Source organism: Anarhichas minor, unplaced genomic scaffold (genome assembly GCF_050575085.1).
Source record: "Anarhichas minor isolate MPS153535 unplaced genomic scaffold, ASM5057508v1 ptg000004l, whole genome shotgun sequence".
Taxonomy (NCBI): Eukaryota; Metazoa; Chordata; class Actinopteri; order Perciformes; family Anarhichadidae; genus Anarhichas; species Anarhichas minor.
The window spans coordinates 9,366,117-9,510,295 of NW_027466450.1; the positions used below are offsets into that span (position 1 = coordinate 9,366,117).

Sequence of the window (144,179 nt, forward strand, 5' to 3'; positions counted from 1 at the left end):
AACATAAATAAAAATGCCCATTTGCACTGTATATTACTCACTTCCCCAAGTTTGAAATGCTTAGACTGACTTAATTTTAACAGTGGCACTCGTGGCCTCAATATTTGAATGATTGCGATCATGAACACTCTCTTGCAATACATGAAGTGGCCTGCGCGCTCATAGTGTGCGTTCTCGTCAAAGAGACAAGGTGGGAGTGGTTTGCAGTAGAATACAGCGTTGCAGCTCCTCGTCCACCTGGCATTACTCACTCACTCGCACCACATTGACGGCCGCCGTGAGAAGACACACATAATAAAGAAAGCCAGCTGCACGTTGCTTTTCTGTCAAAGGACATTCTACTAAGAAGCTACAATGGTATGTATATTTTCCGTATTAGTTTGAGGGGAAACTTCTTCTCCAAAGTTTAGTTTGCTTATCTGAGGAAAAAAACTGAGGAAAAAAAAAAAAAAGGTCCTCAGCAGTTTTTCATGTTGCCACAGTGCGCCTATGAGTCTTCAGCATTTCAATGCGCTGGGGAAACGTGCCAGATTGAAGGTGAGATGTAGGAACTCGGAACTGCTCCCTGTGTGCCCTCATGCAGCAGGTCAAAAATAGACTCAATGACTGTCAGTAAAGCTGAGCTGGCTGCTGGCCCGGATGAGCAGGTGCTGATGATCGGTCCACATTTCCAGCACATCAGGAGAGACAAACATATTAAACACAGATGCTATATATAGTGTGATTTCTTTTGTTTTTCATTTATTGACAGGTTAGGGGAAAGACACTCTCCTTACAATATCACTTTATAATATTTATAATGTATTGTTCTGGGCTAGGTGTGTGATATTTTCACAAATGCGTCACTGAGGAATTGAGGTGTGTCTCATAATGGCTCCATCAACAAGTCAGCTCAGATTGAGAGGGTGTTTCTGCAGGGCAGGAGGCAATCTTTTCCCTCCAAATTCCAACAAAAGTTTGAAGTTGTAACTGTGGGCTGGGCTTCTTCAACTTCAACAACAATTTGAAAGATGCCTCCACAGACACATTATTCATAGTATGTGACAGATGCAACGGAGATAACATTGCAGCCTCTGGGATGGAGATGTTACTGGTTGGATTGATTGTAAAAACTGTCTTTTTGACATACACTATGTTTCTCTTATATCTCTGGCAGGAATTGATCTAACATGCACAGGTTCTGTTTGCACAGTGTAGTATAAACACGGCCTGTTAGCATTGTCCATACTATACAAACTAAACGGTATCATTGTGTACTGAATACACTACCCGCCCTAGTCAAATATTCCTGATCCATGTAGTTCCTTTTTTAAATGTCAAATCTTTGAACGACATACACTATGCCTGGTATGAAGCTGTGGTTATTTTAACTTGATCAGTGACCCTAAATAACAATGTAAGCATTAAATAAGGGTTTACATTGAAATGCATACGCTCACAAGTGCATTCACATGGCTGTCCCACTCATTGTGCGAGGTGTGTTTCTTTTATGATTGGCCTTATCCGTGCTTGTTGTACAAACGTTTATTTCAGAATGACTCATCGGGAACACGCCATTACCTTTTGGAGCGTGAATGTGCTCAGCAAATGTCATGACGGCCTGCGGCATCACCTCAGGAAAGCCTGATGGGTTATCTATTTTTTTTTATCAGAATCAATAGTGTTCATCATGCATATCCACAGAAAGTTGCTTGGCATTAGCTTATCGTTTACATATTTGATCCATGGCAAGAGAGGAAAAGGAACACATCTGAGCTTGAACAGATTCCCAGTTTTTGACTTTGATGTGGTGTCCATGATAATTAAAACACGTCACAACACTCTTCTCCAGCACGTCATGCTTTAATCACAGCTTTTAACTCTTATACAAGGGGACATTTTGGCCTTGGAGTGGCAACAGAAGAAAGGTCATATCACAACAGCAGAAGATATCCACAACAAATAGATTCATGCCAATTCATCTGTTGCACCCAGAGTTGACTCTGATCTCTGGATGGCAGATTTCTTTCTGATGATAGTCCTACACAAACGGTTAGGGTCTCCAAAACCACGCTGGATCATCTTTAACAAGACATCCATTCCAAATATATTGTCAATCCGGCCTGTAGATGTCAGAACATCAGCATTCAAACCACATGTTAAACATACAAAATGGAAAGAAGCACAAAGACTGAGTTGATTTGTCGTCTTTTGCTCTTGAGGCACGGTGTCACACGTATCGTAATAAACTAAATAAATGGCAGTTTGGGTCTGGACAAGGTTCCATTAAATCATTATCGGTCCTCGCTGTGTTTATGGTGCGTTATGTCTATTTTTCTGTTCGAGGCAGAATGTGCGGTGGTGATGGGGCTTTAAGGGATCTCTGTTCTCGTGTCTGCTGAGCTGAGAAAGCTTTTACCAAATTGATTGCTCTCTTTTCCTGTTGACTTTTCGTCTTTCTCTCGTGCTCTCTATATCTATATGTAGTGTCTTTATTTGTTTCATTAGTTTTAGTCTTCAGCAAAACTGGAATCGCAAGTTCATGTGGAGTCAAGACATGCCTTTTGTTTATGTCGTCTACAGACACACCCTGACAGGATAAGCTTGAGACTACTTTCTCTTCAATTATTTACTGTTACTTATGTGTGCTGATGAAAAATACTGTCCCAGCATTCATTTTGACAGAAAACACATGTAGCCTTTACATTTATTAATTTTAAACTTTAAAATGAAAGAATTTGTTTTCACATTGCAGCTAACTTTGAGCAGATTAGGTGTAAAATTCAACCTGGCAGTGACCAGTATTTTGGGGACTGCCAGTCTGTGTTTACCTAAGCAGTCGGCCTTTGCTGCTTGGTGTCAGGTTAGTATGAGGAACCTAAAATAGCTGCTGCACAGAGCTCTGCTAACGCGGAAACCCCGGTCCAGTGTGGAGAGGGTCACCTTTGCTTTGGAAAGCTTCTGGTGAGGAAGTATTGAGTACAAAATCCTTGTTGATCAACATGGATTTAGTGAGATTTCTAAGACTCTAAAATTAGCCCCCCAGCCCCCTCACCCACCAGCAACTTCCCTTATCTGTGTGATCATTGAGAAGGGGAACGTCAGGGAAAGGATGAAAATGGCAGCTTGACTTGAAGCAAAGTGGGGACATAGAGTATGTCGACGGTTTTCACTGTTGCATGGAGTGGAATAAGGTTTTAGGAAGGTTTCACGATGCCTATTTGCATCTCTTTGAATGCACAGGTTTGATTGATTTTTCTCTGGTTTATATTGTTAATTTGAACATTTTTAAATTTTAGCAGCGTTTTCCAGACCTCAGCATCTGTAACTTCGATCTGTGATCCATATCACCCACTAAGACTTTGGAGAATACAAAATATATGGTGCCTTTTACTTTAGATTAATTATTCATTCATACAGCTTCGTAGTATGAATGTTAACAGCAGTTGCTCTCTGGACTCGACCCCCATTTCTGCTTGTGAGCCTTGCTCACAGACGGTCACATGAAACCCAGTGACAGCTGCAGCGAATCTGTTTTGCTCGTTCTTTCCACTATAACTTTCTTTCCCCCATATATCTCTTTGCTTCCACCTAGTGGCTGACTTTCTAACTGACTCTTTTGGATTGCTGCAACTGTAGCTTAATTTGTAAAATGGTATTATGGTACTATTTGCCATTCAAAGCAGAATATAATGAACAATGTTTAAAACTCTTAGCTCAATGGAAAAGGACAACACAGTTCCGAAGAGTATGCAATCTTTGCCCTTCCCTGCATTGCCACTTTATCTTCCTTCTGTATTTCCCCTCTCTCCTTTTCACTGCCTCCTTTTTTTAACTTCTCCTCTTCTTCTCGTCCAGCGTGAATGCATCTCTGTGCACGTAGGCCAGGCTGGTGTCCAGATGGGGAACACCTGCTGGGAGCTCTACTGTCTGGAACACGGCATCCAGCCGGACGGCCAGATGCCCGACCGCAAGGCCGTGGGAGGCCACGACGACTCCTTCACTACCTTCTTCAGTGAGACTGGGGCTGGGAAGTACGTCCCCAGGGCCATCTTTGTTGACCTGGAACCAACGGTCATTGGTCAGTATTGGTATGATGTTTATATGTTATATTTTTTAGATGGTGGTATTTCACTTTGTGGCACAGATAAGTGCAATGCAACACCATAGAAAGACTAAAAGGTTTCATGTGAAAATTGAGAGAAGTTAATCTAATCATCCATCATATCTCCAATAACATTGTCCCTCCAGTTGTCAATAGCCTACACAGCACAGAGGTTATGTTGAACTATGTTCTGAGGATGAAGTTGTGTTTTACTTATTTTACCTTTTCATATCTCTAACCAAACCAGGGACATTTTGTGAGTCTGTGAAAACATTATCACCTAATAGCACCGTCTATCCTCAACTTTTGTCTTTGAATTTCCCAGATGAGGTGCGCACAGGAACGTACCGTCAACTATTCCACCCGGAACAGCTGATCTCAGGCAAGGAAGATGCAGCCAACAACTACGCCCGTGGACACTACACCATCGGCAAAGAGACCATTGACTCTGTCCTAGATAGAATCCGCAAACTGGTAAGAAACTTAAGCATTTTTTACATTTTTTATTCACACTGGCTTTGCCCTTTAACAGAGCTCCATACAGTTGTCAGCTCATATTTGCTGAAAGCAGTCAGAACCTGCACTCAAACTTGCACTCAGACCTCACTCTGCACTAGTTTTCTTTCGCCATGTTTATTCGTTTATACGTTTATTCTCAATCGCTTTAACTCATTTTTTTGAAACGGTCTCAACAATCTTTAAACTGTAAGCGCAACTGTTTGATGGGAGATCACAACTCCATTGCGTGTCTACCTCACTAGATATTGTGTCAGTAAACCGGCCAATGCCAAGTTGTTTTGTCATCATGTGAGCTGTGTGTTTGCAAGACAGCAGAGTGTGACAATTGCAAAATATTGATTTTCTTTTCTTTATGATCATTTACGTCAGTGTAAAGCAATGCTTTGCTTTGTAATACTGTCTTTTCCAGTCTTTGTAACTGTTTCTCTGTTGTAGGCTGATCAGTGCACAGGTCTTCAAGGTTTCCTCATCTTCCATTCCTTTGGTGGAGGCACTGGCTCAGGTTTCACCTCCCTGCTGATGGAGAGACTTTCTGTTGACTTTGGCAAAAAGTCGAAGCTGGAGTTTGCCGTCTACCCGGCCCCCCAGGTCTCCACCGCAGTAGTGGAACCGTACAACGCCATCCTGACCACCCACACCACGCTGGAGCACTCCGACTGTGCCTTCATGGTGGACAACGAGGCCATCTACGACATCTGCCGCAGGAACCTTGATATTGATCGCCCATCATACACCAACCTGAACAGGCTCATCAGCCAGATTGTGTCTTCAATCACGGCCTCGCTTCGCTTTGATGGAGCCCTGAATGTTGACCTGACAGAGTTCCAGACCAACTTGGTGCCTTACCCTCGCATCCACTTCCCTCTGGCCACCTATGCTCCAGTCATCTCTGCGGAGAAAGCCTTCCATGAGCAGCTGTCTGTTGCCGACATCACCAATGCTTGCTTTGAGCCAGCCAACCAGATGGTGAAGTGTGATCCTCGTCACGGTAAATACATGGCCTGCTGTCTGCTGTATCGTGGTGATGTGGTGCCCAAAGATGTCAACACCGCCATTGCTGCCATCAAGACCAAACGCAGCATCCAGTTTGTGGACTGGTGCCCCACGGGCTTCAAGGTGGGCATCAACTATCAGCCTCCAACGGCGGTTCCTGGAGGAGACCTGGCCAAGGTGCAGAGGGCTGTGTGCATGCTGAGCAACACCACAGCCATCGCTGAGGCCTGGGCCCGTCTCGACCACAAGTTTGACCTCATGTACGCCAAGAGAGCCTTTGTCCACTGGTATGTTGGGGAGGGCATGGAGGAGGGAGAGTTCTCAGAGGCCAGAGAAGATATGGCTGCCCTGGAGAAGGATTATGAAGAGGTTGGGATCGACTCCTTTGACGAGGATGAGGAAGGAGAGGAATATTAGACGGGTTTAGCTGGCATTTGCCAACTTTTTTCAGGGGGAAAAAAAATGTGTCTGTTTGTTACATAGACAATATTTAAGAAATATAACACATTTTGCATGTTTCTTTTTAAATTAAGACATTTTCTTTCTTTTTTTTATTTACCTTTTTTTTTAATCAAAAATTGACCTACCTGTAAGGTTCCTTCGTTGTACCATCAAATTGGCTTTTGACCGCTTTTGTGTTTATTTAAAGCTCTTTTATTCATTTGTTTTATCAAAAAGACAGAACATGATTCAATAACCTGGTCTGTAAAAGTTAGAAACCTGTGTGGTTTCACAATAAATCTTTCCCCAAAACATATTGTCTGTTTATTTATTTTTTACTTTGTCATTCTGTCATAAAGCATTTTTATGAATATTTTCATGATGAAAATGATCATCTTATTCGTTTCATAGTTCACGTCTACAAAATCCATTGAATGTTTTTGGTACCACATAGGCTACAGTGTTGAGCAACAGTTGGGTCGATGCTTAAGTTATTTGTGTTGGAACACATCAACATGGTAAGATCAAACATAACTCACTCAGATCTCTATTCTGTATGTTGGTGTAATATTATATACCCAATATCTTTATGCAACCTCCTCATTGGGATTGGAAAACTGAGCAAAGCAATGTCAAAAGTTTTGTCTTTGACATATTTTTAAGCATTGACTATAAAAATATATTTTAAAATGATAGATATTACATATGTATATTTGTTTGGATCATTGTTCCTGCTCCAGATATATCAGGTGGAGCTCATGTTAACTTATTTATACACTGTTGTTCAGTTTGGGTAGTTGGGAAGGGTTTGAAAAATGATAATGTTTAAAGTAACTAGTAATTAAAGCTGCCAGACAAATGTAGTTGAGATAAAAGTTCAATATTTCCCTCTGAGATGTAGTGGAGTCGAAGTTTAACAAAATGGAAATACTCAAGTAAAATACCTTGAATTTGTACATAAGTTCAGTACTTAAGCAAATATACTTAGTTACATTCCACCACTGATCATAATATTTACTCTTGCCACTCGCAGCTTATCAAAACTATACAATTTACTGCTTTTCATAAAGAGGTGGAATAATATAGAGCAGGATTGAGTTCAGTCTATTGATCCAGCCCTCCAGTCCCTGTTTCTCATGTGGCCCCTTGGGGAAAAATAATTGCCCTCCCCTGGTATGGACGGTCCCCTGTCTATATGTGTGTGGTTGCACGTGTTTAGGTGTCAGATTATGTCTGAAAAAATAGTTTATTTCTGTGAGTACATTTTGACTCCAGACTCTGAAACCAGGCCAGCGTACTTTGTTTTTGGCGTCAGCTTTGTTCGCATGCAAACATTCTATAGTGGCTGAGACACCAGCAAATAACCAACATGATGAAACCATTAAGTAAATCACTGCACAGCATCTGAACTCCTGAACTCCAGAGTAGTACAAGTTGGGGTCATTTAATTCTCCATACAGATGAACCATTTGACATTAACTGTATTGGAGTCAGTGTATTGGTTTGTTTTGTTTATCCTTTAGCAGCTCCTAGTGGCGATTGTGAATAGCTGCACTGCAGAGGAAGTGAGCCAATAGTAAGTCATATATCCATAGTGTGGAGGCCTTCCCTAGTGGAGGAGCTTGTTTATCAATGCTTGCCAACTTGCAATGGCAACACGCTGGGGAATATGCAGTGCAGGCAAAATTAGTCATGACTTCTCGGTTGCGCTACGGACCCTGAACCCCGAAGACCACGAGGTAACACTTAAAGTATATTTCAGCTAATGTTACGTTAAACGGCTATGTTGCATAAAGTGGAAAATGTGTACATTTGTCTCGTGTTCCTTGCGAGCACATTACGTCACAGAGGAAATAAATAACTCCCCTTAAACTGTGGACGCACTCTTAGTATATCAATGGGTTAGCCTCAGAATAGTGGAAATTAATAAATTACATACATACGTAGAAAAATACTGTTAAATACTGTTCCCATTAATCTAACTTCAAAGTGTGGCCCCTCTCTGCCACCACAGAGGTGCCCTTGAGCAAAGCACTCAATATACAAGGAAGAGGACATTTGTAGATGCTCATTTCATTAACTTCTCACAGCAATTAAACATTGTTATGTTGCAACACCACACCCAGTATATTTTTATGAGCATGGAGTACAGAAGTGTACTGGGTAATAACTGAAATTATCTCTCCAGGTTTATTGCTTTACTCAAGCGTTAAATTATGGTTGCGCCTGCATTCCATTCATCAACAGAATTCTGCTCACATTTTCATTTATATTTGTATTTTGCTAAATAAGCATTGAGTATTTAAATGACTGTACATAAATGCTGCATTACTAAAACGACGTGTGTTCTCCCTCAGATAGTGGCTGTCGCAGCGAGGGACCTGCAGCGTGCCAACGAATTTGCCAAAAAGCACAATGTCCCTCGAGCATATGGAAGTTATGATGAGTTGGCGAAAGATCCAGACATCGGTGGGTTCTTCTGTCACCGTATGGCATAATGTTTGGTAGAAATAGAATCAACTAATTCTTCTTAGCTGAAGTTATTTTAGGCCAGTCACTGAAACTCAACCAGCTCCAATGTGTGTACATTCCCTACTTGGATTGATTAAGTGTTACATAGACTCTTTCCCCTTCTGTCTAGATGTGGTGTACATCGGCACCATCCATCCTCACCCACCTGAATACTGGCAAGCTCTTCATGAAATCCAGAAAGAATGTGCTGATTGAGAAGCCTCTGGCCATGAATTCAAAGGAAGTGCAGGAACTCATCACTGCAGCTGAAGACAACAGTGTCTTTCTCATGGAGGTGACTAAATATATATATTTTAAAACCAAAATTACATTCACCTGTTTGAACCATTCCATTTCTCCGTTTAGGCAGTTTGGACACGTTTCTTTCCTGTATCCCGAGAAGTGAGGAGACTGCTGGACCAGGGTGAAGTGGGTGATGTTCAGATGGTGAGGGCTGATCTGGGGGCTGCACTCACCCACATTCCTCGCTTGGCTGAGAGGAAGCTGGGAGGGGGGGGGCACTGTTGGACCTGGGCATCTACTGTCTGCAGTTTGTACTCATGGTTTTTAATGGCGACAGGCCCGAGTCCATCCAAGCAACAGGGCATTGCTTAGACACAGGTAATTGTCTCAAGGAAGTCAACTTTCCAAGCAAGAATCTTCTCGAAAACCCTGATACCTACTCTAACATAGAATCTGGAGTTTTTTTATATACAGATTTATAAAAGATCTCACTACGTCTTTTGTCCAGGTGTTGATGGAACAGCAGTTTTGGTCCTAAAGTTCTCAGGAAATAGACTGGCCCTGTGCACTTGTTCAATCACCACGATGCTGACCTGTGATGCGGTTATCACTGGGACCAAAGGCACCATTAAGGTAATGGCATGCACATGACCAAATAACACAGTTAACACACAATTTTAATATACTAATACAAGTTACTGTTCATGTTAACAGTAGGCTAATTGTTAAATAAAGCTGAAGCTCAGTCAAAAGAAATAGCTCATTGCTCCAGTCTGTTAGCAGACCTTATAGATGAGGCCAGAAGACAACTGGGAGTGACATACGACCAGGACAACATCTAGTGATGTGTTCTCAGCCACAGCTAGGGAGCAGACTTGTACCTCAACATGTAGAATGACCGAATCTGTATCAAGTATCCTTTTTTATTCAGGTCACATGGGATCATTGCAGATGTTTTGGCGAAGCTTGGACTGTTTTGTGTTCATGTGACGACGGTTAGCCAGCATGCACATAGCAGAACCCTAAAAACCAAAGCTGCTAAAATTCTACTGTGACATGTCATAATGCTGTCTGTGAAAAAAAGCCTGTTAACATTGTAATAATGTATTCATTTTCATTAATTAATTTAATTTAGTCTCTTGATGGTTTTTAAGCTAATAAGCTAATAAACTCGTGAACATCTATCTGGGTTGTTTGATTAAAATGTATTCGCTTTTACATTTATTTTAGCATGCGCGTCCCTCCTGGTTGCTCGGCAACTGTACAGACGCTTTTCCACCCTTCCGGAAGTGCGTGGCTCTGAGGAAATATGGCGCACAGAGCAGTGCATATACCAGTTGTATGCATTGCTTCAATCTATTCGTTTACTGCGTTTTATTTGTCGATTTTCGTCGCGTTTGCAGCATTTGAAACAGCAAACGCCGACAATGTGTTCAGTGCAAGCCACACGGCTACCGTACCTATCGGTGCCGCAAGGGATCTACGGTGAGTATACATGTCACTGTTAGCTAGCAGAATGACCTTATGCTAACGGTGGGATGGTCGTGTGTATGTGGACGTTACAGCTTAATATTACACGCTTAAACTGTTAAAGCTATATGTCTTCACTTTCTAATCCCGTTTGCCAGGCTCGGCCACTTGTGTCGATAAGGCCTGCAGCCTTGACGAGGGGTAAAGGCGTAACGGTACCTGACTCCATGCTAAAATATGTCAGTTAAATGATGTATTGCGTATTAGGACCACACACTTTGAGTAGAACTGTCTCTTAATACAATTTGCAAGATAGCATTGTGTTGTATTGAATTTCGGAGTATAAATGGTTCGTTAAGAAGCACCAGAATCTCCTTTTTTTCCCGTCCCTTACAGCGTAGGAGTAACAGTGGGATAACGTGGTTTGTTAATGTACATGTAAGGGGGGTTGCCATGCTTGCTTGCAGCAGTCTCCCCATAAGAACTGACTCCGAATGATGGTGCTTTCAAGGTTTAAAAATGTGTATTACCAACATTTTACTGCCAATAATTTGCCCTATTCATGTTTTTCACTATAAGTCAACACCTGGAATAAGGATACAATGTAATTGTGCTGATGACAAAAAATGAAACAAAACAGCAGTAAATGAGACCACATAAATAGAAAATAAATACATTGACCATGGCATTACTTTAACCATTTACAACATAATACAACTATAAATATAATTCTGATGCTTCTCTCTCCTCTTTGACATCTCTGTATGTCATGTCTTGGCACATATAGAATATGTTAGATTTCTTGTCAGACAGTTTTCATTATCCAGGTCCATCAACAAACCACCTCTTAAATGTCGGCACAGGATGTGAACTGCCTGGATAAGACGAGGCTATTTAAACCACATATACTGCCTATATATTTAAACCATAAGTTAGAAGGAATAGATTTCTTAAAAGCTTTAAATCATGGCTTTCCAAAGGTACTAGAGTAATCAAGTTATCAGCTATGACAAATAAAGCCCTGCTTTTGTTATTATCTTATCATCATCCATTTTAAATTGTCTCAAGGTTGCTTTATTACTGAATGTGCTAGGTTTCATAGCCTTCACTCTTCTCTGACCAGAGAGCTTGATGCTGCTTTGTAATCCCTCCAAAGCTTTTTCAAAAGATCCCATGTCCTCTTGTATTATCTCAGGTACCTTTTGTATGACGTGAACCCCCCGGAGGGTTTCAATCTGCGGCGAGATGTCTATATCCGCATGGCCTCCCTGGTGAAGACTTTGAGGAAGGAGGGGGACGACTGGGTATTGGTGCTGCCCCCGTGGGGTCGTCTCTACCACTGGCAGAGCTCCAACGTCCACCAGATTCGCATCCCGTGGGGGGAGTTCTTCAGCCTCACTAGCCTGCAGGCCAACGTGCCCGTCGTTGAGTATGAGGAATTCATCGCTGGTGAGCTTTTCCTCTTGGTGACCCAGACTACAAGTGCATTTGAAACCTTTTTTAAATCAATACTAATTGTTCTTTTTTTTAAATGCACAGCGACCACTTTTTAAATCAGCTGTTAAAACAGAGAGCTCAGTATTTTTTCTTCCCTCGGATCTAGAAAATGGAGGCCCATTTATAGACCAGGTTCTGGTGCTGCAAAACTACGCTGAGGGATGGACCGATGGGAAATGGGAGGAAAAAGTTGATGAGCGGCCGTGCATTGACAAGTTGATGTACTCCAAAGATAAACAGGGTTACTACAGGTAAAAAAAACAAAAAATGCACCGAAGCCCACAATTTAAAACACAAAGTATGAAAAGATAAACACTGTCGAACACAATTTATTCTCATTTGCAGTAGCGATGCAATATAATGTGTTACATTCTTATAGCACAGTGAAAAGTAAGTAAGGGTGCAGAGTTCATGTGGTAGCTGCATGTAGAAATAGTTTGAGTTTGACTCCAGAGACCAGAGAGATCTTAAACCATCCTAGTTGTGATGACACGGATGTTTTCTGTCTTGCCTTCCTTTGTAGGAGGATTTTTTATTGTTTATTTGTTTCTACACAAGAGATTTATTGAGCCTAAATGCCAAAGAAAATGAATTGTAATTACTCATAACTTAGTAGACCCTCCTCAGACAGTGATGGATCACATTCACAGTATTTCCGTATTAATGATATCCATCTCTATCGTCTTTCTCTCTCCCCTCTCCATCCGTCACCAACTGTCTGCATTTTTCCTCGTTGTGTTTCCAAGGGGCTGGTTTTGGGGCTACGAGGAGACGAGAGCTCGAAACGTAACGTGTATATCAGCCCAAGGCCATGCCTCCATCATGGCCCCGGTTCTTCAGAAAAACATCACAGTGACGTGAGTCTACAGAGCAACATGCTGATATAAAACGCATACAATATACACACACATGCACAGCGTATTGACATTTGTTAAGCAGCAATGCCCGGTAAAATGTGCCTGCGGGCGATACATCATAATGATTCTTTCTTTTGTTCTGTGGGGCGGAGCCTTCTATTCTTCTCTTTGTAAATAGCTGAAATGTGATCTGACGTCATTGTTATCTAATCGGGTATTGCTTACAGATTGAACTCCTCTTTGATCTTGATGATACCGTCATGGATAAGCTTGTTTGTGCTGCGCTGTTTCGCAGATCAGTCATGCTTGACCGAGCAGAGACACTTCTCCATGATCACTATGCTGGAAAGGATTACTGGGAAGTAAGTCAATTAATGGGCCTAATATCACACATGTTTAGTAATGTTGGTGTAGGTATTAGATGGCATATTTTTGCTGATATTTCTTCCATAACCTGACGGTGGGAGTCTCTGCAACTGTCTGTGTTTGACGTAGACCCGCCGCAGCATGGTTTTTGCCAAACACCTGAGACTCATAGGAGACGACTTCAGAGACAAGTACCTGAACTCTACAGATGACAGAGACCAAACCATTTACAGTGAGGATTGGACTCGCATGAAAGTGAGTCAGTGTATCCGAGTGTGGCATGATTATGGCTGTGGAAATGTACAGTAGACTATCCAGTATTCACCATGCGAGTGCGTCATTTAAGACCCGCCAATCATGTCACCAAATCAGATCAGTCAATCACACCCTTTACTTCTCAATACCTGTTTGTTTATCTGTGTGCGCTATTTGAGTCTGAATTCCTTGACTTTGCAATTTTTATAGATTGACATTTTTCCAAATTTCAGCCTTTTGATGATCACGTTTTAAGCAGTAATTAAACGGGGGTGTGTTGTGTCTTTATTTTCTCCTCAGGCCAAGCTAGGATCAGCTAAAGGTGGTCCATATCTGGGGGTCCACCTGCGCAGGAAAGACTTCATCTGGGGTCACAGGGAGGATGTACCAAGCCTTAAGGGGGCAGTGAAAAGAATGCGCAGCTTGATGAAGAAGCATAAACTCGACAGTGTGTTTGTTGCGACAGATGCAGATGAGGAAGGTAATGACATACCGACACATTCAGAGACAGTTTACGGTTTATTGTACATTTGAATGATTGAAGGACTATTTTTTTATTATTTAAAAGGACAATATACTGTATTCTGTGATGATGATGTTTTTAAATTGGGGAAAAAGTTTTCTTGTCAAAACATCGACACAATAACAAAATAATTATGTGTATTATAATGCTAATAATAATGCTTTATATACAATAAAATCACAGTCATGCTTTTAGAATCCTGTTTAATCTTTGTCATTTTGTAGAATTACGGGAGCTGAAAGGGTTGTTGCCAGACATGTTGCGGTTTGAGCCGTCCAGGGAGAACCTGGAGCTCTTTAAAGATGGAGGGGTGGCCATCATTGACCAGTGGATATGTGCCCATGCAAGGTAAACTAGTTGTCGTGTTTTTTTTTACATGTATTCATTACATGATGATGAAGATAGCAGTTTACTATGTTTGACATGACAGTTTATTAATCAGCTAACTGGTATCAGAAAATAATTCAACCTTCAGAAATTTGTTCTGAAAAAAGTTAGTCACACTAGTGGGTTAGGGTTAGTTTTTATGAAGCTAATCATTTAAATGTGCAGATTTGATACTGGAAGTCTATGTGTTGATGATGAATTTTATTTAAATAATCAAAAGTAATTATTGAGCAATTATACCAGTCATTGCATTTTACCCCTTGGCCTATTTGGAAACTTTGAACACCAGATAACTCACACCCTGTTATTATTATACCAAAGCATGGAAGAAATGCTGCTCCGTGACATAAAGTTAAAAAAACTTCCATGTGTCATCATGTGTCATGCTCATGTGATTTTCCAAGGTACCTGGTATCTGTTGCATCACTGTTTGCTTTTTTTTCATTTCTTCATTTATTTATTTTTCAGATTCTTCATAGGAACATCGGTGTCCACCTTCTCTTTTCGGATCCATGAAGAGAGGGAGATCTTGGGTTTTGACCCCAAAGCTACATACAATCGTTTCTGTGGGGACACTGAGAAAGAATGTGAACAGCCCACACACTGGAAAATAGTTTTTTGATGTGACCAATCCCTTTCCTGACACACGCAAGTGCCGAAAGCAGTGTTAAAAGTGACATATATTTGTATGGAATACAGTATACAACATATTTGAACTGTTTTATGGTGTATTTTTTACTTAGTTGTGCAATCAGGTCTGTAGTGACCACTGTGACTGAACCGTATGCTCAAAAAGGCCAAGACAAGGCTGCCCAACATGTATTACTGTAATGTTCAACAAGTAAATCTGCAAATAGTTTTTTGGGTTGTATGTTGAATGTGGATCTTACATGACAGCCTGGTATTTTACAAAATGTCTTATATTTATTACCAGCACCACTGGTGAGAAAAGTGTCTTTATAATGACGGCAGCAAAAACGTTATATGGCAGAATTCTCATTTCATCATTTCGTGAGATTCAAAGGTGTTGAGCATCTAAACTTTAAAAGTGCTAAATTTGAAATTCAGAGCACTGTATAGCAGCAAACAACAATTTGTCATTAAAAGATACAGTGGTGTAATGGCGTTCTGAGAAGGGAATGAGGTCAATATATTCCGAGCTTCTCTGTGCTTTGTTTATGTAGCCGGTTCAGACTCACGTGCATGTTCGTGCATGTGAACCAGTGTGCCCACCGATCTGCACTGTGCTCATACAGTGGTTACCACTGATAACACCGCACACACCCCCAGGTTAACGCTGTTGTCTCCGTCAGCACTGTTTCTGTTGTTTGCACGGTTCTTGCTGTTAGCCCCGTTAGCTTCTAGCCGCTGGCTGAGTTGTCGCCATGTTGATGGCTGTGTGGAGGAAATCCTTCAATCATAGATTTGCTCCGAATTTGAAATTTAGCACTTTTATTTTTTTTTATATATATATATATACAACTTGGTTTTTCAAAGATAGCACAACATAAGTATGAAGGAGCATTCTGAGATCAGGACCATAGTATGACGACAATGCATCTTTAATTAAAGGTACCCTGTGGAGTTTTCTTGTAAAAAAGTAAAGTTGTTTCCTGTGTTTCTTACCACAAGTGTAAGTGTGTAACTGTTCGGTCTAAATAACTCGTGAATGCATTTCCCTTCAATATTTTCATTCATGTTAGCATGCTAGCATTCTTCTTCTTCACTGTCTTTTTAAAGCACATTATTTAGTTTCTCAGCAAGTTGTTGTCGCTGACTGTCGATCAGTGGATTAGCGTAAGTGTGTTGCGTCACCTCACTCTAGTGCACTTGCATGTGTGCCCTTGCGCCTTTGCATACAAACACTAATCAATCAGTGCCACTAGTGGTAAAATAAACTCCACCGGGGACTTTTTAAGATAGAGAACCAGACAGAAAGCAGCTAACAATTTGTTAAAAAGAGGTCCCTTATGCTTGTGCTTCCACCAATCAGTGTTTGTGTGAAATAACGCTCCTCTTATTTCATATGTGTATGCAGTGCCAGTGTTAACAATAGCTTCATTTGATTACATTACAATACTGCTGATGTGGGAAAAGTATCACCATGAATAACAATATCATGGTGACCTTTGATGGTGCTCAATTCTTTCAGCCTCTTCTCTTTTTATGTGACCATAATAGTGTTATTGCTAATGACACTACCATTGAAGGGATTTGAGGTGCCACGGAGGAGCCACTGGGTCTGGTCAACACTAGCCAGCAATGACGCTGTTCTGTTACAACACGCTCTTTTTTGTTTTTCCATTCCTGAGGATGCCCGCATTTTGATTCAAATCTGTCTGGAAAGGGGCATCGTCTCAGGACTTGCTTTGTACAGTAGTTGTGTAGTTTTGATGTTGAATAAAAAGGTTTTCACAGAACAGTTTATACTTGGCTACAAATTTGTGAACATGAAAACAAAGTTAGTTTGCTGTTCTATATTTTTATATCTCTATATCTCTTGATCTTAACCTGATTAAGTAAACATCTGAAGTTCAGAAATGATGTGGAAACTTCATTGCGTACGAGGTTATATCTATAGTCACGTTTGTACTTACTCAGAATCCCTGTACCACCAAAGAGCATCTTTTTAAAAATAGGAGAAAATCGAATATGAGATCATTTAAATACATTCTGACTATGTATATCCATCTCATTGAAATATTCTCTGAAATGTATAATTCCCAGTAATGGGAGTGTTATTGATCATGTGTAGGCTACACTCACTAAACAAGTACAAAACAAAAGTGCTGCTTAAGGCAGTTTAAATATATGGGCCTTCTATATAATGTCAACCCCAGATTCAACATTAAGATGTAGTCATTAGAACAGCAGCAGAGATTTCTGATATCGCTCGGTTTGTCTTTGTACGCTAAATTTGTGCAATAGAGGTGAGCGTAATACAAGGTAGGTATCCTTTTACATTTGTTAGGTCCTCCTCTAGTCCTGTGAAAACCACAATTTAATCCTAAAAAACGCAACATCTTTTCAGAGCCATGTTGGAATTCTATTCCCGACTGTAGACCAGCTTCTGCAGTCTTAATTGTTTCCCCCTGTGTCAGAGGCTCGCACTGCTTCATGCTGACCAGCAGCTCCCACACCTTTTCTTATCAAGATGGAAAACCAGTAGGACAACTTTGATATTGGAATTGATGCTTAACAATACAACAGTGTCATATGTCATCTATGCTTTTGTTTGGTCCAACCCAGAAGCGTCTTTTGTTTTGCCAAAGTGTCTGATAATGGAACGAATCTACTTAACCCAACAGGCAGAGGTTACTGTCATAAAAGGAATTTACTTACTTGTGTCTTTTGTCGGTGAAAGTTCTTGCTCTGTCAGGAAGTCCAGGCTCCACTCTAAATGGAAAATGTCACGTCATTCAGCATTGTTTGTATCAACAGTGGTATTTATGAAGGCCTGCACTCACACAGGATATGAGAGGGAGAGTGAGGGAGACAATGACAACCACGCTTCTGTTGCACGAAGAGCTGGTTTTACTGGCTGAAATCTTCCCCCCTCTCCTCTAGTTTTGTGTAAATGTATAAATTTAGTTATTTAGTATTCTTGACTCTTTATAATCATATGCTTTTGTTTGTTACATTACAATTTTTCTGTTGGCATAACTTGGATTTATTTTGTCTTTGTCCTCTCAACATAGTCATAAGATGAATATGCATTGTTTTTACTTTCTTTCTGTTGAATCCCCATGTGATTTTTTTTAAACCCTCCACAACCACATCTTCCAAACCTGGGTAATTGACTGTGTAATGTGACGCTTGGCGTTGCCCGGTCCCCTTTAAGTTGATGCTCTCCCTTGTAGAACAAACATGTATTTGTGCATGCCTGTTTTAAAACCTTTTAACACGACTGGTAATCTTAACCACTATGTGAAAAACCCTCATAATGAGTCTTTATTTAGTGTAATCCTAATATAAACGTGTATCATTCCTGTCACATCCCGTTCCTGCTAACAGGTGCTGCGTCGAAGTCTGTTCCCCCGTCAAAGCGTTTCCCTCCCTCCCGGCACCGGTGCATTGTACACCTGCAGCTGCTCCCAGGAGTGCGGCGCTCCTCCTTTGTCTCGAGCAGGCAGGTTGCACCCAGAGCACACGCCCTTCCTCGCAGATTTAAGTTGTCGCGCACAGGTGTTGCGATTCCCATAAAGTCAAGGAACAGAGAGCGGAAAGGCCGTGGTTAATTTGTCCTTTGCAGGTACTCCTGCGTGATTCTGTTTTTGTTTGTGAGCGTGAATCGAATCTGTTTACTCCCATAACCCGACTGACGTTAATGGAAAGGGCATAATGCTCAGACAACAAACCATTTGACCAGTTAAGAGGACAGACGAAACCAGGTGGGTTAAATGGTTCATTTGTATCTTTTATTATTCGATCCAGAATGAAGTCATCTTTTTGTCATTCAGACGTAACTTTGTGTGGATTCGTGATGAGCTTTCAAACTTTGCCACCGCTAGTTAAATACGATTAATGTCAGTAATAATTTGATAATTTCGTTCTTTATGTTCTATCTCTAGGTTATGGCAGTAGATATGTATCTGTTATATCTGGATTATTAGACTACTGTAAAAAAACGTTATTTACCCTGTAGGCCTATACAAAGGCTACAGTTAACAAATGAATCTTATCACAAGGTCTACTCAGTTGTTCTGGAGCTTTTGATCACACTTTCTTTCTTAGCAGCTGGCTTAAAAAATAACTTAAAATCTGAACTATATACATTATATATAATGGAACCATGCTTATACACAGCAGTATATATGTAGCTTATTGACGGATAGATGGATCCTTCTTATATATTTTGTCTTCATTTTAGCCTCCAGTAGGCCATCAGTAGAGATGGTCTTCTTCCGGCAGCTGAAACTTCTTCTCTGGAAGAATTGGCTGGCAGTCATCAGACGACCAGTAAGTGACTTTAAAGTGCAACTACTATAATTTGAATTCCATAAAGAATAACTACATTTCATATACAACAGCACCTGTACTGACGGGATCCTCCAAATTTCAGAAATATTGAAGCATGGGATACTCATAAAGTACATATCATTTATATACACTCTTCATACATTGATTATGATATCTTGTGTTATAGCTATGGTCCGTGACTCTGATCCTCTGGCCTCTGATCCTCTTCATAATCATTGGTGTGGCCCGCAAAAGCTTCCCTCCAATAACAAAAGAGACATGTAAGTATCCAATGTCAATAGTCTTTCTATTATGCCATCAATTGCAAATTGTTGATGCTTTACAAACTAAAGAAACTGCAAGCAACCGGAATAAAGATCTCAACAACCACCTTAAATCAGTCACAGCCCTGACTATCCTAATTAGCCCCTAAGCTACCCTGGCACTATATTATAGTAAAGATGTCTTGGCTGACTTAAAAACATTTGAATCATGTCATTAAATGAGTCTGATGATATATTTAACTTGAAACTTCCTTTTCATAATGAGTAAAGCAAAATCTGAAAAAACAAACAAATCTGGCAAGCGAAACGGAAAGATCCAATAGGCTTAAGTTTGCATTAACACAATATGACTGGACGTATTGTGTTAATGGGGGTTTTTGTTTGGCATCATAAAGAATTGCCGCTAGACACTCAGACATTCCAGTTTCACAATCAAAGTATACAATTGAAAATTCCAACTGAAACATGAATAGTTCTTCAGATCAGAGCCTATCCCCACACTGTTGACATGGTGTTTGTATTCCTTTACTTTTGTAAATGCAGTTGACTGAGAGGACATTGATTTAGCTGCAGTGTGGGTAAAGGTGTTTAAAGAGGGAACGTTAAATACATATGTCTGCCTTTGTGTCGCCATCTACAAGAACAGATGGGAGTTAAGTATTTGGTTGTAGACGTAAGGAGAGGCAGAGACTGCAACACACCACGAGCCTTTCACTTACCAGGAAGTCTGGTTCTTAAGCAAATTGGCTGAAATCTCAAAAAAAATATATTTCATAACCGCATCGGCATTTAATGCACCTGCCAAGAGTGATGAAGTGTATAGTTTTTGCATTACATACAACCTCGGTAAAATTAACAATGTAATAAGGAATACCTTCCTCAATTCTGGTATTAATTGTAACCAGTTAACCCCTTCCACTTTCGTTTGTTCACTTTTCTTTGGTCGATAATATTCTGTGGAATGACCAGCAGTAGTCTTGAATCAGGTAGTAGTAGTGTTGCGAATTACAAACACACACAGAACTATTTAGTGCTAATAAATCATTCCTTGTGATCATTACAGAAAATGTACAATAACTATTTTCCATTAGATGGTCCTTGTTGTATTTAGAGGCATGTGCTAAAGTGAAAGTTGGGAGGGAGGGTTACCGAAATACGAGAGCGGAACAGAAGGAGCGGGTTAGGCGAGTATTTATTTACAAATTGGAACAATTCATACGGACATTTGAGCTACAAGAAAATGCACAAATGTTCAGTGTATTTTGGTGCACGAGTTTCCCTTTCAACCTCTTGGTAACATTGTTGTTGAACAGTTTAAGTAGTGTTTATGATATTTTCCCAGCCCATACATATAGTTAATGATACGACCTTGACTTGAATGTAATATTTAGGCTTGTATTTTTTTTACCTGTAACTCACTTCAAGTAGTTCCAATGAAATACTTTTGTTTGCCAAATGGACATAATTAAGAACATGGTCTTCTGGGATTTTGAAACAATTCCTAATGGAGGTGATGTTTTCAAGCATCCTCACTGCAACAACAACTTTAATATTGTCTCCTCCAGGTTTTGTGAGACCCCGAAACCTGCCCAGCACAGGCTTCTTCCCTTTCCTGCAGACACTCATGTGCAACACAGACAGCAACTGTCAAAACAAATCAGGCTTTGTGGACCCAGCTGCATTAAAGTCAACTATGAAAACCTCAAGGGATGCAAGGTACTCGCATTCAGCTGCACATATTGTACACGATCTATTATCTGACCGGTACTGCTGAAAAAACAAATATTGATCATATTTTATTATATTTATTTATAATATCTATACTGCTTAATTATAAGTCAACATCGTAAAGAGTGAATGGCTCTATTGGTGTCATATGATTTATATGAAAAAGTGTGTGCAGAGGACTATTGAGTCACAAAGGAGGGACACGCCTCACCATAGCAGAATCACATGAGATGATTAGTGAGCGTGACCATGGAAATGTACCAACAACAGACATTCTCTTGTGGTGGAAGGGAAGTCAAAAAACTGAATATAAATTAACATATTTTTTAGAATAGCTATTTTCTTCTTTTATCTACTATTAAGTAGTAGATGACTGATAACTTTTCTTTTTTTTTTGTACTGTATTTTCCTCTAAAACAAACCTGTAGACACTTGGAGCTGCATAAACGTAAGGGAACTACAGGCACCTCTATTTATGGAAACCTGTCTACTATGTTGTAGATCAAGTGTTAACTAGCTCACTATGAATTCCAGATGCTTAAAAGATGATGTCGGGTAGAAAACCTGTTTGTTCAACCCTCAACCTTCTGATGAAGGATGGATTACACAAATCTCCACCCCACCTACCCTCTATGGAAAAATCCTGGCAGAGAGAATGCTGTTTAAAATCACATAATATATTTTGTTAAGCATTTTTATATTGCCTCCTCTGATCCCTTTGATTCTGTATTACAGGTCAAACTTACTGATTCAGGGGATAGATCTGAACTTTGCTCTCCCCAAAGACGCCAGAAAGGATCCTGCAGCACTGATTAAGGCCTTGACCAGCCTTTTGGGTATGGGTACTTCATTTTATTTTTGTGCCAAGGAGCCCCATTTAAGTTTAGGCACACTTTTCTGACACTGGCACCCAAAAATTGGACTTTGTTTACTTCAGCCCCTTCTCATGTTTGCATTATAAGGTGATATTAGGCATTACTGTAACTGACATTCAGCCAGCTTTTCAACAGTGTGTTCTTGTATTAAAGGTTCATCTAACCAAGGAAGCTTGAATAATGCCTCTCTCATGAACGCCATGAATACCACTCTCCTGGGAAATCAGGTGGGTATTGTAATGGGAAAAACGAAACTGCGGAGAATAAGGAACAGCCTTCTTACTTAATCAAGTCCCATAGAATTGAACCCTTGTTTGGTGTCTTCTGAATCGGTCATTGTTACGAGCAGACAATCCCTTATTCTCTGGCAAAAAAAAAAAAAATGCTTTTACGAAAGGCCAGAAGGCTTATTTAAAATTCAAATTTCCTTTTTATTTTATTTCCTCTTTTATACGTGACACTATGGAAGGACATTGAGGATTTCAAATTCTCAACTTCCTCTGCGGTGGGACATTATGCTGTAGCAGAATTGGGAAGGTGTTATAGACGCAGTAGCCAATAAAGATTCTGGGACTAGTACAGTTATAATTCAATTTAATCCCGAGTATTCAAGCCACTCATCAAAGCCTTCTAAAATGACAACACCAACAGCAATATGGGATAAAAAGAAGTATTCTATGTAAGTTATTAGAGTGGATGTGAATAGTGAATACTTTGGTATATGGTGTATTGATTTCTTTAACAATTCCTTGATACAGTTGATAATGGAAATGTAAACAATGTGATGTGAATTAGAGTTGTAATCTAATAATAGTTTACAGATTTACCCTTTGCATGAATGCCATCATTTAATGCATAACTGTAATCTCGCAGACCTTGAACAAAATGCTGGAGTCAGCAAACCTGTTGAAGACAGCCATCTGCAAAATGACGCTGCCCATGGTAAACACAACATCGGCCAACTCCCTCTCCCATGCTGCGGTCACTTTCTGCAAGTCCAACAACACCGTGTTGGAGGTCTCGCTCAACACACTCAACCAGGTGTGTGTTTCTGTTTGTTTTGCATGCATTTATCAGCTAGTTTTTTATCAGGACAGTGGGACGATGCTAAGTTCAAACTGGTGCAGTCACGTTTGTTTTGTTGACTCTGAAATCCCCTCTGCTTGTCAGATACTGACGGATCTGATGGTGACAAAACCAGATGAGATGATGACGCTGGCTGGGGCTGCGGTGTTGGTCTTCGATCAGCTGCAAAATCAGACCTCACTGTGGGAAAACCTTCTAGCTATTCCCCGGCTCTTCTCTTCCAGTTCTGAGGACCATGTGCTGGCCGGCGCGGAGGGCCTACTCACCAACATACAGGGGTGATGTACTTTCAATGATGGAGAAATTAAAAAAATGAATGAAGGGAAAGCTCTATACAGGTGTTTATTTATTTAGTAGGTTTAGAAGAGAAAAAAAACATATGAAGGTAGTATAAGTATGCTGTGTTATACTAAATATTTGATAAAGGCCTCGGCACGTTGTCTATCAGTTAGCATGGCTCATTTAAACAGCTTGTAAATCCTGTATTCAACTTTACTGTTTGCTTCATATTCTATTGGTTCAGAATTTCCTAATGAATAGTTTTAAGTGATTGCGTGCAGTGAATTACCTGACTTTAAAGAGCTGCGAGACAGAACTTTTAGTTTCATATTATGGTTTAAACATTTATATGTGAAACACATACGCTATTGGCTGTTTTGGTACAAATACATTCCAGGTTAGAAATAAATAAACACCAGGTCCAGCCCTGTTTGCAACCCACAATATCTGAGACTTAAGGATTTAGAACACAGTTCTAAAGAACAGTTTGTGTTTGTCAAATGTTTGCTGCAGATTCTGTCTAAATGTTTTTCACCCCGTGGTCTCTCTAGTGCTTTGCATGTCATCCAGAGCATTATCCCTGAAGCCGGTGCCTCACTTTCTGCGGTGCATCCACTCCTCGCTGGAGGCATCAACCTGATCCACTATGCTCAAAACTGGCCTGGCAAAGGTGACTTTCCATCAGCTGTACTGAACCATACCATACATCAGCCAGTGGTTTTTATTTATTTATTGGCTATAATGTATATTAGATTTATATTTTTATAAATATGTAGATACATTCACCACTGATAAGGCTACTTAATATACCCTAATGTTACAGTATCATTTCTTAAAATGCTGAATCACAATAAAGGCATAAAGTCATGTTGCTGGAAGCCACAATGCCATTGGAATGTAACATCTGACCCCGTGATTTGATTGTGCTTAGATGTGTCCATTTCCCTGGGAGAGGTTGTCACGTTGCAGAACGATTCACTAAGTGAAATGGTAAAACGTGTTCTACAAGAGGTCAAAATACCACTGGACAAGGTACGTGTTGACTGTCATCAAAAAATAGACAAAACACGGCATGCCACGCTATGAAAATAAAAGGTGGTAACCAAAAAAATGATACCAATCTTTATTAGATGCCTTGCCTAAATTAGATTTGTGTAATTTCATATCACACATTGTAAATATCAAGGCTTAAAGTAAAAGCGCAGCAGCTCTATCTTCAGGGTTGCCAAACTGGTTTCAACCCGGTTTCAACCCACTCTGCCAGCATGTGGGTTGACACCACATGCTGATGTGGGTTGACACCACATGCTGGCAGAGCAAATGTGGCTATTGTGCCACATTTGTTTTTACATTTGAGATTTGAGACAGGGAAGTCAAGTTGAACTGACAATTGTAATATAAAAGAATAGCTCAACATTTTGGGAATCGCTCTCATTTACTTTCTCATCAAGAGTTAGATGAGAGGAGCGATACCACTCTCACGCCTTCAGCATAAAGACTAGAAACAGAGAGAAACTGCTAGCTAGAAACTACTGCTTAAAGGTAACAAAAACCCAACCCTCTCAATTTTTTTGCACCTTTGGACAGAGCCAGGCTGAATTAGCTTGTTTCCAGCCTTAATGCTAAGCTAAGCTTACAATCTTTTTGCAGTAGCTTCATATTTAAAGGACCAATATGAGAGTGTTACCTGCATATATATTCTAAGTGTATTTTCAAAAGCTATGAAATTGATTAAACACTGGTTTGACTACTGTGTGACTATTTGTGGTAATAATTATTCCATAGATGAGTCACTACTTTTTGAGCACACTTTCATTCTATTTACTGTGATTCTCTTCCCTTCTCCAGGCTATCGGCCTAACATTGGACAGAGACACGGTGCATTTGCACTTGTGTGGCAACAGCAGTAAGCCATTGTGGTTAACAGCAGCGTGCAGTACAGGGACAGTGGGCATGCTCCTGGGCTGGATCAGCCCTGATAAGGTGGCAAAGCAGGTATGTTAGAATGATATGAATGTTATGTTATCAAGAGCGAGAATCGCAGACATCAGAAATGAGTCACCTTCTTGACGCGTGTGGGTGCCATTTGTCTTCTTACAGTCTCACTCATACTTTCTTTCATGTATCTTGTCTGCGTACTTCTGTCCTTGCTCTTAATTTGCATTCTCCAGGGCCACCTTCACTTCTAATTAGATTCAGAGAGCGCCGAATGATTAGTCTATGGCTGCAAAAGAAAGCTGCTGGCCATAGCAACAAGCAACTGCGACTCCCAGATCGCACCTGGGGAAAAGAAGCCTTAAAGACATCCAATTAGCACTGCCAGTATGGACGATCTGTTTTGATGAGATAATTCCCAATCAGAAGCTGTTAGCTAACACTGTCGTCACTCTGTGAACTCGGTCAAACAGCCAGCCGGACATCAATCAGCAATCTAATGCTGGCGTATCAGAACCAGGTTAATTACTAAGCAGGTTTTCACATGCGAGGAATTAGCCTTTTTATTTTGGTGCATGACAATAAACATAGTAAGAGAAAATATAAGATAAAAAGAAAGCCCTGCAACAGTCGAGAAACATAAATATAACAAGTCCAATCAAAATGTGAATATGTAGAGATTATTGTTCAGAGGCAGACAGAAAGAGACGGGAGTTATTGTACACGTTGGATTTTGCTAAAATGATTTTGATTTTGCAAACCTTCTCCTCCCATATGTAATCTATATTATTTCCAGGCTCTCCTGGTATGGAGTAAGAATGTTGCTCCACATGATCTGTCCTTCGCCAAAGGGCTCCTGCACAGTGTGATGGGAGGTGTATACCCAGGAGGACAAGGAGGCTCCGGCATCACGAGGACCCGGCGTAGCGTAGTTACACAACCACAAAACGTTGATGAGGAGCTGTAAGTACAGTACCGTACATTGCCATTTTTAAATGCTGCGAAAACTAAACATTCATTTGAAGCACCTGAACAGGCTTTCTGAATGTCATACAAATATTCAGACATGTGGAAGGAGTTGAAAGGTTTATTGGTAGGCAGGTTCTTATTTTTGTTTAGAAACAGCAAAGTTAGCTGGGTAATCACTTCAGAGATGTATTTTTTTAATACCGATACTTCTTATTTAATATGTTATACTTGGAAAGAACAAATTGGAAACCACCTTGTGTTGTCTCTTACCTGTTTGTCTTTCTCAACCTCACCATCTGAAATTAGCCTAACCTTTTTTTTCTTAAGTCAAAGTTCTCCTTCCTCACATCATGCTAAATATCAGAGAACTATACACAAAGTCCATCGTCCACTTTAATCTGAACAGTTTGTACGGTATTTTGAGTCTGGCCTTGTACTTTTGCAGGTTTTTAGGGGTTGGTCAAGTGGTGTTGGAGATTATAAAACTTGTGCCAGAGCTGGATCTGGTTGTCCAGAGCATCCTCCAAACTGGCTTTCATTCCATGAAGTCAGCAACACTAGCCCTTGATACTGTTGAAGGTAAGACTACAACACATCCTGCTCACATTGAAGCCTCAGTGAAAAAGTTTGCCTTTTCAAAACTATTAAAAAGAGCTTTGTTATTCCTTCAAACATTTTTTTCCTGTCAAAATAAAATAGATTTTGACAGAAAACTTTTCGGTATCAGCCCTTACAACGAAAGAGCACGAGTAGAAAGACAAAATCTAAAAATGAACACATTCACAGGAGATATTACGTTCAGTGTAGTATGACTTTCTTTTTTGTCACATACTGCCACAGTCATTGTTTTCTCTACCGGGAGTTTGTGTAAAGTGTGACCCCGTGGTGAATGGAACAAGTTCACAGCCTTTCTCAGGGGACTGATGAAACATCTTGAATCAAAGTAGGACTAGAGGAGTTATTATACGGAAATGGATACGCACACACAAAGGAAAATGATATCACTTTATTACAAAAAAAAAACCTCCCTGGGATGTAATGTTCAACAGAAATTGTGTGATAAGTGGTGACATAACAGTGTCCGAAGGTGGATTTCTTTTTTAAATTGTGTTGAAAATGTACTTTTGTTTCATGGCATATCACAGAATATAACTGTAGCTCTGTCTTTGTTATATATATTTGTGTTCTATACAAACCCTGGTTTGCAGATATGATGCTCAGTGTCCTGAAAGATGCTGATCGACTCCAAATGACTTTTCTAACGTTGCTGACAAACCAGTCTGAGGCAAGCGTTTGGATTGATCACGTCCTGGACAATGTGATGGAAATTATCGAAATGATTCCAAAGGTATGCTTGTGGTATTCCAACTGAAAAAAAATCATTTTCATAGTAATCTCTTATACAACGATTACCTCATGTTAAAACCTTTTGTGGTTTCATGCATCATAGTTTCACAACAGCTTACTGTCATGGCTCAGATGTGGGCTGGCAGCAAGACATAGACAGCAGGTTTGGGCACTAGCACAATCAATCAGACGGGTTGGAAGACAGGTTGAAGCAGTTTCCAAACTATAGTACTTACCATAGTTATGAAACAAGAAAAGAGGGCTAAAACTGCTAAAACAAAAATCAACATAACTAAATTCTAGTTAACTATACTGGCTCAATTGTTGTTTTGTAAAGGGCATGTTGAGCGACCAAGCATTATTGAAAGCTTTATTATGAAACATTGTGCAAGAATTCCCTCATGACAATGAACAACTGTCTGCCATAATTTACTCACTAATGATCCGCTGACAGGATTTGTACCTTGACTTGTGACGATTTGATTTTCTGTGTTTTCATTTTGGGAAACGCACATTTCAGGGCATGACATGTTTGAGGTTTTTGATGATTGTATGTAAAATAATTAAGGTAACAAACACTCATGAGTTTGTGCGTTTTGCTTCTGTTTTACTAGATTCTGTCTGAGCCTACACAATGTGAAGATCTCTTGGGTCCCTTTGAGTGGCTCTTAAACACAGAAAGCATAAAGATCGAGTTGTGGAGATCAGTGATCTGTCAGAACAGCTCCGCTCTACAGCAAGCGCTACTAATGGACTGGCTGCCATTGGTTCAGAAGGTAAAGGTTAACTGAACCGCATTTGAAGAGTTATTTCGGAAAAAACTAAAAATATTTATAAGTCCAACTCAATGCAACACTATTATCTTTTCTTTATTGTTTTTGTGGTATTTTGTGTTGGAGTAAATGTCCTTGTTTTAGGGTTGGATTGTTCTGTAATGTAGAAATATACACAATCTATTTAATCTGTCAATATGAAAGTCTGTAACAACAGATCCCTACATGAACCCACATTAATATCTAATGTTATAGAGAAATACTAATATTATGTTTCCACAGGCACAAGTCGTATACAGCGCCCTGACAGACCGAGACGACTACAACGTGACACTTCCCATGATTCTCTCTCACTGGCACAAGCTGTGCAATAGCAGCGTGCAGTTTGGCATGCTTTCGAACAAACTGGCATCAAAGCTAATTGGAGAATACTGGATGAATTGCATGCCAGACAACAGCACTCATGATGTTACATGGACTCTTCAACAAAGGTTTTGAGAAAGCGCTGATGATGATGATTGATGAATTGATTGACCTGCAGGCCTTCATGCCAGAGCATGTCTTTAACTGAAAAGATTTAAGGTTTAAGGCCCAACAACATTTTGTTCCAGTGAAGACTTTGGGCAAATTATGTGTTTTAAGTGCACAATGTCCCATTTCATGCTGTCGTGTATCATTTCACTCTCTCAACAGTGTTGTGCTTTGCTTTGCTTGCAGTGCTTCCTTGTTCATGGTGAATTTGGGAGAAAAGATTGAGAAGACTCAACTGTGGCCTGAGGTAAAGAACTATTTCCACATGCTTTACTGGATTTTGAACTACAGGCCCGATGTCACAACTCAGCCAGCAAACTGTGAGTATCATTTCTTTTTTTTCCTTAACTATCAAATGCATACATCAAGGCAATCCAGGGTGCAAATAAGTCGCTAGGCCGCTACAATGAAGTTCAATGAAACATGCAGGGCAAATATATGTATATTTATTCATTTGGCGCCAAAACAAATTTACTCAACCAAGTTATGATTTATTTAACATAGTAGAACAAACACAACCAATTCAAGTATGTATGTATGTATATTTATCTCACACTTTAGGTTCTATTAACATGGACTACTCAGCCATTCATTGCGATAACGGTTTGAAATGGCCACAGTTTGTTCAAGCAATGACTCAGGCTCTGATGTCACCAAACCAAGACGTACTGGTGAAGTAAGTGCTTGTACTTGTTAGTTTTAATGATTTTTGAAGGTGGACACAATGCATGTATTCCATATGCTCTGAAATTACATTTGCTGTTCTGTTACTGACTTTCATTTGTTGATAAAATGTTGACTCATTTATTTAGGATGATATGAAAATGTATAATGATAAGAAGAACTATACCACTCACATTCATGTTAAATAATAGCTGGTTAGCTTAGCTTAGCATCTGCTGAATAGCAACCTTAAAGCTATGTATGGGACTATTTCTTGATTAAGCCTGGCCAAGAAATAGTTCCGTATATAATCTCCAATTAATCCACAACTTTTTTTTACTGCTTTTCTACTGAATAAACAAACCAAATATAATGTGTTCATTTGTGAGTTTTAGAGGTACTGGACGGGTACAGCCAGCTGTTTCCTCATGTATCCTTCCTAGGCTTTGCGCAAAGCTAAACTAAGCTGCAGTTTAATATTAAGTGGGCTGATATGAGAGTGGTATCAGTATTCTCAACTAACAACCCAAAAATGAGCAAGTATATGTCAAACCATTCCTTTAATTAAATGACAACCATAAACTGATTTGTGATCTGATTAGATGGGCAGCCTTTTTGCACAAATACATAATTCAACATAGTACAGACAGAGGTTTAACACAATAAGTATTATTTATTGTTGTTACTATTTTACCAACTGTACTCATAGCAATTTTCTGACATTTTGCCACTCATTTCTTTTTCTCTGTAGTTGTCTCAAAGGAACGGTGAATCTGTTGCAGCATGTATACAGTGACGTCTATAAACATTTGGCAGGATCATATTTGAAAGGAATCAAAGGTGGAGATGCGCTCTCTGCCTACCTGATAAACCTGATGCAAACCCTGGATGGCTTTGTCAACACGATCTCCATGCTTCCTGACCAAAACATCACTAACCCTGACGTCATGCTTCCCCTCGTCGGTAACCTGTTGCAGTCCACGGGTCTGAAACCACTGCTGCCTCTGCTCTTCGGTGATGGTCCCCTGAATGTCTCTACAGTGCTCGATGTTTCCTCAAAGCTCGGCAGGCTCAACCAGCACATTTTTACCTTCAATGAGACAGACCCAACGATACCCGAACTTGAACGGTTGATAATGCAGTTTTTCTCCTTGGAAGGTAACCTCACCATATCTCTCTCCCACATCATGGGACACACTCTGCTTACCTATTCAAACTACTTCCAACCTGAAGAAGTGGTCCGTCTCAGAGAAGCGCTCCAACCTTTCACCAACCAGACCTCAGCAGGGCTCGTAGAAGCCATCCTCAGTGCCATGGAGCTACTGAAGAAAGTCATGGATTCTCCAAACGGTGACCCAACTAACATCATTCTTGGGTACCTACGGCAGCTTCAAGAATGTGTGATGTCTCTGTTTCGACTGAGAAAAATACAACATATTCCGTTACCAAATGGGCAGTTTAGCCCAGCCCAAGTCACTGACCTCCACCTGATTGCCAGGGACTTTCTCAACCTTTTAAGCCCAGAAGGCCTTCAGAACCTGTCTCAGGCTGGACCAGATGCTGCTCAGAACATTATTGCACAAAGATTTGTTGCATTCCTACCACCTGAGGTCCAACAGGAGGCTGCTCGCTTTCTCCAGGATTTGAAAGCTCTGCAGAATCAGATGACGGAATGTGCAGAAGGCAAAAACTGTTTGTCTGGGATCTCAGAGATCTTTACATTCCTGGATCAGATATTAGACATGATGCTCTCAGCCAACGGTAATGTAACCATCAAATTACCTGCGACCAACTCTGTTCTGGAGGGACGGGAATATGAGGAAATGACATCCTTGTTCTTCTCACTCCTGTCCTCTAATGATACTGCCTGTGTGAAAACATCCAAGCAGGTTCTTCATTTCATCAGATTGATCATGGATACACCAAATATTACTGTGTCTGATGTCCAGAATGCTCTGCGGCAGGCAAACCTCACCCTTGAGGAGCTGAACGACATTGCTGCACTAGCTGGAGCTGCCAACATAAACGACATGATGGTAAATGTAATGGAGATCATCAATGTTCGCCAGTGTTACGAACAACAGCGTGACCCGATGATGACAGCGCAGTGTGTTATGGGATTGATAAACGGTGTCAGCGGTTTCCTGACACACCTACCTGCTCTCCGTAATGAGACAGCCATCCTCTCCCTCATCCCATTAATTGTCAATAACGCTATCAGTGATGTCGTCCAAGTTAACTTCAGCTCCAACCCTAACATGGCTCTCGCACACACCCTGAACAGCACCCTGGCCAATATCAAGATGAACCTCCAGCTGAACCAGCTGTACACTCCAGAGGTCATGAATGAAATCACAGTGGTAGAGGGTCTCATACAACTGGTTGCCAACACTGAACCATTCAACAATTTAAACAACACCTCTCTGATGAACCCCATGTATGCTCAGAAAGTATATCTAGATATTGTGGAATGGTACTTGAAAAGGCTGGAAAATATTACCAGCGCAAGCTCCATCTCAGAGCTCCTCACTCCCTTTTACTACCTCACACAAATGCAAGTGACATTACAGCTGGCACAGGTGGATTTCTCTTTGTTTGTAAGTAAGCAGGTCGAGTTCCTGATCGACGACCTCCAGTACCCATTAGATGGTGCAGGGGTGATTAAAATTGGCCTGGCAACGGTTGAGATTGTCCGGCGTCAATTTGAATTGATAATGGCCAACGTAGAGGCTCAGAATAACTTTCCAGGTGCTAACCACTCGTTACAAAACACAACCATTCTTCATGTCGCTGAGCTCCAAGTCAAGCAATACCTCGACCTAATAGAGAAGTGGATGAAACAACCAAATGTCCAATCGATCTTCAGTAGTATGCTCCAATGGGGAAACCCCGACATGAATGTCTCCACCCCTGTGACAGACCTCCAGCACCTGCTGGGGACGATGGCAACTGTTCTCGGTGATGATCAACAGGCCTACCTCTCCGCCATTGGCAATATCACCAAGTCCCTGAGCAAAGCCCTAATGGTGGCAGAGCAACCAGGTGGCCTACAGAGTGACCACTTCTTAGCTGCCGTCTTGGAAGCCTCCCAAAGTGCTATGCAGATCCTGACCGCAGCCACAGGCCCCCTGCCGCTCCCTGTACAGCAGAACATCCTGGAAATTGTGCAGGACTCACTTCAGCTCATTGTCCAACCAGACATGAGTTTTGCCTCATCACGTAACATCTCCCTCCTCATCCTCAAGAGGGTTGAGAGCATCATCCAACAAACAGTACCCGAAATGTTCGCTGAATACTTGCTTTGTGGACTCAAAGTAGCGACCACGTATTTTAAGAGCATCTCCGCGGTCAGTGGACCAGACAGCTGGAATCAGTTGTGAGTAATTCTGCTATTTCCTTAAAACTTCTTTGGTCCAAATGAAAAAGCCATGTAGTGAGGAACCCACTATCGCCTGACTGCAGTTACCCGCAGTTCTACAGAGCATTTTTTGCACATTTTAGCTCATAGCATTTTTCATCTGTGTTAAAGAGGTTGAGTTGCAGTCCTTGGTATTCAAGGTGCTTTGGGTTCTCCTGTCCTAGTTAAAGGTGGAGTCTGTCATCTCACGGTCTGCTAACTGTCCATTCTGTTTCGTGCTAAAAATAAATCTGGTATTCATACACAGCCCTGGTTCAACAAACAATGCCACACAACACCATTCCAGCAAGGACAGGGGAAAGGCCAGGGACGTATAAGAGTAAAGGCAGTGGCAGCGAGGGGGGCGGTAAATCTGGTACATGCTAAAGTTCTAAAGGAGCTTTTGACGGGTAGACAGGAGGAGTGTATTTGTTTGGGTATTAAGTTCAAATATCAAAAATCTTTATCCAAAATCACAGACTCTACCTTTAATTGCATTCATGATGCATGTAAGAATAATAGCCCCTCAGTGGATAAAAGTGATTAACAACCACAGGTCTTGGATTTGACATGATGACCTTTTGATGAGTCAAATGAAATATTGATGTGCTTTTGCTTCTTAAGGATTCTGGAGGAGATGAAAACAGTCCAGAACCTCCTTCCGCCAAACAGCACAGCACAGGCCTACGTCTCCACCCTCATTCACATCACACACTTTATCTTGGAGTCTGGCCAAGGCAAGTCAGCTTTTCTGTGTCACTGTAGGTGTTGAATCCCGATGAACTCTGATGGAGTGGAGGTCGCATTGTGCACTTCATTATTCAAGCGATGGTGCCAGACAGATCAAGAGCTGTAGATCAAAGTAGCACAATGTTTTTGTTGTCTGTAAGAACAAGATCAAGTTTCACACAGGAGATTATTTTAGTTTTTTTGACATTGAAATTGACTTTGTGAACAATATTTCTTGTAATTTCAGGAAACATGAGTCTCTGGGCATCTTTTGAGAGTGCATCAGTAGAAGATTTGCCCTTCATTTTTGGCAAGGTAAGGCTTAAAACACTGTGACATATAAGTTTATTATGATTGTTTATTTTTGTGTGAATTCAGTTTGTGGAAAATTAAACATTTTAAAAGTCTGCAAGTTAAACATTACATAAAATTAAAACTAAAATGCTGACAAATCATGTCAATGCCTTGTGTGTTGTGTTGTGTTGCTGCTAAAACTATTGGCCAACAGCCAGTTCCAAACCACACATGTTTACAAGCCAGTATGAGGGTTTTGAAACACGTACATCACTTATGATCATGAAAAGTCAAACAAAATAAAAAATGATCTTATCATTTATCGGTTATGGGTCCTGAACTCATTGTTTTCTTAAGATATGTAATAGATCAAAGGACATATGAAATACAACTCCTGTAGTTGAGGTTAGGCAAATAAAATGTATTCACTCTTTTCCCCATTTTCCCCCTTTTTTTTTTCCGCTGTAAGATGGGCAAACTCTTGAGCACGCTTTGGCCACTCGTTATGCAAGGCCCAGGCTCACATACAACTGCTCCATCTCTGGGGGGCCTTGAACATCTTGTTCCAGTCCTGGAGCAAGTGATGACTGGGAAGGCCGACCAAGACACGTGGCAAAAGTAAGTTTAATTACCACTTCTATTGGAAACAAACCAAACAAGTAATTACTTCATTTTTTTTAGGCAGCAAGTTGATATTAAATTGCATGATTTGTATTATTTAAATTTCATAATATAAACCACTGTTTAGTTGCTTCTATGATTGCCCTAAACCAAATTCCATGTGTGTTGTCACAGACTTGAAGAGATACTACACGCCCTACTGTCAACCCTCAAAGGAACAGAGCAATGGGACAGTGTCCCATCTGTTATCTTACAGTTTGAGAAAATCACAGGAAGTATGGTAAACAGCATGCAAGCACAGAACGGTGAGGAGAATACTGAACAGCAAAGCTATTGTCTTACATTTGTTTTAGCCAGGACAGGGATGGACTAGTTTACCAGAATCATCACTGTTGTATAGTAAGAATGAACAAGACTCACTGACTGAAGGGAGAATTGTTTCCTATGTTCAGTAAACTATTAAACAGATGTCACCTTAAGACTTGTCAAAGCACACCTTTCCCACTGTGACACACCTGAAACATACCTGAAACTGCATAAGTGTCTCCTGTACCATTTCATAAAAATAGCCAATTTTGTTATCTAAACCTAACCTTTTTTTTGTAAAGCCATTCATGCTGATCAAACCCTTTGTCTTCTCCCAGAGATGATTCAAAGCCTTCAGATGCCTGTGGTGACATTGATCAACGAAATTACACGGTCTGTGAACTCCAGTCATTTTAACTTGTCTGAGGCCTTGGAAAGAATGGAGCTTGCCATAGAACACACGGTGCAGGCAGCTGAACAGGTTAGACTGCTACTGTTCTACTGTACCTTTGTACATACTGTGCCTCTGTGTCTCGTTTCTTCGCCGTCATTTGCTGGCCTTTTTTTTTTGTGGACAGGTTAGCGTGTGAGAGAGAGTGAGGTAAGAGGTGAGCTCCTGTACCAGTGCATAACTCTTCATGCATTATTGCAATCAACAAAACCTTAGTTCTAATCTAGGCGGCACACCTAATGTATTGATAGATTCCACTACTTGAGTGATGTAAGAGCATAGTGGGGGTGTATCTTTCTTTAGAATCTTTCCACCTGCCGTCATCCATTTGCACTTTTATGTACCCTTTGTCATTTCAGGACACAGATAACATGTGCATGTGACTCGAATGGTTAGCACTTTGAATGACATCAGGACACGGCTGTCAACTAGATATTGGCTGGGATTTGTTTGTGGGACTTAAATTATTTTTACTTCATCTAAAGGTTAAGAATATACCTTGCTTAATGGTAGGAAGTCAGGGGTAAGAAGTGTTGTCTTTGACACTGATAAAAGGCCTTCTAATATCCAAAAGAAGAAAAAAAAACAGCCAAGCAAAAACAACTTAGGTCCTTGTCAGATTTTGTCACATATGCTTCCCCAAACTACAGCTTCAGCCATATATTGGCAAGCAGATATTTTCTTATTTACAATGTAATACCACATCCAAACAGTGCTCCAAAAATGACTAATAAGTTATATCATCACCTCTTACACAGTGTGAACAAACAAATATAACTTGATAGATATAGGATTTACATGCAGGGCTCTTTTATTGGATCACATTTGATTGTGCATTTGTACCTAGTAAACAGGTAACACTCAGCTGAGTTACAGCAAAGACACCGACCTTCTCATCTCTTATTAAGAAAGCATTTTCTTTAAATTTATCATAAATGCTCAAAATTTACAATTACTCGAATCCATACCATGATGAAAGATAGTGTAGCAGAGCACTATTAAAGTGTTGATTCTTTGTCATGTGTGTATCTATAAGAGATTGACTAGCTGACCCAGTGTTTGTGCAGACTCATTGTGTATGCATATACAGCATGTTTGGGTGGGTACTGTGATACCTGTGTGAGACTTCTGCCCTTTTCTTTGCTTCTCAGCAAACTGCATGAACAGAGCGATCATAATATTTCCCTTGTGCCTTTACCTTTTGTCTCACCAACCCTGTGTTTTTTTTTCCATCACTGTATGGCAAACAGGTTTTTTCTGAACAATACATGTGAAACATGATAAGACATTGACTATTTTCCCTTCAGACTAATGGCACGTTGGAGTGCAGTGAAGTTCTCAAGGCATGGGAGCCAGTGAGAGAGGCAGCAGGGTTAAGCAACGCCACCATGGCTATGTGGTGCAACATCAGCCTGCAGCCTGTTTTTGAGGCCTGTGCTGCAGCCCAGACTGTCTACACACACATGAACACGAGTGTAAGTACGTGCATGGCAAACTAAAAAGGAAAGTGCACACAAATGTAATAGAGGAATAGTATAGTCTTAGTTTGTCTCACAAACCAAACTGAAATATTAAAATGTGTGCCGAAAAATGTTACATTTATTCAAGTACAATTAACAGTTTCACCGCTTGGTGGCAGTGTTGATACACAGACAAAGCTGCCACATTGCTAACAGTCCATCTCTGCTGCATGTTTTCTTTGCAGCACATGGGTGTGGGACCAATGACTGTGAGTGCCACATCTGCCCGGATTGTCAGGACTGTACAGTCTCTCTACCAAGTCAACATAAACAGCGCACTTGTGACAGAGCAGCTCTTTGCAGCTTTGTATAGCCAGCTCTCTAAGCTTGCAGGCCAGCCTCTGAGCCCTGAGGCACAGCTTCACTGGTACAAGCAGCTCCAAGACATGCAGTTGCAAGACAGGTGACTATTTACAGCAACAATAATATTATGTCATTGCTAATAAGATGTGCCCTTCACTCCGGCTATTATTTATTATGCTTAACAGGAAAATCCATCAGAAAAAAAACTTTGAATCTGAATTGAATCTGTCATCCCCGATCCATGCAGTTATTAAGTGATTATGGATGAGACATCACATTAAATTATCCCTGTAGACTCTCAAAAACAATTTGTTGCATCAGTGTGTTAGAATGGAAGAGCAGCTGCTTCTTTTTATGGAGATAAATCCGTCATAGCATACGTTTGTTCCCAATTTTTTCATATCAGACGGACCAAACCACACTGACGCCAAAGGTTATGAGGACAATGAGGCAATTCAATTAAAATATAGTGCAGCCATTAAACAAAACCCACCGATCATTCTGATTAACGATATGTTATCTGACTGTAGAAATGTCCATTATATTCTGTTGAGAGTCAGTTACATCCTGACACAGACTCAGTTATACATAGATTAACTCACCTCGCCATTTGTTGTTACATTATCCACGATGAACCAGTCGGACCAATTTGATTTATACCCAATTACACAAGGAATTGGAGTGATCACATTTGCATTCAACTTGATTCATTTAATGGGATAGGCAGGTCTGCACCGCTAGCAGCTTAAGCATGATTCAGCTAGCTGAGACATGCTTTTAAAATAAATTGATTTCCCTTTATGCCAGCTGCAATAATGAGCCGGCCGTGGCGATAAGGATCACATTGCGCATATCACAGGGAAACCATCAGGTCTGACTACATGAGTTATAGATCATTGATCACAGTGAAAAGACTCCACAGTCTATTATCAAGGATGAAATGGGAAAACAATGCGAATAAGAAGATGAAGAGATATTACTTCTGGTCAAAGCTAAGGAATTCAAATTCTATGGAATCACTGTGTTCAGGAAATGAATCAAAAACATGGTTTGCATTCCACGAAAGAAGTAGGTCAGAATTAGTCCTTAGTCCATTGTCCATAGAAGTGCTTTACATCTTATAATTATCTCATTTCCTTCTTTTTCATATTGACATTTATTACACATGACACTGAATCTAAAGAATTAACTTGACATTCATTAAATTTCTCCCCTCGCCTTTTAGTTTGTCTTCCTTCAAAATGCTCTCGGATGAGCTGGTAAATGTGGCCCCGTTCATCCAGCCTTACACTGAAGCTATAGAAAAATCACTGAGCCATATCCTGGACAACTACCATCTCATTCAAGACAACAGCTCATCCCAGGACCTCTTCGAAGAGGCAGCGATGATCTTCCTCTTCTCTGCAAACATCACGACAGACGACATCCTCCCCATGATGTGGGGAAATTCTTCCGGACTCAATGAAGCGCCTCTTACCGAAATGATAAGGGAAGCGGTAAAACAGGTGATTGACATGAATGCATTTGGGAATGCGCATATGGTTTACCAAGCCTTGGAGCAATTTCTGACCTCCAACGGCTCAAGCGTGATTGTGCAGAAGGTGGCCGCGTTCTCTGCATGGTGGGGCTACACTGAAGCGTCTGGACTGGATCTGCTGACTCAGGCTCTGGCCAAAGTGTACGACATCATCGGGCCTCTCTTGTCTGGTCTGACCCAGATGAGTGAGGATATGTCAGTAAACATGGAGCTTGAAGACCTAGCTGGAAACCTGATTGCACTGCTGAGGCAGTTGGTAAGCACCAGTGGTCTTCTGACCCCCATGGACCACCGTCCAAGCATGTTTCAGCAGGACATGACAGCCGGTAACCATACGACGAGGATCCGACACAGACGCGAGGCCCCGTTGATGCTGCCAAGGGACCCCATGGATGACTTCATAGACCTCTTCTACATTGACTACCCTGCAATGTTCAAAGCCATCTCTGTCCCTGCTACCACAACAGAAATGATGGACACAGTCCACATGCTCTTTGCCAACCCTGATCTGAGCGTTGTGGTGAAGGGAGCTACAAGCGGCATGCCGTGGGGCTGTAATGCTTCTCAGGAAGAGACCATTGATGCTGCTCTTGGAGTGCTCTCCTTCCTCACTCTCCCTACGGCACTTCAGATGTAAGTCTTATTTGCACCTCACCAAATATTGCTTTAGGAATAAGAAAAAAAAAAAAAGAAAGTCCTTTTTGCCTTATTTTGATGTGTAAATTCAGTATCTCGCTTCAGGTATAAATTTGCCCCAGCATCTAAAAACAACTGCTTTTTCACCATTATGTTGCTCTGTTGGCCTCTGTTTCATAAACAGTCTTTGTTTAATCTTCCCCAGGTCATCAATGGATCTACTGACAAATGCCGCCGATATGCTTCCCGGTGGCTTTCCATTCTCCTCGGTGCTTAAAAATATCACCAGAGTGCTTGCCTATGAATCTCAAGGTAACTTCACGGTTCAGATCTACTGACTCGGTCTGGACAGTTAGAGGCTTCTTTGACCAAGGGCAGATTTATAAAGACAAATGTGTACTCATTAGTTAAATGGAGAATCCCCACATGAATGATGCTTTATCCTTTTAGTTTCTCCAAATTAACTTTACCTACTGACTCCACAGTGAATTCCCTCCCTCTCATGCCTAAGTGCTGCTGTAATGTAGAGCTCACACTGGTGCTGCAGCTTGTGTTTACATACCTGCTGTGACAATATATATGTATAAGCACAGTCTGCCAGCCTGTGCCATTTAAAAAGTCACACAAGATGGAAGAGTGCCACCCTCTTTCTCTGACCTTCATGGCTATTAGGGGACCATTGGAAGACCATCAACTTTTCGTTAATGCTGTAGTTATTGTATACATGATTATAGTGCGGCATAATTCATTCTGGAGATATGAGGAATAAGACTTCGCATCAGCTTAGCTTGAGCTCCCAAAGAGCCCAAGGCCATATGGCCCTTCTCCAGCAGAAAGCCACTCAGCACCTTTTTAAATCTCATTAGCAAAGTAGAATTCAATCACTTATCCTGTCCGCCCGCGCTAAACGTCTCCCCTCGCACTCACACAAGTGGACATCTATGACCTCCTTTTAATTGGCGTCTGTGCTTGTGTGATAATGTTTTTAGTGCATATAATTACTTTGTAAGCAGCTGAAGCAGCTTCACTTCTCTGCAACCCCACTCCTATTCTTCACACACACACACACACACACACACACACACACACAGAGTGAACTGTTGTAATTGCAAAGGCGTCTAGGTGTTGAGCACCCTGAGATTAAACATCACCATTGTCTAATTTTGGCCTAATTAAATATTCTGTCATCACATCTTGCTGCCCGAGGTGGTGCCTTTCTTTGGGCTTGTCAGATGTGTTTTAATGCACGACAGCAGCTAGGACTGCCTGCCCTTCTGGCCCCATCAGTCCCGCACAGGGCTTCACTTTAAGTACATCATTTGCTGCTCACTGGCTGATGACGCTGCCCTGTAATGGTGCGAGTCGTAATGAAACCCAGTGGGATGTCATGTTATTCTGTCACCTTACAGACCTTATTGCCTTCTTTTCCCTTTCCTTTCCCATCTTCCTGTCTAGCTCTAATAACCTCTCTCTTACCCTCATTTTCCCCCCTCTGGCTCACTCTCTGCCTCCCTTCAAAGAGAACCTGATGCTCATGCAAGAGACCATCCAAACGGCCGCTGAGCTCCTTCAGATCAACGTGATGGACCCGCAATTCACTGAGCAACTTGGCAACCTGAGATCCAAGGTCTCTGCAATAACTCAGCCACTTTCACACATGCAACATTCATCTATCAGGACACCATTTTAATTGGAAGTACTTTGACTTGATATGATTTTGATACTGAAAAACTTGCACTACATGACAATATTGAGTTTAAATCCACTCATATGTACTGCGTGTGCCTATGATAGACGTGGTGTTATCAGGGTGGTCATGTTACGTTGCGGAGGTGTGGACTCGAGTCACAAATGTGATGACTTGAGTATCGACTTGACAAAATCAATAAATTACCTGCAGCTTGACTTGCACACCGATGACTCGTGACTTCACTTAGACTTGAGCCTTTTGACTTGAAAATACGTATCTATGTTATGTAAAAGGTTTGTACACGAAGGCGATCAACTGCCTGGTACTGGAGGTAACTCCAAAAGTGTCAGAGATGTTGGGTTTATTTACTTTTTGAGAAATCCAATCTGACAACATCCAATCAAGTTGCAGCAGAAAACCATGAGGAACTAACGTTACGTTACTGAGCGCCAGTTGGCGTCAGTTACGGTCTTCACCATTACACTCGGTAAAGAGCACATTATGACTTGTTTAGGACTTAAGGGCTTGGGACTTGACTGTCTTGACTTGGGACTTTAGTGCAAAGAATTGAGACTTTCTTATGACATATTGTTGTTTGAAACTGGTCAAATTGGATGAAAATATGGCTAACATGGACATGAACAGGCAAAAAATACAAAAACACCACTTATTAGACTTTGATTACAGTGCAAACAAAATGTTTTTTGTGGGTTGACAGTGATATTGACAGTGATATGTTTTTTCATTAAATGCTAAAGGATATTATTTGTTGCCGGTGCCAAAAACATCTTGAGATTTGAGATTTGTCCAGAAACTTACTTGGTGCTTATGTGATTCATTCTAGGTGTGCACCTTGGAGAATACAGAGTCTGTGCGTCTGCTGATGTCGGCCCTCTCCATTGAGCCCGGTCAGCTGTGTCAGACCGTTCTACCCAGCCTTCAGATCTTGGTTGAGAATTTGAATATGAACACGACCTTTTTGACCGATGCCATCTTCCTAGCCGTCATCGGAGACCCCAAAGCCTACAATGTCCAGTCAAACTGGTACAGCATTCTCTTCCTTCTTAAACGTTTTTATTTCAAGGGTTTTCACAGCAATTAGCTGCACTTTGTAAGAGAACGCTGCTCTCCCCGTCGTCTAGGTTTGTTATCTCTTTTATCCCTTTTGTATAATTTGGTAAATAGTGTTCTGGGCTGTTACGCCTAAATCTAGGATTTGAGAGTATTGAAGTCTGCGAAAAAATCGAACAGGTACTCTTGCTGTCGTTTTGGGGCCTTTCTACCTCAGTCCATTCAGCCTGCAGGTGGCCTGGCAGCTTTTAATTTTATTGATATAAAGGCAACGTTTATACTGTGAATATTTATTGTATTCCTTGATTTAAGTGCATTTCTCTGTTTGTGTCTGTGTGCATGTGTTTACAGGTCCTCTGTTTTGAGTCAAGGGTTTGGCTTTAACACCAGCAGCCTGAGCTCTTTCAACATTAACACCACCTCCCCAGGTGAAACCTTTCTCTACATCAGTTGCTGTTTTTCACGATATGATATTATACATTCCCGCAACGCTACCACACTGTTTTACAGTAGACCTGGCAGATATTTTCCTCATTTCCATTGGAAAGAAAAATAGTTTATATCCAAAATTATATAATGATTATCCATTTGTAAAAGAAAATTACAAATATCAACTTTGAAAGGAAAAACGTAGTACCAAAAAGTACGTTTTAAACTGTTCAAAATTCAGATTTGGGGTTCTGGTTACTCTCGTACTGAAAAGGATGATTCCTGGTGTGCTATCAGTAGAAAAAAGAAGACCACAAAACTTGTTTCCATAGCAACAGACTAATTTCAGCTCACCTGTCGCTCACTGGTGTGGGATGCACCGCTTTGGTTGTTGCTGGATTATCTAACAATGATAATTTACTAAAGTGGTCAATTTCTCTACTGCTCTTTTGTCCATGATTGTTGCTCTAGTGAACATTAAACCAGCCAAAACAGCAGCCAGGTGCAGCTCTTTTGTAGTTTCCACCATTATAGAAGTGAAACTACAGGTTGTATATAAAAAAAACAACTCATCCACTGTATCGACGTCGTAATAAGAAACACACTGGTCAACTTGCTCTTATATCCCTATTTCCCAGGAGTGGTGACGGTGGGTGAGATGCTGAGGAATAAAACAGCCTTCGTTTTGGATGTTCAGCAACATATGGATTTTGACCCAGCTGCTCTGCGCCTCCTGATGGAAACCATGCTGCCGAATGACAATTTAGAGGTGAGCCAGGGACATCCATACAAAAATTGTTGCCGTTATGGTACAATGGAAACAGAATTGCAGGCCGAATCAAAATCAATCAGTGGCTGGCCAATGTACACGGGCCATTTGTTGAGATCAGACATCACTTAGTGGAATACATTGCTGTCCACTTGCTAGTTATGCTAGTTAGTACACTGCAGACTATGTTGCAAAAAGTGAGCAGAAAATATCTTTAAAGAGTTTATCCGGTGGTGGTAACACATTATTGTCTGAACACTGCACAGGTAAAATAACACTAGATATGGTTGTACAGTAGCTGACCTATGTATCTCATACACATCCTTTTAATTGGACCAAACATATTTCCTTAATTGCCAACTTGAAAAACACACTGGAAGACACTTATCTTTTCCCTATTTTACTATTCCAAATCTTCACCATTGTCTCAGCATCTGTGCATTATTGCCCACCATTATTGCCAAGCATTCAGAGCAGAGGGATTGACTTGCTACATGTTGTTTTCACTAAATAGAGGAGAAATCAAACCCACCAGGTTGCCACACTAGCACAGGGATTTGGAAGCCCATTTACCATATAAAGCCTCAGGTGAACAGTTTGAAAGTAGTAATGGTTATGCCTGTCTGTTGTTCTTTGCACGACATACTTTCTCATGTGTTTCTGTTGCCAGTATTAACTGTTTCCATACTCTCGTAATGCTTTTGAAACAGATCCTGTCCTGGTTGGTCAACTTGCGTCATTGCAACTCCGCTGCAGCCTTGAAAATGAAAAAGACAGATGTGGACCTCTCAAAGACCTTCTGCTCCTTGTCTGTAGAACAGTGGTACAGCTTCTCGCTGCTCATGGCTCGCCATCTCAACATGGAGAAACTCATCTACAGAGTAAGACTGATTTCAGAAAAAAAAAAACATGTTACAGTTTCTTCAAAAGTGAATGCTTTTTTTCTTTATCTGTACTAGAAAATGAGCGAAAGTGGTGAATGCACGTTCTTCTGTAATGGCTGAATGGCTAAAGCAATCGTTTTTTGTTGGGCTGTCACAAACATGTTTGATGCCCCAGGGTTTTTGTTTGAGGAACATGTTAGAAAGAGAGAAACGCTTTTGTCCAAGAAAATGTTCACTAGACAAAGCTCCTTTACACATAACTGATGTTTTTCCTTTTGATGTAAGAAAACTGTCCATCCCCAAAACTAATCTAGTTACCTCAATACACTCATTTAAAAAAAAAATTAACAGGCATCTGTAATAGGCCTCTTTTCTATTTCAAGTGCAACATGTACTTAGTTTAATCATAAATAGTTTATCTCATCATTAAAAACATCTAATGCACTTGTAAAGACTAGAGATGAAAGAAAAAAATAGCTGTCACAGTGAGGACATTAAAACTATGGAAACATCACAGCAAGAATAAGAATTAATCCGTACCGATCCCTAACCATCAAATTAGGTTGCCCACTTAGCCCCACCCTTTTTGCATTCTGTATATAACCTCTAGGCAATAAGGGAGGATCCAGAGATTAATGGGACTTTGATTGGGGATTTGGAAACAAGATGACATTTTGCTTACTCTGAGAAACCCAGAGAAGAAGTGTGCCCAAATTGGTGTCCTTTCTGAAACTGTTTGGCTCATAGTCTGGATATAAATTGAACAAACAAAAGTCCAAATACTTTCTGATTTGCACAGCAGATTTGACTTAAAATGGGACTCCCCTGCTATTAAATATCTTGTAGTTTGGATCACAAATCATCATCATCAGAATACAGAAATCTAATTATGCTCCTGCTACGAAGACAATGAAAGTAGACCATGTAGTATATCATCCATCTATATATACTGTATATGTATTGACAGTGTGGTAAAACAATAGCAGACCCCTTTCATCCTTTAATATATTTTGTGTAAAAATCCTGCTCTGTACCAATGTGTGGCTCATACCAACCCGTCTTCTATTCTTTTTTTCTTTAACCTGAAAACACCAACATAAAAGTAAAAAAAAACCTGTAGACACATGTTTGAATGCTGGTTACTGTCTTTCAGAGGGTTTTGTCTGAAGAACTGCAGAGCCTGGTGGGAGTTATGCTCCAGATTGCTGAGGTTATAACCAACATGATGGACACAATTATTCCTGCTGTGGGTCAGCTTCAAAACTTCATGCTCTCCATCGAAGACCTCAACCTGGTGGCCAACAGTGAATTTCACCAGGTATATAGTCTTTGCTACTGTGCAGTGCATTACCCACAATGCATTCATGTGTTTATCTATCTTTGTGTGAAAACTAAACTTCGCCAAAATGAAGGAATGCGGTTTCATTGCTCTGTGACCATACTGCTTACACAAAACATTTCCTTGCTGATGCTTGTTTTAAATGTTCTTTGAGGGCTTTTAGTTTTGTATTCCCATTTGCATGACACATATTCAATTTTGAGTTCATGAAAATCATAAAGTAACAAAAGTTTCAATCTCTGTTTTTCCCCAGATGGTGAGAGGAAAGAGGTCCACCATCTCTAGCAAAGCGACCTTTGTCACCCTCTCTCGAGCGTTGTGCAATAAAGGAATCCTGGCTGTGCTGGGAATCTCAAAACTCCCCATCACGCCAGAGTCAGACTCCGCCTTCCCCGACCAGCACCAGAGGGAGCAGATGATTGAGAGGTTCAAGATTCCAACAAATGCCAGTATGTTCATTTTTAATTGTATCTTTGGTCTTGTTATTCAGTCTTTTTTGTAGTATTCCTTTGCTATCAGAATCGTTCACGGTTATTATCTTATTACAAGATATACACAATCAAAATAAGTAACATGTACTGTAGGCACATCACAGAGAAGAAAAGAAACGTTTTCCTAGCATCCTAAGCCTAAATCATAAAATTGGCAATAATAGAGTAGAGTATCATACGCCCTTAACAATGGGCCTTATATTGAATAGGGATACGGGTGGACACTTCTCGTGCTCACAGACAGTGAAAATTCAAAACTCAAAAGTGACACAGAGATGCTAGCTAGTAGCTAGCCAGCTGCTTTAAGGAAATCCAATAATGGCTAAAAATCTTCACCAACTTTTCTCCCTCAAGACTTTAGAAAAATGTTAAGTTTGCTCACTTTTTTTCTTTATTATATTTTTCTTATCATCCAACCTCAAAAGTGATCCTCAAACTGTCTAAATATTTTCATGAAAAACTTGCCAATAAAAACCTAAATACTGTTTGTCTAATGGCTCTGCTCTCGTCTTTCCTCGTGTAGCTCCCTTCTGTATGAACATGTACCTGGACATGGTCAATACCACTGGAGGAGCCATCGCCTGGGCCTTCCTCAAACCAATGCTGATGGGACAAATTCTGTATACCCCCGACACACCTGTCACCAGGGCCATAATGGAGAAGGTACATACTCAAACATATCACAGCCATCTTCTCTGGGGGTTAATACCTTCATGACCTTTATGAACTTTATGTTCTAAATCCTCCGAAAGCCCTCATCTGACTTTGTCACGCATTCACAGAGGTTTTTTATCACTTCTATTTCTACCTCCTCTAAGCGATAGTTACCTCTGTAGTCTTCATGCACCCCGACTGACATTTAGTAAGCAAGAAATACTGTGTTGCAGGGAGTTTACACATATTTGTATGCACCACCATCTTCTACTGTGATTCTAGTTTGAGCAGGTTTTAGAGCAAGCCACACACACAAACACAGCAGGTTATGAAACCTTGCTGATACCCAACCATTTCACATGCTCTCGTCCTTGTCCTCTCTTTGTCCAGGCCAATGCCACCTTGCAGGAGTTTGCGAATCTTAGGAAGTACTCCGAGGACTGGATTGAGTCCTCCAACTTCATCATAAAGTCTGCCGAAATACTTACCCACACTTTGCCAATGCTGCAGGTACAAAAAAACTCTGTCTCCTGTATATCTAATTATTCTCCCTGGCTCGCTGTCGGCTCGCTGAAATTCTGGAGATAAACTTTGCAGTGGTCTGCGACGAGTTTCAGCAGCAGAATATTGATGTTGTGCATCGTCTCTCCCGCTCTCTCTCCCCTCCTGTCAGAATTCCCTCGGCAATTCCTTTGTTGAGAATTTCATTGAGATGCAGACAGACATCAATGTCGGCAGAATGAAGGAGACGCTCAGCAACTTCTGTGAGTGAGCATTTGAAGGTCTTACTTTTGTAAGCTGCAGATACCAGGCTTAGCTTTACATTCCTCCCTCCCTTAATGCTTGTAAAATATCCACGCTATCAGAAAATAGGACTGCTCCTTTGGTTTAAAGGAAGCATTGTACTCATTTCAACATGCATTTCTGAAGGCGTCTCTCCTTGATGTCATTATGCATGTCGGTCTTTTTTTCCACAAGGTCTGACTTTGACGTACAGGTATTTGATTAGATTGCATGTTATTGTCGGGCCATATTTCTTTCTCACTTAACATAAAATAACAAGCCATGACATTAAACAGACACCGCAAATGTCTTTTTTTTTCATTTGGATTTACAGCAATCAAATCTGAAACTGCACTTTCTTTAACCCTGTCAGTACATTTCTAAATATCTTTTTTTTCCGAAGCTAACATGACCGTCATGCTGGAGAAAAACAAACACATAATGAACCAGATCACCACCTTGTCAAGCCTGATGGTGAACATCTCCTCCTGTATCAAGTTTGACCGTTATCGTGGCTACGACTCTGCCGACGAGCTCAACACTGTAGCTCAGGACCTTGCCAAAAACCGTGATCTCTACGCAAGTGAGTAAATATTGGGTGTGATGGACAAGCTTTATTTGGAAAGAGCAGAGTTTGTAGGTAAGATAACACCAAGGTTTATAAGCCAAACATGTGACGTAAAAAGTACAACGGATACAAAGTGTCCACCTTATCAAACATTGCTTCCTCTAAAAGGGTCTTCTTTGTTGATAATGAGTTGAGGTGAGGACACTTACAGGAGAACTGACTCTGGAACAGTTTATCTAGGACAAGGAACATAAGAGCTACTCTGGTCTTTTGAATTTTGTTAGTATAAAGTGTGTGTAGTGAGATGCTGCAATCTGTCTTTAAGGTGTCATCTTTAAGCTTCCCAAAGACGAGGACTCATCCTCCGCCACATCCTCCCTGCCTCCCAAAGTCAGCTACACTATCCGCATGCACATGGACAACGTCATGCGTACTGACCGAGTCCGGGAAGCTATATTTTATAAGGACAACCACATCTCGGCCAGGCTGACGCTGCGCTACAACCGAGGCTTTGTCTACCTGCAGGAGAACATTGATCGGGCCATCATTGAGACCCAGACTGGACAGAGAGTCACAGAGCCAGCTGTCCAGCTGCAGCCCTTCCCCTATCCCTGCTACCTTCGGGATGAGTGAGTCTCCTGAATAAATGGATGCACACTCATACATGCAAACAAGCACACACACATACAGTATGAGCATGCTCCCATATGGAATGCATGCGTAGAAACGTGAAAGGATCCTCAGCGTCTCTGAGGGGAAGTACAGGCATTGATGTGGAATAATGCAGGCTCTCTCATTATTCATTTGCCACTTGGGACTGACAGTAAGTAGTCATTCACAGGAATCTTTCTCATTATAATTGGCTCCGCACCATGTGCATGAATATTCACCTTTATTGTGCATTCATCTTTGAAGACCTTACACGCACGCGCATACGCTAAAACACCCTTCAAGCTATTCAGGAACACGTCTCTGTAGTAAACATCTCATTTTAAAAATGGCTTTAACTTGTGCATCTATACATGGCATTGTTTCCAACAAATCACACTGGACTGTAATGCCTATGGTTGTGCTTGCCCTCGACTGCTGGTATCTCATCTAAGGAGCTCCAGCGGGCCACTAGTCTCTGGCTGGCTGCCTTCTGACCAACTATAAGATACGTTGAACCTCGCCTTTCTGTCGTTCTGATTTATTACACAGCAAAAACAATTTCTGACATGAGCTGCGCAATATAGCTGTGTGGTATGAAAAACAGCAAGCACTGAATTCGTATGTATCAGGCTCCAGATATGATTAAGTAAAGAAATACAAAAATGAAATGGAGAGGCATTTATTTTGCGTAAATAATAAGAGGATCAGAACACGGCTGTCAACAATCTCCAAACCGCCCCTTCGATATTGTTCTTCCACTCTTCATCTCAGTCTCTCTGTCAAGCCGGTGACTGAATGATAGGCCTTTTCATCTGCTGTTGTTGACAGTGATTGGATGTTAGGTTTTCTAGAGATTTGACTGACAGCTCGCACCTCTGTATTCTCCAGGTTCCTGGAGGCCATCGCTTTTGTATTCCCTCTCATGATGATGATAGCCTGGGTGCTGTTCGTGGCTGATTTTGTAAAGAAACTGGTACATGAGAGAGAGCTGAGGCTGCATGAGGTAATCTTTGTTTTCACTTGAAAAAAGATCAAACCTGCCACTGACGTCTGGGTTTCTAAGATGCTGTGTAATGACACTGTCCATGTCTTTTTGTGTTTCTTTTTTAAATGTACATTCATTGACATTACCAAATTATTTTTGATGAACGGTTGCCAGTGTGATAAGCAGAGCCTTTCTCTCAGAGTTTTGAAGACAGCATCAAATGTTAACTCTTCGTCCCCTAGACCCTCCAGGTTTATTTGCTGTAAACATTCATAAGCACCATTGGCAAGCAAGCAAGCACAGAAACTGTATTGTTTACTGTTTTTCTGTGTTTTCCCATCCATTGCTATTCTTGCTTTTCCCACAGTACATGAAAATGATGGGAGTCAACCCGCTCAGCCACTTCTTTGCTTGGTTCCTGGAGTCCACCGCTTACTTGGTGTTGACCGTCTTCTTGGTCACGATGGTGCTGAAGTTTGGCAGAATTCTGCCCAACAGTGACGGCTTCCTCCTTTTCTTGTACCTTTGCGATTATGCTTTGAGCATCCTGTCCTTCAGTTACCTCGTCAGCTCATTCTTTGACAAGACATACATCGCCGGCCTGAGTGCAAGCCTCCTTTACATCTTTTGCTTCTTCCCGTTCATTGTGGTCGTGGCCGTGGAGACAAAACTCACCTTTACCCAGAAGGCCGCCCTGGTGAGAAACCTCCTCTGTCATGACTCATGTATATTAAAGAAGTACTAGTACTGTGATATATACTGTGATATATATATATGTTACAAAAAACAACAATGAACTACTAAGAATTGAAGGGAGAGATAAGAAAGGACACAGTCATTTCATTGTATTCCAAAAAAATTGATTTACTCTAACCAATAAAACTATTTTATTAACATTGTGATTCAAAATATATTACTGCAGCCTTAAAAAGGCAGTTACTTTATGAAATAGTCTGAGTAAACGGTGGCTTTAGCCTCCAGTTGTTTTCCATTGCGAGGTTTGATTTTTCATTTTGACATGCGTAGCATTGTAGTGCACGGCAAAATGACAGTTTACAAATACTTCTGTTTGCAGAGCACAGTTTACCTGCCTTCTTATGCTGAAACAAGTTGTGCACATTTACTTAATACATACTTTATTTTTTATTTTGGTGCTTGCTGTCTGATATGATCATTAATAACATAATAGCATCACTGCGTACATCTAAAGCCTTGTTTGCATTGAACAAAACTTTTCAGATCATGATGAGAAAGGTATATCACGTCGTACTGACACAAGGTTGTCAAGACCATAGAAGAGAGGTTTTATGGAAAGGCATTGTCTAAAAACAGTAGATATGTGTTTTTGTTGTTCTTCTTTCACTGCTTCTCTCACTGTAAACTATAATTGGCCTCTTATTTTCCTACAGGGTTTGTTTTCCCCCACCTGTTTTAGTCATGCCAGTCAATATATCTCTCGGTACGAGTCCCAAGGAGAAGGTATGTATATGTAGACATCTGCATGCATCAAACACGATCTCTTTGAAACATAAGCTACTTTAGTCAGTGGGAAGCTAATTAAATCTTCTGTCGACCTCCTCAGGCATTCAATGGAGCAACTCCTACACCTCGCCCATAGCTGGAGACACATCTTCGTTCGGTTGGCTGTGCTGGCTGCTGCTCATCGACTCCATCCTCTATTTCAGCATCGGGGTTTACATCCGCATGGTCCTCCCAGGTAAACTGTATAATCATACAAGGCTTTAAAACTTCAAGCAGAATGATCTTCAAGTCAAGGAGTCCGGATACTTACAATAGTTCAAACACTTTTTCAAACCATTGGGATTCACTTCTCCATCCAGTTAATTCTAGTGAAAGGTTGATCAGAGAATTTGTTTTTGCTAATTTGCTGTACAAATGAATGCGTGACGAGACCAATAGTTCTCATTAATCTAGCTAGCAGGGTTAAAGCAGATTTTATAGTTGGTCTGTACAGTTTGTTTGGATTTGCTTTACTTTGTTGGATTCTACTTTTGCCAAGCTAACGGTGTACCAACTCGTCTTTGTCAGGTCAGCTGTTCTTGAAGGGTAATGGCAGTATTAGCACATAGCATGACAATATTAGCATTAGCGTGATAATACTAGCTCTCTAGCTATATTAGTAAAGTATCGGGAGTAGAGGGACCATAATGCTAGCATCCTGTCACTGTGGAAATGTTAACTCAGAGGTAATTTAATTATTTTACTTTTTTCTAAGCAGTGTGTCATGTAATAATTAGACGTCTTGGGTTCTTATTTATCCCTTCAGGAAAGTACGGCATCCCTGCCCCATGGTACTTCCCCTTCAAGGCCTCCTTCTGGACCAACCTGTGTTGTTGCGTTAAGTCAAACAGTAAGGTGGGCAGAGGACTCCTCTTTACCAACATAATGCAGAAAAACCAGCCCGTCTTCGCTGACGACAAGGGAAAAGGTACAGAAAAAAAAAATGACATTGTACTATCTCGCGGCAGATAACAAAAAGCAATGCTGTCTCCTCCGGTGTTGTGTTTTGAAGCAAGAACATGATGTCTTTCCTTTCATGTCATTTTTTTTTTGCTAACCCCAACTCCTGCCTACATTTATATTGTATTTCACCCTCACTCTTCATTAAATTCCTGTCCCCTGTGAGTTTGATTTACAGGTTGCCTCTGTCTCCATGTTTCTCTTAGGCCAGAGCACTCTTTCCTCTCAGGCTGGGGAGGATTTCTCAGAGCTCCCAGTGGGCGTTGCCCTCCATGGTCTCAGCAAGATCTATGGCGACCGAGTAGCAATTGAAAACCTTAATGTTTCCTTCTACGAGGGCCATGTCACCTCACTGCTTGGTCACAATGGAGCCGGCAAGACCACCACCATGTATGTGTGGCACAATTTTTCTCTATTTCCACAGTATCAGCTAGTCGTAAGATGAATACAAATGCATATAACATGTAACAATTCATATACTGAATGAAGTGTCTTTTAAATTTGATTTGTGCATCCCTTCAATCAACAGACCCTTTTAAGGGGTCTTCTGCTGACAGGGGGATTGTTTTGTCCAAATCTGGCACAGCTAATGCACCGTTGTAGAGACTGGCCTTACAGGTTTTCATTTACTGGAGCACTTACATTTACATTTTAAATTTGACGAATTTTGCTGATGCTCTTATCCAGAGCAGCGCACAATGAATGCATCAGCGAATAAGATTCAACAATATAAAAAAAAGAAGGGATTCCATGGCCTTCAATATTCTTGGGACCAATAAATCATTTTTTAACAGGAAAGTGCCTGTAAGAAAGTACAAAAAAGAGCAAATGAAAGGGCCTTTTTTTATAATATAGACTTTTTCCCAAATATGAAACCCAAAAACTGAATTAACTCACATTGTAAATGATCATGCTTTGTGCTTAGGTCTCTCCTGACTGGCCTTTTCCCACCATCTTCGGGCACCATTGAGGTTTACGGCAGAGACATGCAGAGCAACATCGATGAAGTTCGCAGAGAGCTGGGGGTTTGCATGCAATATGATGTCCTCTTTGACCACATGACCACCAAGGAGCACCTGCTGCTCTACGGCGAGATCAAGGCCCCACACTGGTCATGCAAGGAACTGCACGAACAAGTCCGCGAGTGAGTGACCGATCATCCATTACAGGGAGCATGCTTAATGTCATAATGCACTGTCTTAAAGATGATGTCAGGGGTTCTACATAATGTAGCAGTGGTTTCATTTTATAACCTGTTTTAATAAAAGACTCAATGAAATAGACCTCTATTGCTCTGCCAATGTCATGTTCTGCCAATAGAAAGGTAATAAGGGCAGAGGTTATGAGAGTTTAACAGTGAATAGTAGCAGTGACTGGTTACACAGGGGACATTTTTAAAGATTACAAGTTATATTCAGATATAATTACTTCCTGTAATTTACAGGTATATATATATATATATATATATATATATATATATATATATATATATATATATATATATATATATATATATATATATATATATATATATATATATATATATATATATATATATATATATATATATATATATATATATATATATATATATATATATATATATATATATATATATATATATATATATATATATATATATATATATATATATATATATATATATATATATATATATATAGGCATTAATGCAAGAATTCAAAATAATTGTTACACTTTCTATCCTTGAAATTAGCCCCCACTTTAGCGTCTCAGGAGCTGTGAAATATTAAGCTCACATTTTCCATAAGAATTTTTTATATATTTTATTTTATGCCTTTTTTCCCCCTTTGCGTCCTTTTTGTTCTGAGGCTTATAGGAACAATCATTGTAAAAAAGAAAATAAAAAATGATTCTGTGGTATAAAGCTATGGGTTGAACCCCCAGTTGCATCGTGAAACTATTTCTGGAGGGTTTTTGCATGACTAGAGGAGCAGTAATAAGCCTCAACTTAGAGGCAAGAAACTGAACCTCTCCACTGGTTCCTGTAGTTCAGAAACCCCTGCTCGGTTACTGATGGAACTGATGGAAGTATAACTCAGAAACTGGGTTGTAATGCACATAAAAAGTATGTATGTAACATGAGCTCCTTGTTAAATGCTTTTCATTGACTCCCTTGTCAGGATCCTAGAGGAGACAGGCATGCACGCACACAGACACAAGCGGGTGGGCACTCTGTCAGGTGGCATGAAGCGCAAGCTGTCAATCTCCATTGCCTTCATAGGGGGCTCTCGCTTGGTGGTTCTGGATGAACCCACTACTGGAGTTGATCCCTGCTCCAGGCGCAACATCTGGGACATTGTTCTCCAGTACAAGAAACGTGAGTCTCTCAGACATACAACACATTCAACACTAAAAAAGTGTTCCGGTTAATTCGATTTCACAAACTCTCCATTGAACTTAAAGGTACAGCTACTGCTGTTATTACTATAACCACCTGTAGTATTACTGGTATCACTAATAATAATGATGATAATGATAAGAGGAACAGGAAGAAATAGCAGAAGAAGAAGAAAAATTAACTGAACAAAACAAGCAAAGTATTGTCTCCTTTTTTGTCACGTGGGGTCCCGCAGGGCTCGATACTTGGCCCGATTTTGTTCAGTTTGTATCTATCTGTATGTCTGTATCTGCTAACCCATGGCCATATTATCCGTTACTTTAGTTTAGTCTTGAAAATCATAACAATCTGGATTCCCTGCAGTGTTGCCTTGTTGTTATCAAAGACTAAACAGCCTCTAACCATCAGCTTAAATATTCATATAAACCAGAAGTGTTGTCTGTCAGGCCAGCGCTCTCCAAAGTCATTGTTGAACAACTTATTTATGCCTTATTCACGTTTTAATTTCCTCTCGCCTTGACTACTGCAATTCATTATGTACTACTGCCTCAATCATGCTGCAATTACTCATCGACAGTTGGTGCATAATGCAGCAGCAAGGCTTCTGACAAACACTCAGAGAGCGTATCTCACCAGCCCTGACTCAATTACATTGATTCCCATTTGTTTTGGAATTCATTTTCCGTATTACTTTTAAGCCCCTCATGTTTGTCTCTGCAATATAATTATGATCTTGTAACTCCTTATTCTGCACCAAGACCCCAAACCAAATGTTTTGAAAAGTTCCAAAGTCCAGGCTTAAGAAAAAAGGGAGTTCTTGCTTTTCAGGTCAAGACTGTGTCACATTTTAAAAAGCTTTTAAAAAAAAAAAAAAACTTTATTGGCATCATGGGTTTTTACAACTTATAACTCCAATAGTTTTGTGTTGTACTTTTATGTTTTGTCTTCTCGTATTTTACGTTCACCCGTGAAGCACCTTGGTTTTAAATGTGGTTTAGAGAAAAATGCATTTACTTACCTCTTCAACAGTATGTAACATTGGAAGCTAATCAGTGTAAGGGGTTCCCATGAATAACCGCTGATGAGTAATTAATCACATTGCATCATGTTCATCCAATCAGACATAGACAACTTCATTATTGTCTAATCTGTGTACAAAAATATTCAAATTCCCATTCTGTAGTGCACACACTCACATGGCACAGGCACTCCAAACTCTGTAGCTCTAGTGTTTTCCACTGAAGACGCCTCCCACTCCCTATCTACTAAGAGGGACAGGAGTAGAAGAGCAGGAACCGGAAGCAGACCCTGGAGGGCTTAATCTTGTTCATGCTTGTGACTTTAAATTTAGCATATAATTAACCAAAAAAAATCCAGTATTTTTTCTTTAGGCTGTTTCAGAGTTGCAGCAGCAATGGCAGGGAGACTGCTAAATGTCATATAATTGTAGCTGTGGAAAAATGTCCTGCGTAATTGGCCCTGTCTCAGATGTTAGTGAGATTTTGGTGCCGGGGGAATCTGTTTCAAAATAAGCTTTCTTCATTGCTTGCTGTTTGTGCGCCTTTTTCTCTGATGATTTCTATGTGCACGCACGACACAGCTTGAGTGTGTGACTTTGTCGTTGTGATGTCTGGTTTGTTTATTTGGATGTGTGTTGTTGCATAATGTTTGTATGTCTGCAGCTGCACTTAAAAGGCCAATGTGAACCCACTAGGATAGGAAAATAAGGAAAATAACTTTGCCATTATACATCTAAATATGGCTTCTGTGTTGTTCTTCCACCCTTCGCAAAACTTAAAACTCCTACAGAGCTCAACAGATTACCATGGCTGGTGAAGATAATCTCACTGTTTGCATTTCACTGACATCGAATCACTGGCTTTTCCTGTATTACGTTTCTTTATACTCACACAATGCCCTTTAGCTTCCGTTTGAGTTGCAGTTATGGGTCAGAGAATGGTATAATGATCCGTACACAAATAATGCAGATTGTTTTATGTGTGTGTCCTGCAGATCGCACCATCATCATGTCCACCCACCACCTGGATGAGGCTGAAGTACTGAGCGACCGCATCGCCTTCCTGGAGAAAGGAGGTTTAAAATGCTGCGGATCCCCCTTCCACCTGAAAGACAAGCTGGGTCAGGGCTACAAACTCACTCTCACCAAGAAGGTATTCATCCTGACATACAGTCACAATGTTTGGGACATTTAATTTAAACTTGTCAAATAATTCATGTTTCCCTGGTGCTCGATGTTAACATTTTACCATAAGTGAAGGTTGAGTGATTGTAGGCCACAGCCTTTATCTTCGAGGAGTGAGAGAGTAAACTATATCTAATGTATTTTACTCAGACTTTATCTTAACAATGACAATGCACAGCCAGCATAAAAAGTAACATTCCCCAATACATTATAATATATATTATAATGGAGGAGCTGGCCTGTTCATGTGTAAATAAATTATTGGTTTTATTTCTGCCACATTAGACACACAAGGGTTGAACACAATATATATTGCAATAGTGTGATTTATATCGGATGTATTGGAAAACTGCTAAATAGGCTAAATTCAACACAAATAATTCTCTGCTGCCTGCTGCAAACTGGCTCATACTTTTTTTCAGGATACTATATCGTACACTGCATTCCAAATGTAGCTATTTCAATTTTTGACGTCTTACCAAATTGAAAAGAATCCTTCCATCCCATATAGTGCTGTATATGCCAGTTTCATATTGTGGTCAAAACTACAATTCCCTTCCCTATTCTGTATTTTGGCTGTTTCTTTTTTAGGCTGTATCAAGCGCCTTTTCTATGTAGCAACAACTGAAATGGATGATGTTAGCAAGGGTAGAACGGTAGAGCATACACGTCCCAAAAAAAACAGACAAAATAAAGAAATATATATTTGAAGCCACCGGCAGATGATTTCTAGTTGTGCAAAGTAAAGCTGTGTAATGTTGATAATAAATCACGTCCTAATCTGTTCCTGCTTTCCTATCTGCGGATGCAGAATTTAGAATCTGAGCGGATTGACAATGCTGAGCTGAAGTCCTTCATCCAAGCTCATGTACCAGAAGCTCGACTGAAGGAGGCCCTGGGGGGTGACCTGGTCTACTCACTGCCCCCCTTTACCTCATCCAACGCCTCCTCATACCGCTCCCTCCTGACCGCGCTGGACTCCAACCTGGACGCCCTACAGCTGGGGGGCTATGGCATCTCTGACACCACCCTAGAGGAGGTAAGCTCATACACAACCACACACAAAAACACAAGTTCACGCTGCAGACACAGTGGAGAAGAACTTTTTTTCTGTGTAAAAATGTGGTAGTGCTCATAAGCTTGATCATATTGACACATAAGCATAATCACAAGCCGTAGCATTTTTCTGATTTACTTTTTGACATTTATTTGGTCTGTTCTGTGACTTTTTTTTGGTCTGTGTAGGTGTTTCTCCAGTTGACTGATGGAAACACAGAAGCTGAGACTGAGAACATCCCCCTGTCTATCTCAGAGACAATTTCTGACACTGATTCCATAGAAGGCTTCCCTTCAGACCCCAGTGGAAGCATCTCCAGCTTTGGAGACAGTATCAGTGAGTAAAAGGATGCATGATGGAAAACTTTGTAAAACTGCTATTTTTCATTTGTATTCAATCTTTATTTAATCAGACAGTCTCATTGCAGTGACATCTATTTTCCAAAGACAGACCTGGGAACAAGTAACATTCACAAAAACACAATCAGCGGAACATAAACGAAACAACTACACAGTAAACAAGGAATTTAAAACGGTTACGATCATAAACAAATCAGATAATAAAGCTTTAAAATCTCCAAGGGGAATGTAAGACTCTAGTCTGAGGGCAGTTTGTAGTTCAATCATTATGCTGACATTCTTTTTTTTTTTTTCTATTTTAGATTTTCAAAGATAAGCTAAGATATTTGAAGTACACTTACTCGGCTGACCTACAGTAGTTCAACATCTTCTACATTTTGACGGATTGCACTGACATCTTTTGTGATCCAATCTACCCGTTTTAACCTTTAGCTCAGTGTGCTCTGAAGAGGGAAAAAAAAGGCAGACGGAACAGAATTGATTAAATCCTGTCACAATTTCCTCTCCCATGTGTTCCAGAGCTTACCGGTCCATCCATGGCGCGTGGCATGGCCCTGGCATGGCAGCAGATGGCAGCCATTCTGATCAAGAGGTTCCACCACAGCCGCAGAGACTGGAAGGGCCTGATCTCCCAAATCCTGCTCCCTGTTCTGTTCATGATGTTTGCGATGGCTCTGGGCTCAGTCAGGAACGACCTGCGTCACTATCCTGAGCTGGAGCTCAGCCCTGCGCTTTACAACTTCGGGCAGAGCTACTCCTTCTTCAGGTCAGTCCCCATGGCAAAGAAAATACAAGGGAGGGAGGGGAGGCCACAGAAGCAAACAAGGTTAATCAGGGTGATTTTACACCGAGCATGTTTGGAGCGGTTCAATCGAACTCTGAAGCTCTGCTCTTTTGTTTCAATTAATTTGACGTGGCGAGACAAATGTCCATGAGACTCAGTTGGCAACAAATAATCACACCAGTGTCCCTGAAAAAGTGAGTCTTTTCCAAGCTCATTTTGACGTAATTAGTTTGAGCAATATCAGGAAACTACTTCAAACGTTTTACTGTATAAATGTGGGGAATTCTGGAAAAGGCTACAAACAAATCATCACAGTTGTGTGTATCTCAAGTGACATTGCTGTTATACTGTAACTGACTTGGTTTGTGGAAAAAGCTTGGAGGATGTTGTATTTACAAAAATCCTACTGTTCAGCTTGAAGGATGCGCTATAGTAAAATATCAAATTTTGAAACCAAAGAGCCGCTAACTGCAACTTTGAAGCAACTTGACGCTTGATTGTTCCGTTGGGTTTCTTCATCATTTGCGGGGCCACGACGTGTCTCACTTGTTCTAAAATGAATTTAAAGCAGCAGTTTGTTGAAGGGCAGACAGTCCTTAAGGAGAGCGAGAGAGGGAGAACGCGAGGGAAAGAGATAATTGTGATGAAGACGGATGAGATGTGAGATCAAAGGGATAGAGATTAAGAGCGTCAGGAGGTTGCGAGATGTCTTCCTTCTTGAGAAGCGCTATTGTTTGATCAAGGGTTATGTAGCAAGAGAGAAAAGAGGTGCCAATCCATATCAAAGGCCGTATGGATGCTCTTCCAAGTCTTCTTCTTCAGCTTGATATACAAAAGTGATTGAAGAATAATATTTATTTTAAAAGAGATTAATGATAGTCCTGTGCTATAGGTAGTCGTCTCATATTTTATGAACTTTCTCAGAGCACTGTGTTTTCAGACTTTGCTGTATGAACAATACAAATGCAATGATCTGAATGTTTATTAATGAGTGCATTAAAAGGCAAGGGAAGGATCAAATAAATAAAAAAAAACTGTTCCCCACACTAACATTATTAGAATCACAGACTGTGTCCCCATGGTGACTTTATTGACAATATTGTGAGTCAGTAAATTGATCTCATACCAGCTTCTCTACAAGGAAAACCTTAATGAATGCCAACCTTGAAACCCCAGTCACCAAGATTGATTTGAATAAATCAATGAAGTCCAACCCCTCTGTCATGTTGGAGCCTTATGAAACAACCTTTTGTTTGAGTGAATGTATTTAGTATTGTTGTAGTTATGCTGTAGTTCACTTAAATGCCTGTGTAACCTCTGACTTGACGCTGACTGTTTTATTTCTGACTCCACAGTAACCAAAATCCCAACTCCACCAAGCTGAAGGACACCATGATGTCATTCCCTGGGATCGATAACGCCTGCCTCGACAAGTCCGATAACCCGTACGTAATCACACCTCAAACGCCAGCTTTTTCCCCCCTGAGAATACTAAATGTGTCAGTGATAGTCTGGGTACCCGTGCTCAGTTTCCCTATGCATTGTCCCCTTTCCCACACGTACGGCATTTTCATATTTCACTCATTGTCAATCTTTGCATGCCTCGTCATTCACCTTGTTTCATTTTACCTTTCTTCCTCCGTCCTATTCCTGCCGCTCTCTCACCCTGGTTTCTCTCTATTTTCCTGCCGCTCAGCTCAACGTATGTGGCTGAAAGCCCGCAGGAGGACTCTGCTCTGTATTCCATAAACGCTGTGTGTTTATAGGGGAGATTTCCCCCTTACAGGCACTTAAATCAATGTTGGCACTCATGAACCACACCTCAGAGGCATTTTAAAATGCTCTGCCGAGTAAAAAAGAAATGGAGAGAGAGAGAGAGAGAGAGAATAACAGGTCCTATGGTGCAAAGGCGATTGCATGTTTTCTTCATGATGTCTATAATCACAACATGACAATGACTGAAAGGGTGCTGAGTGCTACATATACAGAAAATGTATGGTATGGTCAAGAGACTATGGTCGTAGTTTTTGATCAATTTATATCTAAAGTAGCAGGTCTTTTATCTGTGTGTATACAAGAGCACGGCTATTGTTCCAGTCTCTTTTTGATCTGCACAAAGTGTCCCTGACAGCGTTTGGCAGAAAACAAAATGTGGGGGAGTTGGACATCAACCCACTCAAGTAAATTTCACACAATACGATATTACAGCACATATTAAACAGCTTTTTGAAACTGTTTTCAACTGATATCAGAAAAAATATTTAGGTCCTGATCTCACAAAATGCATGCAAGCTCACAGCTGCTGTATGAATGTTTTCAGATTTTGCCAGCATATGCACTCAAGTTTTTAGCACTGATGCAAGCAATCATATCAAGTCAAGTTTCCGGATGTGTTCTGGAGTCGAGGTATAATCTTGTGGCATTATCATGCACTGCAGACGCCCATCATTCCACTGAGCCACCATTTCACTTTGTGAATTTTTTCCTTTTAAGGGTCTGCAAAGGAAGCACAAACAACTGGAGCTCCAGAGGGAACAGCTCCAAAGCATTTAGTGTCTGTAAATGCACCCGTCAGGAACAGGTGAGACTGGGTCACTGAAAACTGTGTGTGTGTGTGTGTGTGTGTGTGTGTGTGTGTGTGAGAGAGAGTTGTATTGTGTGTTATGCATCTGTGTTTCTATACATGAATATGTCTTCTGTGAAAAAGGGTGAGTCTAATGTATTTGTCTCTTCACTACACTGCAGATTTGTGATAGAGACAACTTCCAGCCCCCCCATAAGAAGATCCATTCATCTCATATCGTGTATAACCTGAGTGGCATCAATGTGGAGAACTACCTAGTGGCCACAGCAAATGACTTCATCAGGAACAGGTGAATGCAACCTGTGTTCACATCTGGTTAATGTTGCCGCATTGAGTGCCAATCAACTCTCTGATTACATCAACCTTATGAGGCGACGTTTCAAGGGAATCCAACTAGTTAGCTTACATATTATTTCCCATTTATGAATTGCATTTCATATTATTACATCAGTTTGATGAATTAATTTTGTTTGAGATCGTTAGCAAATAATGTATGGGACTCGATATGTTTTAAATTTAGAGTAGACGATTGACCCAAACGACAAAATATAGTGATTCTCCAAGTGTCCATTTAAAGACTTTCTTTTTCCTTTCAGTAAATAATATATGACAGCCAACTGGGAAGCTTTGGATAGTTAAAACTAGCAATGTTGCTCTTGCAAGGACAGTGTATTGTACAGTGCTATAGGACAGTATTGAAAACAAGGATTTGCAGAAATCTAATTAGCTGTTGACTGCAAACAATTCCCTCTTTAAAGATGCTTTGAATGTGGGCTCTGATGATTTTTACCATCATCTGCAGGTAGATATTTGATAAAAAATAAAAACAAACAAGCCAAAAACACGGTGTGTCTTTCTTAGCACTACTCAAAGCTCTTTGTTTGGATGTATATGTGATTTGTTGGTATGGTTTCAGGTATGGTGGCTTTACTTTCGGCATGCCACTCCCTCCTGACTTACAGATGGACCTAACAGCGGTGCCCAAAAACCGTACTCTGTCTAAGGTAACTTTGTCTCCCTCTTTCCTGCTTGCCTGTGTTGTTATCACTCTAATCGCTGCATCGATGAGTTGAAAGTTAAAGTTAAAACACGACATCATATCCTAAAGTTGTTTGACTATAATAAGTATCTTTAAAGCTTTGGTTTCCAAACATTGAAAACTGTAGAGAAACTGTCTGTAGCAGTGCAAGTGATGGTTTCTGTGCATGTCTTTGTTTGTGCTTGCATGGGTTTAGGTCTGGTTCAACCCAGAGGGCCACCACACAATGCCAGCATACTTAAACAGCCTCAGCAACCTCATCCTACGCTCCAATCTTCCAGCAGACAAGGATCCAAATAAATATGGTAAGCTGAAATGAAGATTGTAAAAAACTGGTAAACTGAGCTTTCAGTTTAATTGATCAAGGATTCTATAAATACAAATGCACTGACAGCAAAGGTCCCTGCTGCTTTTTTTACATGGTAATATACATTTATTGCTGTTCATATTTGTTGATATTTTAGGAAAGGTCTCCAGACATTATATTTTGGCGTGATTGTCCTTTATTCACACAACACTCTCAGGTTATTGCAAAAGATAGGCTGAAGCAAAGGTTTGATGGCTGGGATTGTGCAAGAGGGATGCACACATCAGCATTGGTAAAATGTATCTATCCAGCAATGTGCTACTGATTGTGCATGTTGTATACTAAATATGAAGAGAGCTGTAAACAGTGTGTTTACTCATGGTTCATTTCCCAGGATTAAAGCCAGGGGGTGCTGTGTGTCCTCAGACTGACATCAGTATGCATGGTGAATACTGATGAGTGCCGCTTACTGGGGAACGAGACTGGCCCACGTTTTCAGCACTGTTTTAGCTCTGTATCACCCTGACCATCTGCCTGCGGGCAGGTGTAAACACACACACACACACACACACACACACACACACACACACACAGTAGAAATGCTCATAAAACATACTGTGCATGCACAGAAGTACACGCACACACACACACATACACACACATTTCTTCCACACAGGCAAATAAAAGTGCTCGAGGGTAGAGTGAATGTTACCTGCAGACTCACAGCGGTGTCAGGGGTGCAGATCCAAGAAGATTGCTTTTCAAGGTGATGGTTTATCAGTCAAATGTGAAGCCCTAACCCTCACATTGTGTACTGCAGTACCAACTGGGTTGGGATCCTTTAGAGGTCGGCATCAAACCGTTTTTTTCATGCCACCCTCACAGGACTCTCATATAACTGCTAACTGCCAGATGTGCCATCAAACTCCCGCCCGCTGTCCACACTGGAGATTCTAATCACTCCCACCCGCAGTCATTTTTTGTATTGAATCTCTGTCTGCATCCCCCAGAGAAAATATACAGAAACTCAACTGTTTATTAATCCATCTTTGGACAACGTGAACTGTAAAGAGACCTTATTTAATTAATGCATTTGAAAATAAAGAGAAGAAAATGCAGAAATGTAATGGTTCCATCTATATTTGATGGCCGCTATGATAGCGTGTTAAATATCTTTGGGTTTTGGATTGTTGGTCAGACGAAATGAAGAATTTGTATATGAAATTTGGGGCACTGAAACATTTTTAGACCAAACTATTTTTTGATTGATGAAAAAATCAATCAAGAAATCTGCAGATGAGGAAAAATCATTGCTTGTTGCATCTGTAGTCGTTTCCCATTGTAAAAGACTTTAGAGTAGTAGTTAATGATTACGGATCGGATTTGGATTAGATGGCAGAACCCATCCATTCGGTGGAGCCCTGGGCCTCCAACCTGCTCCACGGCTGTGCTGTGGGTGAACTCACACTCTCCTATCCCAGGAAATGTAAGCAGAGACATGTAGGGGAGCAGTTCATGTCTGTGAGCATCTAGAAGACCCTGAAAAAATGATAAAGAAAATTCAATTTCCTTTGTGTGCACTGGCAAATGAAATCATCTTGCACTATATTTTTCAACTGTGTCGCCGACTAAGAGAGTATCTTTGCTCATTTGGTTCCTGTGCTGAAAAATAGCCCGCATGTTGTTTCTATTTCTAACTCGATACTTTGTTTTTTCTATTACAGCCATTTCAGTTTCCAGTCACCCCTATTTCGGCCGGGCGGATGATGAAGACTCGATGTAAGGCCTGCACTTTAGATTTTTCCCTCTACGGAGCTGACTTTCATTTATCAACAATATCACAATGACTGCACTTGCAAAATGGAATCTAATCAGCATTCTAAATGGTGAAATTATCCCAAAATTAGTCAAGTCATGAGGAATATTTTTGGCTGTTGTTTGAATGAGCCCAAGTTAAATGATTGAATCATCTTACTTTTCAATTCAGCATATCAAAGTCAGGGTGGACTCAGGGCATGGAGGTACATGACAGTGGTGTTTACCCATATTTGATTTTCTAAATGGATTTCCCTGAGCTTGCACTATTGATCAGAGTGCCGATATAATGAGTGTTTGCCCTGAAGGTGGCACAGAGGTGGATTGATTCTACCCCACTTCCCAAAATGAGTTTATTTAAAATACTCCACATTCTGCTTCAGAGACCCAGACTGCAGAATCGGTGCTTCTGTGTTTGCTTGCGTGTATGAATGCAAACATGTGTGTGTGTGTGTGCTCCAGAGGATAAAATCAAATAAATCATTACAGGAGTGTATTGAGCTGACATTGTGGCCTCATGAAGGTTGGTTCTCTCTGTCCAATTCACTAGCTATTTCCTTGTGTTTACTGCCCTTCGGTTTCTTCGCATACCCCACTTTTCTTTGTCTATTGTATTTACGTAGCTGTTTGCCTGCTTCGGTACTGCAGCACCCGCAAGTGCACAACTACGCCTCCGTGATATTCTGCATGCTCACTGATGCATTGATTTGGTCTGAGCCGTGTTAAAGATGCAACAGGCTTATTGCTCAAAATGTCTTGATTCTCACAGTGTGGAAGCTTTTCCCATGGGAAAGATATTAAGGTTATATTGGCCGTACTGCTAACAAACATGGTCAGTAGCTGCTGCTGCTGCTGGCTATCCTCTGTAGTTTGTGCTGCCCTCAAACGCCCACCACATCTCCCTTTCTGCTGTTCTGTCTCCTTCCGACTCGGTCACACCGCCAGCTTCTTCCTCATCCTCATTTTCAGCCTCATGCGGTTTATTCCGTTTGGTCGGCGGACTTGTGCCCCGGCCAGAGGCGAGAGTTAAAGGTACTACAGCTGCATGTAGGGTAGGAAAGAGAGCGTGGGAGATGAACAGGTAGCAGCATCAAGAAAGTTTGAAAGACTGCACTGGGTTGAAGAGGTTGTCTGGGGTCTTGTCTGGACAAAAGGCTCTGCAGCCTCCCAGCAGCACCACTGGCTTACAGACTATGCAGCAAATGGCAGTGTTAAGTTGTTCTCTACACAGAGAACATCTGTTTCTTTTACAGTTCATGTCTTGTGAGAGGCGAGGCACAAGCATCTCGTTTAACAAAGCTGTTTGTTATTAATGTATTTCCATTTATTGTGAGCCACTTCAGTAGTTCAAATGAGTCAGGTCCATGCAGGGAACAATATGATCGTTTGGAGGAGGCCATTGTTTTCGGAAAGGAATTACACCAGGTTGCCTCATCCAGGCTGACTCAGCACAACAGAGTATATTTTTCACTTCTTTGTATCCAAACCTGTAGCTGCTGTAGCACTTAAAGTAAAAAGTAAAAGAGCACAGACAAATTTAACACGCAGGAATATAATGAGCTTCAATGAAGTTGATGTAGTTGAATAATAATTCACTAATTACGGACATGGCTGAGAATTAATGACAGCAGTTTTGTCACTTTCATCTGAATGTTTCTATTTTTTCCTCACAGTGTCCTGGGAATGCTCCAGATCATGGTGGCTATGTGTGTGCTGACGGGTTTTTCAATCACGACAGCCAGCTTCGCCATCTATGAAGTCAGCGAGCACCACAGTGGCTCCAAGCGGCTCCAGCACATCTCTGGCATCAGCGAGCCCTTATTCTGGGCTGTGAACTTCTTTTATGACATGGTAACATCCTTTCATCACCTGACAGGAGACCCAAATCTCACTAACCTGTCAAATGTAGTCGAAACCTTGCGTCTCAAAATCATGCTCATTAAAAGCAAACATACGTATGTATAATATATCTCTTCCCCATGTTCAATTTTAGATTGCAATAGCATATGCAAAACATTTAAAAGATAGACTTAATTAATAATGTATTCATTAATTAATTGCTCAAAATACACTTATATATAATTATAAATAGATGAATATATTATTGATTCAATTGAATGACGTGCCTTTGTGTTGTTGCATCATGTCCTGTCTTTTTCCACAGATCATGTATTTGATCCCTGTGACTTTGACTGTAGCCGTGATTGCAGTCTTCCAGGTTCCAGCATTCACAGATCGACAAAATTTGGGCGCTGTCACCCTGCTTCTGGTACTCTTTGGGTGAGTGATTTCACAGGGACTTTACGGGGTTGATTTACAAAGCCTACTGATGAAGCGACCTGACGATGAATCAGGCCATGCGGCCGAAACATTTGAATTATTCAGAGACAAAACCACTGTACTAACTATTTTTTACCTCAACTATTTTTTTCAAATTTTTATTTCTGTAGCTCCGGTGATGAGTTAAATCTGTTATTTTAACATTGCACTCAACAATTACTAGGATCTTAAGACACTGCAACATCAAAAAATGTCTTTTTGTGCCCCCTTCTCTTTCCGCTTCCTAGATGGTTGGGTAAGAAAACAAAATAAGAGCTGAAGTGACAGACGCACCCACAGATTTTTTGATCAATCATAAATACCATAAATGTCCTAAAAACAGTACAGAGCATGTCTTTATGATGCTATGTATATTTATATACAATCACACAAGGTACCAACAACAAGGGAGGGGAGACTAAGGATTGGAGGAACAAAGAAGAGCTTGTTTCAACCTGTATGAGTGCTTTTGTTTCTTGTTTTTATCAGTGGTGCAATGTTCCATGTTCTCAGCATGACAAAATATATCTTGTCTGTTCCGATCCAAGCGATTGCATCAAAAGAACACATCATTTGATGCAGCAGGACAATGGTCTCTACATTTTCAAGATAATGTCCTCACATAGACACTATTTTCTAGCTTCCACTGTATGTTACTTTGTGACGAGCTTCTGCAAACACAAACACAGCTAAAAAAAAAAAAAACATCTTGCAAAGACAGATGGTGATAGGACTGAAAAGCTGATAGAAAATGCACTACCAACATGTTTCTCCTACTCAAGCCAAAGTCAGTAGAGAGACGGAGGGAGGGGGATCAGGCAGCAATAACAACATGACTTAGTGTGATCTCACGATACCAAGGAATTAAATCCGACAATGAGATTTAGATTTTTGGAAAGGTGCCAGACCAATGACACACCATGTTTCCCCACAGATGGATTACTGCAGCTGTTAACATGATTCCCTAAATGTAGCTGAAACTTAGTCTCCTATGTTTCCTGTTACCGTCGTAGGCCTCGTCCTGAGCCTTAAATGTTAGGAGGCCAAGTCAGCACTCTGATTCTCATTTATCAGACAGATGTCTCCCTCCCAAGCAATGAATAATCACATTCTGTCAGGCGGCGCCCACCTGGTCCAGTCTGCAGCCTTCTTGCTTCTGTTCCTTGTCATGGCTTGGCTCCCGCAGTCTGCCTACCAAGCAACTTTTTTTGGCCATTGCACGCAGATGCTTTGTCTCTGTCTGGCTCTCTCTGTTTGTTTCTGTCTCTCTCTTTTCCCACCCTACTTTTTTTTTCTTCTTCCTCTCTTTCTCCCTTCGCTCTCTTTCTCCCTTCGCTCTCTCGCTTTCCCAGACACCCCAATCAAATTGAACTAGCAGATTATTTGAGAGAAAAGAGAGAACAAAAAAAATAGGATGTTCTGCCACCAGGGGAATAAAGGGAGAAGTAATTTATCTTCCTCTCTTTTGGCATCATGACTTGATGTTTACCCTCCTCATGGTGTGGTATTTTTCCTCCTTCCCTTTTTCAGTATTCTTAGGTGCCGTTTTTCATCAGGCTCACAGCTGCCCTGTTTAGTCTGTGAAAGGCCTGATCCACTTCAGCTAAAAAAGATGCAAGGTCATGTCATTTTAGACGGTGCATCTGTGAGCTGGTTGAATTTTACATATCCACTTTGAGTGTTTGTCTCTGTGGGTTTTCTGTATTTGGAAGCAACACAGCAGGGCTATGCTAATGTGTGTGCGACGTTATTTTTACTTGATGCTGTGTTTAAAGTATCCTGTTATTGTCAATTCCTTAGGTGGTCTACGTTCCCCTGGATGTATCTGTTATCAGGTGTCTTCAAAGATGCAGAGATGGCCTTTATCGCCTATGTGTGCATCAACCTGTTCATCAGCGTCAACACCATCATATCCACCTCCATCCTATACTTCTTGGGTCAAATTTCAATGCACAACCCTGAGGTCAGTATAGACTACCTGAGTCAAGATGCCTTTTTTTTTAAACAACTGAATATCTGAAGTAGTTAAACGCACACTTAAATGTGTGACTGTTCGCTCCTTGTAGCTGCAGTGATATGGAGTAGCAGAGGAGTGACAAGGGCAAACATACCTCTATACAGGAAAGATTACAATTCAGGATGAGCTCTCAGCACTGCATACACGGTTTTATGTAATTTCTTCGAGTGGTGCCGAGATCTAAAAGTGGCCGATTGAAAGTTCATATCAGTGATATATGCTGTTGAATCAGAGTAGTATGCCATCCATTCATTGCACATCAGCAAATACAAAATCACTTTATTGTCGATCTCGGCGCCACTGCTCTCTCCTTACCCTCCCTCTACCCTTCTCAATGTCTTTTGTTCTGTTCTTCCATGCTGCAGTTCATCCAGGAGATCTTCAAGAGGCTGAGCCAAGCCTTCCTGATCTTCCCCCAGTTCAACTTTGGGAACGGGCTGATGGAGCTGGCCAGGAAGAACTTAGAAGTCCAGCTGCTTAGTGGCTACGGCATTGACGCCTATCGGAACCCATTCTCCACAGATGCCCTGGGCTGGATGTTCATCTCCTCTTTCATTCAAGGCTTGGTGTTCTTCACTCTGCGCCTTCTGCTCAACAGATCGCTCATACGCAAAGTCAGGTGAGAAAAACAAAAGCCTTAGATGGTATGGCGGTAACTCCTGTGGTACACATCCAATCTTGTAATTGTGAATATTCTGTATATAGAGAATATGCATATGAGCGGTTGAATACGCATAAAAGCCCTTTAAAATAATTCAAGAAAGCAATAAAAAAGTTTACTTTTTTATGTATTTTTATTCAAAAAGAACTAAGAAAATAATTGAATAATATTGGGCCCGAAAAGATATCAGAAGCCTGAACCACTTAGGTGAAAGAATAGTCAAAAATGTTGACTCAATCACAGATTCTGTGTCTCTGCCAGTTACTCACATCAACATCACACTTGGTAGTTATAATAAAAAAAAATACTTTTGCAGGAATCTAATATGGGGCAGAAAGACGGTGCCACTGGTGGCTTGTGAGGACGAGGACGAGGATGTGGCGGCTGAGCGCCTACGGGTGTCCAGTGGAGCGGCCAGCACAGATATACTGCAGGTCAACCAGCTGACTAAGGTCTATCAACAACTCAAGAAGAAGGTCCCTGCTGTCAAGAAGCTCTCCGTGGGCATCCCTGCTGGAGAGGTAAGCCTTTACACATAGTAGGAATATTAACTACTAATATATCGAACAGGGCATCCCATAATTTATGACTATCGTCAACCTCTTGTGACAATAGCATTGACATCTCATTGCAGGGTAAACACCGTGTAACTAATAACATCAAGTTTGGCCCTGTTCTATTTAGGTTGGCCAGGGCCCTGGTATTGTGCATGCTGGCTCACTAGAATGATTGACACGCTAAATAGAACGGGACCATAATTAATTGTGTCAATTACACCTGTATTTACCCTGCTATGACATGTCAAAATGGCTGCTGTGAAAAGGGTCTTTTGCTTAAGAGTTGTAAATATATTCTGGTCACTTTGTGCAAGGGAATGGCAAAGGCTTAACTTTACATTACAGCTTCCTGTTGGTGTTTTGCAACTCGACACAGTTCACAGTTGAGTTTCAATACCAAGAAACACATTTGAGGATTTGGATGAACTATTGGCTACTTAAAAAATAATGTAGGTGTATCTAAAATAGATCTCTGCTGGTTAGGCCTAACATCACAGAATAGCCCAAGTTACATCACAGCACTTTCACATTTATCATCGCCAGGTGGATTTGTTTGTAGGAAATACAACAGCCAGTAATATATATATATATATTTTGCTTGAGACAAAGTTGTCCAATATTACTTCAAATTGTAACCACCTGCATGATGGCTGGCTGGATACTCACCTAGTGCTTTTGTGTTTTTTCATTCTGTAAATGTCAATATTGGCCATTACAAATGTAGTCTGTGAAAAAGCCCATCATAGCATTACAGTACTGTAAAGTGGAGAAAAGCTTCAGGATTACTAAGGAATGAGTGTTTGTTTACAGTGCTTTGGTCTGCTGGGAGTAAACGGAGCAGGAAAAACTACCACCTTCAAGATGCTGACTGGAGATATTAGCCCCACTGATGGCACAGCACAGATCAGGGACTGGGATGGGTAAGCTGATCATGAATTTATTTCTTCATCATCACATTCATACAACGCAAACTTGGGGAAAATCTACTTTAGAATAGCATAAAAAATTGTACCTTTTGAGTAAGAATATCAATGTGTTTTTGCTATCCCTTTTCTTAAGAGTTTACCTAGCTTATTCAGTTAGAAATAAATCTTACCTGCACCCCAAACACATAAAGGTTATCTTACAGTAAAGAAAAAGATTTTTGAAAAACTGATTTTATTTATCTTCATATATTTTATATTTCACTGGCTGCAGGCCATATTTGCCCTCTTGTTTTTCCTTCCATTTAAACGTGTAGCACTGCATGCACATTCCTAAATACACTAGGTTAATATTAGTTTCCTTAAAATATAATCCTGCAAATTAAAGAGGATTCATATGAATCACTGTAGACAACACGACAGAAGCTATCACAGGTTTTTGGCTTTTGTTTGTACAGGTGCACAAGCTGCATTGTCTAATGAAGCTGTGCTAGATTAAATTTGCATAAAGGAAATATGCACAAATGTGGAATGTTATTGCCTCCCATCAGCCACAGCGTGATAGTAAATGGTTTGGGTTATAGCAAGTAGATGCTTTGTATAATACACATATCTCAGACTCTTCTATACAGGTATAAACTGCACTCCTTTCTGCCTCCCTATGACAGCTCTGTTGTTAAGCTGTTTGGTGGGTATTCCCAGCAGGCAGCAGGGCCGATGGAACACCCTACACGTCCATCTGCCCTACACCATGTGGTGGATGCCATTTAAGAGAATATGTCTTTCTTTGTCTTCTTTTCCCCAGGCGGTTGGTGGACATTATGGAGTGCCGTAACAAGGGAATTAACATCGGCTACTGTCCCCAGGTGGACGCGCTGGACAATCTGCTCACTGGAAAAGAGCACTTGTACTTCTACGCTCGCATCCGAGGCATCTCAAAGAGGGAGATAGACGGGGTAAGGAAGCGCTGCAGACTCTGTGTTGCTTTTCAAAGCTCCGGGTAGTGACACCACCACCCACAAAATTCCACGGGATCTGATATATATATATTCAAAGGTGCACTCCCACTGCATGACTGTTGACGCTTCTATGCATACCCAATCAGAGGGTGTGAAGTGTTGAGTGATATGTGCTGAAAGTTGTCCTATCTGGGGCAAAATGGGAAAGCTTTTGTTGTAAACTCGTGCAATCCAAACAGAATTAAACTGATGCTGTATGCTTCACTGCAGACACATTTACATTTAAACAATACTTTGATGATGAGAGGATCTCATTTGACGTGTCACTTTAGCCCCATTCTTCTCATTTATCTTTCTGAGAACTAATCAATCTTGCCTCTGTGGAGATTACTGAGTGTGCCTGTCTTTCACTGCTGCTGCTGACATGAAGAGGAATCCGCAGAACACCCAATCACAGATGTGGGATTTCTGATTTCCCGTGTTGATTTTTTTTCTCCAAAAAAAAAGAAAACGAAAGTAAACAGGTCTATATATGTTCAAAAGATGTGTGCAGATGACAAATCTAAATTGCATGCATAAAAAAAACATCTCTCTATGTTTGTCTCTCCCTCTACACCATTTTACATTTTTGGATGCAAAAGTACAAAACATTGATTCTCTCTGACAATCTGTCATGTTACAAACGGGGTCATGCACACACATTAGCAAGGATGCTGGTAGACACACAGACAGACACGAGTGAAGCACACAAATGGATCTGTCTTGCTCTAATCTGCATCGCTGCTGTTGTTACAGCTCCTCTTCTCTGGTCAGGATAGCGACAACAATGGTTGTAATGGCCACATCATCGGTGTCGGGCTAATTCACAAAGATGAGGTTATATATAGAGTTCCTCTAATGTTGTCTCCCACTGAGAGTCCCCTAGCTGTGGATAATGAGACAAGCCTTAATGGGGTCATTTCACATTGACATGGTTTTGTCAGGCTTAATGAGCTGTTACATCAAAGGTGATAGAAAGCGGCTTTTATGAGAGAACATAAAAAAACAACATAGTGTATTGCGATGTGACGCAGTCAGTTATATGCTATGTTGCCAGGGCTAGTAATTCAAATGTAGCTAATAACACCGTGTATTCTTCTAACGTATGTAATGTCCTACAGTGTGTTCTAATAACCTGGATCAGTGAACTCAGAATTATATGGAAAAATCAACACTGAAGGCAAATCCTCTTCCAGAGGAAAAAGCAGATAATCTTAAGTGAACAGAGCGATCTGCTTCAGTGGTTTGCTTCATTGGTCTGGTTCCCCAACTTGCCAACTGATGGGAAAGAGGCTAAAGCTTACCGATGGAAAATCACCTCAAGCTATTTGAACATGAATTTGTATTTACAGCACAATATTTCATGTGATTAATAGGCAAGCATAGATATTTTAAGGGACTGAAATAGTTATGACCCATTAAAGGTTTTGTTAATTCCTGCTTTCAATGTGCTTTGACACACAGGATAAATCTATATGCAACAAATACATTATGCTGCGTCAGTTCCTGTTCTCTGAAGCTGCAATCCCAAGACAGCTTGGAGCTTAGATAGAATTAAGTCACCAAGTTAAGTCATCATTGTTGTATGTATACAACATTAAATATGCATGGGAGTGGGACAGATAGATGCCTCAGTTATTTGCAGTGCAGCCGTACCGAAATAAGAGGCAGCAATAACACAAATGAACATGAATATCAAGTAGCCAATGAGTTGCAGAGCCACCCTTTTCCTTCAGAGAAGCTTTGTGTAAATCCACCTTGTCATGCTGTGATCAGGGATATCGCTGTGGGTATTAGGATAGTGGAGTTGACGGATTAAAGGGATGGAAAATCAACTTCCTGGTGTTGTTAAGATCTGACGCAGCCACAGTTGGAGGATTGACTCCATCTTCATGTGCATGACACTAGGGAGCAGCCTGCTGGTCTATGGAGTTGTCTCATATTCCTGTATGGTCATAGAGCCATGCAGAGCAGTCATTAAGTCCCAGCATATGACTACCGGACCATTACATATCTCCTACATTGATTAGCCCCTTGCAGTAGGCACGTGTTGAACAGTTTCCATTGCCTACCATATAAATTAATTTGGAAGAAGACAAAGCGAATAGTATTACCTACATCTACTATTGTTTTATAGCACATCAAACTGTAAACCTTTTTCATATAGTGTTTGTTAGTAGGTTCATCCAGTGTGTAATCCCCTGCATGTTTTCTTTAAAGGTGGTGAACTACCTACTGAAGAGGCTGGAGCTGAGCTACCATCGAAACATCATTACTGATAGTTACAGTTGCGGCACCCGCAGGAAGCTCTCTACTGCGCTGGCTCTCATTGGACATCCGCAAATCCTACTCCTGGTGAGGACACACCTGTTCATGCCTCTGTAGCCAACCCATTTAATTGCCTAACTCGCCACCCGACAGCAAATATTAAACAAACTATATACTGCTGTTCTTCCTGAGGGATCTTTGAAGTAAAGTAGGTATTGATCCCCTAGACTTGACAGATCTCATATAGTTAATTAGCTTGTTTCCTCAGGCTCACCCAAGGGTAGTCTTCCCTGTTAGCTTTCAACTTTTCTTCTACCTTATGTCTCTATTAAATTCTCCCTCCTCTTCCTCGCTTTCCTCATTTGTGTCCTCAACTCGGTCCATCTATTTTGTTTTCTCTTTCCCTATCCTCATGAATTTACCCTCTGCCTCTTGTCGTTCTTGTTGTCTTCATCTTTATTTATTCCCTTACCTTTACCTGTTTTTGCTTTGTAACACGTGGCCTCCCATCTCCCTGCCTATTTTGCAACTGTGCATTTGTGTTTACTTATTCTTGTTCACCCTGCCCTTGTTTTTCCTCTTCTCCTACTGTATGTACTGCACACTGCTTGCAAAACACTGCCTTCCTTAATTGACTCCTTGTTTTCCCTTGATCTCTCAATCTTGATTTTAACCTTCCACTCTTTCTTTTTTACACATCCCACTATCCTCTTCTCATTCCTCCTCTCTCCGCAGGATGAGCCAAGCTCTGGCATGGACCCTCGCACCAAGCGTCACCTGTGGAAAATTATCTCTGAAGAAGTGAAAGGAAAATGCGCCGTGGTCCTCACTTCTCACAGGTTAGTATCATGTACATACAGCTGCTACAGTGTATTTTGAATACTGTACTAAATGTACGTTTTTTGTATTCTTATTTAGTGTCAACGGGCATGGCTAATTACTGTACTATATGCTCAAAGGGTCCTAGTGTGACCTTTGATGTTTCTCTCTTTGTCTCCGTCTCAGCATGGAGGAGTGTGAGGCACTGTGCAGCCGTCTTGCGATCATGGTGAAAGGTCAATTCCGTTGTCTGGGCTCCCTGCAGCACATTAAGAACAGGTTAGTGACCTCTGCTCAGCCATGACTGCTCGTCCCACTCTGCACCCGCAGCCTCCTATTCTTCCCCCTCTGTGGTCCTTTATGCTCAATTTTACTTGTAGCATTGTCCTCCCGACTCTCAGACATGTAATAACACAGTGCTTTGTTTGTAAATCTCCTTTGTGCAGGTTCGGCAGCGGGTTCACTGTGAAGATGTACTTGGCCGAGGCCTCCTGTGACGCCGAGGCAATAACTGGCTTCATGCGAGACAGATTCCACAGCACATACCTCAAGGTGAACCGTGCCAGTAATCCAAAGTAGTTAAGCGTTCTTGGTAGAGAAGCTATTTTTGCTAAAGAGTTCAGGGAGCATGTAAGGAGCATTCATTTATAATATTAGACTGCTCAAATTAGTATGAACAGCTGTTCACTCAGTTCTACGGAATTTTTGTTTCACAAAGAGCATATTTCAGAATATGTAACCCTCTACTTGTGCATTCTGTCTCAACACACAGGACCAGCACTCCAATATGGTGGAATACCACGTACCAATTGCTCCAGGAGGGGTGGCTGACATCTTTGACCAGCTGGAGTCAAACAAGAATGCCCTGCAGATCAAACACTTCTCTGTGAGCCAGACCACACTGGATGAGGTGAGAAAAAGAGACAGGACATAATCAGAGAGAGGGGGGTGGGGGGGGGGGGGGGGACTAGTGTGAGGCTTTGTAGAGGTGGGTGGATGGCAGCGAGGGACAAAAAATAAATAAAAATGACAGGAGATGAGAGACGAAGAGAGACGGTGGGAGGAGAAGTGGGGACAGAAGAACGCTGAGTGGGAGTGAAAGATTGAGTTGAAAAAGTTTAAAAGAGGCAGAGGGAAACTGACAGAGGGTATGCCTGAGGGAAAATGAATGGAATATGAGTTCGGGAGAGAATCCATGAGCTTTATATGCAGCCAGTGCTGATATTCTTCAACTACTCTGCCCTTCTGGGGCTCTGGGATTGGAAGATACCATAGGAAGAATAAAGAGAGGGGGGGATCGGGAAGGACAACTAGCCAGCAGATTAACCAAAATGATTTGGTTCAGAGAAAAATAATTGTCTTTTTTGTATTAGCATGGCACTTAAATTATTGCTGCACCTTCCTAGGTCTTCATCAACTTTGCCATGGGAAATATCGCCATGGAATCCATATCACTGAACAGCGAAGACAGATATGATGACCTGAACTCCATCAAGGCAGAAGAAACATAGAGCTGACTGCCATCTTCTCTTTGCCATTTCTCGTCAATGTCCACTGTGAAATGGAAGACAATATCTGTTTGTATTAAATCTGCACTTAGTATAAATGTTAAAAATAATATGTTGTGATCTAAATAATACTGAAATATTAATTATTTCTTGAAAATGTCTTGACTGATCACATGAAAGATAACTTACATTTGTATCATTAGCAAATTGAACTATTAATGGAAGGCACAAGGGCACATGCACATGTGCAAACATGCATGAATGACAAAACGTGATAAATTGAGGTCCTCTATCCAACAGGCTACACACCTGTTTACCTTTAATTATCCTGATTGTATTATTATGAAGGATAATATTAATCATGTAGGCAATTAAATTATCTTTGGTTGGGGCACTCTTCATGATTAGACTATACCGTAGCAAATTATTAAAAAGAAAGCACTGTATTCTCAATTAAGAGTAATTTTGATATATATTTCATATTTCATAGACTTTTGCCTGCTTATGGATCAATTCCAAGCCTATTTTTTATTATTCTAATAAAGATATATTTCAAATGCAACTGCTGTGTTTTGCCTATTGTACATCTTATGTTTGAGCATCAGATCACATTCAAAATCTTTGATTTTACTATGGTAGACCTAACGCACCAACATTCCAGCTGATTTCTTTTGATGATTTCATTGAAATTACAAGTCAGTCATAAAGTCAGTGTCCTGAGGACAACATAGTAGACTAATCACACACACCTGTAAAACAGGAAAGCCAAAGGGATACGGATATGATCAAAAAGGAGAAAATAATAGGCTAAACACATGAACATGTTGAGTAAAACTTAAGCAAGAGCTACACAGATGACTCAACTTTTCCTGCAGACCTTGCATTGAGGCCACAGCATGGCATTAAAACTGACACTGAAAACATACATTTGCTTCACAAATTTGTATACACACGAACGCATCATTGTTTATAATTTGACACGAATTGTGGGTAATGCATATGTGTCACATCTCAATCTATGAAATGTAAATCAATTGAAGCAAACATCAGTTTTACCCAACTCCGTGTATGCAGAATTATATTTTTAGTTACAATAATGCACAATCACTCAAATTATTTAAATTAACAAGAAATAATTGCTACATCTGAAAGTTTTTAAAATTCCCAACGTCATGATCGGGTGTGTGCCGAAACCTACGTCATCGCGTCATAGCTTTGGCGACAATCGCAGGCTACTTCCGTAAATCTTTGGCGCGAGATGCAAGTATCCCGGAAGCAAGCTCGGTTTGTTTTGTAGCCTGTGATTCATAACAGAAGACACACAGTTCTTCTAATCATGGATAATGATGTCCTCGAAGAGGAGAAGGACTGGAAGAACACTAAGGAGGCGGTTAGGAACTTTCGACAACTGCTGCTTTGCTCTAAATGGTAAGAAAACGTTAACGTTACTGTAGAAGTGAGTTGAACGTGTGTCCGGGGGGAAGGTTAACGTTTCGGCTTTTGTTGCGTATCGTTAACAATACAATAAACGATACAACCAGTCGTTATTATTCACAGTACCGTAAACGTTGTACGGTTATCAGTCACTTTACGTGGACACGTAATGTTAAGCGTATTTGCAGAAAAGCAAAGACGCCAGATAAAATACATTTGGATCGTCCATACGTGTGCCAGAGTGGGATGTCATTTCTTAAACCATTAAGCAACAATAACACAGAAGTACAGACAGAGACAGCTGTTTAGGGGTTGTGTGGTTTGCGAATGGTGGGTTGATTTAGTTCAAGTTAGTGGTGGGACCACCTAGCAGGATGTTACATGTGACTGTGCGGAGGGATATGCTGTGTGCTGGGGTGCTCCATTACCTCCAGCATGGTGGCAAGAGGTTGAATAGTCTGTGAGAAGTGTTGCTCTCCACTATCTGATGCGATTACCAAATCAGACTGTAGTGCAGCAGCTCGGAGTGATCCTGAAGGGTGGAGAGGTTCACAACCCTCAATACACTAATGGATAATCTATACTGGGCGTTTTGTGTCTAGATGGCCTTTCCACAAAACCCTTAGTCTTAAATATATATATATATATATATATATTGTGAATGAGAAGTCAAGCATGCTCCACTGATAGATACCGATTCGTTCCTTAACATGTGCTATAAAGTTGTGTATGTATGGCTACACCAGTGTGGTAGAGGGGGTTTTGCTTACTCTGACTACGGACCACTTCAAAATGTTTTGTCTCTTTTCCAGCTCTCTCTTGATGACGGAGCCTGTGTGTCTCGGAATGTGCGAGCATATGCTGTGCAGGTAATGCAACCTCGGCTAAATGTATTTTAACAAATGACGTGTCTAGTGGTGGACATTTCTGATTCCTCAAATCACAGGTGTAACTAACGATGCTAACTGTGGCTCCATTCTATTTAGGTGTGCAACTCATGCTGGTTCACTAGAACACTTAAAGGGAATATAGCCATAATACAGTTTTACTTTTTCCTGCTACTACAAATTTAAATGTCCACAGTGACGTGAAAAGTAGCTTAGTTCAGTTGGATTTTATTCCCTACGTATTAAACAAATACGTAAAGTAATTACATAATTTTAATTATGTGGTTAGCAGATTCATATTCTGTGAATGACAACTTAAACGGCACTATTTACACGGACATTTAATACAAATGAATTACTAAATATCCATGACAGTGGCACGGTGCTTTGTTTACCGTGTTGAAAGTCTTGAAGGCAATTAATGTCCCGATGGGCGTAAACTATACCCTCGATTTATTCCTTCTCTTCATGACCGAATGGCCTTAAAAGGTAAATCAATAAGCTCATTGTGTTTCTTTTTTACTCAACTGTGAAGGGAACTCCTAATCCAAGCTGTGGTTTATTGCCCTAGGTCCTGTGCCGGCCCCCGGGCAGGAGATGGCTGTGTGGTGTGTCAGAGTCCAGCGTGGGTGAAGGACATCCAAATCAACAGGCAGCTCAGCAGCATCGTAACGCTCTTCTGCGGTTTGGAGTTCCTGCTCAATCCCGTAGAACAACCAGGTAGATGGTAGCTGTTATATCGCAGCTCCAAAGCAGAATTCACGAGTTATGTCCCCCCCCCCCCTCCCCCCCTTCTATCAATTGTTGACTGAAACATTTAACATTCTCCCTCTGCCAATCTAATCTCTGAATGACATTATTAGTGGCTTGTTCCTGTGCTTTATTATCTTTATCGCCCATCCAGCATCAGTGATCAATGACAGTGATTATGCAGTTCAATTAACTATGGTGCTGTTTAGTTTCAGCTTTAACAAAGAACTATAGGGTAGTTAAAAAGTGAACACATCGGCAGGCTGTCTAGATTTTACCAAAATACCTAAAGGTTTAAGAAGTCGATTGGGCAATTTTCTACTTGTTTCAAATGTCAATATTATTAGCTGGGAGTGCTTCATTTTACGGGTCGGTTGTTATTCCCTTTTCATCTCAACAACCTCTCAACAGATGCAAGGTGATTACAAAGCAAACAAATATAGTGCATGCAAGTGGGGAACTTTTTGTTTCGTTGCAACTGTTTTTTTTTTTTTTTCATTGCAGATTCCTCTGTAGCCAAGAATCAAACGCAGCCTCAAAGCCCGGTCTTTAAACAAAAGAAGAACTTCAAGATCTGGTTCAGCCCACGCAGCCGCAAGGTACGCTGCACGGTGGAGAAACCTTCAGAGGTCCTTGTACCGGAGAGCACGTCTTCTCGACAAACGGCCGCAGCGCAGCAAGACGCCGTTACTGCTCGACGCCCGGACCTGTCAGTTTTCAATTTCACCTCGTCCTCCCCAGACTCTGACTCGTCGTCTTCTCAAAGATCCAAAAATGCAAACGGAAAGAAGGGGTCAACTAAGAAACAGGCTGCCGTCAGGAAAGTGTTAGTGCAAGGAGCCGCTCGGACCACGCGGAAACAGACCAAGCGGAAGATGAAGAAGCAGAGACTGAAGGCTATAAACCAGCAATGGGGGATCATCAAGGAGGCAGAGGCTTCAAAAGAAAAGGAGCAGCACTGTGCGGAAGGGTCGAGGAGGTCCAGTAAAAGAGTTTCCTTCGTAAGCCCTGCTGTCACGTCTGACGAGCCGCAGCCTAAAGTACCACAGGGGAGTACTAATGAACTCGGCCCTGGCACGAGCACTACGAGGAAGAGTCTCATTGAAGGCGGCGGCGCTGTACTGAACGACCAAACCCAGCCTGGTCAGGGAATGTCGGACAGTGAGGTCAACGTATCGCCCCCAAAGCATTCATCGAAACGATCCAGAGCGGAGGAGAAGGTTGCCGTGTTGGAGACCACACCGAAAAGGCCCAGGGCTTCCCCGGGCAGGCGGAGAAAATCACAGATGTCTCCAGCTGTCCTTGACCCTCTTTCTTCGCCTAGCCCCAGGCGTGATAAGAGCATCAAAAACTCAAGAGAAGAGCAAGGAGACAGCCCCTCTGTCCGAGCCACAGTCGGTAGAAAATCTCCATCTACTCCGGCTGGACGACCAACCTCAGGGAGCCCTGCGGTTCTGAAGAGGAACCGCAAGGGAGAGACCCTGCTGCATCTAGCTGCTATAAAGGTCCAGAGGTTTCCGAATAATTCACCTTTTCTCTCTATTTTCTGGTGCATTTTACGAACGCGAATTGTAAAACATTTCTGAAGTAAAGCAACAGCAATAACAGCTAAAGTCTACAGATGATCAGACGTTCACATTTCGGTCTGTTGAGAACAGACCGTCTTGCAGTAATCCTTGTAAACCGCAGTAATACCCCTCTGGGTACAAGACAAGGTAATCAATGGCCCACTGTGGAGTGTGATTGATAAACGGCAGAGCTTTGGTACGCTGGGATCAGCTGCTGTGTTTGTAGGGTTGCATTTGCGGGTCTAAAGCTCTGACCTCCGGTCTGTTGTTCTCACTGGGTCCTGCAGGGAGATGTAGAGGCTGTCAAGGAGCTGCTGGACCAGGGGGCTGACCCGAACCTGAAGGATCATGCTGGGTGGACACCTCTGGTAAGAAGAACTCACCAAGGGATGCGTCTGAAAACCTGTATTTGTGGTGTTGAAAAGCTATTGTTATGGGAACATAGTTTTTCTACACCGGTGGGTTCTTAGTCTCTCCTTTTGATGGAAGAGATTTGAGGTGTGTTCTGTCAATAACGTGTCATTTTTTACACACTTTGTGACTCTGATGGCAAAATGTTTTCCGCACAGATTCTTGTCCTCTGTAGCTTCTCTGGGCGGCATTTACACTGTGCCATTTACTATTTATTGCATTGTCTTCTTCAGTAAACCAATGCTGAGTCACTGTGCCCTGTGTGGTTATTATGAATATGCCATGCGAGCTCTTAGTTGTCCTCTCTAAACAGCTGTATTTATTACATTGTCTCCGTCCCAGCGCCCGTTTCTGCTGTGAGATGTTGTGCCGTTTATCTTGAAACGCAATAAAATGATCTGTACTGTTGGGGAACATAGCCACGAAGACTTTACATTAACTTTTCATTAGCTGGTAAACTATAAGTAGATCAAGTCAGAAAAGAATGCTTCCAGAATGTGTAATTAAGCTGTAATTTCTGGTTTTGTATATATTCCCATACATTTAACTCTTTGAATCACCTACCTCACCTAGAATATGTGTCAACTGGAAAATACGGCTGTGTTATGAGGATTCCTTCTGTTTGTTCCAGCATGAAGCCTGTAACCTGGGTCACCTGGTGGTTGTGGAGGTGTTGGTCTCAAGGGGAGCCCTGTTGAACACACCCGGCTATGAGAACGACTCTCCGCTCCACGACGCCGTGAGGAACGGACATCCAGCCGTTGTCAAACTGCTGCTGCAGTTCGGAGCCTCGCGGAACATACTGTAAGTTGCTTCAAGTGCTTTTTTTCATACCCGGAGTTTGTTGGTTTTTACAGGTGAGGTGCTGTCATAGCACTGTAACAACACTTGTGTACAGTACTGCAGACAGAGTGGCTATCATAAAGGGTTGCTACGTGTCAAACGAATCGCATAGATGCCGTGTTTTGAGCTAAAAAACACGATCTTTGAAACGATATGTTCAAAGCAGAAGCAGAACCTTTTTAATCTAGTGCTTTGCATTCTAGTCCCAGCCACATGCATCCTCCATATGGAACATGTATGCACCATGAGCTGTAGTTTTGATCACTAGTGTTTAAAATGCAGCAGCCTCCACACATGAAAACACAGCTGAGCACTGCTGCTGGATAGAATCATAATGGTTTTAAGAATGCTGCATGTTTCTCCTAAATCTAAATTGTGACTATTTGAGAGTACGTATGTGTTTTGGATTCAAAATATAATCTTATTGCGTATAATATGCTGTTTTATGAATAATTTAATGTGTGTACCATGAGTAACATACAAAAAAACAAACCGTGAATCCAATTCAACATTATTGTATTAAATACCACTATTATGACAATTTGAGAATTGTAAATTGTTGTTGGGAATGTCAGTGAGGTAAATTGGGACATTATTATGTTAATATATAAACTTATATATTAAATATTACAAACACCTTTCGCAGTGTCGGACCATTAGAGCTCGAATTTCAACAAAAACAATATTTTAGGTAAGTTGGTGTTTATTGCATCGCTATTGTATCTCATTGCATCACATCGTGAAGGCTCTTCTGTTATTCTGGACCAGTGTTTACGTTCTCCTTCAGTATATCAGCGCACCGTTCATTTAGCCCTTTTATCATCACAGACAGGCGCGTGCTGGTGCAGTATGTCGGCGGAACGACGTATGAAGATCGACTGGCGCTGATTAGTTGTTTTTGGTCGATCAGTTGATGCTGTATCAGCGTTTCTGGCCGGTAGATGCATAGCACAATATAGATAATGAGGTAGAGGATATACTGGTTAATAAGAGCGATCAACACAGTAGTTGATCGGGGTCAGTGTGTTGGTCAGTTAGTCGTCTCTACGCGATCATTTTGTACCCAGCGGTCTTTGTCTTTCCTTTTTTAAATCCACTGTGCTCACGTCATTGAGGACTGTCTTTCGGGACGCTGCAAGATGAATGCAATCTTTGCTTCCAACTTCACACACACTCACACAATGCATATACTCGCACAAGAGGCAACCAAGACATCTGCCAATGCAATCCCTAATGGAATGATTGGCACACAGCGCGGGGGTTCGGAAATACAAGTTTTGCAGATTTTCATTGTTTGTGTGTGCTCATTAGATTTGAATGATTGGACTGCATTGATTCATTGGGGACCTGTCCTCTAAATCAGCGAATGTGAGTCCACTCTCTATCAGGCACAAGTATTTGACTTGCCGTGCAGGTTATTAGGAGTACTGAACAAAGTCAGGCAAATTCTTAAGCAAATACTAATTTGTTTTATATTTGATTCCCTGTTATCTCAAAAACAACCCGTTCAAGCATTTTCTGAGACGCTGCACAGCCTGCACAGCATGCACAGCAGGGCATAAACCTCAGTACCAGTGCAGCACATTTGGACAGCCAAGATGAGGCCTGCAAGGTGTAGGAAGGCTCAGTCCTAAAGACCATCCAATGCCCGACGCACTGAATCCATACAGACGTTAATTAACCGCTAGTTATTTAAAATGAACGTGTTAATCACCGCTTACTGGCACGCCAATCCCGTACACTGGGCCGGTATAATTATACTGCTCTCAGTCAAATGACAGTCTGCATTTACCAGTTAGCCAGTTAATTTGTATTACTACATACAGTACTGACAACTGTATTTGTTGGGACCTTTTTTTAAATATACAGACAAAACACCTAAATCCAGACATTGCATTACATATTTTGTTTAATTTGATTCGCATTGTTTTGTCGTCAATAAGATGACAATCAGGCAAAGTGTTGCAAGCCATACTCTTGATTATTTGTGATTGTACTTAGTTTGGCGTCAGAGAAAGGGCATCTGCATAACAATTCCAGTCCAATACGCCGCACTTCTACCGGGTTAGATGGAGGCTTTGGTCGAGCCATGTGCTGCATCATCAACTCTCAACTGCATCTGCCAGCTGATCCAACCATCAGGACAATTTGACGGTGGATTGTTTAAGAAGGAAATGTTACTAATGGACCCTTTTTGATTTAAAAATGCATTCGAGCTTCGCCCTCTGCCTCATCGGTTGCTCGCCACGTGTTCCCGTCGTTAGAACTTATGACTCCTTTCAAGACACGGGCTGCTGCAGCGCGCACACAGTTCAAAAGCTCCGTCAGCGGCCGGGTGTGCATGAGCTTGGCTCTGATTTTTAACTGACCTCATACAACTCATACGGTACATTTGAGGACAAAAATGGAGACGTTTTGAAATCCATGTCCATAGTTAAAGAAATGTGCTTGGAGCCTACGGACCAGTAACAGTTCTTGTGCAACTGGGCACAATAACAATCTGCTGTTATTAGTATTGATGTGTTGAACTGAACTCTGTATTTGTGTTTAGCTCTAAATGAATAAGTGAAGCTCCTCCTGCTGGTTCCAGTGGTTATCCTTTTAGAACCACCCCCGCCTGCCTCCCACGTGTGCACTTGTAATGCAGAGGCCTGTGGGAGAGTGTTTGTGACTTCACCTGCAGGACAATTTTCCACGCTTTATTATTTTTCTTTAAATATTCGTCTCACGTGAAGCTGCATGAAGCAGCTTGTGTGTATGTGCGCGCTCATAGGTATTAGAGTCAGGGGCATTTTATGTTTGTTTGTATTGATGTGTGTGGACTTGGGGGGTATGAATCCAAATGAAATATTTTATGGACCAGTGGACCTATTAATTGTCCCCCAGGTGTTATCTTTGCTGACGCCTAATCTTTTAGAGACGACCTGCTGGGCTTGGTTCTCTCTCCGTCTCCCCTCCTCCTGTGTTTTTCCTTCATTACCTTTTCTCCCATCCTTGTTTCCTCAAGGTGACCGCAGTCTTGTTTCATGCAGCTCTTTCAAACTTTTAAAGGTGTTTTTATTCCAGTATGCCTGTTGTAACCAGTCTCCTCTCTTTGAGTCTCTGTGCATAATGGCGCTAAGCCTCCATTACACATGATTTGTCCTGAGGTGTTGTTGTTGTGTATCGCGGTTCAATCTATAAAGGTAGCGTCTTCTCACCAGATTAATGTATGTAATTGAGGACGCTTATGCGCAACAGAGTCATCACTTTTCTGTGATGTTGTGCAGCTAATGGATTTTCTCTTGCATGCTGTGAATCTAGTGGGTTGTGTATACGACCTAGGAATGAAGTAGAACACAGATTTCAGCTTCCCCTCGTATCAAACCATTATGCTCCAACAAGTGAAGGACACACACGAGTGCACAGTTTCACACAACAAGCCGGCTGTGACATTGCCAAATAGTTTTTTTTTCTCAGACCTCTGGACCGACGCATCTAAGCTGTCTCTCAATTCAGGGGCTGCATCCTTCGAAGGCTGCATTCGTAGACTGGTTGCGGCACAGCGCGGCGACTAGGCTGTCCCAATTCGCATGTTTGCTGAAGACTCCTTCAAATGCAGCCCACGAATGCGGCCTTTTAAAAAAAATATATATATAAAGTATATGCACATGTGTTACTGCAAGTTAATAAACACGTTTGACATTTGTTTTGCTGCTGTTAATATTAACTGTCTTGATTGATTTCCTCTGCCTTAGGATTGCTATATATATGTGTGAATGAAATAAAATAAAGTTATTGATAAATACATTGTTTTAATTGCAAGAATTATAACTGAAAATGTGTTATTTAACATAGTAACTGATTTAATTATGATTTAACTGATTATTAATTTAGGAAAACAATATTATGAAAATAAACTATGAATGAATTTTTGAATATATGATTGAAAACACTAAACTAAAAACTTCAAAGTATATATACTGAAAATATTTTAGTTGAATGTATTTATGTGTATATATTTATAATCTGAGCAGGGAATATATATATATATATATATATATATATATATATATATATATATATATATATATATATATATATATATATATATATATAATCCTGCTGAGCAGGGATTCTAGGCACTGGGAGCAGCTGTTGACGCAAACAGGAAGTCCTCTGTAGGGTAGGCCGTCTCATTTCGGAGACCGCACGGTCTAGCCTTCGCGGTCCTCGAAGGACCCGGCCCGCGAAGGCTGGGTCCTCCGAAGGATGCAGCCCCTGAATTGAGACACAGCTCTAGATTTCGTTTTGTCTGTCCTGCTCGGTGGCCAGTGATGGAGAGAAGAAAATAAATACAATACAATCCAAATTTACAGTAATTGTTGAAGTGATGAAATGATATGACAGCATGATTATCTTGTCGGAGGAGACATTGCTTTAGACATATCACATAGTTCCATCAACGCTGCGTTAGTGTCTGTGAAAGCTTTGTCCCACTGGCAGAGGAAAACTCTCATCTCAGACCTGCTGTGACTATCCACAGATATATATATTATATATGTGCAACTGCCCCACAATACCTTGCTCCACCTTTTGACCTGCTTTTAGCTTGTGTTGTAAATATAATTAATAAACGAGTTAGTCTTTTGACAGTACGCTGTCATGTATTACTTATGATTTTTAACATGTCTCACTGTCCCTTTGGTCACCAGATGGTTTGCATGAATAGTAAACCATCCTGTGAGACACTGACACTCTATCTTTTTGACTTTACTTTTTCACAGTAATCTGTATGGAAAGCGGCCTGCCGACTACGCGGTGGGTCTGGAGATGCTGGAGGTTTTCCAGGAAATCTCAGAAGGAACGCAACATGCCAACACATCTCTAAGCCCCTCAACCAGTCTCTCTATAGTACGTCCACTTGAAGACCCTTTTTTTTTGTCTCCGCTTGAAATTGTTTACCCATACACTCGTGACATTTCTGAACCATGTCCTTTCGTCCCTTCTCAGGTGAGCGACTGTGTGAGGAGGGATGGAGTGGCGGTGCTTCTGGCCAGCAAGCTGTCGCAGCCAGAGCAGGTTCAGGTGGCCAAACTGGGAGAGCTGCTGGGAGGGAGGATTGCTGACACCTTTTCTGGCTCAGGTAGTGTTTGTGCGCTGCAGAAATGCCTCCTCATGGGGGGCTTAAACTTCCTCAATGTTCCAGGCGAAGCTCATTAGAATACTAGTCGCCTATGAGCGCTTTTTAATGTTGTTGTTTGAGACACACGGGCTCTCAGCAACAAATCAACAGCGGTTACCAGCCATCTGCTGGTACATTGGGACCATGGCTGGTAAGTTTGTTCACTGCCAGACACTCTAAGTAATCAACCGTGATTTGGATGCCCTGTTCAACTGAAAGATGTATGAGATGGGTAGACTGGAGGCTCAAGCACTCTTAGTGTTTGTTCTGAAGATTATATATACGGTACTTTCACCACCACAGAGATGGGATTGTTATCTGGATGGTCCTTTTTCCTACACAGCCAAGCTTCACTACCTTACAGAGACTCCTCTGTAATGTAAAAGCCACAAGTGGATGCTTGAGCTCGTGAAGGTTCACCTTTCATACAGCTGTATATACATCATTGCGATACAACCGCTCCTTCAGTGTTGCATAGTAATGACTCGGAGAACAACAGAGAGAGAAAAGTCATTGAAATCATTCCTCTTAAAACGATTGTAGGTACTGTCGGGGTGATGAGTAAGCATCAATGAAAAACAGAAGTGTTTCTCACAACTCTCCCACCTCTGACCGGAGGGGTTAAAGTTGGTGCTTTTCTTTTCATTTTAAACTCGAGCCTGCAAAATGCAGTCAATACGCAATATTAGAAGGTTTTGCCCTCGAGGTATAATTATGCTCATTTTGGACTTCACTTTAAATGAAGAGGCAATTAATTCACATTTTTAATTAACTTGTAGTTATCGTCTAAAGCAAATTTTATGAATAAGCTGTAGCATGGCCTTCTGTTGTGTTGCCATGAACAGTTTGACAGGTTGGGATTGAACTCGCCTATTCAGCCAGGCAAAAATAAATTGGGATTTTTTTATAGATATATAGATATCAGTCCTCCATGCAGATGGGTTGGTTCCAGTAGAATTGTGATGTGTTATTCTGTTAAAAACTCTAATGTCTGATATCGAATTGGGCATAATAACTGAATATAGTGATATTGAAAGATACATTCATGTCCCCCTCAGGATGAATTGTCATGTCTTTCCCATCATCCTCAGCTGAACAAATGTTAGCAAACACCGCAAGAACTTTATTTTCTCCACATGTGCTGGGAAGTAGCGCAAGGGATGTCGTTTATTTCCAGACATGCCCAGAGAGAAGTTAGGATGTGCTCCAGTGTTTTCCTCTCGAGGTACAGAAGTCATGTTGGTGGCTCACCTAACCTGGGCCGGGAGAAAACTCAAGACAATGTCTAAAATACAGTATCCAAATTGTGAAATCAAGGTATTATCAACCGCATAATAACTGTATTATCTTGTAGCACTTGAGCTATCTAGTTATCTGAATTTGCACCAATAACATGCATGCATGCACTATGTAGCTGCCACTCACATTCACTAGGAGTACAGCAACAGGCAGCATCTGTTTGTGAAATGTGTAACACAACTCATTTGTACCTTTTTTCAATTTGGCTTTTGTTCGTTTGTGTCTTCCTCCAGTGAGCCATGTTGTGGTGCCAGAAGGACACATGCGCGCCACCATCTCCGCCCTCCTTGGCCTTCTTGCTGGCTGCTGGGTTGTCAACTTCAGCTGTGAGTGTGGAGTGCTTTGTATTCAGTTAACGGAGTCATGCAAGGGGGCTCTGGCCATTTCCATCTGTACTTGAAGATATGTTTGCTGCAGTAAGGTGACTCTTGACATAGAATACAGTATGAAGGGAAAGATATAGGAATCTGATGTTGGACACTTGAACTACAGAGCAAATGCATTGTGCTGCACAAGCAGTTTGGAGTCATTTTATGGGGTTTATGTAACTAAATTAAATACTTTTTTTTTCTACAAAACATTGGAATGTCCTAGAAAAAATGAAAAGAACTTTTAGCATCCAGCAATTTTTAGTTAAGCTGTTTGTGCTCCTCAAGACTTCAATGTTACTAGCGATGGAAAGATGACCAACTTTCTCTTCTTGTATGATTCATACCAAGATGAATGCTTTGCAAAAATGTTGCCGATCCCCGTCAGTCTCGCTGGCACCTTGAACCAAGTCAACAAGCAGATATTTAGAGAAAGACTGATTTAGGGGAAGTAAAAAGAGTCTTTCTGTCAAAGACTTCTCTGACACCTTGGTGTGCCCTTAACTGCTGTGTCCGTCAGTAGCACCGCTTCACTCTGAGTGTGTGTGTGTGGGGTGAAGCGGCACCCGCGCTTGTCTCTATAAGCCACTCTGAGTTTGAATGTGTGTGTACTGGTGTCACTGGAGAAGACTTTGTGTTTTTGGACCATATTCAGCCCGTCCTCTTCTCTTCTCTCCACGCAGGCTGAGCACTTGACACCGCTCGTCTCCCTCATGACAATCACTTTGGCGTCTTATCTGACTCTGTCCTTGTTCTGCATGTGTGCAGCTGAGTTCTCACTGTCACCTACCTTTATGTGCCATCGCTGTCAACCCGACCGAGCCCGAGCTAACCTCTTTATCCGTCTTACATTTGATTGAAACACATTTTCCTTCTGCTTAACAGGGCTCCAGTCCAGCTAAAAGTATTAGCCAAGCTTCAAGCAATGGTTTGAATCCTCTTGTCCATCAACACCTATGACTTCACTTTGCAAAATTCCAGATTAAGAGCGTTAATATAGCAGCAAAGAACGATTTGCGCTGTAACGATATAGTGAAGTTATGACGTCCTGAGCAGAGAATGAGGTCACACTGTGTGTGTGTGTGTGTGTGTGTTGAAGACCAAACCGATACATTAAAAGCTCATTAATTAACATGTTGTATCCCATTCGTGGAACCTGTACATTAGCGAAGATGTAAAACAGACACGTTATGGCTTCAGGGATATAAGTACTATTTAAATACTATACGATGCTCGAGTTATCAGGCGTATCTGGCCACCCTGATCTATAGCTGGAGATGCTGCGAAGCGCTTAATGCACAGACGCCAAGTGCGAGATTGATATTCTCGTCTCGCTCTCTGAAAGAAAGCAAAACGAGTGTGTTGAAGAACATGCTGAACTGCTCCGTTTAAAAAAAAAAAAAAAACTACATTAATAATTCCTTCCTCTCTTCCATTTATTTCCCATTTTGTGATGGTTAATTTCACTGCACTTTGGTTCATGTCACGGCTACTCCCACTGTTGGCCCGGGGAGGATGTGTGCACCCATGTGCTTCCTCCCTTTACACACAAGTTTCAGCTGCTTCTCTTCGGCTGCCATCGAGAGGCTCCATTAGACACACGGCCCCGCCGGAGGCAGCGCTATTAGGGATCGGATTGGGGACTCAACTGTCGGCCGGCGTGTTGCTGCTATGCCACCTGTGCACATCTGAATACAGTGGCTGGTTTTCAGGATACTGACTAAGAGTACTCTATTGTACCCCGTCCCGATCGTAAGATGTCAGTGTGGGCCTTCTGAGCTTCACATCAGTCAAACCCTCGCATCCAGCTGTCGTCCTCAGAATGAAAGGACAACCTCCGCTCCAGTTGGTCTCATGGTTTATCAAGGAAGTGGTTTCATCTGGCTGTTCACTCATTCAGCGACTCAGGAAGGAAGGGCTTTGAGATGTTTTCTGCATTCAGGCTTCGTGAACGTAATTAGCAAATATGCTAATTGTTTTCAGCACTAAGCACCATCGTCCGCAGCGTTTAACCCCAGTGTCTCTGGCAGGGTCCCTGCAAATTAAGAACTGTAATTAAGGGGGATGACCATACGTAATTACACCCCACCCCATGCTCTGGCGACTGTATGTATGTGTGTGTGTGTACTGTATGTGTGTAATTTGCCGTGTCATCAACCGTTGCTGTATTGTACACTTATACTAATCTGTTCATGCCGCTATGTCTTGCAGCTAAAAGCAACCTGCAGCTGGAGTTGATATGAATCTCAACGTTGTGTGGCTGATGCAGAATGCAGATACTTTGCAGATGTGTATGAGGTCTGCGGTGCTGTTTGCATCTCTGAGTTGGGAGTGCTGTGAGAAGTCTCGTCACGTTCACAATATAAATAGTTAGTCAAGCCCAGACTTATGCTCGGATGTATTTCACAGCCATCCTTTACTTTATTGTCAACCAAATCTAGCTTCAATGTGTTTAGATGTTTTTTAAATACCCCAAGCATATGATACTCCATAATCTACCGTTAACAGGGAACAGCAGCCTTGTGATCTGTCATGTTCAGAAGCATTTTTTTTTATCTGTCACAGTGAGGGGTCATTAAAATGTGTTGCTTTCCGCCTCTGTATCTGCCTGTATTTTTATTTTATTTTTTATAAAACTTTTTCTTCTTTCAAGATGCTTTTTTTTTAAGGATTTAGACCAAAAGATTATTTTCTAACAAAAAAAATGTCCGGGACTCTAGCTGTCACACTGTTCTAATTTGACTCTGTAAGAACTCAAGAGATGGAGAGATGATGCTCAAAGCAAGGGTTGCGTCATTAACTCCATCATGCTGTGGGCATCTTTCTCTGTCAACAACTGCAGCTTTGCCAATACTTCAAATCTTCCAATTTGTGCTAAAACAGACATGCGCTTTATCATCCTCCCTTGTCGCACTCCTTCGAGTCAACATAATTAGCGGTAGCTTTAATTTCCTTCTCTCTCTCTCTTTGATGTCAGGGGTGGAGGCATGTCTGCAGGCAGGCGAGTGGACGCCCGAAGCCGAGCACCAGGCGGGAGAAGGCCCCCAGCGCAGTCGCATCAACAGAGATAGCTTGGTAAACGAGAAACACACAAACAAACACATGAACTAGATGATTGTAGATCGTCTAGACTCTCTGTCCAAGGAAAGAAAACATAATTTAAAGTAATGACTTTGACTTTTTCATCTTTTGAAACTCTGTGTGATTTAGTTTCTTTGACACTTATCAAGAGAAACAATACTTAAAATGTTTTAAAGCTGATCATAATGCAATAATTAAATACATTTATTGTACAAATAGAAAATGTATAACATGCCATGCATATATATTTGGTTGTGCAGTCAACCGTTTTGAGATAAATAGACAAACGCATGCAGAATGACATACTGAGAGGTACCAATGGGGTAAAACTGGGTTTTAGACTGTTTGGTGTTATCCAAACACCAGCAGAAACACACCTTTACCACCTCAAAGCCTTCTCAGGAGGATGTTGTGGGGATGCTTCTTTGCAGCAGGCCTTGTAATGTTTGTGAGGGTGGAGAGTGAAATGAATGCAGCAACATCCTGGAGGGAAAACCCGCTGCAGTCTAGAAGAGAACTGTGATTTGGGGAGAGGATTTAGTTTTCACGAAAACAGCAACTCCAAACAAAGCCAAAAGCTACACAAGGGTTTCTCCAAAAAAAAGATCAACAACATAAATGTCCAGCAGTGGCCGAGTCGCAGTCATGACATCAGTCCAAAGGAGAATTTTATAGCAGGACATCTCGGCTCCCTCACCAGTCCCAATGAAACTCGACAGAGCGTTTGTCGTCTACTAAAAAAAGAATGGAGACTAGACGGTGAAGCTGATACATACCTGTTTACACACTCAAGGATCTGCTTGCTGCTGGAGGTGCCTCTACTAAATATTGGAGGTGGTGAATAATATCGTTTTTTAAACCTAGTGCACTTAGTTTAAATAGATTTGTAGAATTTTCATTACAATGCAACATTGTTCTTTTTCTGTTGATTAATGTCAAAAAAGTGAATTCCACCCATTGGGATTCAATGTAGTAAAACAATGAAATAGGAAAAAGTCAAAGGGTAGTGAGTATTTCTTTATTGGCAATCAGGCGTTGTTTATATGCACTAAGTTATGAGCGAATACCTTTTAGAGATATCAGCACTTAGGCTTAAGAAGCAGACTAGTACAAGAGGCGGACATGGTCATAAACACATGTTCTTAAGTAGATTTAAGATAACCCCATTGTTGCTTTCTTCTGGTTGCTTCCTTGTAAAGAATAACATGTCCATCAATCTTAATTAGAAGTTAAGGACACACACGTGTGCAAGCAAAAGTGAAATCCAACCAAAGTGTAGTCAAAGAATGTTCTTACTAGAAACTCTTGAGGGAGCCAGTTTACACCCCAAAGCAGTTTGAGTTCATTGATGCTGTGAAGAGAACAGTCTCCAGCGGCCTAATTCACTGCTGCCTTTAAACAGCAATGCTAAGTGGTGCTGATAAAAACGTCTCCTGGCTCTGCCGCAAAGAAGCAAGTACAAAGCATCCGCACAGACGCTTGGTAATACGAGAGCCTAGATTTATTGGCAAGAAGTGATTCAGCATTTAACTTTATTATGAACAAAACGGGGTGACTTTTAATCCTTTCGCCAGTGTTCTCACAAGCACTCAGCTTTTTTTTTTTTCTGTCTTTTGATTTGAATTTTCCACTAATGCTTGAATTTGTTTTCTCTAATCCTTCGTCTTCCGTAGCTCCCGCCGCTCTTCGACGGCTGTTTCTTCTTCCTCCTCGGCTCCTTTAAGGCGCCTTCCAAAGACGAGCTCACCAAGCTGCTCCGGGAAGGAGGAGGTCAACTCCTGAGCCGGCAGCCCAAGCCCGACAGCGACGTAACGCAAACCCTGAGTGCCGCTGCCTACCACGCACTGCCGGGCTCTGACCAGGCCCTCTGCACCCAGTACATCATCTTTGACCCCCAGGGCCCTCGCAAGCCAGCAGTGATGAGGAGAGGTAAGGTGTGGTCGGCTCCCTCCACCTGGCTCATCGACTGCATCAAGGCCTTCCGGCTCTTCCCTGTGTCGGACTCTCAAACCCCGGTCTGAACAATCTTTCATATATCCAATAATGATTTTGCACTGAAAAATCACTTGTTCTTAAGTATGGTCATCATGTTTTGTTTTTTTTAATATGGGTGGATTAAGCTACCACGAATAACGTAAACATTAAAACAATTATGTGGCTCTTAACATTTGAAATTAAAGTGTTAATCTAAACGGTTTGTTGTCGATTTATTTTTCCTGTGTGTGTGTGTGAGAGATAATGTCTGCTACACATACTCATACTCAGGGTTTGTACGGTCCACCTTAATGGACTCCTTTGAACGCAAAAGGGCAGCTACTCCTCTCTGAGCTCCATCCATATATCCAGACCCCTCGATATATTTCTGCAGGTGAGCCGGGCCACACTGCGAAGGAAACTCTGTTCAGCCGCTTTGTTTTGATCTGATTCTTTCAGTCATTAGCCAAAGCTGTCGGCCATAGGTGAAGGTTGGTAAAGCGGTGCTGGTAAATTGCTCCCTCTTCACCATGACACTCCAGTACAATGCCTGCATCGCTCACGGCCCTTCACCAACCCAACTCCTGAATGAATCATTGATGCAATTGTATCTGTGCATAACCTCTAGTTATGTAGTTGTCTGGTTTTAGAGTGGAATTGCATTCCATAATCTGCATTGGTTTACCAGGAAAAGATAATTACTTAGTTGAGAATGCCTGTCCCCGAAAAAGATGGATGGAGAGGACATAGGATATATATATAAATACATAGGATACAAAGCAATTAATTGTTTCCTCACAGTACTGGCACTTGTGGTGTCCACCTTTGTGTACACAAGGGGTTTGTGTGTGTGTGTGTAGCCTGAAGCTATGTGTGCTTTAGGAGTCCTACTGGCCATCTCCCAATATGCCATTTTCAAAGGGATTAGTCAGGGATGCACCTAATTGCTATTGATTGCTATGTGCTGCATAAAATTGCTTCCCTTTTCTTGTCCAAGGCGGGAGGCGAGAGAAGGCAATTAGTAGTGCGGACGAGATAGAAGCCCAAACTGACTTGTAATGAAATAGAATAGAGAAATAAACCTGTGAGTCGTGCCCTTGAACTCACTGAGCATTACGAACTGGTATATTCTTATTTTCTCTCAACCAAATATTGTATTATCTTTTTTTTTCTGCTTCTAGAAAGGTTACCTGGAGTTCGGCTTTGTTCTGGGTCAGCTGTTAAGTTTCATAACGTTTTATTGTTTTTGTGGTTTTAAAACAGAAAAGGGCTAAATTCAAGGAGGTCTGCAGCATCCTGAAGGGTTCAAATGAACGACTTCAACTGTTCATCGGTCGTTAATGGTCTTATCTTGTGTTGGGAAGCATCAGCATAATTCAGAGTAGAAACACACAAAAACATAAATCCACACAACTTTGCCGAATAACACTTCTTTTCAAGTCTATTTAACAAAATAGGTTTTGTCTCGATCAATAATACACATTTTTTCATTTCTTATGACTTTCTTTTTTTTTTTTTTTACTCCACCTCAGATTTCAGAATACACATTAAACCTTTGAAAATATTTACATATGAACAACATGGGCAACACCAATGTGTTTTTGTTTTTGTTTTTTTTACTTTAAAAACGTTTGACCTTGTTTCTTGTACAGCGTAGAGTGAACATGTGCGAGCATGTGGTCAAATACAATCATCATACAATCTTAATTTTAAACCTCAATTTCAAATTTGTTATAGAAATGAAACTATAAGTCCCTCATGAGCAGACCCCTTGGTGCCCCAAAAAAACAAATACAATTGATTGTATAATAACAGCGTTTCTCTCTTCGTATTCTGTGTTGGTTTTCAGGCACACTTTATGTAACAGTTTTGTTGCTGGAAAAAACAGAGTTTCCAACTACAGTAAGTCGGTGTCTCATGGAAAAAGCAGATGATGTACCTTTTTAGAAAACGCTCATGTACAAGCCTGCGGTGTGAATGGTTTGAGGACAGATAGGGGTCATTTCAACAAACATTTACAGACGGACATGAAGACTCAGATTTCTTGGGAGAAAAGGAACAAAGACGGACTGTGCTGCCGGTCTGTCCTTGAAACTGTGCAAGCTTCACGCATTTGCAAGGAGAAATGTAATTCCCCCTGGTTGGCTCAGAAAGAGGCTTTTCTCCGAAATGCCTTTTTTATTGTGTTATTTAAATGCTTGCCTATTCGTTTAAATGGCACACATAGGAATCTACTGTATGTTAATCCATGTGGATCCTAATTCATCAGATTTAGTAATTTTATAGTAATTCCCATGACTCTTTAAGGAGTCAACCTACTTACAGTCTTGCTGTTTTCTTGCATCTCCTTTGTATGCTTTTCTTTGACTGTACCTGCTCTGAATCTATGATTTGCTGATTTAATTTCATATCTCTCTTTTATTTTGCTTCCCACTAACAGCATGGAACGCAACTCGGCTCTTACGGAGGGCCAATTGAGCAGGATCTGGGTCTGAAAGGTATGACTTTATGTTGACAACCACTTTACCCTCTGCACCCCTACCGTCACATGTAGTTGATGGCAGCAGCTTGTAGCTGGCAAATTAAGGAGATGAGCAGCCATGGCACCCCAGATTATTTTAACAAATGCAATGAACCTCAGAAGCATGGAAGGAAATTGAATCCGGGCAATCAAACTCTCCAATGAGTTGCCATGTAACATTGTTATTTAGACCAAGATGACTTTTAGCTGTGTCTTTTTAACTGCCTGTGTCCTTGCCATTGTACTCCAAATACTCCTCATACTAATTCACCCAGCTGGCTGGAAGGGTAAAGCAATAACTGTTGTTGGGTACTACACAGCATTAAACTATTGCACAGAGGAGTGTGAAGGAAATAGCACTTAAAGCATTCTGGGCTGTTCACACGGTTTGAAGCCAAAGGCCATGCTTTGTGAATCTTATCTGGAACAGTAGCAAAAAGGCATCAGTGGTGATGGCAATGCCTCTGAGCCAATGCACGCTCACTTCAGTCTCTGCTACCCAGTCGTTCCAATATATTTTTGGATTCACGTACAGGCTGAATAATTATTTGGCATCGAAAATAATTAAGATGAAGGTGCTTTTTTTTTTTTTTATTAATCCTAAAATATCTGGAGCATATAGACTGTGATTGATAAACCGTAGGTGTCAATTTTGTTTTGAGTCTGCAGACCTCAAGCCAGATGGATGAGGACTGTCTTTTCACAGTAAGAGACACTAAATCACTCTAGGTTAATGATGAAAATGACCCAAGTGCCGTTGTCGCACTTAGGATTGAACTCCACCCACACTCTTTTTTTTTAATTCATCCCTCCATCAACCGTGTGCTGCAGCTTTAGAGTATGCAGCAGACTCTGCAGACCATGGGAGTCTTCCAAAAATTAGTTTTAGTGCCTTTTAAGGTAGTATACCTCTTTATTCATTGGTCTTTATGCTATGTTCATTTCTGTCTCATTACAAAGTGCTGTGAGCTGCTATTAAGCAGCACATCCATCACCACCCAGGAATAGGGTCTAAAAGGTTAACGGGAACGGATTTTCTGGAAATGGAAAAAATTCTAGTGATGAATGGCATGAGCCTACTGGAATTCACCTTTGAATTAATGACTAGTATTTATCATCTCAAAGAATATCGTGGTTTGGGCCCCGGGTGGGTGCTTTTTCTTTCCGACTGGACTTGAGGACCACTCTGGTGTTGGGAAATATCAAGGCAATATCTTAGCTTGTCTTTATGTTGTAGCCCATATAGCCACGCCGCATTAGAAGAGCTTTTCTAACATATCGGAGAGGGGAGGGGCTGAAAATCTATTACACGATCTATAGCAGTGGGATAATGTAGCAGCTTTGTAACACAGCAAGCCTTATAGGTTTAAGTGCTTCACTGGGTGCAGATCAACATACTGCGGCTATGAGATTGTGGATGAATGGCGTGCTTGTGCATGTTCACATGTGTGTGCACGTGAAAGCATTTAGACATACGCTTATTCCCTCTTTTTTTGTCTGCCGGTTCTGGTGGAGTGTGCCCAGTGTGCAGGCTGCGGCAGCGCCAAGCACCCAGCTGGATGATTTATCACAGAATACTCCTTGATTAGGGGAAATTAAAGCAGGCTGCTCTTGGCTGGCTAATTGCTTTGATAACAAGTTCAAGCAGTTAGTTAGCGGGAATATTTTGGAGGATATGGACCTCTGAGAGAAAACAATAACGACAATTAAACCGGAAGAGGCTGCCCAAAGTTGTGGTTTTGATGCAGTGTTGCAGAAATGTACATCTGCTCTTCTCATCGTTGCTTGCCACCACATTTCCTGCTTTACTAATTCTACAGTTCCAACTTCCTGTGCCTGTGCTGGGACATGACTCAAAACCATTGAATGCTGAGAGCAATAAAAAGGGTTTTAGAGCAGTTAATAAAATGAACGGTATCATCATCTGACTGTTAGAGGTGAATTGCTGCCATAGCGGTCAAAAGTCTTCTAAAGACACAAACGTTTATGTGAGATGTGCATCTTGTAAACAAGCTCTGAGAGTGAAGTGTTGAAACTCGAGCACACTTTTGCAGTGCTTTCACAGGTGTCAATCTTCATATGACAAGAAAAAAAGCGCTGTTAAGTGTGCTTACAATTTGTTTTTCCTGCTGTTGGAATATTACAACACCTGCGTGACTGTGAGAGACAAGTACAACAAGCAGATGACGTACGTACAGAAATCATGAGCAATCCAACATTGCCAATGGTTAGGAAAGTGTTCAAGGAGCATAGAAACTTTTTTTGTGTGAGAGCAGCAAGTCAACTTCTGAAAATATATATAGGACAATTAAAACTGGACGGTGGATACAGCCTTGTGACAAGTTCCGACTTCTTCTCAGTGACTACATTTGTGTTTGTGTGAAGCTTGTGAGAGCATCTCTTCGATGCTGCGCTGTCCCAGGTTCCTTAGGAATTGTGCTCCTGCCCTGTCAATCATACAAAATGGTGCAGTAGGCAGGGCCATGCCTGAGCTTTTCCACCATCCCCCTGTGGAGTCTCTCTATGACAACGTCTGGCCGTTGAGGCACTCCCGCCGCAAGCACTGCGCCGGCTTCCACCAGTCTCCGTTGTGGCAGCGGCAGATGGTGCAGTCGTCCACCTTTACTTCAATTCCGGCTGGGATGATCGTTGTTCCAGCAAAGCAATTTGGACCTGCCGCATGGGAAGGGGGAGACAGACAGGAAAGAATGAGAACGACAAGAAATGGATGTGGCTCTCCTGAGGGCCTCTCTTTTTGGAGGGGTGGTGGAGTGATGCAGAGAGCTGCAGGGAGTTAGGGGAGTCAGAGCAGACGTACAGATCTTTTCACGGGCATGCACCGATGGGCTTGTTTTTGCAACACTAAAGCGCTTTTGTTAGTCTCCCCTTCTCCCTCGACATGGAGCGCTTTGCATCCTAATGCGCTGCAAGCAGAGAAGCTGCCAGGACGCTGGCTTGGCAGTACAGAGAGGCTGGAGTACAGAGAGAGGTAGTAGGGAGGATGGTGTTAATCACTTCAGTCTGTATGAAAAGGCCACAGAACTCTTTAGCAATTCCATACATGATTTCTCTTCTCACACACACACACACACACACACACACACACACACCCTGCGCAATAAAGAACTCAGATTAATTTTGACATCTGATTTATCCTGAAAACCATGTCGGGTTTACTTGCACGGATCCCTTTTTGTTGATTTTCAATTCTAAAACCGGTTTGATTGTGTACCAGCGGAACACCTCATACCCATGTATTTGATAATCTCAGTAGATAGAGAGACAGATTAATCCTGGCTACATTTTAGGATCTGCACCCGTGGAGGCCGAAAACGGGAATGCGATGCATTTATTTTTGGTAAAATACCACTTGAAATAATTCAATCTGATTTGTTTCTCCCTGCCTCGGGGCGATTTGAGGTGGCGTGAATCTCCCTCTACTTTTTGAGAGAGCACAGCCAGAAGGGGCCAGGAAGTCTTCCCAAATTTAATCATCTCGATGAAGCAATCAGCAGCTCAATTGGTGTGACGGTGACTTTGCTCTCAGTATACAGAGCCGTAAAACTTGCTGGATTCAAGACTCGATGAGTAGTCGTAAAAAACTCATATGTGTCATAACTCTTGAAGACACAGTAGCTTTTACATCTTATTTTCATGGACATCTTAGTGTCACAGTGAATTTGATTTAGTCCAGGCGAACTTAACATTAGCAATGAAACTGTATGGGAAGTTGACCTGAGGAGCGTTGCAGGGTACATTTGGGGACACGGGCCAGCTGCTTGCATATCTGCACAATTACTCAACTTATGTACAGAATAGGTCTTTTTTTGGAAGACACGTTGATATGTCACAGTAGGAAAGGCATGGGTGTGTTAATTAAAATGAATGATTGGCTGTATTCCATTTAGCTGCTTTAAATTCGGTGGTCCTGGTTGTGTGCATGCTGGTTCACTGTCGCACTGTCACGGCTTACTGGGACAGAGCCATTGTCAATGACATTTAGGAACATCTGTTCTTTTCCTACTAGTCAACATGTCTGCTGTGACACGAGTGCGTTTTATGATCGTGTTGGGGCAACTCAAAGCACACGATTAAGGTTTGCTAAAGATCGTGGTCTTGGTTAATAAATATTGAAAGTCACACTGACTCAAACCATTTTTGATGTTTATGCATTACTTTTACCTAACTTTTAATTAAGTAAAATGATCTACACCACACTGAAAATATTCTGTAAGTACCGTATTTTCCACACTATAAAGCGCACCGGATTATAAGGCGCACCTTCAATGAATGGCCTATTTTAGAACTGTTTTTATATATAGGGCGCACCGGATTATAAGGCGCATAGAATAGAATAGCGTCGTAAGCGTGTCTCTTGAAAGGTGCCATTTTGGGGTCTTTATACACACAAGTGGTGTTGGACTAGGAGTAAGCACAGTACCGGTGTTTACCGCGGTGCGGCTTTGTAGTTTACCAGTCGTACTGAAACATTTTGACAGAGCGCCGTGTACAACCAGTATGGATCAACCAATTAACCAATTGATCCATATATAAGGCGCTCCGGATTACAAGGCGCACTGTCGTTTTTTGAGAAAATTAAAGGCTTTTAAGTGCGCCTTATAGTGCGGAAAATACGGTAAGTCTTGTATTCAAAACCTTACTTGGGTAAAAGTATCTAAGTATAATCAGCGATATTTACTTAAAGTATCAAAAGTCAAAGTAGTCCATGTGCAGTAAAATGTTCCCTGTCACTGATTTACAGTTACATGTGATGTTTTTGGATTATTTTACTGCCACATTAATGTGTATGTTGCATTCTACTACTGTAGATGTTGAAGGTTTTCAGAACTTCGAATACCGTTGGGTAATAAACAGCTTTGTAAATCTCTCCACCCAAAAACGAACAATTCATCCTTCAGTTCACCAGTAAAACACTAAAATTCTAAATGAGCAAATTTGGAGATGGATGGTTTTCACTAAACAAGAAGGGTTATGAAAATGTGTAACCTGAAAAGTAGCAACTAAATCTGTGCAGTAAAAATAGAAATCATTCTATTTCTATATTTGAGTCCTTTTTGGACCTGATAGAAGCCCTTTGATCTGAGCTTAGAGGAGACATTGAGAACGCTTGCCAAGTCTTAACTCTCATTGATCTGCCTCTGGACAGCTGGCACAGGTTACAGGACAAACTCAGTAGAGGTTGATGAGGGAAGAGGAGGACTGGTCCTGGCTGCCAAGTGTGATTGTTTATTGCAAGATAGACTTAGAGCCACAAGGACACAGTTTCAGCTACCTGTTACCATTCGAAGGGCACACTGTCACCCATCCGAGCTTGTGATCGATTCATGGCCAATACAATTTAGTGAAGTCAGGAACTGTTTATCCTGTGTCCTACATCATACTTTCCGTGACTGCATCTTAATCCCATCAAAGTGAGAAGATGCTGGCCATTTTCAACACACTTCTCACTATCATTTTCTTCATGAGAAATATATAATTACTCGTATCTCCTGATATATCTACAGTATGTAATTCATGATAAAGATAAGAGCTGAATCAGTCAGACTCAATGAACGTGGATCTCAGAGATAAGCACCCTGGCTAACTATTCCATTGTGCGGCATTCTGCTCTCTGTTGCTGTTCTCAGGGTCTCCAAGAGGCAGAAGATCCTAATAATAGAAAGCTTTGACAATGGGCATTCACAAGCCAAAAAGCACATCCGCACATTAAGGTTTTAACATTAATTCACAACACTTCTGCCCTTGGTAAATGGGCCACCCCTTGTCACTTCTGATTGGTTTTGAAATTGAAACCATCTCAGAACGAGTGGGTTCAGCAAGATCTTTCACCTGTGCGGGAACAGTGCTAATGCAGTGTGGGGATACCGCACTGCTATGCTGCTAGCATGGCTGTACCAGGCCTTGTTAAAGGCAGGGTTGGTAATCTTCCCCAAAATATTTTTTGTTATATTTGTTAAAATTATAATTACATCCAGACAGCAGTGAATAAATCAAAATGTAGTAACTTTGGGAGCTAGTGCTGTTATATACCTTAATTTGAAAAGAGTTGGCAACACTGGGCTGAATTATTCATTTGGATAATATTTTTTAATCTAGCGTACATTACCAACCCTAGCTTTAAATGTTAAAAAACCTTTTACTAAATCTGATGGGTCTGGGGTTAAGCAGACACCACAATCACCACACCAAACTATGAACTGTTGCAATTCATGTCCGTGTCATGTAATTGTTCCCTTGTGAGAGAACACATTGACATTTTGGAGGGTTGCAATCATTTCACATAATGATTTGAAACCAAACACTTTCAGCAGGTGAAGACAACAAATGTACGACTGTCTTCCACTGATTGCATGTCAAGCCGAAGCACATAAGTAGATGTCTTCCTTTCACAGCCCCCTGTCCCGTGGCCAAAAAAAACGAGAGCTAAACAGCATTCTTCATTGTCCTCTCCCCACAGCCCTCAGCTCCCATAGAGATTTAACTGGCTGCCAGAGCCTGACCATGCACCCTTGGGGAGCCTGGAAACGGCAGGCCTACCCTGAAATGCCAAGTGTGTCACTGTGTCCTGTCAGCCTGGATTAGCTCCCTTTCGAGCAGCTACTGCAGCTTTGTTAGTGTGGGTGTTTGTGTGTGCGTATGTGTTTTGAAATAAAAGAAAGAAAGCAAGGGGGATAAAGAAGAAATGAGAAGAAAGGGTGAAAGAAAATGTGGGTATGTTGTTGTGAAATAGCCATTTAGCATGCGCCTCTTATCACATTTATAGGTCAACCGCTGCTTGAAAACAAAAGAAAAGATATTTCAGGACTTTCCTTTTAGTGTATTTCAACAGGAATACTCGTGAACAATTTCCTTATTTTGGCGTGGCACTCAACATAATGAAAAGACAAAGCATACAGTTGTCAAGACAGTGCATCTTTAATTGTTTTTCATTTGAGTTTAGGAAAACTTTCTTTGCCAGCTCTTTCAGCTCTCAAATGATCTGAAGCTTACATTTGAGCCAAATGACAAAACAGAGGATGCAACATTGTGTTGTGACTGCATTTAATATTACCCACAGGCACTCTTTGCTGTTTGGCATTCCAGCCCGGATCACATTGCAGTCGAACAGTTACTGTACTTTAGTCATAAAGCTCCATCTGTCCCTCAGGATTGGTGCTGGCAAAGGGAAATCTCCCTCCTCGCCTTGTAAATAGCCAGTGAACCATTGGAATCCTATAATTCTAATTTAGGGATTGGCTGTGTGTGACAAGGGCGTCAGGGCACTGGGAGATAAAAGGCTCTCCGAGGACCCATTAGTCCCTTCTACCATGCCTTTAATCAATGGGCTAATGTTTACTCTGCTTAGTGTGTCATTTATAATTAAAACTAGTACTGCTCATTAGTGTCCAACGGGCCCAAGGTAATAATTTTAATTCATAAAGCACCAATTACGTCCTCATCCTCTAAAGGCACGGCCATCAAATGGCGATACCACAGATAAAGTTGCCGTCATCGTTTTAATGAAAATGTAATGACTTCTGAAGAGTGCGCGTTGTATTCCAGAGGAGACGAGTGTTTACCGTTTTTACAGATGGGGCAGCATTGCTCTGGCTCGTACACAGGGTTGACACACTCTGGGACGGCGCAGTCAGACACCACACAGTGTACCTCATTATTTGGTTCGCAGCGGCACCATTCACAGGGTGACGGCTGTGGGCAGAGGGGGAGGGAAGAGAAATCTGGGTTAGATGATTCAGTAGGTTTCACCTTCTTCCGTTGGTGTGCTCTACATGATTACTACTGGTCAGTAGAGTGAACAGCCTGCCCCTGTGCTGATATTTCCCAATTAAAGAATATTCCCATTACATGCATCTCATACTGTCTTCATAAACAAAGAGACAAGTTAATACATTATTCACCAAGCCAGTTTTATTAGGCTTCTTGTGTCTTAACAAAAAGAGCCTGGAGCAGACTTTGAATAAAATCACCAGAAATAACTAACAAGAGAGTCTACAAAGTAGTGTTGATGATATTCAGTATTTTTGCTGTATTCTGCTGCGGCCTGCCTCAGGAAACAGTTCAGAGGCTTATCTCTCCACCTCTGCAACATGTAAATCAGTGCTATGCAGCGCTCTGTGCTGCTGCCGCTCACTTGACTCTATCTTCACCAAGTCTCCTGACCGGGAAATGAACTGTAATGCAATTACATGGAGTGGAAAAATACAAACTGTTTCCAAATCGCGAAAGGTCAACTGTTCGACATATTCGATTTTTCTTCTGCTCATCAAACAGTCTTTTGAGGGCATCTCTGCTCTGGGTCTGCTCTGTCAGTAACTCAGCACTCTGTACTAAGCTTAGAGGGTGCATATGTTTCATATTTGATAACCCTTTTGCAGCTCACATTTGATAAAATATGTGATTTCTGTGGAGAGCAGCAACTGAAACCAAACAAATGGTTCTGATAAGTCATATTAAAGTAGTTCACGTATCCGTCTGAAGTCCACACATTTCCCAAAACTGCTGCAGTCAATATTTAAATGCATCAATTTATATTTGTTAGGTTTTTGTACGGATTATACAAACGAGATACATCGTGTTAATTAGTGAGCTTGTTAATTGACAGAGCTGCTTCCCCTTGTTTCCAATCTTTATGCTAAGCTTGGCTAGCTAGCTGCTGGCTCCAGCTACATATTAATTCTATTATTTTTACTATTCCTTTATATGCTGGATGTTGTGCTGTGAAATACATTTTGTTTGTAATTTTGCCATCACCTTTCCCAAACTGCATTAGTTCCAGACAGTTTCCAGACAGCCATATTTCCACCAACTTTAATTGAATTGTAGCAACAACAGTTCAGTTCAGTTCACGGTTCAGTTTTGTATGAAATTAAAGCGCTGTGGTAATAATGCATGCTTTAATGTGACTTTTATCAGCCAATTTTGCCAGGATGCATTAACATGCATCGAATGGGAAGTGGCCAGGCTCGTATTTTTTGTTGAATTAATGGCTGAATGCACTGCAGCCACAGGTTGAATATGAGCAACATTAAAAGATGGAGGGGTGGGGTAGAGAATATATAAAACTGTCTCAACTGTAACAGCTAAACGTCCTGATATTTCAGACAACCGTCCAGTGGGGTTAAAAGTTATTTTCATATATGATGTTTACATAGGGCAAGAAAACAGTAAAAAAACAAAAAATCTGACTGAGTGCAAGAACAGCGCCTGTATTTGTGTGTGGAAATGTCTGTAACTTGTTAGTGTCCTGGTATAAAACACATTCCATATTTTTGCTTTAAAGTATTCACACTCTGAGTGATGTTAATGGTGATAGATTTCATCTGCCTATTCATTGTGCCTGTTGTATATTTTAGAGCTTCCTCTCCCTGATGTTCAACATGACTTTCCTTTCTCTAGTGTAGCTGCAAGGAAATAATAAAAGCTTTTAAGAAGTGCGCACAAAGATGGGACCTGAACATCTATAACTCGACTCTCCTCTTATTAGAAATTCCTGTCGGAAATTCCTCTCATATCTTATCCACACAAGTAGCAGTGCGCTCATGTAAATAAACCAAAACATATTTCTCTTTAGCAGAGTTAAACATCCTTGCAGTTATCTTCCCCTCAGATTGAGCGCTCATACAGAAATGTACCAATTACACAGCGAGATGCAGCCTCATACATATGGAAGATGGACCACATTTTGCCAACCTGACAGACTTAATCTGTGGGGGCTGGCAAGGTGGGACTCAGGGTCAGCAGTGGAGCATAATGACTGTGTCTGACACATGCGATCTCGATTCGAGATGTCATGGCTGCATTTCAGGTTTCTGTTTCTGCGTGTTTCTCCAACAGGAATATTTGGCTTTGCCTCGGCACCAGTAATTAAATATATAAAGCTCACTTAGCTTTGTTGTCCATGAGCCTTCTGGGTTTAGTCAAGATGAGATACCTAACCTTGGGCAACATATAAAATCAATAACACCTTAAATCAGTCAAGATTATGTTAGGTAGTAATAAATATGTCTCGTCAGGGAATTGAAGCAACAGCAGTTTGCACTAATGAGCTTTATACTGAGTGTTTACAAGTCTTTACATGGAGGTTCAATCCCACTTTGGTGTTTACATGCACACTAATAATCCTGTTGAGTTGTATGTTGGCATATAAACATGATATTCTAGTTTCAGAAACATGGAATTCATTATTTAGTTATTAGTCAATGAAGCACAGACATGGGATGGATTCTAAGATTGTCCCAAAGTCTGGCCATAAGGAGGAGACTCGCATCATTATTGTGGAGGGCCTCCGTATTGAACCAATGTTACTTTATTTCCACCCCATATGAAGAATACAAAAAGAAGGGTAGCTGTAGGAGCTACTGTGGTCACGTCTGGCCCATGTATTTGAAACACTCTCTGAAGAGAATGTCTGAAACTCCAACAAAGAAGATAAACTGTATTGTTGCTCTCGTCCCTTATTACTGCTGATACGATGGGGAAACTAAAACCAGAATGCAGCAGAGTCCTTGCAGCCAGAAGAGAAAAATTGGATCTTAAATGCTGAAGGAGCTCAGTGTGGACAGAAATGAGAGTTCATGGATGCGAATGAGTCAGACAGGCCTATATTGATGCAGACATTCAGAAATCTGGATATTGTTATAACAACAAAAGGATAAGAATAACCAGGTTTCTCATGTCCCATGTGAATTTCATATCTCATATATGATCACTGCCAGGATGAAACTTAAAACCAGGATACTGGTGTCCATGGAAACTTGACCTTCATAACAACACAAACACATGCATCTAATAGTTATTTGTTCTTTCAGTAATAAAAGCAACAGACTGACAACAGAACATTCTTCTCCTTAATAACAGAGCCTTTACTGAGCAGTGGATGGTCGATTACATGTTAGTTTGAAGTATCTGATTAGTGCTAAAAGCACAGTACAATCATGAATTCTCTCTAGGACCGAGACAATTAGTTTAAGGGTTCAGCTTACACCAATTCTGATAAATATTTGATCAGCTGCCAAACATACAAGGAAACGTCTCTAAAACATAACAATGGAAACAATTAGACACGGTTTCACTGGAGTCTGCATCTGGCACAGATACGGTTTCCCTTTTCCCCCATAAAGCATATTACTACCTTTAGAGGATAGAGAAGAAGACGATTAGACATCATATAGTTGTCCTGAAAGTACACATTAGGGATGCATGACTAAATCTGCTAAACCTTTTACTTGTTTTCCCTCGAAAATGCATTGTCTGGAATAGTGGCTGCTGGAAAATTGTAGGTATAAATTGGATTCAAGTCAACACAAGAATTAACATATATTATTCATGTGGTTTGAGGCGATGCAATCAATATTTTTGTAAATGAATGTGATCCAGAAACAACAAAACAAAGACTTAAAGTCACTGTTTATGGTTGACATTCATTTTATTATTTGAAGACTGAAAAGTACGTTAGTACGTTAAGAGCAGCTGGCTTCTTGACGTACTGATTACTTTATGCAAGAATGGCCCAAAAAACGAGCATAGTGAAGTTTATTTAGCACAATTCATGCAATAAAAAAAGCACTTTTTTTGTTGTTGTAATAAAGTTTACAAATAACTAATAAATACGATAAACTTGTGACATTTTGATTTTTAGGTAATTTCATATTAGGTAAATAAAGTGTTACAAAGATTATCAGTGTTCTGGTTCAAGAATTGATCCTGACAGTGGTGGAAGATGTACTCAAATCTTTTACTTAATTAAAAGACCTACGTAAAAGGAGAAATACCGCAATGAAAAAGACTTTGGTACAAGTAAAGCTCCTGCAAAATCATACTTAAGTAGAAACACACAAGTATTAGCAACGAATTGTAATGTATTAAAAGTGAAAGTACTCATTTCTCGGATCCCGAGAAGTGTATAGTGTTTTGGATGCATTAGTGCATTTTGAAGATTAGCTGTTGCTGAGCTGCATGTCGGTAAAGAACTGTCTGTTATACAAACGTGAGGGTCAGTAGTGTTTATTCACTACAGTACAATTAACCTTAAAAAAATAAATCATTTTTAACAAGTATGTTAAACACATTGCAGATTCCTTCAATGAATTCATCGGCGCCTGGTGTTTTCAGTGCGTCCTTTTGTGTTTGGTCTACCGTGAAGAGGATCAGTCATGCCTTAGCCCAGGCTCACAAAAAAAAGAAATGGAGCACCAGCACTGCCATGTGCTGCCAGATGTTTCCTGTTGTCCCTGTCCTTTAATGGCTGGGTATAGAGTGAATCAGCTGTCATGCTTTTCATTCCCACTCTGAGACAAATTGAGACGGAGCGGGGAAGCAATGAATATTTAAATAACCTTTAGCGGGGCAAATGATAAAGTAAAATACTTTGAAGCTGGACAACAGGGTCACAGGAATCTCACCCATGCACGCTTAATAGGAGTGACAGAAATGGGTTGACAGTCAAACTGCTGTTGTCCAAGTCGAAAGAAACATTTCACTGGTGGTCAGGGAATACGGGGAGAGAGAGAGAGAGAGGCAGAGAGAGAGGCAGAGAGAGAGAGAGGGGAGGATTTGTGGATGAGGGGAGTTGGATGCTAAAAACACCCATTCAGGGGCACCTTAAGTGCAAGGAGGTTCAAACAAGAACAAACCTTTTTTTGAAAGTTATTTGTGGCCTAATTGTTTTCACTCAATAATTTCTCCTAACTAGGGCCCGTCCTGCCTCTGGCAAATTGGATCACACAACCTCTTTGGGCAATTATTTTTACAGCTTTTGTGGCTGTTTTGTCTCATAGGTGTCAGTGCCGAAAAGCAGAGTCACTAATTACTGTTGTGTGCGATGTGTAGGCAGCTCAGTGTGTGTGTGCATGCTTTTATAAAATTCACTGTTGTGATTGTCTGCACATGGGCTTTCACAGCACGTTTCTGTAATTACGATACACCGAGTTCTGCAAAGACTTTTGTTGTATTGTGAGAACAATTAAATGTCACAAGAAACAGACGAATCACAAAATTAAAATGAAATTGCCTCAATATTTAAGCCCCACGCAGTAGTAGGCCTTAACTGTACTGCACTGGATAGATTAGTACCTGTCTCTTGGGGAAAGGTGAGTAGACACGAAGTATTAAGCCTGCAAGTTTCAGCATTGATATTACTTGCAAATGAATCAATTAACATTACTTGCCTCTAAATGAGAAATCATTCAAGATAATAGTCTGATGGTTGAAATCTACTGTGTGCACCTTTCTAACTAAAAAAAGTGTTAGAGCCCTCCCCCTTTTTAACTCTGCATTCCTTCCCTAGGGGAATCGCAGGAAGCACGGGATTGTTCACATTTGAGTTCACATCCCAGCCCTAGCCTGACGATCTGGGATCTGAACTCACCCTATATCTCCCGGTTCTTGATTGCAGCTGCGCTGGGGCCAGAGGGACGCCGGCAGCCATGCTGGGCGGACTGGTCCCTTCCTCATCTGATGGGGAACCCTGTAGGTGAAACACCTACTATGGTTGAGTGGCATGACTCTCTCACAGGGAAACATAGCAAAAAAGTTGAAAATACACCCACTGGTAGCAAATCTACACTTACAAAAAACTACACTGTATTAAATGCTATGTTGCTGAACATACTTAGAGGTGCTAAATTCCAAATTGAGAGCATTGCTATTGCAGCTAACAGCTATTTGTTGTGTAAAGATATAGTGGAGTTATGGCACTCTGAGCAGAAAATGAAGTCACACTCCATCCATGTGTTGTAATCAGAGTTTCTCTGGGCTTTCTTTATGTTGCCGGCCCGTACTTTAGACCTAATTGTCAGGCTGATGCATGAGTTATACAAGCGTTCGATTCAACAAATGACAGGCTGACATTGCACTGCAGTCAGCTGCTTTGTGTTGAATGAATGCCCAATACCACTTGCATGACAATGACTGCACACTCTACTTGCATGGGACTTAATGACCGACACATTGCATGATGGGATTTCCAGCATAATGGATAAAAAAAATAAATGAAGTGTTGGATGATGCCAAGCTATGTGTACCTCAATTCTTCATCCCAAAAGCTCCAAACTGACCGTCTGTGCTGTGTCTTTGCGTTTCTCCTCCATCATCGGCTACTGAATATAAATGCAAACTTCTGCACAATGTAGCACGAGCACCGCAAAGGAAATGCCAATGAGGCCCTCACCAAAGGTTAACCTGTCGGCGTCTTTAAATTGGGGCCCGTGTATCAGTTACTGACGGCCTTTGATTTCCTTGAACACTGCAGGGTTCCGAAGCTTTCATGTGTTCACTGAAGAGACCCAAACCTCACACAGGATGTGGACTAAGATTCTCTAGTTACTTGTGTGGTCTTTGATAAGAGAGGCGGATTCGCACGGATTTCCTCCCTCCTTCATTTTGTTATGTAATTATCACTGAAATAGTCAAGAAGAACAAAAGAATATATTTTTTTCTCCTTCAAGTACGAAGAATGTCCTTCCTTTCTGGGCCCTCCAGTCAAGGTTAGCATGCGGGTGAGCCGCGCTATTGATGGACTTGATCTCACATCAAACTGCGAGGATTATACACTCACAGTGGCCTTTACAAAATCTGTGGGCTTGCATCCCAATGCGGGACTGAGCTTGATGCTGTCTGATGTGCAAACACACCAATCAGTACAGATTAAGTACATAGGTTTTAAATGGGCGAATCCCACTCACTCCTTATTAACAGCAACACTGTTGTCACCGTCATGCTGATGTGCCAATGCATAATGTTAATGGCCACATCTAACAATTATTTTCACTGTCAAATAATTGATTATTGATTTTGATTAATAAACAAATGACTTTAAACTACTACTACTACTACTACTAGAACTACTACTACGACTATAATGATAATAACAAAAATGTAAAACACAGGAAAGCAGAAATTGCAATAGCATATTTTAATTGTTGCTAATCCATTTTTATTATGATTGACTAATTATTTATTCAACAAATTGATTCAGCACTAGCATATTGGCCCCCGAGGCAAACAAATCATGGTTAATTCATTCAGCTGAATGTACTAGAGACAGACACAGGAAAAGCAACGATAACGATTTTAAATTAATACGGATAAACTGCAGCAGAATGATTAATAATGATGCTTGTCTACATTTTATCTGGCTTAACTCACTGTGTCCCCCCCTGGCCCGCCTTGTCTCAGTGACAAGACAGCTAATATTCACAGGTGTGACATGTGCCGACATCTTCCAGCAGAGGTTGGATCGCTTTACCTTGAAGTTATTATGTAAACTGAAATAAACATGACAACATATTGTGCTGAAGCCTTGCATGACAGGTAAACAGCATTGAGGTTTTCAATAAAAGCTGTTTGTGTAATTGTCCACTTGCTGCGAATGATATTCATATGCAACTCTTCTGCACAAGTGATATAAGTCTGTTATCGGGCGTTTGCCTTCAACACAGGCAGCACAGGTTCATGTCCCTCTGATATAGTAGTAGTCAGCCTTTGTATTTTATTATTCAACCATAATTATTATCTTTCCCTAACTTTAAAGCTAATCAATAGTTTTATAATAATGGCTTATGTGTACTGTGACAGAGTTTGCTTGAGGTGACACAATGATCACAGACTCTGCTGGTCCCTTCAGCCCTATGGGATATCTTAGGAATATGTATCTTCAGCTTGGCTTTAAGGGCCGCTTGCTTTAATGTTTTGGTTCACTGACAATGCTCATCTCTACTCAGTGGAGTATTTTGCAGCTAAAGAGCCCCAGGGGTTGGTAGAGACCGAAAACAGAGCAAAAAGAGACATATGCATCAGGTGGGTAGATATATGAATGCTAATGTTGCTCTGTTTGCTAATACATTCACCATAACGACTTCACAAGGAGATAATACGCTGAGTTCACATCTTGCTCTGCTTACTTAAAGTGGCCAATAAATAAGAAGCAACTAATACTGCTTATGTTTTAGTTAGAAGACCTCAACCATAGCACAATGAATTGATATATATATATCTATATCTATATATATATATAACATTGATTGTTATGTCTGATAAGAGGCATGTTAGTGCTAAATAGCTGAAATGCTCTCAGTCTTATATATCTTTATGAGGCTGAAAGCATAAAATATTTATGCTCTCACATCTCAGAAGAACGCTTAGATGAGGAAACAAGGTCAGACTTGTGCGGGTTTGGTACATATTTTAATAAATGCAACTTGCATAAAGTTCCATATAATTGCTGATACATTTGTAGACATGTATGAGAGGTTTCCTCTTTGGATGATTGTATATGTTGATTTGTTTCATTCATTTATTTGGATTTGCACATTGTTTGATCTCTGGTATGCGGTTAGCAACGCTGTTGAACATAATGTTCCACAGACAATGCTTAGTTAATGTTGAAAATGATTTCAAAAGCTTATTTTCAAGTGTTAATTTAGTTCTGGAGTGCCTATCATTTCGAGCTGGCTGACGAAATAGATGATTGGAAAGTGTCTTATGAACATACATCCTCTCTACACCCGAATGGGAGAACCCATTTGTCCCAGAGCTGTTGTTGGTTTGTGCATCCAATTTTAAAAATTAGTAAAACTTGGTGGATGTTTGTGAAAAACACTGTGTCCACAGAGATCAGTTTCTGGATAAAACCGATGTTAGAAATAGTTTTGTCTTTAAAAATGAACAGCATATTCGCCATGCCATCATTCTTCCAGTTTGCTTACTTGTCTCAAATGTTGGGATCACTAGATTTAGGTGTTCTGCCTCTAATGTTATGTCATGAAATGTAGATCCAGAAAAAGATTTAAATAAGTTAGATGGGAAAAACACCCTCCAATGTAAATTCAGTCCTGAATACACACACAACTACAGTGGACTTACTAATCTTAACCGGTTACTGATATATTTGCACAGACATGACCAAATGCCTTGTTTAACGATAGAGCTAAACTGTTGTTAGTCATATCATATTTCAATCAATTGTTCAGGAATATGAATGAGGATGTTTCAGCAGGGGCAGAAACAATTCAAACACAGAACTTAGTTGTCATGCTAATAATGTTATTTATAATCAGGCAGAACTGTCATGCTCGATAACAACCGATGAGACACATGGTCTAGAAACTTTGATCCCTTCGCAGGAGACACGGGGAAACTGAATCTGCCAACCAGCAATGACCCAGTGTCCAAAACTCAAAGCATTACATACTCTTATAGCATCTGCCAATTTAGTAATGCTGGGTGAATATTCAGTTGATGGTGCAGGGGGGGAGCGATGACATCACTCTGGGAGGCAGCCATCTTTGTGCCCTTGGCCAATAAATACATTTTCAAGATACTTTTACTGCAGTATACTCTCTAACCCAAACCTAACAACCCGACACCACAGGTCAATGCTGCCGTTGTGCTGTATTTTGCCATGTTTCAACACTAAATAGCATTGAAGTCTATTGCTGTCAACAGTTTGCAAGACCAAAAGCAGTGTGTGGGTGTTTGGTCAACTGCACTTAAAATTCCTCCTCTCCATGAGACCTACAGACATCAGGTTGTGTTTCGTGTTTGAATTAATCGATGTATATCATTTGACATGAGCATGTAAGTCTAGTTAGGGGTGTTCATGTAATTGTCTATGACATATATCAACCCAGACAAACAGCCATAAGTAAGATGGTTGCTTCCGTGGCATCCAGACTTTGGCGGTGACTGACTGAATCAACCTGGCAAGATGGAACCAACTCATGAGCATCAGTTGGGTCGCTATAGCCCTCAAATAAGTTTAAATGTTATCTTACTAACTATTTTATCATTGTACTAAAAAACCAAGATGAAATACAATGCTATTAATTAGTTTGGAAACAGTAGCTTTAAACATGGTTGTGTTATAAATTCCAACAGTTCCAGAATGTTCATGCCATTTTCAAATTCAATAAAATATATTTAAATCATTATGACTTTTATGTTTTTATGTCTTATGTAAAACAGGACATGATAATGTGTAATAGTAGTTGTTTTTCTCCAAAAACGAATGTTGTAAAACTTAAAAAATACACTCTCCCTGCTCTCTGAAACATTTATTAAGGATTCATCATACATGTATTAATGAGACATGGGCTATTTAGACATTTTAAATAGATCTGTAGTTAAACATGTGGTATAGACACTTACTATGAGGGAATTCTTGGTCTGGGTCAAAATTGACCCGGACCATACTGTGAAGACATTAAATATGAACAGTATAGGTTAAAAATCATGCTCCATCTACTTTAGCCAATCTGAGAAAGAAGCCTATTGGAAATGTTGATGGCAACTTTTGTTAAGTGGGAGGATTTTGCCATGTTTTTTGTAAGTTGGTGACTCAGTGTTTCAAACGATCGAGGTTGGAGAACTCAGATCTTACCTTGAATTCTTGCAGTATTTTGTAAGTTTTCCCCCGGTACTCGCAAAAGTTTTTCACCTCCTTGCACTCGGGGCAGCATCCATTGTGCTCCACTTTGGTGCACTTGGGGTGCAGTTTAGGGCACTCGGGCTGGTCGCACACAGGCCCGTCCTCCGCGCACACGCACGGACAGTTCGAGTGTCCCGGGTAGAAGCGCTCCCCGAGTTTGTAGACGAAGCCACTGTCATCCACGCACCCTTTCCCCCGGTAGTCATCGAAGCCGATGTTGTCACTGGCGGTCTGCTCCGCCTCGTCCGTGGTGTAATCCGCGGGGTTACTAACCGAGGCCGGAGACACGGCGTTCAGGGCCAGCAGGAGGACGAAGGCGGCCGAGAGGAGAGGGCCCATCCTTCGCCGCGACATCGATATCCACGTTCAACAAAATTGTGTTGATGTCATCCCTAGACTCCCGGTATCCTCTCCAGATTCGTCCTGCACTTCATTATCATTACCATCATCATCATCATCATCACCACCACTTGAGGAAATGGGCTGCAGTGGAAGACAATAAGAGATGTGATGGGTGATGATTCCACTGCTATTGTTTTGCACATCCTCATAAACCAGAACGTCACGTTTCAAATATCCTACATTTCATTTGAAGCATTTTTCACTGCTGCAAACAGTCATAGGGATTATTTAAGTTTCTCTCTCTCTCTCTCTCTCTCTCTCTCTCTCTCTCTCTCTCTCTCTCTCTCTCTCTCTCTCTCTCTCTCTATTATTATTCTCTTTGAGCAAAATCTCAGCAATGGGTGAACGTCCAACTATAAAAGAAAAGGTTACAACATCCACTATCTGAATTGGGTGGAGTGGACTCCTCACAGTATTCTTCTCCACAGTTAATTAAAAACAACAACCTACTAGCTATCTTTGTACAACTGCAAACTCCATGAGAGCAACTAGAGACAACAGGTTGTTATATATTAGTCTATTTGCCTCGAAGCCAATTATTATACAAAGTACTATTCAGACACTAGACTTCCAGTAACCTGTTTTTACTTAATCAGCCATGTAACATGCAAATGCCTGGAATCATGAATGCGCAATGATTTAACCCAAAATGCATCACTCCATCGGAGAAGGGGAAAAACACAACGCAGAATCCAGACAGTTAAGAAATACATAGCTGAAAATAAATATTTCGCCTCGGCTTGGAATCGCTCGGTCAATAAATGCTGCGTGTCTTGACAGATCAATCGAAATGCCAGTGACAGCAGGGATGCATATCACACGATATAGGGCAAACTCACCGCGTTGAAATAGCTTGATATCCACTTAGTGTGAAGCCAGAGAGCCGAACGCACTGCTAGAGCAGATTAAAGATCGTCACCCTATTGGAAACTTCACTTTATCCACAGGGTAAATTCCCCAGACTCCTCAAGACACTATAATCCTCCCTCACGGTCGTGATGATGGGTTTAAAAACAATTAAACACCAGCCTTTCGGAGACGTGCTTCCCCCTTTCCAGTGGAAAGAAAACGATATCCACGTAAAAGTAGGTCTGCTTCACGATTATCCCCATCGGACTCACCTTTTTGAGATAAACAGTACACGTCCAGTGACATGCGGTACGGAGGGAGAGACAGACCGAGAAAAAAACAGCTCGAAAAATCCTCTCGACAGTGTTCCCTGAGAATCCGGAGTCAATTCAATATTTCCCAACGACGCAGGTGAATGTTAGAAAGCTGCAGTCGTGTCTTGTTGCATACATCCAGCGGTTGCATGAACAATACAACAAATCCAGAAGGATAGAAGTTAAGAGTATAAGAAAATTAAACCAAACGAGATTGAAGCCAGTCATTGTTTGATATTTGGTTTTCGGCAGAGGTCGCGTTCATCGTCAGAAGGCGAGACAGAGGAGGGAGCGCTCCGACTTTTAGCACCTTGGAGAGCGACTGTCTCCCGCGTCCTGCACTGAGCAGAGCAGAGCAGAGCAGAGCGCCCCGTCCCCCTCCGTCACCCACAGACACAGCAACGCTCACATCCAACGATCCGAGGACGACTCCGGCTGCATCCCCCCAAACTGGTCCTGCAAGAGTTAAAGGCTAAAAAAAAATAAAAAAAATCATCAAGTCAACCGACGCAATAAACGGTCAGTAGACATAGAGGTTTCTAGATGAGCAGCTGGAGGTAGGCTAGATCTGTTAGATGTGTTGCGTGCCTTTTCGTGTCTGTGAACGGGTGCGCCTGTGTTATTATGCGCCTGTGCATGTGTGTGTCTGCATATATGTGCGCCTGTGCGTGCCATGTGTCTTCACACATGACCTGCAGCATTACCCTGAGTCACTCATTATCTGCAGCACAGTATATAGAAACCTATTTGTATTCTACCATGAGACAGCAAAAAAAAAAAAAAAAAAGGGAGTCTGACTTGGCAGCCCCTACAACAACAGAACAATCCAGTATGGCTTTGCATAGCAGCATTCACTTTGTTATGGTAACTGGTAGGGGCAGCCTGACAGTCTAAGCACAGATGACTGAGTAAGACCCAAAAGACCTTTAATTAGATTTTCAACCTCAACCTCATGGCCTTGTTCAAATATAACTATGTTCATCATGGCCTTTATCTGAGTAATGATTAAGACCTGATATTCCATAGGAGTTATTTTACATGAAACAGGTATCAGTCCCCAAGGCAACTAAGTTCCATTAATGCACAGTACTGATTTTGTCTCTTCCCCAGAGTCCTTGTGCTTTCTCTCCTCACAGGTTTCCATGGAGCATGGTTTCATCTGGATCCTGGTCCTTCCTCCTACCATGGCCCTGCTGACTCCAACTGCTAATATCACTTTTATTATCACTCACATTACTATTTCATATTACCGATACCATTAATGCACATTATTGACCTGCTTCTTCACCAGAGTGTCTGTGCTTTCTCGCCTCACAGGTTCCTGTGTATCCAGGTTATACCTGGACCAGGTCTTGCCTCCTGCCGTGGTTCTGTCATACATTGAATGTGCTGTAATTACATTGAACGTGTTGTAATTCACTATCCTGTTCTACACATGACATCTATTGCACTTCTGTCCATCCTGGGAGAGGGATCCCTCCTCTGTTGCTCTCCACACAGGTCTCTTCCTCTTTTCTCCCTGTTAAAGGGGTTTTTTGGGGGAGTTTTTCCTCTTCCGATGTGAGGGTCCTGGGACAAGAGGATGTCAAATGTGTACATATTGTAAAGCCCTCTGAGGCTAATTTGTAATTTGTGACTATACAAAAATAAATTGAATTGAATTGAATTGAACTAAGTCTGAAACTCACCTCTACAAAGTATTACATATACAGTTACATCTGCTGCATACTGACCCATCATGAAAGGTCAAATACAACAAAAACAGCCGAGTTAAAAGTTGGTGTGGCATGAATTCTGGGTATTTACAGTTTTCTACCTGACTGAAACAGCTTAAAAACATTTATAAAGCTATCCAGTTGCTGAATCCTACACAGATCAATATCCAGCACGTCTTTGAAGCGCTGCTATGGTATATTATCTCATTTATGTACATATAATGCAAAACAATTTCATTTCATCATGTGATGACATGACCCGAGTTAAAACCCGCCACCCCATGTTGATTTTCCTCGTTAAAACTTCAATAATCACAGAGAAGGAGATGGATATAAAGGGAAGCTAACAATTTAGATAGAGACTTTAAATGTCCGAGACAACTAAGATTTTGATTATTCAAATTAGGGTGGCAGCTCAGAAGATATCCTACATATATCAAGTGTATATGCTCATTAATGCATGGGCATATCCTGGGCCTCCTCTCCTCTGAGCATGATTCTCAGCTGCAAACAGCAAAGCATGCTCTCTGGTACAAATTCAGCATCAAGCTCAGACTTGATGACATTCAACCTCCGTAACTAACACTCTATCTAAAGAGCAATGTGTTAGCGAGCTCCTGCCAGCTACACTCCACTTATTATTGTCCTAATCCTAGAGAATCGAAAAGGTTTTAAAAACTGAATCATATGATTTCTGTATTTAGAATGAATAATAAATCACTCAGGTTTGCGAGACAGTGCAGCCATTGACAGGGATCATGCGAGGGTTATTTATCTCAAAAAGGTGGCAGGTTGTTGAAATGCAAATGTCGGCCTGTGGCAAGCGGGGGTTTGTTAAACTCCTGGTAACATGCGCAAAGTGCAAAATTACCGCATCAGCTGCAACATTTAGCAGGCAAACGCAGGGCAAACTGAGCGTACACCGCTAACTTTTATCCCCGACTGAATACAGGAATGTGGAAGGCATATTTTCATTACAATTTCATATGGTGTTTGCGTTTCTCTTACTCTCCTCTAATCCGGAATGCTGTTCTCTCATCCTTTAAAATCTGTATTTGACTTCATCGAGTTGCATGTGTGGGGCTGCATTCCCCCTCCAGACTCGAACAAGACTTGGTTTCCCGGTTCGAATCATGCCTCCTCCACAAACAGATGTGTTTTGTGTCAGATTAGGAAACTGTTAATGACACCAAACAATCCCTCGTGGTTTGTAATTGCTTTCTCACGGCACATGTCTTTCTTGCAGACTCTCTCCAAAACATGCATGTTTATCTGTACCACACTGTGTGCTTTAACTATGCAACACAACCAACCCCTACCTACATCCCTTCCCCAACTCTCTGCGCATAAACGTCTTGGCAGTTGACCTGGTTAGAAAGAAAACACTTTACGAAACACTTATGGTTCGTAAAGCCTCTCATCTTCCTCCCTCTTGTCACACCACTCCCCCTATTTGAGCCAGAACAAGTGCATATATCATTTATTACATCTGACATTGCACAAATCTATCTCAATGTGAGATGTGTTGTATAAGGCAGCCGGCCACCTACCATAGCATGCCATGGTCCATTAGGCCTTCACTCTGGTTCACAAAAAACATGGCGTGGATGATATGAAAACAACACCGTTACTGAAAAATGAACTAGAGCAACCACTTTCATGAAGAGACTACCTGTGTGTTATTGCTGGGTGCATGGTGAAGTAGTCTTGTTGGTGTCATATGACATTTTCCTTATCCCACAAACAGAGGTGTTTACATCTCAGTTGCGTTTGAGGTGAGTTAAAGAATTCCCAGCCCACAGGGTTCCAATTCAATCAGCTAATGGAGCTCTTCGTCCCCCTGCCTCATGCCTTCCACCACCTCCGTTTTCCTGCAGCAACACATTCACTGCGGCTGAGTCTGTACCACATATTATAATGGTTTAGCCATTAGGGCTACATTTATAGCCTGCTAGCAGGTCTTAGGCATTATATTCGGTCACAGCTATTCACACTAACGTATTCAACTGAATGCCAGAGAGGGAGAAAGCAGAGTGAGGCGAAGCAAGTGAAAGAAAGGAGAGAGAGAGGAGAAACAGATATTAAAAGGGGGGGGGGGGGGGCCTCAGGCAACTCAAGGGTTTTGTGTTAGTGAGGCGTGCACTTTTCCTCTTCCATGGTATTTCCATGGGTTGCACTTAATAAAGCGAAGGCTTTGTGCTAATGTCTCTAGAACACCAGTTATGTCTCTCACTTGCTAAGTATTCTGTTCTTGCCTTTAAAGTAACACTAGTTGTATAATCTTACCGTGACAAATGTGATCTTTGCAATCCCATGCTGATCCACACACTACTTAAAAAAGTCTATTAATAATTAGTCATCTTTAATGATGAATGCTTTAGCATTTAAATCATGTTGATTGTAACACTTCACACGTCATTCTGCACATTGTTTAAAATGACGGTGTCAATTTTTCACGGTTGTTGGAGAATGACAATAGTATTTTAAGATTGTTTCTTAATCCCCACAGTTACAATATATACCAAAATATGTCAGGTCGAATTTGGGGAAAATATGTATAAAATGGTGTTCGAGACATAACAAACATGGGATTGAGTATTTCACTCACGCAAACATTATATAGATACAATGCAATGTGCTGCCAGGGAGTGAGGAATATGATGACTTTTTAACAACCGTAAAGCTATGGCAAACAAAAAGAGACACTGTGGTTATTAAGGAAAGTATATAACAGCGTAATCAATTCAAACGGGAAGCTTTTTGTAGTCTGTCTGCTGTGTGGATAGTATGCCCAAGTGTTTCAATTCAAGCCTGATTTCCAGAGAGTGCATCTCATAGCCCCACACTGTTTCACCCCATCCACTTTCCCCTGGGGTCCGATAGCCCACATTCTGTATTACATGGCACACTGATTCAGACATTCATTCAAATACCCTCTTCTAAAGCAAGGGGAAAGATTTATTGGCTTTTTGGGATGATTCAGCTTGGTGGCAACGGTGAATAGGGAAGAAATCCGTGCTCTGGTCTCAGTTTGCTGGGGGAGATCGCAGCTCTCCCCGTGATACTTATTATCCCAGCTGTGTGTAACGGTGCCCTTGTGGGTGCTGGTATTTTCCACCGAGTTAGAATAAGAGCTCTCTTCTCCTCCCATAGGGGACCCGTAGAGACTCTCTGATTCGCTTTCTCCAAAGGCTGACGATGCTTCAGCAGCTCCAGTGAGGCACTGAGCTCTGAGACTGTGTCGCCGTGGTTGGTTGCCTCTTAATGACTCTGCTGCTTTAGACATGCAAATACAGTTGAAGTGGAGACGAGGCCTGGAGGGACAATTTGGCATATGAATGAAATGCAACACACTGGATTTCACAGTCTAATATGTGATTAAGTTATTTGTGTGTTAATGAATTAATGAACAGTGTGTATATGGTTAGGAGACATCGATACGATTTTTTTTACAGCCTAATCAAAGTATTATTCACCATCAATTTCTAATCCCGATCTCTGAAGCACACTAATTAACATGTTATATCGTCTAAACCAGCTACTCTCTCCTGCTTAGATTATTTATGCTAAGCTATTTCCCTCCTAGTTGTACTTTAGCCTCATACTTCACGCACAGGCATTGATCTCCTCGTCTAACTCTTGGCAAGAGAGAAAATTAGTGTCTTTCCCAAAATGTCGAACAATTCCTATTAAGCAAGCCTATGATTAGTTACAGGATAGTGGCAAAGGCTATACAATGTGTAACAGTAGCATAAATAGAGAAAAGTCATAAAAATCAGCAAAGTGATGAAAACATGTAATCATAAAGGAATCATTCTCTGGGTTCCATGAATATCTTCGTCAAAAAAAAATGGCAATCTTTCCAGCAGTTGGTTCTTTTGTTCTTCAGCAGATCAACCGATGTCACCATCCTTAGTTTGGGGTATGAGTTACTGACTTTGTATTCCAGCATTTAAACGTTCAGTGTGGTGGTTGTCACTTGTTTGTCGTGTGGAAAAAAAAGTTACTTTCGCTCTGGTTATCTCCTACATGTTGCTATTTTTGAGCTTGCGTCTGTTCCACTCCTCAGAGAACACTTGGTCACGTAACAATATCAGGTTTGTTTATCTTTCATTCCCTTTTTTCAGCTTGAAAACCATTTGTCACTTGCTTGTTTAAACAGCTGTCCAGATGTGTACACTGGTCTTTGTTTAATATTTTAGCAATGCATATATTAAAAGGAAAACAGCTATACGCCAAATGGCTCAACAAACATATCAGTGTTATCACTAAATGTCATTTTCAGACCTGTTTCACTTTCCTTCCTGATACTTAAATTACATGCAAGCTGTGTTGGTGTCGCATTATTGTAATCATTTGTGACAATCACTCAAATGAATTTGCATAGGTGACACCCATATCCGCTTACTGCACAGAGCACAACTGCTGCTCAGCGATAGGTACTGAGTGCTTTAAATTGCTTGTACCCAATGACATGGTGTGTTACAGCATGAACTTCCCCAGATTTCACAATACGCATAAGGCACTAGGGAGGTGTAATGCTTCCCAGCATTTGGCAGCCAATTAGATTGATTGTCACTACATACAAAGGATGTCAGTCATGAGTATAATGTATTCAACGGTAATCATCTTCAATTACAGTGTACACTAACCCCTGGGGATGTGAACTACTTAATTGTGGCCTTTGCTGTTTTAGACAGAATTCTCAAGACTGTTTTCACAAAAAAACTTTTATTATTTTTTTTCGGCATTTATATGTTTAATTAACCACCAGTATTACAAACCACTAATGTAAGTGCCTCAAAATGACAACTTTGGAAAGAACCTTTGAATGAAACTGTTCTTTTATTCACTTTAAAGTTTTGAGTGACTTCTCGTGAATGGGGCACTTTTAATTTCTGTGACCACAATTTGACAAATGTACAAATCTGAAGAGAACCAGCAGTAAATCAGTTGTAGTGGTAATCTCACACTACTAATTCCATATCATCAGTTTTATTATGATTGTTCGTGTTTTAACATGCAGGGAAAAATATCGTGCAGTTGACGTTGAATCATACAAACGTCGTACAATACATTTGGATCACCGATTCTTTCTTCAGATAAGGGAAAACATTCTGTTACATTCCAAACATAACCATAATGCTGGTTGCTGGTATGATATGTTTAAAAGATAACTTGATCTGCTGCGTTGGATCCTGTCAATATATATGCATTTTCCACTTAACATTTCAGGATAGCCTTATACTGCTAGACTTTGATTTGTCTTGTTCAAACAAGGGAAATAATGTCTTACCTAAGCCTCACTTATATCTCAATTTACCCATCAGATGTTATGAATGCTTTTCCAAGACGGCAGGAAAATATTCCTCATGCTAATGTGTGATATTAGTCTAATGGTGTGTGGTGGATGCAAACAGCTGGTTGTTCCTTGTTGGGTTGATAATTAGCCAGAAGCATTCGGAAGAGTTGCTGCACGTGGCCCCTCTCCACTCTCCCCAGCTCTGCTGCTCAGGGACTGTTTCTCAGGGGAGTGCTGGCTTCCAGCACAACCAAACCCCCTCTCACCGCAGGGATTTTCATCTCAAATATCTTTCATTCTGCTCGTCCCCCTCTTCATCAGCTCCCTTTCTTCCGTCTAACGCTGCTGATTCTGGGAGATGCAGAGGTGGGAATAGTTACCCACTGATGTGCTGACATCACTGCTGCAGATGGCAGAATGTGGATTTGTGCACTATATTAATAAGACCAGGTGTTGAACCACAAGAGACGGTGCATTTTAAATGGGCCTGCACATGAAATGCAAACCCATTTAACTGTTAAGTGCGTGTAAGGTGCAGAAAGCCCAGCATCTGGAATGATTTTAATATTCATGCCCTTATCCATTCACGAAAGTACTCTGAAAAACATACACACCCACCGATTCCTGACTTGTTGACTAATTGTTCAGAGAGGAGAGCGATGACAAGAACTAGAGCAAAACTGTGACAAATAGATTTTCTCCAGGCGCTGCTTACTCCATCTGCATAATGAACAAGGTCAACAGGCATCCTGGTTTTTCTGATATTTTTTTCGTTTTTTTTCCTTTTCTATCCCCATTAAAATTGTCCTTATCGGATGCAAGCGTCCAAGGATATAAGATGTCATGCTGTACAGATCATAAAGCCCTCTGAAGAAAATGTGTTAATTGTGATATTGGACTGTACAAATATAATTTAATTTGATTGAAAATTTAATGAAGGTCATGTCTATAAAGCATGACAAGTGGCGGATATAACGTTTGTAAGTTCTGCATTTCTAATGTTTTTTATCTACTAAGCCAAGGTGACCACAATGTTTGAAAGAAGCATCTGATTCCGGGATTAAATAGCACATAATAACTACCTAACTTATAAAAGTTATAAAGACTCAAAGGAAACTGCTAAAGTGTGTCATAACAAATTTCTGAAATGAATGGATTATGTCTTGAAATCTTCAATGACATGCTATAGCATGATTGTGTGAGCCTTAAGCAGAATTAAACACTGTAGAAGCTAACTGCACCTCCAGTAGCTATCTGCAGTGCAATTGACGCAGAGATTGTTGATACTAGTTGCGGTACCAACACCGAGCCTTTGGCCATTTTAATGGCATACCGTACAGTGTCTTTCTTATGACATCTCTAATGACATTTTTACAGGATACTATACTAAGACATGTTGAGCGACGTATTATACTTTGAATTTTTTTATGACATTTTATGGTAATACATTAGTATGAATTTTTTATGGCATACTTGAATATGACAAGTTTTATGGCATACTAAAGTATGACATTTTTATTTTATACTTTACTATGATATTTGTTATGACATTCTGCTATGGTAGTAGACATTTTTATGGCATACTATGCTTACTTTTATTTATGACTCATGAATGTGCATATGATGCATTATTGACGTGACCTTCATATAAAATGTTACCAATGTTTTTATATAACTTACCATGTCAGACAAAGCTCCCACATTATCCCTTACCCATTCACCGCTACATGCTGATATACGATAATTCGACCATTCCAACCACTTGGACCACACGGAATTGATGACTGCAGAGTGATATTTCTTGTGCTGTGGCCAATAACTGGAGCCTTGATTATCACACAAACACAAGTAGTTTGCTGTTAGCCAGTGGGGTCAAATGTCCAGATTTGGCCCCGTTTGTCCATTACAGCTGGACATTCCTGCCTTTGCGACAAAAAAAAATGCAGAAAAAGAAGGACATGGTGTTACACAATCTTTTTTTCCCACTATATTGTCTTCTTTTTCACTTAACATTTATTAATGAGATTTACACTTAGCTACATATGCAGCGTGACCGCATAGGAGCTTTTGGTCAGAATGTCTGGGGATGAATGGCATTGAAGAGCAAAACTACTGTATCTAGCTATCTGCCTGTCTGGTGTCCTCAAGTTGTTTGTACTATATGCTGCTCATGCTGTCTCCTGTGGCGTATCTTTAACGCATGACATGAATACTAATACCATGTGACAAAGTTCGTCTCTCTAATCAAGAATATTATTTGGGAGATCCGGCTCAAAATGTTTTTGGTCTGTTTTTGTGGTTGTGTTATCTAAGCTCCGAGGAAGACTGCAGGATGCAATATTTTCCAGTCTGGAAGTGATCCATTTCACAAAATGCTCACACATATCCCTAAAACATTACCATTTTATGTTTGTATCAGTCATAAACACAATTGACGTACTGCCCCTAGATCACAAGAATAACAAATGTTAACTTCGTTTTCGGGTAGACATCTGCCTTTATTTGCATCACAAATACCCTACAAATGAATTCTTAATTCCTATTCTGGTATTCCACAGCTCTTGTGTTTGTTCTGAATAATTTTATGCAGAACGATTAACTGGGTTATAAAATGAGGTCCGCCTGTGAATAGGGCCAGTCTAATGTTTGAAGTCAGCTGAAATGAGTCTGCATGTTATAAAAGGCAGATTGGCTGCTTAATTATTCATAACTTTATCAACCATACTGAAATAAAGTGCTCAGTGTTCCTTCTATATAGTGGTAATGAATTGAAATTAATATTTTTTTCTCTTTCGGAAGGTATTAAGAAGAATGTCAATATAACAGCAGCCTACAGACTCTACAGTTCACTGGGTCAGGTCAACTGGTGGCACAAAGCAGCTGCATACCTTATACCTAAATCCGCTGACCACAATCAACGTTTCATATATTTCAAATTAAAAGCAAGTCATCGGATCGCACATCAGGAGAACTTTTAGAAAGTTTTTTCATTGGACGTTTGAAGTTTTGTGCTTGGTCACTACACCACAAACTCCTAGAGAGAGTAAACTCCTCCCGAGTTTTTACCTCCGGGAGTTTTGCCAGGAAAAGCCTCCAGGTCCAATTTTGTGACTAGAGGGGATCAGGGTATTTATTAAATAAATCGTATGCCAAATCGCACAATTGGAAGGATTTCAGAAATTGCTGATTGATGGAAACCAACCGAGAGCAAGTACAGACAAAATGCAGATGTTTTGTATTAATATGTACAAGCTATTTGGTGTTGATCTCATCCATGAAATCGATCTATTGTGTAAAATAGGGACAATTCAGAGATCTTAGAGAGATACACAGGGCTTTGACACTAGTGTTAGTAAGTTGGTGGAAGAGTAACCCAGTTTACAGTGCAAGGACAGCAAAAAGGGGTAACAGACATGGTGGTTTAAATATCCTTCTGTTGGAATGATCACTGGTTGACAGAAAACCCTACCAACATACAGAGTTCACAAAATAACTGCGGTAGAGATCAGTGTGATGAGAAATTCAATAACTGATAATTAAATATGAAATATCCACTGTGTTACATCCTTTTTTTATTGTTTATCAATATGTGCACAGGCTGCAGGTTCATACCTGCTCTCTATATACCCACCAATTTGCCAAAATGTATTTCCCTGGATCCTCTTGTTCAGGTGTCGAAGTGTGTTTGGGCGAGACACTGAGCCTCAAAATACTCCTTTCTCAGGCCAGCACTCTGCATGGTAGCTTTCTGCCATTGGTGTATGTGTTACTGGTGAATATTGAAATTTCAAACACCACTTTCAATGTCCCAGTTCTTGTGAAGAAAGGCCTGAAACTCTTAAATGTAAGAGCTGTCTACAGCATTTCTATAAGTTGAATCCGTCGTCATATCTATTCCTGACAAAAGATGACCGCATATGAATTTTTATGAAGATGTAGCAAATTATTAAATCACAAAAACATTAAGAAGTGATCCCTGCAGTGTTCCATGGGAATCAACTCGACAATAGTTCGGTCTATATTTATGACGGGATAAGACAGGGAGAAGCCGGTGTGTTGCCCTGTGAAAGTAACTTGGCTTGTTAGTGCAGATGCCTGCCTCCCCTGCATTCACATGCATAATACATCTTAGCCCCATCTTTCATTCCCTTCTCTAAATAGGAGGCTTGCCCTCGTGACACACACAGAGCAGCATGGAAACAGGCTGAGCTGGCAGGCCCTGGCAGCGGACACCTTGGACCCATCTCATATCTACCTGAACCATGATCCTGTCAACTTCACTCAGTCCCCAGGTAGGAAATACAATATATTAAGAAACTGGCACTCACCACTTTAAGCCTACAGCACACATGGAGAGAGTCCAGGATATACATATATTTACACACACACAATTGTTAAAATGTCCTCTGTGTAATTACTACAATTCTGATAAAAAAGGGAGATAATGATGATTATCTCCTTACCAGAGCTGTGAAACTTTCACTGTCTGTCACGACAGTAACCATGCTTATTACCGTGACGCAAGACAGGTCTGGGTAGTATGAACATATCCTTTTAAGCAAAAGGTGGAGTAGCACACCGTGGACTGTTGGCCAAGCTACACACTTATGAAATAACTCAACCTAAGCATTGAGCTATTAGGGAAGCACTGTCCTTAATTAGATGAAGATATAAACTCTTTAGATGAGTCGATAAGAAGGAGCCGCCTAATGTGATCTCCAGCAGATTGAAAAGCATTTAAGGCAAAGTACCAGTGACTGCTCAAATGGGATTGTGGCCACTGCTTTGGTCCCATCAGCATTCAGCTGCTCTACCCCCAGCAATGTAGCTGACCCAGGGAAAAAGGACAGAGCGATTACTAATGCACACAGAAGGCTGGGTAGGTATTCCTTACATCGTTTTCCTCTGCGAGAAGGGAGGAAGTCAGAACACTCAACTCAACTGAAAATCTTAGCACAGTCTTTTTTAAGGCAACACACTTACACAGTTAAAAAAAAAACAGCTGTGACACATTGTGCTTCAGTATGGCGTGTGATTTTAGGAGAAAGCATATTGTATGTCTCTTCATGGGGTCACCTGCTCTATCCCTGTATCTGTGTCACTGTGTGTATGAATTAACACAGCTATAGTTATCACAGGGATTCATTTACGCCAAATAAAATGGTACTAAGTAGATGTAAGGCAGGTTGAATTATTGGCATCACTGTGAAGTGTTACTTAACCTGCCAGGAAAGAGAGCTGGACCAATAGTCTACAGCCAGTGACTCTGTGAGGCTGTACTTAAGAACAATGTGTAAACACGCTCACGATGACGATGCAAATAGGCTGGAGGCATAATGTTTACCATGTTCACCATATTAGTTTAGCGCATGCTAACATTCTTAGCACGAAACACAATGTACAGCTGAGGCAGACGGGTTATACAATAAAGTATTAACATTTTGACCTGATGATGATGTTACGAGACGAAAAGTCAGAGAATCACCAAAGTCATTTAAATTCGTCCTGAAGGGGACACGGATGCCTGTACTAGAATGCCATGGCAATCCATCCAACGTAACATAGACTTTTAGACATTTTCCCAAAAGCTAAAAATGTCAACGTCATTATGGCACAAACTGGGTTGTCAGAGGAGAACCAAAGTCTGTTAGTTTCATTCTCTGGCGAACAAAATTTCATGGCAATCCATAATAATAGTACAATTTTTCAGTCCGTCTTAACTGACATTGCCATCCCATAGAGACACTTAACAAATGCAATTAAATGCTGGCAACAGTCAAAAGAGGCTGGAGTTGAGGACAGGAAAGAAGGAGGAAATCCCAACACTAAAATTAAGAAAACGAATATATTTGCAATACACCAAACGGAAATTGCCTGTACATCATGAGTCAGATACTGCACAGATGTTTCAATTAAATTAAATGACAAAGCTAGGGAAGCTCATCAGTGATATTATCAGCATGACAAATGATTGATTTGCATGCTTGTTTATCCATTTACAGGAAAGCACACAGGCATTCTGAGGATCTCTGTCTGACAGCTTTGTGAACTAAAGTGTGCAACATTGACCCTCTGCAGAGTTTTAGTTGTAACCAAATCTACTAATAGTTCAAACCACAGTACAAAGCACTGACACAACACAACTGAATACACCGGAGCATTTTTCAAAAATGCCCCACCTATCTCTGAGCAGATCATTTTTTTCCAACAGGAAGAATTCATAATTTTTCTGTCATGATTTAAAAATGAACTTGAGCAACCATTGCATGTTTTAGGACTGTGCCATGAGAGACATCACCAATGCATGATGGGAGAAATAAGGGCTCTCTGTATCCACGTTGTTAAATGTTAGTCTCTCTACACTGCCTCATCTTATCTGCAGTGTTTCCTAAATTGGAAAATGAATTTGAATTTGTCTTATCTCAGTCTTGAGCTCATGAATCAGAATTTCATAAATCATAAAAAAAGAAAAACTACCCCCAAACATGTTATTATCAAGCAGCATGGATGTTGTAGTGTTTTCAGGGACAGCTGAGTGGTTCTGATAAAAACTGAATGGCAGTTCACAAAAATACAGACACATTTTAATTTGTTGTGGTGCCAGAGATAAATCTGAGATACAATATATCAGGTAGATTTGGTGCATTAGAAAGCAAGGCATATTCCCTCTCCTTCAGGGTAATGGAAGCTTTAGAAATACTTCATAAAATACAGAGTGGAAGGACATAGAGCAGTCAGAGAAGGACATTTTAAAGACCACAGTTTTATTCATGAGGCATGCAGCTTAGGCTGTTCTTCTGAGTTCAGACAAGCACCTTTTCATGTGAAATTCAATGAGCTATGTAAGAGAGTCCCTTTTCATATTCTTTTCTCGTCCAAACATGAATGGTGATTGGATGCTCTTCTGTCAGCATTCACTATCTCTCACCCCTGACCATTTTTGTTTAGTGTTTTCATTGTGTAAAGTATAACAAAACATCTAACAATGGTGAATTCATTTCTTTGGCTCTATAGTTCTGCTGTCTAGGAGACACTTCTGCAGTGTTATTTGTTATTTTTGAGAGCAAACGAGTGGCCATAACCCCACCCATTGCCTATTATTTACCCTTATGATTTCCATCTATAATGCATTACTTTAATCCATATAAATTATCATCAGGCACATTCCCACGCATGCACAGAATACTGTGAAGGGTGACAGTGCTGTAATATTTATTAGTGTGTTAGAGAAGTGATGCAATATCAGCGAAGCTGGTGGGTCTGATCTTGTGAGTGGCTCTAGATTCCATTGTTATTGTGCCAATGCCATTTCATTGCTGTGACTGATGGAGAGTGCCATGGCAATTGTTTGGGGACGTAGTTCTGGTGCAACAACTTCTCACCACCAGGGAGTGTTAGGTAATATTTTCTCCTCCTGGATCAGGGATGGTGCATACCTCCATGCTACGCTGCCTTCACTGCCAGAGCTTAATAATAAGCCTGTCAGCTTGATTTAAAAAGCCTGTGGCAGTATTATGAGAGACACCATCAGATTTACAATAATTCATAAATCTCAAGCAATAAAGGATAAATCAATAGAGGTGTGAGTTTAAACTGTTTTCAGTCTCCTTTCCCTCTGTGTCATAGCTCAAAGGAAAGACACAATTCAATTGCGGAGGCACTGCTGCACATTGCACAATATACTGATATTGTTGGCAGTGCAGTGAGACATATCCCTTTTGTGCATAAATTGGCAGCATAAAACTTTAAAATCTCTTGTGTGATTGGATAAGTGTTTAACTGGACTACAATTAACTGAATTATATGATAAGCTGTGGGAAGCACATATGCCACTCCTCAATCAATATTTACACTTATTGTTCTGCATATCGATTTTATTAAATACAATAAAACATTGTGTAAATATAATATATTAATCATATAAAATGATGATATAGGTTTTGAAGTACTCGGTATAGTCATGTAGTTATGACGTACTGTGGGAAGGTTTACAGGATAGGTCCACAGTCAGCACAAATGAAGGAACATTCTCCTGTGTTCATGTGATACACCTAATCAGGGTCATCACTTCGACAGTAGTGAACGAATCTCTTAAATCGTTGATCTCTGACAAGTTGTAGGGAGTTTTAGTCATGGACGTTCAGTGATGTGTGTGAGTATCTTTGTGATTATGAATTCCACATTTCATTATTGCTGGTAAAGAGAAGCCATATCGTAGTCCACCTTTAGCTTATTTCATGCATCAGTCGATGTTTTAGTCCAGAGGTGCAGTCCAGGCACTTATCAAACACATACACGGTTACTGCTCATGCTGCTGAACAGCCCACCTTGCAGAGAGACAGACACAAGAAACACAAATCACTTTATCATTTTAGCCTGCAGAACTAGTTTGCTTTGAGAGATGTATGTGTATATATATATATATATATATATATATATATATATATATTTGGTAATGCCTCTGTACCTTTTACAGTATTATTAAAATTAAATGTGAAAGGATATGAAGGATTATCAACATTGTTCTGACATTTTGTCATTCCAGTAAGAATGTTTGGGGCGATGGATGTACCTGATTTCAGAGCATGTCAGAAAAGCTGCTCCTTTCATAATGATGTGTATGGCCCTGCCACCTTCTAGCAGTGGTGTTTGCTGCCTTATTTACTGTGGAGTTCTGCACATATTTGGGTTGGCATGTCCTGATTGCCCGGCAACGCTTGTGCAAATTTTCAGCAGCCAAATGCATGCTTGTGAATTAGAGGAGATCACCCAAAGAGTCCGGTGATTGTAGAACTAGGGTTACGATGTCGTAACCTCTGTTCTGACTTTGTCCACAATCCAAACATGACACACAGAACGACATTGGTTGCGGGGGTTTTCTCCAATCTACAGCTGACCATTACACACACATGTGGGCAGAAGTAAAGTTCTGGGTGGTTGGGAGCCTTTGACATTGGAAAGAGCAGTAGTGCTTATTACCACTTTCTTACAGACAGTATTCTTTGTTGAATTGAAAAGATTTATCAATCACCTGGAGAAATGGGGAAATAGAGCAGTTTTTTGCTGAAACCAGGATAATGCATAGCTGCAGTTTGGGGGAAGAAAAATACCAACTGACTGTCCCTAAAATATTTAGCTTTTTATCAGGCAGCTAGCATTGTTCAACAGCCTATAAGGCCATCTATTATAACTGTCTGGCCAGCTATGTTGCAGACCATCGTTTTATTAATTTGCTCGAGGCTACTCCTCAGTTCCCAAACCTCTTTTGCTTAAAGTGTAACTTAATCCCCAGGTCTGAGCCCACTCACTGCATAATGTAATATTGGGCAAGGGGCTGAGAGATGAAACCACTCCCACTTTTGTGTGATGAAAGCCTTGACCCAGGGTCGACAAACGTGAAAGCCTGAGCCCAAGCCAGAGCTGATGACAGCTACTGTAGCTCGGAAAATAGCATTACAGCACGGGGCACGGAATTTGATTTATTTACTGTTTATCAGAACACAACTGAGACAAGAATTACACCCCTCTGTCCTTTCGCCTCACTCTCCGCCGATGGGACACTATTTTGCGGAGAGGAGAGCGGACACCAGCTTCGGAGATGGACTTACCAGCTATGCAGATACATTTGGTAGGACATGTCAATATTAACACCAGCATAGATGTGTTTCATTAAAGTACAGTCATATCATTTAGTTTATAGGTTAAAAACACAATTAAGTGTGCAGTTAAAAAACAACACTGAAGCTGGAACAAAAAAAAAAAATATATGAGGTATCATTCCTAACATGCTAACCCGCAAGGCCATGAAGATGGAAGTGATGATCCCACACAGTCAACATCATATACCTTACATTTAAAACAATAACTTTTAATGTTGCATCTTTTAATCCTGTGATGTACCACTCAGTGGTCAACACAGGCATTGTCCTGAAAAAAGAACAGTCAATATTTTTTCATCTCAAAGAAAACAAATTATTAACAAATGTTATCTCCTTTTCATTTCTCAGTCAGTCACAATGTTGAAAACACAATCCCTTCATGTTACCTATAAGACAATAATGTCTTTTAGAATAATGCAATGTCTTCATATACTTGAAGTGGATTATCTCTCCAAGTGTGAATAAATTATGACTCACTGTTGATTGAATTTCTGTCAAGAGATTGAACAGGAAATGAAAGCCTTTGCATGGAAAGGGGGTTACAGTGGGAGAGAAAATTGTATGCGGTGATTAATGGTTTTGTGCCATTTATGCAGCTATTTTCTGGCTTGCGAACACAGTAGGTAAACAAGGCAATGACAGACACAGCTAATCCTCTGCATCATTTAGTCCTTGGTATCTGTCTGAAAGGGTCAATGATTGACTCTGATTTTGCCTGTTTCCAGTTCAGAGGAAATGAATAGATGCCAATCACACTCCTGCAATTCTGTCAGCAGGACTGCCCAGCTATGAATAGATGGTACACAATGCTTTATTTTTAGCAGTCCTAAATTATAATTAAATGCTAGATTACAATATCATTGCAGCATATGCAAATCATGTAAGTGTGCTGTAATGTATAATGTAATACAGGAATACTATATAGCGGTTTAAAAGGGTTAACGCACCAGCATCATTATCTTTTATTTGGTGCTTGAAAGCCCACCAGTGAGAGCTGTGCAAGGTGTGCTGCCTCTTTTGTTCTGTCTTTCTGTCAGAACAGTTTGTTCTGCAGAAAGCATTCGCCGATTCTTTTAGCTACAACAACGTTTAGTATTTAAATGGTTGAGTTTAAAAACCCTGTGTGGTGGGAATAACCCACATTTTCTAGTCAATGCCATTCAGCATCCACACAATGGCTCCTCCAGAAACAGCTTCCTGCCATTTTGAGACAGGAGTCCACATAACATGGGTACTAGCCGATGTATTAGCTTTACCAGCTGTATTGGCTCTATGAGAGGAAGAATCAGGTGTCATGATGATAAAGCATTCAACAATCAGCCCCAAATGTCTCCCTGCATGTTAGCACAGGAATGCCACAGTCTTGTTGTCCTTATGACACATCCACGCTGACTAATGTTACAGGACTCTTCCAAAGCCCATTTGCTGCCAGATGCCCTTATCCTGCATCAGCCCCCTTTTAGCTACGCCTCTGTAAGAAACGCCACATACTAAGAGACCTTTCCAATCAGAGACCCCTGCTTAAAAACATTGTTTTTTTTGTTTGTTGCAAATGGTCTAGCCGTTGGCAGACTGCCAGAGAAAAAGTCAGATAATGGCATTTGTAAGAAAGTAATGTCAATGTACATTCTTAATGCTCCGAGGCTCTGTGCAAAGAGTGATCGACCACAGCTCCTGGCTGGGCAGGAATGGAGCTCTCAGTTGTGGAAGTACAAGTAAAAGTACCAACACCACAGTGTAGATACACTCACTGATAATAGTTTGCTTTTAAATGGTTGCTTATTGTAAAGTAAATATACAAAATGATTTGCATCAAAATACACTTAAGGTACAAACAGTACGAGTACTCATTATGCATTATGTCCAACTAAAGAATAATGTGTATTATACTATTATATCATACTTATTGGTGCATTAATGTGTACATTACCTTAAGCTGCAGCTGGTAAAGCTGGGGCTGATGTTAATTACTTTATATTCGGCAGGGTAGTTTGTGAATTTTCACCACGGGATGAATACAGTTGATCTCAATCTATTATAATATATCATAATTTATTTGTGATGATATTTTTGTATTGTCAATCTGAATCTGAAAAGTAACTAGTAACCATCAAAAAACTCAAAATAATACAGTTTTTCGCCTCTGATCTGTATAGTGGAGTCGAAGTATGCAATGACATAAAATGGAAATACACAAGTATTTCAAAATTGTACTTATGTACAGTGGGTGAGTACATTTACTTAGTTACTTTCCACCAATGGAAGCTCTTCTTCAAGTTGATTGAGAACCCAAACCGGTTAGCTGCAGCATTAAGTGGACTGTGTGGAGTATGTTTATTTTGTGTCAAAGCCACTTTGTCTTATAATGTGACATCTCTGAGAGTGAGGAGCTGACTTCATACAGCCCTTACTGTTAGAAGTCTCATCACTGTGTGTCTGCAACTGCTCCATCCCACTGTGGTTTTCACCAAAGACCTTTGTGTTCCAAGAATTCCAATATTTTGCATTCTTATAAATATAAAATGCCCAGACTATTGCAGGCAAACACTAAAATACTGAGCGTAAGGTTAATGAAAATGCTCTGTTCGGTCTTAGACTTTCTAAATTACATTCATAATCAAGAAACTTCTGAGTGTTTCAGATATATTTATTTTACATACTGTTTGTGCAAATTACCCTGAACCAAAATCTGAAAATAAAATAAAAAGGGGGAAACACATGCAGACGTTTGTCATACCATTTATGAGCTTCAAGAAGGATTTCTGTACTGAGTTAGTTAAATTCTAAATGATCAGAATCAATGTGTATGTTTATTGTTCTCCAAAGCTTTGTCCTCCAGTGGACATTTGCTAACCTACCAAGAGAAGATGTACAACACCTGGAAAAGTGAAATTTACTGTCAATAACCCACACATTGCTATCGCCAACAAGAACAACATTGATTTTTCATTATTTCATCAGAAAGAGGTCTTTTGTTTGGCATTGCTGGTTGCTGACTGGAATCACAAAATAAGTCTCTTTCATGTGTTTGTCAAAGCCTACCACTGTTTGATCCAAAAAATTGTTTTAGACAAGTTAAGCACACAGGGTAACGCTGCTGCCTGGAGGTTCACCTAATTATTCCCATGACTTGCACCCGGCCTTCTTCCTTCATCATCATGTCCTGATTAAAACATTAATGAGAAGGAGCTGAGGATGAAATTGCTGCCATTCATGTCTTTCTTTTTTAAACATTTAAAATTCCAATGTTTTTACTTTAATTAGTGGCTTAAATAATGATGCAGGGCAGGTAATACAGATTTAAAACATTTGAACATAACACAATACAGCAATTGTGCCTCTTTATAAAGCTAAAAGCATGTGAGATTTTACCATTCCCCTTTAAGGTGGTTTGGTTTTAAACTGCAGTAGTAGTATTACTAAAAGACAGAGTTAAAGTCTCTGATACCTCTTTAAATGAATTATCTAAGTCTGCAGTCTCATGGTATGAGAATTGTTTTTGTCAAAGCCTTGCCGTTGTGTCGTCTCCATATTTCAGGATGGTAATAGTTGGAGACTGTCCTCCCAAGAAGAATGTCAGCATCAGTTGTTTCACCAAGTAATGAAATATAATTATATAATTGTATCGTAAAGAACAGTATGGTATAGTAGAGTATAGTATTGTATTTAGAATAGAATAGTATGGTGTAGTATAGTATAATATAGTGTAACTGGTCAGAGGTTGGTGAGACAGGACCTCCCTGTTTATCACAGACTGTTCCACTGGTGCTACAATGCTTACCATGTCAGTATAAGTTTCAGTAATCTGAAATGTGTATCTTTTAGGCCTCTGCTTGTGTATTCAGCTTCACCTCACCTATCAAAGCGTGCTAAGCCATCTGATGATCTAGCCGTGGGGTGTGTAGACATTGCAGGACTTTGTTTTCCCCGATTCTGAAATCCTTGGAAATCCTTTACATCAGCCATGTGTACTGGGCAAACACAAAGAGGGATATGAATGCAGAGTGAAAAGTTCCTTTTAGAAATACTGAGTCATGCGTTCAGCAAGAATTCTGCTGGAGGTATATTGGCTGATTTTGAAAGTAGGTTTCCAAGAGCATCTCAGGAGGTAATGCTCTAGTTGACGGTAAAGTAAATCCTGAATCCTCTCTTCTTTTTGCTCATATCGTCTCTGATGAATTATGGTCAAATACAGTTATTCAGCAGCAATTTTGGGGTGGATGGATTTAAAAGCCTTAGACACCACGGGTGCAGGTTTATGTCTAGATGTCTCCAAAATCAGGATATCGTGATGTTTTTATTGTTTAGCTGGGCTACATACAATATTGTGTACGTGTGTGTGTGTAAGTGTGTGTTAAGAATTTGTGATAACAGCAATGGGCATAGTCCATTTTTGACTTTTGTCTTATTTCTCATAAACATGGGGGCCTTTCACTGTCACAGGCTGGATTGGGAGAACTTCTTTGGTATTCTTGTTATTTAAGTGATCTCAATAGCTGTTGCAAAAATATAAAATTCCTCTCTAGTGCTTACTGATAGATTTGAATTTTAAATTCAATACATTGTCTTACTGGAACTAGAGAAGCCTGCTGTTTTATCCACAAAGTTAGTACTGTGTTTGAGCTACTGCGGAGTTGCAGCTAAAGGGCATACAGCAATCACAATATTCTTTTGTCCTTTTACCTGTTCACCCAGCCAAAATAACTTAAAAAAAAAAAAAAGCTTTGGAGACAGAATATCCAATTCATAAGGGTCACTGCCCCTGCATTTCAGCACAACACAGGCATTCCACAGCATTTCTGCCCTCTGTTTACCCTGCTGTGTTTGTGCAATTTTCCTCCTGTGGTGGCCTCCATGTTTGTCGCCCTTATCTCCTGTGGCCAGGCCACTGCTTACAGGCCAACCTCTGGGGAAGACTGCTTGTTGGTTGACCTGTGCTGTGAACACACTTGAGAGACCTGCAGAGCTTGTCATGACCCTGGACCCACAGCCTACCTCTTGACTTTGCCAAAGGCACTGACGGCCATGGTGCTGAAAATGAAGTGCAAGGATTTCACTATAAGTGCAATGATGGAACGGTATGGGTGGACGTGAATCCAAGGAAATGAAACCGACTAAATTAAGCATGAGTTGCTTCACACGTGGCATTTGAATACCAATACTATGTACCAACCAATTAATCTACATTAATACAAGTTACAATGATATGTCTTTAAATGTGCAGCACACCATGAATCCCATTTATAATACAACAGAGAAAATTCTGTATTTTAATTTGATTATTTTTTAGCCCCGCTGGTCCATTATCTGTCAACTCACGGGCGGATGGGGGTTGAGGCTTTCACATAATAAGACAAGGCACTGACCTCATTCTCGTACATTGCTTGAGCTGGATGATGAGCCTCAAATCAGCCCAACACGGATTTATAAAGAAAAGGTGTTTACCTCAGCCTTGGCTTTGACATTACATTTCTTTGGAATTCAGATTTGTATGCAAATAGTATAAATGTTTAATACCGAAGCATTGGCACTGCGTGGAGATTAATGACAGCTTGGCAGAGCAATGGCTGGTGAATTAGTATTCCCTACCCTTCCTCTGGGCTCTGTCCGGCTCCTGTCTGCCAGACAGGTATAGGTCCTGCTCTGCAGACAGGGACATGCCTGAAAATGTGACACCACAGTCTCTGCATTAACTAATGCCCAACAAAGGCTCAGTTTGGACTGATGGTTGTATTGTATACGAATGCCAATGGATCACTCAGCAGCCTGTGCAGATGTCAAAAAAGCGTTTAGTGGTACTGAGTGAGTGCATTAGTGCATTACTGTTAAAACACCACCACATTGCATTACTATGGCCTTGTGATGAGATCCCCTGTGGAATTTGTTTTGCTAAAGTTTGATTTTGGAGGCAACACTACACAGTGTACTATACAACTCCAACAATAACCTCCATTTATCTGTGTTTGGTGGACAAGCCAGCAGTGTTGTGTGCAATTTTCTTTATGTGCAACATGATGGAGGTTTGAGAAAGAAAAAGCCCATTATTTTACAATGGGTGAGGCACCGCAGGGAGCCTTACACAATCCTTTCACAGGCTTTTCAGTCTCTCAGACTTGAGTCTATATGCGTCGTCTATTTACAGGTAACCCAGTTTTACAATTCTTTTTAGAACATCACTTTTGCTTTTCCTCGTCAGAATACCAAAACTCCCCAAAGTCTGTATTAATTGCATTTGTAGTTAGTAGTGCATGGATTATTATTATGTCAATATGGTAGGTTGGCCCGGAGGAAAGGAAGGGGACCAGTACCCAGAAAAGTTTGTTGATTTTGTTTTGTTGTCTTGCTGAGCACCATGTGTGCTAATAAACCAAACTTCATTATGTCCTTATAAGACAGTAAAGTTGTGATTCAATCAGGTATTACAGCATTATCCTGTTAGTATTTGTTTGCTAAATGGTAATACTTTAGATAAGAGCCTGTAAATTACAACCTCATCATTTTGTATATATGAGGTATCTATAAAATATGTATTGGGCACTTACTGTATATGCAAGTAAGTGAGTAACAAAAGGTTCGGGAATAAGGGTGAACAACTTTGTTTAAGAGGAACTTAGAAATAGATTGCATTGTAATTATTTTCTTTTTAGATTACTGAGTACTTTGATAATTCCAGGGGTCAGTTATTTTACTGCCAAGCAATAACACAAGAAAATCATTGAATGGGGTAAACGTGTTACAGTAAACGCTTTTTTTTTTTACATTATTGTTGTTACTGGGGAAAAAAACAAAGAAGGGTGAGCCTTAACAGCTATAGCTATAAAATAGTTTTATTGGCGTTTTGAAAATGATGACAAAATAGTAATAAAACTACAGCATCGTATTGCTGCCAACATGGCATAAAATATTTGTTCACTTTCCTAGTAGAGACTTTTCTTTACGTTTTGTGTGTTGTTGTTTTTAAAAGCAAGCATTAAGATTTACAGCCGAGGAATTTGTGGACCTTAATCTAAAAGCTTTACCAAACTACCATTTTGTGAGTCCTGCCACATATTGGACACAATGAGGTGGAAAAGAGAGACTGCATGGTCTCCTCTTTTGTGCCGTGTTCATTACTGGATTATGATATTAAATGGTTTTGCTGATAATGCACAGTATTGCATTACCCCTCACTCGGGGCTGACAATGCAATAAAATCTGGGGTTGTCTTCTAGCTGCTAATTTCTTCTGTCTTTTGTTTCCAGTTGTATATGTGGCTTGTTTCTGAAAGCACCGTCTTTTCTTTAATCACTAAGTCAGTGAAGTCCTCAGTCCTTTATTCTTCAATAAAAAGCTAATTACGCCCTTAACCAAAGAATTCATGTTACAAACATGATAGTGCATATAACATAAAATAAGTCCAAGATAATTCAAATGAGAAGCTGATCATGCTAATCATACTTATAGTATTGGTTCAGCACTTCTCTCCCTTCTTCTTTAGCTGACCATCTCCACCTTCTACTTGTTTTAAAATGTACTATAGGTGAATATAATTAATGGTTATATTTTCACGGCCCTATGAAAACACATTCTTTATACTGCAAACTAAGCACAATACATTTTCTGTACGTAAAAATAATGAGTTTTTTTTTGTCTATTGTTATTGGAAAACAATGTAGAGCCTCATTTGTACATTTTTCATGAACAAAACTCTGCCGATTGTCCCTTGACCGTCTCCGTGCAGCAGTTTCAAACTGAACTTGGTGTCTTGGGAGCGGAGCCCTATTATATGATTTACCAACTGGATCCTCGAGGGAGGTTGTCTGGATGATTTCTCATGGACACTGCTACAATTCTTTCCATTACGATCACAGCTGAAAGGCTTAAAGCTCAGACAGGGAGCGACAGGAAGAGTATGGCGCTGTGGGACTGTTGTGAACACAGAGCTGCCTATACTCTGACCAGCGGGAAGACACTGTGGACAGTCCTCAGAGAGTTGAAGTCACATCGCTGTTATCCTGAACGCATTACCTCCATCCTCAAACTTGGCCTTTCTGGTGGAGACTGCAGGTAGATGGGGGAAAATAAATATGCTGCACCGAGCTTTTGTCTTATATGAACTTGAGGGTACAGTGGACTGAAATACTACATTACCAAAACACAGCGTTGCTAATATTAGCTCTTGATTTAGTCTAACAGAATCCTTTCATGTGAGGGCCTTTCCCTTTACAGACTTTGAGGCAATAAAACAGGTAGCAAAACAAACATTAATCATAATCAGTGTTCCTTGATTAAGCACTTCAACAGTTGAGGATAGTGTCCGGAGGCCTAACTGAATGTCAATGCACGCCTTTGGAAGAAAACCGCCTGATGAGCTCACTCATCAGGCGCTCTGAGGAAAGCAATATTTTATAAACGAGCTGTACTCCTCAACTCTTAAGTCCACAGTTCCTCTTTCACTGAGGACCTTAATAAAGCCTCCTGCTTAGGACAGGTGCTGTGCAAATTGCCTTCCTTAAATGATTAATGAGGGGATTTCTGTCTGTGTTGAGGCTAAGACTGAAACCTGTGAGATGCAAAAGTAGGATATTTAGATTCAGCATGGACACTTTGAAAAGACCCAAATTAGATTTTTGGTAACACTTTATAATAACTACACACTATGAAGCATTAGTTGAGTATGAGTAAACACTTAATTCATCATTTATAAAGCATTGTTCTTACATTAACACTCATGCGTATGCAATTCACAACAACAGTTATAAATGTTTTATTCTTGACTAGTAAGCTTGTTTATTATGTGTTTCATGATTGTGTTTTCATACTTTATAAATGATGGATTCCCCATTTGTAAATTAAGTATTAAAGATATTGCAAACCAATTATTCAGGAGTTGTAGATGATTAATAAGATCATTTATAAAGTGTAAGTAAATGATTAAGAACTTATTTAGATGTACATTATTCATGCATTTATATATATAATGATTTAGATATAAACGTGTATTAATACTGCAATTCATGATTAATTCAGGTAGTTAGTAATCGTTAGTTAAGGATTTTGTGTGACCTCATCTAAAGTGAGGACTATCTATGCCTTACAAAGCATTTATTAATGACATTGAAAGGCCAGCAGTGCCTCAAAACCCACAGTTTTTCAACAGAAAAGGCAAATAGACACAACACAAAGTGATCAAGAACATATCAATATTTATTGCAAGATGCAAACAATGTACTCATACATACCTCTCAGGCATTCATTCATGTAAAAAACAAAAACAAAGAGAGTCTCACGCTTGTGCAGGTGCCCTACTTGTCTGGACTTGTGGTTTTTGTGGACAAGTGTTTTGAAGAGGAGCAATCAACAACGAAAAATAAAACGCCAGAAAAACCACAGACAGCTCTTTGTTTAACAGTTGGTCAATACACTGTAGATCCAAGGATATATTCCGTTTGTATTCTTCAGTATATTTCAAAAGTTGAGGTGATGTCTCCTATCACGTAGCTGTCACCCACCGCTGTCTGCAACAACTCCATTTCTGCTGTAACAAGAGGGCAGACTCTGACCATTACCCCTATTTATGTGTGTGCATGTGCTCAAATGTGAGGGCTTTGTAAATGCTGCCATTCTTCTTTGGCAGGGGTTTTATCTCACAGACACAAGCCGTCGGCACAGTCTGCTCTGGTCACACCAGTGTTCTCCCCAGCAGAGTTTGTTCCAGAAAACCCCCTATTTTGTTTCCCCGAAGCCTATTACACATGCCAAAAACATGGCAAATCCATGGTTATGATAATGGGAAAACCTCACGACGTAAAACTCAACGGTGCTCACTTTCTTGTAAAAATGGGAGAACTCCTCCCATAAACACAATGATGTGATTTGATTTCTTTCAGAGCTATATACAAACATCATAAGGTTTTTAATGCTGAATATCCAAGATGTAAGAAATTAGGCTAGCACTTCATCCCAGGATAAAAAAACGCTGTTGATTTACTCAAATAGTTCTCAAGTTATTTGCATGTCTAACGCTGACAGACCACAGCTTCCTTGGTGCAGCATTTTCTTTTCTCCAAAAAAGGACAAAACTCTTAGAATGTCATAAAGACCTTTGAAGTCCTTAGAGAAATACTGCCCTGGTCATAAGCTGTCAAGAACATGAGCTGAAGCAGTTTTTTAAAAGGAAATATCCCTCAAATATTACTTGTCAAACCTGGTAAATCATCTCCATTATGCTCAAGGCCCTAAACAGCCTACTTACAATGAGGCTCTACAGACCAATGACCCTCACATGCATTGAGAATGTCATTCTTCAGACATACTCTCTGTCCCTGAGATGGGTTTAGGCTATAAAATGTCTTGTTTCTTTTGTCAAAATCCCCAAGATAGCAGAATCAAATACACATTAGTTATTAACCTTAACTTAAAAGTCACTGGGAAGGATCTTTGACAGACAAG

General features: G+C 40.8%; 5 protein-coding genes and 1 pseudogene across 6 annotated transcripts; 5 read left to right on the plus strand and 1 right to left on the minus strand.

Moving 5' to 3' along the window:
* The first annotated feature begins 3,864 nt into the window (after nucleotides 1–3,864).
* LOC142969014 (tubulin alpha chain-like) lies at nucleotides 3,865–6,286 on the plus strand. Its single transcript, XM_076108777.1, has 3 exons — nucleotides 3,865–4,060; nucleotides 4,410–4,558; nucleotides 5,039–6,286. The coding sequence occupies exons 1-3, from the start codon at nucleotides 3,880–3,882 to the stop codon at nucleotides 6,011–6,013; spliced, it is 1,305 nt and encodes a 434-aa protein (XP_075964892.1). The 5' UTR covers nucleotides 3,865–3,879; the 3' UTR covers nucleotides 6,014–6,286.
* Nucleotides 6,287–7,608: 1,322 nt separating this feature from the next.
* LOC142969057 (trans-1,2-dihydrobenzene-1,2-diol dehydrogenase-like) lies at nucleotides 7,609–9,633 on the plus strand (annotated as a pseudogene).
* pofut2 (protein O-fucosyltransferase 2) lies at nucleotides 9,316–16,571 on the plus strand. Of its 2 annotated transcripts, none has more exons than XM_076108779.1 (9): nucleotides 9,316–9,424; nucleotides 11,457–11,710; nucleotides 11,865–12,009; nucleotides 12,505–12,615; nucleotides 12,911–12,977; nucleotides 13,111–13,236; nucleotides 13,537–13,717; nucleotides 13,984–14,107; nucleotides 14,615–16,571. In XM_076108779.1, the coding sequence occupies exons 1-9, from the start codon at nucleotides 9,390–9,392 to the stop codon at nucleotides 14,766–14,768; spliced, it is 1,197 nt and encodes a 398-aa protein (XP_075964894.1). In that variant the 5' UTR covers nucleotides 9,316–9,389; the 3' UTR covers nucleotides 14,769–16,571. The 2 variants fall into 2 exon arrangements, with proteins under 2 accessions (XP_075964894.1, XP_075964893.1); XM_076108778.1 differs by lacking the exon at nucleotides 9,316–9,424 and adding an exon at nucleotides 10,100–10,276.
* A 2,468-nt stretch (nucleotides 16,572–19,039) lies between these two features.
* Nucleotides 19,040–76,765, plus strand: abca12 (ATP-binding cassette, sub-family A (ABC1), member 12). Its single transcript, XM_076112046.1, has 72 exons — nucleotides 19,040–19,105; nucleotides 19,293–19,386; nucleotides 20,955–21,105; nucleotides 21,853–21,953; nucleotides 22,146–22,219; nucleotides 22,866–23,033; nucleotides 23,163–23,356; nucleotides 23,909–24,027; nucleotides 24,289–24,389; nucleotides 25,206–25,352; nucleotides 26,089–26,255; nucleotides 26,707–26,840; nucleotides 27,470–27,609; nucleotides 28,223–28,384; nucleotides 28,664–28,872; nucleotides 29,099–29,232; nucleotides 29,474–29,588; nucleotides 30,327–30,372; nucleotides 30,422–30,438; nucleotides 30,543–32,951; nucleotides 33,597–33,709; nucleotides 33,949–34,016; nucleotides 34,465–34,613; nucleotides 34,791–34,921; nucleotides 35,261–35,403; nucleotides 36,681–36,848; nucleotides 37,079–37,296; nucleotides 38,422–39,366; nucleotides 39,575–39,681; nucleotides 40,890–40,996; nucleotides 41,904–42,103; nucleotides 42,482–42,558; nucleotides 43,201–43,328; nucleotides 44,039–44,209; nucleotides 45,366–45,530; nucleotides 45,805–46,000; nucleotides 46,566–46,705; nucleotides 47,087–47,206; nucleotides 47,370–47,460; nucleotides 47,883–48,062; nucleotides 48,373–48,676; nucleotides 49,587–49,701; nucleotides 50,051–50,380; nucleotides 51,093–51,162; nucleotides 51,266–51,400; nucleotides 51,971–52,132; nucleotides 52,371–52,554; nucleotides 53,090–53,308; nucleotides 54,327–54,523; nucleotides 56,558–56,716; nucleotides 57,554–57,786; nucleotides 57,993–58,140; nucleotides 58,683–58,929; nucleotides 60,303–60,392; nucleotides 61,441–61,528; nucleotides 61,693–61,820; nucleotides 62,448–62,535; nucleotides 62,767–62,875; nucleotides 64,602–64,656; nucleotides 66,366–66,543; nucleotides 66,857–66,972; nucleotides 68,812–68,974; nucleotides 69,394–69,647; nucleotides 70,006–70,210; nucleotides 71,057–71,166; nucleotides 71,975–72,125; nucleotides 74,388–74,522; nucleotides 75,171–75,274; nucleotides 75,441–75,533; nucleotides 75,701–75,806; nucleotides 76,027–76,164; nucleotides 76,661–76,765. The coding sequence occupies exons 1-72, from the start codon at nucleotides 19,040–19,042 to the stop codon at nucleotides 76,763–76,765; spliced, it is 13,284 nt and encodes a 4,427-aa protein (XP_075968161.1).
* A 1,262-nt stretch (nucleotides 76,766–78,027) lies between these two features.
* Nucleotides 78,028–94,759, plus strand: bard1 (BRCA1 associated RING domain 1). Its single transcript, XM_076108781.1, has 11 exons — nucleotides 78,028–78,190; nucleotides 79,009–79,065; nucleotides 79,655–79,803; nucleotides 80,338–81,338; nucleotides 81,689–81,769; nucleotides 82,444–82,616; nucleotides 87,422–87,548; nucleotides 87,648–87,780; nucleotides 89,352–89,444; nucleotides 92,464–92,561; nucleotides 94,241–94,759. The coding sequence occupies exons 1-11, from the start codon at nucleotides 78,099–78,101 to the stop codon at nucleotides 94,586–94,588; spliced, it is 2,352 nt and encodes a 783-aa protein (XP_075964896.1). The 5' UTR covers nucleotides 78,028–78,098; the 3' UTR covers nucleotides 94,589–94,759.
* A 4,824-nt stretch (nucleotides 94,760–99,583) lies between these two features.
* Nucleotides 99,584–115,846, minus strand: vwc2l (von Willebrand factor C domain containing 2 like). The gene is made up of 3 exons (XM_076104062.1): nucleotides 115,460–115,846; nucleotides 104,643–104,772; nucleotides 99,584–99,735 (listed from the first exon to the last, which is right to left on the minus strand). Exons 1-3 carry the CDS (start codon nucleotides 115,844–115,846, stop codon nucleotides 99,584–99,586), a joined length of 669 nt encoding a protein of 222 aa, XP_075960177.1.
* Between the last annotated feature and the right edge of the window lie 28,333 nt (nucleotides 115,847–144,179).

Coding starts and splice junctions, on each gene's coding strand:
- vwc2l (XM_076104062.1), bottom strand. CDS start 115,846: ATGGGCCCTCTCCTCTCGGCCGCCTTCGTCCTCCTGCTGGCCCTGAAC. Junction 104,773..115,459: donor AAATACTGCAAGAATTCAAG/GTAAGATCTGAG, acceptor CTCTGCCCACAG/CCGTCACCCTGTGAATGGTG. Junction 99,736..104,642: donor CTGCCCCATCTGTAAAAACG/GTAAACACTCGT, acceptor CCCATGCGGCAG/GTCCAAATTGCTTTGCTGGA.
- LOC142969014 (XM_076108777.1), top strand. CDS start 3,880: ATGGGGAACACCTGCTGGGAGCTCTACTGTCTGGAACACGGCATCCAG. Junction 4,061..4,409: donor CCTGGAACCAACGGTCATTG/GTCAGTATTGGT, acceptor TGAATTTCCCAG/ATGAGGTGCGCACAGGAACG. Junction 4,559..5,038: donor TAGATAGAATCCGCAAACTG/GTAAGAAACTTA, acceptor TCTCTGTTGTAG/GCTGATCAGTGCACAGGTCT.
- bard1 (XM_076108781.1), top strand. CDS start 78,099: ATGGATAATGATGTCCTCGAAGAGGAGAAGGACTGGAAGAACACTAAG. Junction 78,191..79,008: donor CTGCTGCTTTGCTCTAAATG/GTAAGAAAACGT, acceptor TCTCTTTTCCAG/CTCTCTCTTGATGACGGAGC. Junction 92,562..94,240: donor GCATCAACAGAGATAGCTTG/GTAAACGAGAAA, acceptor CGTCTTCCGTAG/CTCCCGCCGCTCTTCGACGG.
- abca12 (XM_076112046.1), top strand. CDS start 19,040: ATGGTCTTCTTCCGGCAGCTGAAACTTCTTCTCTGGAAGAATTGGCTG. Junction 54,524..56,557: donor TGTTCTCCAGTACAAGAAAC/GTGAGTCTCTCA, acceptor TGTGTCCTGCAG/ATCGCACCATCATCATGTCC. Junction 57,787..57,992: donor CTGACACCACCCTAGAGGAG/GTAAGCTCATAC, acceptor TGGTCTGTGTAG/GTGTTTCTCCAGTTGACTGA.
- pofut2 (XM_076108778.1), top strand. CDS start 10,101: ATGGCGCACAGAGCAGTGCATATACCAGTTGTATGCATTGCTTCAATC. Junction 11,711..11,864: donor GTATGAGGAATTCATCGCTG/GTGAGCTTTTCC, acceptor CCTCGGATCTAG/AAAATGGAGGCCCATTTATA. Junction 12,978..13,110: donor CTGGAAAGGATTACTGGGAA/GTAAGTCAATTA, acceptor TGTTTGACGTAG/ACCCGCCGCAGCATGGTTTT.